This window comes from Rattus norvegicus, chromosome 10 (genome assembly GCF_021556685.1).
Source record: "Rattus norvegicus strain SHRSP/BbbUtx chromosome 10, alternate assembly SHRSP_T2T, whole genome shotgun sequence".
In the NCBI taxonomy this organism is placed as follows: domain Eukaryota; kingdom Metazoa; phylum Chordata; class Mammalia; order Rodentia; family Muridae; genus Rattus; species Rattus norvegicus.
The window spans coordinates 93,206,493-93,345,176 of record NC_141543.1 but is presented as its reverse complement, the minus strand read 5'-3'; the positions used below and the strand labels follow the sequence as shown (position 1 = coordinate 93,345,176).

Genomic DNA, 138,684 nt, shown 5'->3' with positions numbered 1-138,684 from the left:
GGGGTGGGGGTGGGGGGGTGGGGGGTGGGGGGTGGGGGGTGGGGGTGGGGAGGGTGGGGGTGGGGGGGTGGGGGGGTCCAGATTTTCTAATTTTGTTGAATATAGGCTTTTGTAGTAGGATCTGAAGATTTTTTTTATTTCTTCAGATTCTGTTGCCATGTCTCCCTTTTCATTTCTGATTTTGTTAATTTGTTGATTTGTTAATAACCTCTGGTGAGTCTGGCTAAGGGTTTTTCTGTCTGGCTAAGGGGGTGGGGGGTGGGGGGGTGGGGGGTGGGGGGTGGGGGGGTAGGGGGTGGGGGTGGGACCTAGCTGTGCTCGCACTGAGACTTGTGGAGCCACACACTTATCTACTGGGAAAGCCTGGAGTGTGGCAGACCTAAGACCAGGAAATGTAGCTGCCTCAGTACACTCCAGTGCTCCAGCGCCTCAAGGAACATTCTGGTTCCCAGGGAGATTAGGGCATGCCTATACGAGCACTGCGATATCCCCAAAGCACGGAGGTAGAAATGGACAGGAACCACCCGCTGAGCAACTGATGCATGATTTAGAGTCTCCTGTCAGGTTCCTCACAGATTTTTTTTTCCTGCAAATTCCTTGTGCACCCCTCTCCAGTCTTTCCCACACTCTTTATTCGGTTCTCAAATACTCTAGACACGCTGCTGTCTACCTGGAAGCCTGGTTCTCCAGATGTTGGCAGGGCCAGCTCAGCTTCAAGCTTCAGCTCAACACTCTAAATGGGTCTAACCTTGACACCCAGGCTTAAAGCTGCCACCCATCCTTCTCTTATTCTGCCACGCCCCGCCACTCCCACTTCTTGTCGTATTCTATACTAAATGTTTGTAGTTATTGTCTGAGTCTCTTCCCAACCCTACCTCTTGCCACCACATCACAGGTGGACTCTTTGCCGATTTTCTGTTTGGCGTGGAACTGCCTACCACTCAGATCCATCCATAACTGGCTCTTAGAAACACTTAGAATGAATAACATAGTTGCACACTGGAGAGCCAGTCCGGCGATTCCTCCATTCCCATTTAAGCACAGAACACCCCACTCCATATCATAGACTATGATACCCCAGATAGGACACTTCCCTTGAAGCCATGAGCCCCTGAAGTCTCTCTCAGCCTCTTCCCTTCATCTGTACCACCTCAAGCAGGGGCAGGAAGCTCTCCATGGCAGCTCTCCTGGCTTTAGAATGGCTTCATTTTTTTCATGCCCTCAGTGGGCATGTGGAGAGGCCCTTGGTGTCAGCCTCTATCCCCAAGTTCCTGAAGAGCACAGGCGACAGGGGTTCATCCCACACTTAGCCACTAGACATTACCATTGTACTGGGCAGGCGCAGAGCAGCAAAGCAAAAGGTCTCTGGCCAGGACATCAGAGGCCATTTATATTTCTAGGGATCCATGACCCTGTCCCTCTAAGGCCCCAGCCCAGCTCGGCTTTCTCCTGTTCCTGTGTCATGGCCCAGGAATTGGGAACAGAGAGAATGTGTAGGTGGAAGCACATGACCAACGAACTGTCTTGACTAGGGCACAGTGTTTTCCAGCAGCCCAGAGAAGTGGGAGGCCGAGGTGTGAGGCTCCTGGGGTCAGGTAATTTTTTGTTCCAAGATCACACACAGATCCTGGGGAAGAGTTGTCTCTGGGATTGTGGGGGTGCCTTTCCCCGGGGGCTATTCCCTGGGGTCAGCAGAGGCCAGTGCTGGAGAGATACCATACTCATCCTGCTGAGCTAAGGATTGCACTTGCAGGGTTAGTGTGGAGGCCTAGTATGTCTGCTCTGGTATCTAGGACTAGGGGAGCTGTGGGATTGCCTGTCCCAGCCATGTAGAGCCTCTGGCAGTGACCCGATAAACCCTGTGGAAAGAGGAATCTTTGCCTCTTAAGTGGTGCACGTAGGACTGGAGAGATGGCTAAGTGGTTAAGAGCACTGACTGCTTTTCTAGAGGTCCTGAGTTCAATTCCCAGCCACCACATGGTGACTCACAGCCATCTGTAATGGGCTCTGATGCCCTCTTCTGGTGTATCTGAGGAGAGCAACAGTGCACTCACATAAAATAAGTAAATCTTTAAGTGGTACACTCACACTGGGGATCAGGCTGTGAACCTCGGTGTGAGCCTGCCATCTTCCTCTATCTGTTCCGCTCTGCTGCTTGTCCAGACCTTGTGAAACACGGCATGCTTCCCCGGGACCACCAGACTCCCAGGAAGGAACCGTATGAATTCGATCTTGGCTGTGTGACCTTGGTCAAGGGACTTTACGTCCCAGTGAGCCCCTCACCCTGCTCCATAATCTCAGATGTAAAAGGGAGCCCCTTCCCCTTCCAGCCTGACAGTGATGCCAAGGTTGGTCTGATCATGTAGCTCAGCACTGTGGCTGAGCCTTCTCAACTCTTTATGGGGAAGGATGCTAGTTTAGAGAAACTATGAGATCTACCCAAGGGTATAGGGGTACAAAGCGGAAATCAGGGCAGCCTCTTATCGGAAGCAATCCAGTCACGTGTCTGTTTGTCCCTCCATCACCTTCCGGTCCCCCACTCAGCAGCTGCCCTTGTTCAGCAGGCTTGTGGCTTGCGTGGCTTTTAACCCTGGCTCTTTCTTATGCTTCCTCCCTCCTGGCTGTTTCTCAGGGGCTTTTCGAATTTAGCTCTGGGAGGTGAGATTCAGGCTTTGGTGCCGGGACAGACATGGGGATGCAGCCCATGGACAAGTTCCTTTGCTTTTCTCAGTGTGATATGCTTAGCTATGGGACAGTGCCGGAGCTGGGCAAAGAGAAGCTCAGAGGACGCCCTGGAGGGGTTTTGGCTCTAAACTGAGGTGTCTCCTTTATAAATTGCCCCAGAGACAATCAAGAAATGTTTCTTCTTTGCCTAAGGTGGTTTGCACTGGCTAGACTGTCTGCACAGTGAGCCCGAGGGATCCTTCGGTTTCCACCCCCGGCCCCAGAGCTGGGATTACAAGCATGTGCCACCATATCTGTTTTTTAATATTCGTGTTTGGGATGAAACTTAGGTCCTCTTGTGTGCACAAAAAGGACCTAACTGATGGACCCATGTTTTCAGCTCCAATGCTTCCATTAAAAAGTTTTGATTTTGATTTTTAAAGTGTGTGTGTGTGTGTGTGTGTGTGTGTGTGTGTGTGTGTGGTGTATGTGTGTGTAGCTATGTGCACATGAATATAGTTGCTTGAAGGGACCAGAAAACAACATTAAATCTCCTAGAGCTGGAGTTAAAGGCAATTGTGGGGGTTGGGGATTTAGCTCAGTGGTAGAGCACTTGCCTAGCAAGGCCCTGGGTTCGGTCCCCAGCTCCGGAAAAAAAGAAAAGAAAAATAAATAAATAAATAAAGGCAATTGTGAATCATTGAACTTGACTGCTGGGAACTGAACTTGGGTCGTCTGTCAGAACATCAGAGTGTTCTTAACTACTGAGCAATCTCTTTAGTCCTTCCCCCCTTTCCCCCAGTTTACCTACATACTCCTGGTTATCCTGCAACTCATTACGTAGACTAGGCTGGCTTTGAAGTCCCAAAGGTCTGCCTGCCTCTGCCTTCTTAGTTCTGGGATCACAGTGTGCACCACTGTGCCTGAATTTTTTTTCCCCTTTTACTTGATTATTAGTTTGCTTTGCTTTGAGACAAGATCTCCCTAGATAGCCCAGGAGCCTGGGCTGGCCTTGAGTTTGCTTCAATCCTTCTGTGTCTGAGTGTTGGGATGATGGGAATATGCTGCTTGGTCCAGCTGCTACGGAATTCCCAACCCCTGAGTCAAGACTGAACCCAGGGCTTTACGCACACTGAGCTGCATCCTTAACCCAAGCACGGGTTTCTGTTTCCTATGGTTTTCACTTTCGGGCAGACCCATTCTCTGAAGGCCCTAACGCCTCCCAGTACTGTCACCCTGAAGCCTTTAATCCATATCCTTTGGGAGACACTCATCTAAACCCCCATTCCCGGAAACTTTGTAAAATAATCAGGTGAACCGGTCCTCAGAGATTCTGCACCTGTGTTTGTTGAGCACTGGCTTTGATGGAAGGCTCCACTCTGAGCACCGGAGTCACAGCTCAGTGACACTGCCACTGTCCTCAAAGAACTCCACGGTCTACTGGGAATAGGTATTTAAGGAATAAAGTAATTAATGTTTCAAGAAATATTTGCTAAGAGGCTACCTCTTGTCTTTGAAAAAATGTCTTTTAATTTGACTTTTTTTTTTTTTTTGGTTCTTTTTTTTCGGAGCTGGGGACCGAACCCAGGGCCTTGCACTTCCTAGGCAAGCGCTCTACCACTGAGCTAAATCCCCAACCCCTTGACTTTTTTTTTTTAATAAAAAAAAATGAGTGGACTAGAAGTTCTGGCTCCCCAGCCTCTCCTGTTACATATGAGTCATGGGTCAATTTTCCTGTGATAAGGATGTTGGTGGTTTTGAAAACCTGAAGGTGGTAGCCTTTGGACGACCCTTCCAGCTACTGCCAAGCATTGCTAACTAGCCAGGTGTGGTGTTGCACATCTGCAATCCCAGCGCTCGAGGGGCTGAGGCAGGAGGATTGTGAGTTCAAGGGCCAGCCTGAGTTAGTGAGACAGTATCTCTGAGGGAAGGATAGAACCGCTACACTGTTTCCAACCCTGTGTCTGATGCCAATTAATAAAGGATTGGGGGGGGGGGCTGGAGAGATGGCTCAGTGGTTAAGAGCACCGACTGCTCTTCCAGAGGTCCTGAGTTCAAATCCTAGCAACCACATGGTGGCTCACAACCATCCGTAATGGGATCTGATGTCCCCTTCTGGTGTGTCTGAAGACAACTACAGTGTACTCATATACAAAATAAATAAATAAATCTTAAAAAAAAATAAAGGATTCGGGTCAACTAGTAAAAGGGCCCCCATGGAGCCTAGGAAAATACAGGATTAGATTAAGCTGTGACAAGGGCCCTAAACTTTAGCAAGAAAGAGTACAAATTGTTTCCAGTTTGTTTCTTTAAGCCGGGGCACTGAAGGGAGAAGAGAAGTGGGTGGTGCAGATAGAGTCAAGCAAGATTCCTCTCAAAGGGGGTGTGGGTGGTGAGACAAGGACATGGTCTTCAGACCACACACTTCAGAAGTCCTTAGGTGGACCCCGAGGGCTCCGTCAGGGCACATCTGCTGGCCCGAGAAAGAGATGAACCACCCATTTGTGCCCCTGGCACCTAGCTAGAGCCTTCCAAACTTCTAGAAGGGACCTGTATTTAAGGTCCATTTTCTGTGTGCCTGTGCACAAATGGGGAAACTGAGGCTCAGCTAGGTCACACAATGAATGGGCTCAGCACTCACGCACACGTTTTAGCCTAAGATTTCAACAGAACCGTTGTTACAACTTCCAACCCTGATAAGGAAGAGTGTGGAACCAGGAGACAGAATAGTGGGTGCTGGTCCAGGGGTGGGGTGAAAGGAAGGGCAAGGAGGGTACTTCACAAGCAAGTCTGGGTCTTCTTCTGGGTGAGCATTCTGAGTACAGGGAAGGGTGGTATGTGGTACCCTTGGATGGTGGATCAGCCTTTAGGCTCTGTCTTGTGGTTGAAAAGAAAGCAAGAGGCCAGATATCTTGGTACGGGTCCGAACATGAGACAAAGCTACCTGTTGGGATGTTTGCTGTATTGAGGCTCAGACTGGGGATGGGGACATAATATTTCTCATGCAGGGGTGCATGCAGGCCTGTGCAGGGTAGTTCTTTGCACTATGGAGAAACACATTGGAATTTTTATAGTTTCAAAATAACGCCACAAGTTCTATGTTTATGTGAATTGCTTCTAAACACACAGAAGTCAGTTCAGTGGTTCAGCTACAGTGGTTCATAAGAAAACCACCTTTTCCCTTTCTAATGATTTATTTTTAAAGAGTTTTAAAATTTTATGTATATGGATGTTCTGTCTGCATGTAAATCTGCATACCACACTTATGTCCACCAGAAGAGGACAGCAGATCCCATAGAACTACAGTTACAGACAGGTGCTGGGAATTGAACTCAGGACCTCTGGAAGGGCAGCCAGTACTCTTAACCGCTGAGCCATCTCTCCAGCCCTCTCTTTTCCTTTTTTACACTGATGTTTCCAAATTTCTTTTTCCAGAGTGGTATAGTACATAGAAAAGGTTTCCAGAACATGCCTGGGGCAGTTGCAGGTGTGTGTGTGTGTGTGTGTGGGTGTGGGTGTGGGTGAGTGAGAGTGAATAGACTGGGGTCCTGCTGACCATCATTGGGAAGTGTAGCACCACTCCAAGCGTGGTCTAGAAATTTACACCTGCTTAGGGTTTTGTTTTGTTTTTGTTTTTTCTCTTTTTTTTTGTCTTGATTCTCAAAGCTGTGGTCTGAACACCCCCACCATAGGAAAAAAAAAGTATTTGAAGGAAACCCCTGCCTGCACCCTGGTGGCCTCTGAGAAAGACGGATGTAATACAGACCCAGCATCAGGAGAAAGCGTTCTTCCCAGGGGCAGTGCAGCCCCTAGAACTCCAGGGAGAAGCTCAGTAGACTCCAGAACGGGTTGTGCTCAGCTTTGAGCAAAGTGCCTCTGGGGCACATTTTGTTGGGACATTTAACCACATCACTAGAACAGCATTTTGTCAGTCCCGTGACACATCTCTCCCGAACCTCCACCCCAGGATGTTAGGTACCTTGACTACTCTGGTATCACGGAAACTGGCACCTCCCTGTGAACACATGGGAGCATAGTAGTCTTTGTCGATAAACGTTTCCATCCACTAATCCCACAGGATTACTGTAGGAATCTATCTGTCAAATGTAAGGCGTGTGTGCCTATGTGGGGGGGGTCAGACCATAACAATAGTGAGTCAGACTACACTGGGTGGATTAGTACTCGAACCCCACCATGTCCTTGGGATCCTGGATGGGTTAAGTTTGCTGTGAATTGCTATGGGGAGTAATGTTTGCTTGTTTGAGAAGTAATTAATAGTTTTGGGAGGAATAGGATTTCTCTCCCTCTCCCAACTAAATGCAAAAGATTCCCTAAGCAGAGGTGACTGGGTAAGATCGGAGAGGGTCTTGACAATGGGAAGGAGGACTCCTGTCCTCAGTTTAATTAGGAAGATCTAGTTTGGAAGCCTTTTTTCCTCAGTCGGAAGCATGTAGTTCCAATCACTACCATGTGGGGGCGCTACAAAACTTTCTCTTCTCTCAGGAATAAGTGAGGTCTGCTACTTACCAGCCTTTAGCGTTTGGACCCATTGCTGGCTTTTCCCTAGTCTATTCCCAACTACTACCCTTTACTAACAGGGCCGGCTGGTACCACATCTAGAGATGAGTCCTCAAGTTAATTCATTTTCGATGTTTCCAAGCAAGTTTCCAGGATGCAATACATTCCTGATCTTAGGAGCCCAGTTATCAAGATAAATGCCCCTTTCCCCGCGGAACGCATATTCCATAGGGCAGCAGTGGAGGGGTTAGGGGAGCACCCAAGTCAGGGAAGGCCCCGGCTTGCACAGACTGAATGAAAGCTGTTTTCCACACCGCAGCCACCAATCGTCTGAGGCTGTGCAGTATCTTTTACTAGCAGGTCTGGGAGGAGCCAGAGGCTGAGGAAGGCGGGCTAGCAGGCTTAACCCTTTCCTTTCTTCGTTTTTGCTGCCGGACATAGAATCCAGGGTCTCCTACACATTTTACCCACCAACGGAGCCAGAAGCCACCGCCACTACTTACTTGTTGACATGGGATTTAGGAGGGAGAGAGTGTTTCTTCTGCCCTTATGCCATGGACAGAGGCAAGGATCAACTTCCTGCGTCCAGACTAAAATTAGGATCTCGGTCCCTTTCATGAAAAAACAGTCTCGCTCTCTTAAAATTTCTATTTTTCTTGGAAGCAGGTATGTGCCGTCTGAATGCATAACGCTACCCCGAGGCTGAGCCCCTACGGGAGTTAGTGTCCTAAAGTTCCATTGCTTTTCCAAACGGTGTTAGGAAAGGACAAGCGAAGCTTGCATGAGACTAGAATGGAGGACGGAGCAGATTCATTAAGGGGGTGGTCCCATCAGGCTCAGTCCCCCCCCCCTTCTTTTATTAAACATCATCGCCCTTTTAAAGAATTCCTAGGCACCAAGTAACCCACATTGGTCAAGTAACCCACATTGGTCCTTCTCAGAATTCGGGGGGGGGGTGGGTCGTGGGCTTGCGGTGACTGTTAACCACCACCTCCCCGCCCACCTGCCTGCTGCTGGGAGATTACTTTACAGTGGACCGTAGGTTGCCGCGTCCCTTCCGTGTCCCAGCCCTCTCCTTTCTGTCTCCGCCCCTTCGCTCCTAGGAGGCCTTGCCGCTTTAAGAGCACGGCTAGCGATTGACAAGCAATAACCGCGGAGCGCCCGTCTGCGCGCAATCGCCCCAAGCTAGGGGCTCCCCAAAACGCAGGTAGGTATTCTCAGGCCCCTGGGCCAGCACCCACCTCAGAACCCTTGCCTCCTTTTCGACCTAGCACCGCACTTGGGGATTCTGTTCTCCAGGTCCAAACTCCGGGCCCCCTTCCCCAAGTCGCCCCCCTCCCTCTCCAGCTGCAGCACTCCGCTCTCTGTGTGTGATGCCGGTGGGGGGAACCGAACCTCTCATCCCAGGGATGCTGGTTCCCATGCTAGGGATGAGGGCTCCAGAGGGACACCGGACACAGAGATGCTGAGCTGAGCGGAGCACAGGTATTTGCGCGGCCTCTCCAGGGTCTGTGTCAGGTTTGGGCGCCGGGTGGGGGGGCGACTTTGGATCCCGGCATTACGTAAGAGCCGTGCTGCTGGCGTTTCCGGCCCCGGGGGAGCTAGACTGAGATTGTGCTGGGTCCCTTGGCACCCTGCACCCCAAGAGGTCAACATCTCAGTCTTTCCTGAGAGAGGGTCCTGGAGAGATGCGTTCTGCTAACCTAGAGTACCAGAGGTTGCAGGGTCTCGGAGCCAGGGTTTAGGGCATAGGGCTTCCAGAGGGAATCGGTACCAGAAGAGAGGAGCCAGGGTCAGAAAGTTAGGTCAACTAAAGGGATAGTGGGGAATGAAGATCTGGGGGGGGTATGGGGGGGGGAATCATTCAGTGACCTCATCCCCCTAGTCTCGGCGGGCGCGCAAGCAAAGAGCCTCCTTTGATGGCTCGCAACACGCCCCCTCCTTCCTAGGTCCTAGCGCCCAGCGGGTTAGGGCTGACTTGGAGGGGCGGGGGCAGTCTGATTGTGAGTGCGGGCACGTCCGCCGGCTCCCTAGACCCCATCCTCCGGCTCTCAGTTATGTACAGTCCTCCTCATAACCCTGCCCGGCTCCAAAGTGCCTTTGTTAGGCGTTCCTCTTTCACACCTCTCTGAGTCGGCACCGATGGAGGGAGGCGGGTGGGAGGTTGGAGGAAACCTCTCCCTTTGAAGCTGGCGGGCTTCACCTACACACCCGGGGTATGGGGGTTGGATAGTTTGGTGGCGGATGTGCGTGTGGAGGTGGGAGTGGGAGAGCTTTAGGTTTAGGCTTTTGGACGCCGCGGTGCCGGTTCCGTGATGACTGGGCCTGGGGACCTTGGCACAGAACCAGGCTAGCTTGCCTGGCACTGCCGTTCTCCTGTGGGCACAGGCGGCCCCTCCCTCTCAGAGGCTTGGGTGGGGGTGGGGCAGAGCGAGCCGACGCCGTGGGAACCAACTCCTCAGGGAGCAAACCCAGGCTCACTGGGCAGGACTCCTGGGCCTAGGGTTTCTTACAGGATCCTTCCCGGCTCTTCCCCGTTTTCCCTGCTCCAGGAAAAGAGGAACCCACAGCAAGCACCTCTAGTAGGGAGCGTGGCCCAGGGCCTGAGAAGCTGCCCCCGCTCTCTAGGAATAAGAACAGGGGAGTTGGCAGAGGGGACACCGGCTGGCACAGTGGAACCTGGCCATTTCTCCTAACCGGTAGTGCTAGCATGAAAAGAGTCCCTCTCTGCAAGTTCGATTCTTCTGCAAAAGATCCAGGAGGAAAGGGAACCATTTGGTTTCCAGAGCTGTCATTATATTAGGTCTGGGGGGGGGGGGAGAGAGAGAACAGAGACACAGACAGAGAGACAGACAGAAACAGACAGAAAGACAGAGACAGAGGCAGAGACACAGAGACAGAGACACACAGAGAGACAGAGAAGAGAGAAGTGAGAATTTATTATTAAAACCAGTAGGGGCTGGGGATTTAGCTCAGTGGTAGAGCGCTTACCTAGGAAGCGCAAGGCCCTGGGTTCGGTCCCCAGCTCCGAAAAAAAAGAACCAAAAACAAACAAACAAACAAACAAAAAAAACCCCAAAAACAAAACAAAACAACAAAAAAAAAACCCAGTAGTTGATCCTCCAAGAATTATTTTAGATTGGCGAGGGGAGAGGCTGGAAGGATGGATGGAGTGGTCCTGTGGCTCTCTCTCTGGGGAAGGGGAGCAGGGGAGGGATGCAAAAGGCATTTAGTCTTAAAGTGGGCACTGCCAGTTGCTTCCCCCTACTCCCCCACCCTTGCTGAGAGCCACTGCTTCCTGTTGTCATGGCAACTAGGGAATTAGGGTTTTATCCAGTAGTACATGCCCAGGAAGGCAAGGGGAGAAAGAGTGGTGGGTCACCCTGTTCTCCTTTCCAGGGCTGGTGAAGGAGCAAATCTCAGCTTGGGAGACCCTGGGATGGGGATTTAGGCTGCAAACTCCATGCCTGCTTCTGGCTACTGCCTTGCACATCTCCCTGTCCCAGCTCTGGGCAAGGGGAGGGAGGAGAGAGAGAGAGAGAGACAGAGAGAGAGAGAGAGAGAGAGAGAGAGAGAGAGAGAGAGAGAGAGAGAGAGAGAGAGAGAGAATGGCAGTAGGAAAGGAAATGTCTGTCAGCTAGACACCAGTGTTCACCCCACGGTTCTAGGCCTGGGGCCTGGAGGCACAGAACGGACTTCATTCCTGTTCTCGTGGAGCTCATGGTCCTGGAAAACTTTCTGATGTTTGTTCAGGACTCATACTTGATTCTCCTTCCACTTTAAGAGAGAACCAGAAAGAATATTATGTTTTGTTTGTTTGTTTTTGAGATGACTTCTCTATATGTTTCCCAGGCTGATAGGGGATCAGGGGACCCTTTCTGCCTTGGCCTGAGTGGCTGGCACAGGTAGGCATTATCATGCCCAATGAGAAAAACTTATTTCGGGGGCTGTGGTGGTGCACACCTTTAATCCCAGCCCTTGGGAGGCAGAGGCAAGCGGATAGAGATCCGAGAGTTTGATGCCAGCCTGGTCTACAGGGTGAGCTCCAGGACAGCCAAGGCTACACAGAGAAACTGTCTTGAAAAACAAAACAAACAAACAACAAACAAAAACAGAAGAAAAAAGAAAAAAAATTGAGTCACAAAACCTAGGTTTTCACTGTAACTCTACTTTACCAGCTTTGGGGCCTTAGGGAAATTAATTAACCTCTCTGATCCTCCCTGGCTCTCCCACCTCTGAGAAGGGGCATGCTACTTGCCCTTCTTGCTGTCCAGAGCATTTGGAGGTTACTCTTGAAATCCAAGTTTCCGTTTCTCGGCAGTACTACCTTCCTACCTTGTGGCTGTTCGTGAAGAGGATAGATACCCCTCCGAGTCTCTCACGTCCTTGGCTTTGCCCTGGGCCTTCTCAGCCTTCTCTTTCCTCCTCTAGGAGACTGACTTCAGAAACCCTCACTGGCCCCGTTCACCATGCCGGTTGCTGCCACGAACTCTGAGTCTGGTAAGAAGAGGTTAAAGCTGTCAGTCTACCTCAGTGGTTCTAAGATGGGGGCTGGGCAAAGATGGAGGGGGTGGATACAGCAGTAATAGTTCATCCCTCCCTAGTCATAGCACACGTGGTCATTCGAGGTCATTCAGTCATTCAGGCTGCCTCCTCACTGGGGGTAGGATAGAACTGGGGAAGATGTGAGCTTGCTCCAGTAGAGCCCCATATCGTAGCATGACTCACCTGACCGTGCTCCAGAGACGGTGCATGCTGGAGCTGGACAGGGACACCATAGCAGCAGCCACCACCACTGTGTGTTTTTATGACATTGACCCTGTAAGCCAGGCGTCAGCCATCTCTGACTTGTTTCCTGTGAGGAGAGGGAGGTGACAGGATGGGATGGATGGTTTTGACTTTGCTCCTAGGTCTCCCAGACTCTGGTGACAGCAGTGGGCCCTCTTCATAGACACACACCTTCATCCATGCTCCAAAGTCTGCACCCCATCCCAGTGGTTCCTGGGTCCTCGAGTGTTTCCCAAGACCCACCAGGTTAAGGTTCCATGTCCAGAGGCTCTGAAAGGGTTCTGGCTACAGCTATGAGAGTCCCTGAGAGATCTGAATTCTTCACAACGGATCCTGCTGCTCCCTCTGCAAGACACTCCAGGCTCTCCCTTTGGATGCATTCTTGTCCCTACCCACTGAGAAAGTGAAAATTGCTGTGTGTCAGCCAGAAGCTAAGCTGTGACCCCTTTGACCCCCAGAAAGGGCCCCTTTTCCATGGCTCATAATGTCCCCCCTGTTTCCTGGAGGGATCATGATTTTTCTCTTGCCATGTGGCCTCTCGCCCCTGCTCCACCGATCAGGTACCCCACTCTAAGCTGCTTAGGAGTTAATGAGACCCATCCCTGATCCTGTGATTAAAAGGCCTTTCATCTGGGGCTGTTCAGTAAACCTATTAATAGCGCCCGGCAGGGCTACACAGGGAGACACTTCCCAGATGCAGGCCTTTTGGTGGGGGCTGATAGGGTAGGGAACCCATGCCTGCTTTTTCAAACACCTCCTGGGGCTCCATTTCCCTAGACACAGTGCCGTAGGTTGCTCTTTGCTTCTGTGTCTAAAGAGAGAAATACCACGTGCTCCCCTCCCTGAGCCAGCCTTCTGCTGACTTCTTAGCTTCAGAATCTAAGAGTGCACCTTGCTTGTGGTGCTTTGAATGAAACCGGCCCCATAGGCTTACGAGGAGTGCCACTATTAGGAGGTGTGGCCTTGTTGGAGTAGGTGTGGCCTTGTTGGAGTAGGTGTGGCCTTGTTGGAGTAGGTGTGGCCTTGCTGGAGTAGGTGTGGCCTTGCTGGAGGAAGTGTGTCACTGGGGGGTGGGCTTTGAGGTTTCAAATGCTCAAGCCAGGCCCAGTGGCTCTCTCTTCCTGCTACTTGCTTGCCGTTATCTGGTAGATGCTATACTTTCCATGGGTTTGACAGAGAGACAGCTGTGCCCCTCATCTGAGGTTGGGCACCCTTTCACCGTCTCCTCTTTTTTTCCCTGGGACACTTCTGCAAAGGTGAAACTGGCCAGGTCCTCCTGTATCCCTTCCCCCATAGATCAAAATGGTCCTTATTATTATGGGAGGACTCACCCTTGCTTAAGTTAAGGAGAGTTTGGGAAGCCGTGTGTGTGTGTGTGTGTGTGTGTGTGTGTGTGTGTGTGTGTGTGTGTGATGTCACACACAGGCAAGGAGTTTGGACATCTCGTGCTCACCTCCAGCCCTTTGTTTTTGTTTCTTCTTCCTTCAGACTGCTCATTCACTCGTTTCTTTCCATGAATCAAAGTGAGAATGCAGACCTGCTTTCTGATGGAGCTGTCCCTTTAAATATCTCTGCCATCCCTGGGTTACTGTCCTAATGTGTAATCCCGCCTGCTGCCATGACAACCAGGGGTGCAAGGAGACATGGTGCCACTCCTCTGGGAATGGCTGACTGGAGGTGGCAGCAATAGCAGCAGCAGTGCCTGAGTATTGGCGTCATGGGTACACGTGGGATACACATGGGGGTACAGGGCCTGGGTAGCGTCCTCTTGCCCACTTTTATTCTTGCTGCATAAATGGACTCTTACCTGCCCCCCATCCTCACTTTCCAAGGCGCCTGGCTTGCTCCAGGGCATCACTCCTCACCTGGTGGATAATGTTGGCAAAAGGGAGAAGCTATTGCTGAGATGGGTTCGAGAGCTATGGCCTTTACTGCTCCGTGGATATACCACCATTCAGTCTTTCCTCCCATCCCTGATCCCACTGTGCTCCAATGGATGGCATCTGAAGTTAAGATATTTGCCTCTTATCAAAATGTTATTACTACAACTACCAGGGAGAAGGTAGTTCTTTAGGGGTTTCTTTGGTAGAAGGGGTTATTGTAAATAAACTAGCCTGGAGTTGGGGAAAGGGCGGAGGGGAGAGAGAGGGAGAGAGAGAGAGGCGGGGGGGGGGAGAGAGAGAGAGAGAGAGAGAGAGAGAGAGAGAGAGAGAGAGAGAGAGAGAGAGAGAGAGAGGAGACTCAGCATCAGGTGTAAAGGAGGGACATCTCTAAAAGAGAGATACAGGAGCAAGATGGGAGCCAAGCTCTGACCGCTACCTGGGATTTCTGCACGGGCCGAGAGGGAGGTCCCAATCTACAGGGATTTACTCAAAACTCTTACTTCCCTCAAACCCGACCTCATCACCACCTCCCTACCTGCACCGGCACTAAGTGACAAGGATCAGGCCAGTTTAGTAGGACTATCTCCTGCCACCGCCCTCCTCCCACCCATTACCGCCCCCTCCTCACCAGCAGGCGGGCTTTGGCCAATCAACAAGGCGGTCCGGGAGGCGGAGCCTTGCTATTGGCTGATCCTGCAGCGCTCCAGGAGTCCCGCCTTCTTTAGCTCAGCCCGCGTCTGGCTGGGAAGGCGCCGACCTCGCGGGAGAGACTGTTCTAAGACTGCCAAAGGGGTCGCCATGGCCTGCAGCCCAGGCAGTGAGGCTTCCTTGGAGGGGATTTCCCTGGGCTCCTCTGAAGAAGCAGAGCTCCGCAGGGAAGGTAGGAAGAGGTGGGGTGGAGAGGCAGGGGAGGGGTACTCAGCCTTTAACTGACCCTCCCATAGTGGGCTCTGGAGCACCTGGGCAGCAGCGTCCGTAGGGGAGATCTGGATGCCCAGCCTGCCAGGGGAGCTGATCTAGCAGAGGTCACCACTCCCCACTGGCACAGTCCCCAAAACCCAACAGCTGTTTGTCTAGGAGAGTCAGTGAGCGGGGACCTGGGACTGTGGGCATTTGGCAGAACGGAAAGGGCTCCTGACTTGGGACATTGAGAGCCCAAGAAGGACCTTGTAAGTCTCAAGACCTTGCAACGCCCAGGCTGGGAGGAGGGGTCTGGAGACAGGCTGTTAAAAGGTGGGGAGGAGGAGTAGAAACGAAATGGGGGCTCAGGAGCCCAAGCCATCTTCTCCAAGCTCCAGTTTTAGGGCCCCTTTCTGCCCACCCTCACTGTTTGGAGGAGGGGAGCTCCGAGCCTATTTCCCCACTCCCCCCTCCTCCAGGATTAGGAGGCTGTTATGCAGATGTAGGCGTGGGTGGTAGAGTAATGATACCCCCTGCCCATCTTTGCTCCCAGCTGGGCACACTCCTTTTCTCCTCTCTTCCACCCCCTGGAGCTCCCTCCCACCTTAACCCAGGAGCGAAGGCAGCCTCCACCCAGATCGCAGGGGACAGTGTCAGGTGTACTGATGTCCTTGGCTGTGTCTCATCTCAGGCTGAGGGTGCTCATCCTTGGGATGATGTGACTTTTGACCTCTGCCCTTGGTACCCAAAGCCATCCCAGAACCCAGGGTGCTGGTTGCTCCACCCCTGCTAGTATTCCAAGCTTCCGTTTTTTGACTTTTAATGGTTTGTTTTGTTTTGAAGACAGGGTTTCTCTGGGCAACCCTGGCTGTCCTGGAACTCGCTCTGTAGACCAGGCTGGCCTCAAACACAGAGATCCACCTGCCTCTGCCTCCTGAGTGCTGGGAGCCAGTTTGGACTTCTTATTCTGCATGAGTTTCTAAAGAAGGATGTCTGTCAGAGCGGGAGGGAAAGACTGAGGGTGGAGGTCAGCGAGTTCTGCACTGTCACTCTAAGTTAGTGGCATATAGCTTGGGCTGGTCTAGCATTGGTCCTGGCCTTCTGCATTGGTGTCTGCTTGGACTCAGGGACATGCTCTGCCTTGCCCCTTAGCCCGCCAGCTACAGGTGGCCTAAGCCTTTGGTGTCCACCCATTGAGAGTTTGAGTGGGGAGTTTGCTCCTTTGGAACTGGGCAGACTCTGGAATGGGATCCTTACCCCTGCTCCTTGGTCTGATTCCTGCTGCTGGTAGCCCCCTACCTGTCCAGGCTGACATTGCTAGGGTGGGAAAAAAAAACCAGATGAAGAAAACAGCCACCTGTCCCTAGGATCAATGCCTGAGGCATGCAAGGGCCTGGGTGTTTATGAGGGGGGAGTAGAAAGTGCTTGCTGTTGGGTGACTTCCATGGGGGTAGGGGTGGCAGGGTCTGGGCTGGATTTTGGTCTTCTTAGCATCTCACCGCCCCTCCCCCCAGCTATGCAGCAAGTCTTGGACAACCTGGGATCCCTGCCCAATGCCACTGGGGCTGCGGAACTGGACCTGATCTTCCTTCGAGGGATAATGGAAAGTCCGATAGTCAGATCCCTGGCCAAGGTATGGTGCATCGGGGAGGTGGGCGGTGTACCTGGGAACCTCAGGGGATCGTAGGAATTGGGGCATGTGGCAGAAGCCACCTGGAAAGGTGTGGGAGGGTATCATGCCTGGGTGATGAACCTGAGGGAGCAGGTAGAGGAGCATCTGCTGCACCTGGCTGGTGAGAGGTGGCAGTGGCAGGTGGGGAAGAGCTCGCCTGTGTGCTGGCTTCTCCAGATTGGTCCTGCCCACTTCTCTGCCTTTGGGTGTTTGTGCTTGTCAGGTGGGAGGCAGGCTCAGTAGAAAGAGAAAATTATAAGGATTTCGTGGTGTCGTTTTAGGAGCAGATGCACGCATGCTTGGAGTGTGTAAGGACAGGTGTGTGCCTGAGCCTGGGGTGTGGGGCCCTGCAGAGGAGGCCTCCTGGAGGAAGGGCTGGTGTGCGTGTGGTGGATGCAGAGAGGGGCGGGTATCCTGGGCCACAGGAAGAGCTCGGGCAGAAACATCCAAGTGAGAGGTGGTTGGATGTGTAAAGCTGGAGCGTCAGGTGCTAGACAAGGACAGAGCTGTGAAGATGGTAGCAGGCTATAGAGGGCACTGGGGACGGAGCCTGCGGCCTCGGACGTTTACCTCAACTACCAAGCAAGCTCTGTACATTTCAGGCAGGAAGGGACAGTGACATGGGTGTTTATAGGAGCCCCCTCTCTGGCAGCCACAGGGAGGATCACACAAAAGGTTTCAGAGCCCAGCGAGAGACCACATGGTAGGTAGAGGCACCAGACACTGAGATGGGACAGCTCTCCTCTCTCCTAAAGAGGTAGAACTTGTGTTTGGGATGGGATGGGACACCCTGGGGCACCCAAGGTTTCACCCTAAGCAGGGGAGGCTGGTGTTGGCTTTAGCAAAGAGAGTAAGCACAACAGTAGTGAGATCATCTTCTGTGGGGAAGGCGGTGCTCATAGGCTGGCCTGGAGGGTGCTGGGAAGTCAGGCTGATTACTGGGAAATCTGAGCAAAGGCAGGCATTTTCTCCCTTGGGATTCAAGGGTCAGGGCTTGAGCAGGGGAACATTGAAGGGGAGAGAATCTAGAGAACCGGGACAGTCCATGGCAGGCACTGGTTTCTCAGGGTGGGGCAGCTCAATCCCTAGGCAAAGAGGAGGAAGAAGGTAGTTTTGATCCAGGCCACAGATGTGGGTGGATCCATGCAGGAAGCCTGAGACTGACTTGTATGGCATGACTTCTGGGGACCGGGTCGGGAGGAGGAGGAGGTAAAAAGGCAGGGGAAAATCCAGGTGAAGGTTGGGGGATCCCTTTGAGGTTTCGAGGTAACTGGGGAATAGGGGTGGTGTAGAGACGGGAGAGATGGCCGAGGTCAGGGAGGAGAAGGTAGGAAGGAAAGTGTTTCCTAGGAGGGCAGTTCTGGGGATGGTGCGACCAGACTGGGTGTGGCTGCTATAGATGGGTCTGTTCTTCAGGGGTGTCCTGGAGGAGAAGGCTGTGGTATGAGTGGACATGGCTATGCACACCTGAGTATCCGAGGCAATGACAGGGAATGAGACTAAGGCAAGATTTAGTCTTGTGGGAACAAGAGTAAGGCAGCAGGGCCTTCAGGAGTGAATGGTGGGTGGGTTATAGGGCAGACAGACAGCATAGAGGGTGATGGGGGTTCCTTATTTTTTCCATGTGTGTGTGTGCGTGTGTACACGTGTGTACATGTGTGTGTATAAAATGTGTGTACACCTGTGTGTGCATGTGTGTATACAATGTGTGTATACCTGTGTGTGCATGTGTGTATACAATGTGTGTACACTCGTGTGTGTACATGTGGGTGTATACAATGTGTATACACTTATGTGTGTGTACACGTGTATGTATACAATGTGTTACACATGTGTACGTGTGTGTATACAATGTGTGTACACCTGTGTGTGCATGTGTGTGTATACAATGTGTGTACACTCGTGTGTATACATGTGGGTGTATACAATGTGTATACACTTATGCGTGTGTGTGTGTGTATGCACGCATGTGTGCATATGTTTGTGTGTGTCACCCAGAGATTGAAATTGGGTATCTTCCTTAACTGCAAACCCAGGGACCCTTCCCTCTCCACTTCCCCAGCACCGAGATTCCAGAGGTGAATCTCACTGGCTAACTTTTTACCTGTGTGCTGGAGATCCAGGCTCAGGACCTCATGCTTCTACAGCAAGCACTTTACCCAGGGAGCCATCTGTCTAGCCCCGGGTGGTAGGTTTTCTCTAGGGTCTGTGGGGACTCTGTCATGGTATGGAGGTAGCTGAGGTGTGGGGAGTGGAGGTTAGCTCCTAGGCACACACCCAGCCTACACTGTTGTCCAGCAAGAGGGAGGCTGAGACAGGAGGATTATGAGTTTGATAGCCTGGGCTACATAGTAACACCCTGTCTCAAAGAACAAAATAAGAGCCAAATGTCAGAAAGTCTGAGAAAGGGATGGAGAGAGGGCTCAGTAGTTAAGAGTACAGACTGACATGGACTGACCCTGGACTCTGACCCCATAGGTAGCAATGAATATCCTAGTAAGAGCACCAGTGGAAGGGGAAGCCCTGGGTCCTGCTAAGACTGAACCCACAGTGAACTAGTCTATGGGGGGAGGGCGGCAATGGGGGGAGGGTTGGGAGGGGAACACCCATAAGGAAGGGGAGGGGGGAGGGGGATGTTTGCTCGGAAACCGGGAAAGGGAATAACACTCGAAATGTATATAAGAAATACTCAAGTTAATAAAAAAAAAAAAAAGTACAGACTGCTCTTCCAGAATTCCTGAGTTCAAATCCCAGAAACCATATGGTGACTCACACCCATCTGTAATGAGAGCTGGTGACCTCTTCTGGCCCGCGGGCATACATGCAGGCAGAAAGATGTATACATAATAAATAAATAAAAAATTAAAAAATCTGAGAAATTCTGGGGAATGGAAGGAACATCGACGAGAACACCATTCATTTATTATTTAAAGTCAGAATTCAGGTATACTCTGAGGCCTGGGGCAGGAGGATCGCTTGAGCCCAGTGCAGGGCAGGCCTAGGCAACACAGTGAGACTCTGTCTCTTGACAGAGAAGATGAGGGTAGAATTACTTGTATTTCAAAGGTTGAGCACATAAGTTCCATTCAGGCAGGAAGGTTTGTCTGCCTGTGTAGTGTCTCCCAAGCCTAAAACAGTGCTTGGCTCATAAGTGGTATTTACTGAGTGGATACATAGAAAAGATTGAAGAAAATAATGTAACCACTTCTTGAACACCCGTTTCCATGGTGATATATATAATATATATACATATATATTGTATGTATTTTGTTTGTATGTGTATTTGTCCGTGGGAATTTATGCTATGTGTGCTTGGGTGTCCACAGAGGCCAGAAGAGGGCATTAGATCTCCTGGAGCTGGAGTTACAGGGGGTTGGGAACCATCTGATGTAGATGCTGGGAACTGGACTCAGGTCCCTCTGCAGAAGCAAGAAGTGCTTGTAACTGCTAAGCCCCTCTCCGGCCCATACTCTTTCCTGTGAAGAAATAAAGATGCTAATGTTACAGTTCATCCCTTCCTCTCCCTTCTCCCTACTGCAAGTAAACACGTGTGACATTATTTCCCAGGATTCTTGCTTTCCTTGTCTGTATATGGGTTTGTGTAGCCCATATATAGCTGCTAATGATATTCCATTTTTATACATGCCTTTAAATTTCCCATAAATGGAATGGTATTATAATCTGCTTCTGTCCTTGAGATTTCTAGTTCATGCAGAGAGGAAAGTTGTTGATCCAAGAACAGATAAAGATAGCGGATTCCCCTGAACTATCGGACACTAATTCTGACAGATGTGGAGTACCGAGTTTGGTAGCTCCCTTTCTGGGAGTTGAGGGTGTTAGTGTGGGTTTTCCCCTGTAGAGGACAGCACTGTTGTAAACACCCTGATATCCATGTGTGTATGCACAAGGGTGACACGTTCTCTGGGTAGACTTGGCAGGGGAAGTGCTGAACCCATGAAGTTCTGAACCTCAACATCTGTAACCTTCTGAAGCTGAGTTCAGAGTTGTGCGTGACATCTTCTATGGGTCACAGGGTCAGGTACTCAGCTCCCTGCAAAGTGTGACTTCAGTGAGTAACACTCCTTCCCCAGTGGCCTTGCCCAAGGGGACAGATCTCCAGAGTGTCATACATTTTCTTTTTTTTTTTTTCTTTTTTTCTTTTCGGAGCTGGGGACTGAACCCAGGGCCTTGCGCTTGCTAGGCAAGCGTTCTCCCACTGAGCTAAATCCCCAACCCCATACATTTTCATTCATTCATTCACTCACTCACTCACTCACTCACTCACTCACTCATTCATTCACTCACTCATTCACTCACTCATTCATTCACTCACTCATTCACTCACTCACTCACTCATTCATTCACTCACTCATTCACTCACTCATTCATTCACTCACTCACTCACTCATTCATTCACTCACTCATTCACTCACTCACTTATTCATTCACTCACTCACTCACTCATTCATTCACTCACTCATTCACTCACTCATTCATTCATTCACTCACTCACTCATTCATTCACTCACTCATTCACTCACTCACTTATTCATTCACTCACTCACTCATTCATTCACTCATTCATTCACTCACTCATTCACTCATTCACTCACTCATTCACTCACTCACTCACTCATTCATTCACTCACTCACTCATTCATTCATTCACTCTCTCATCCTTTCATTCATTCACTCACTCATTCATTCTTCCTCTCGTCTATTTAATAGCTATCTACTGGACACCCAGCATACACCAGTGCCTAAGGGTTTTTATTGCTGGGAAGAGACACCGTGACCAAAGCAACTCTAATAAAGAAAATCTATAATTGGGACTGACATACAGTTCAGAGGTTTAGTTTGTTTTCTTCATGGTGAGGAAACATGGCCCTGTGAATGCAGACATGGTGTTGGAGAAGGAACTGGGAGTTCTACATCTTGGTCCACAGGCAGCAGGGAGAGCTTCAGAGACCTCAAAGACCTCTCTCTAGTTACACACTTCCTCCAACAAAGCCACACCAACTCCAACAAGGCCACACCTCCTAATAGTGCCACTCCCTGTGGGCCTACGGAGGGGGGGGCATTTTCATTCTAACCACCACAACCAGGCACACAGCACCAAGATAAACAGCAAATGAACTGGAGATAATTTGTTCTCCTGATAGCATCCAAGCCTGTCTTCCTCTTCCTGGTTCCCACAGTGCCTCAGTCCCAGAAGGTCACATGCAGCCTAGTGACAAGTTACCAATGTACTGGATCAGACCTTAAAGTCCTCTCTCTAGAAATGTTTGGAGCATAAGCTGGTCAGACTGTCCTTCCAGAAAATTCTGGGTATGACACTCGGTGCGTAGAACTCTACAGAAGATACTAAGGACATTTGTTCAACTCAGAGATCCACTTCACATGAAAGGTTAGGTTAGTTTGCTGAGGGCATCCAGTGACTTCTCTCGTCTGGTTCTGAAACAGAAGTGGAATCTTCAAGAAGAACTTTCAGAGTGGTAAACACCTCCCACCTCTGTGTGGGTGACCTTCAATGTGGAACTTTATCGTCAAAAGTCATTACACCCTCCACTTTCCAGCATGGGCTTGACTGGGACACTGGGATCTACTTCTTAGCAGTTTTAATGACTATGTAGCCATAGGTGATTTGTGAACCAACAGACAAACACCGTAATGAAATATTTAGCTGTCAAATCTTGGTTCTCCTGAAGAGGTAGCCAAGAGCTCCCAGTTTAACCCAGTGGGACCAGGTTTGTAGTAGTTAGTAACCTGCCTCCTTCCTTTGCCTTGGACTTGACTCTTGTCTCTGAAGATATGGGAGAAGTTTGGGATGGGTAGAGCTGGTGCCAGGGATAGGGAACCCAGAGAAGTGAAGTTCTGAGGGCAAGCAGCTCATGAATCCAAAGGCTGGCTGTAGAGAGCAGGTGGCAATCCCGGCAGGTGGCTGACGTCTGGGGGTAGGGGGTGGGGGGCGACATGGATCCAGCAACAGGTGCTTCAGTAGCAGCCAAGGCCAAGGTGAGAAATCCAGGACAGTGGCATTTAGAGATCAGAAGAGTTGCTAACAGCAGGCTCACCGGGCCGCAGGGAGGCATGGGAAGACAGTGTTTGAACCAGTGCAGGTGCTGGAGAACCAAGAACAGCGGTTGAAGTCAGAATACACCGAATACACCCCCTTTCCTCCCCACCGCTGGCCTTTGGGTTTCCACAGCATGATATCTTAGTGGAGAAAGAACATATTCTGAGTCATGGTTTCAGAGTAGTCTATCCTCACAGGGAGGGCATCACTGAGTTCCTGGTGGTGAGAGCAGGGGATGAAGGCTCCTTGTGTCACTATGTGCCAGGAGCCAGAGAGCAGCTGCAGCTATAGGCTGAGCTGTAACTTACTTTGTTTCTTTCTTTGTTTCTTTGTTTGTTTGTTTAGTTTCTTTCCTTCCTTCCTTCTTTCCTTTCTCTCTCTCTCTCTCTCTCTCTCTCTCTCTCTCTCTCTCTCTCTCTCTCTCCCTCCCTCCCTCCCTGCCTCTTCCCGCCCCCCTCTCTTTCTTTTCCAAGATATAGCCATGACTGTCCTGGAACCTGCTCTGTAGACAAGGTTGGCCTCGAACTCACAAGAGATCTGTGCCACCACTGCCTAGCCTGGGCTGTAACTTTCAATGGATCGGCCCTAGTGTCTTTTACTTCTGTCAGGTCTTCCTCCTAAAAGCTCCGTAACCCTCTTAGGTAGTGCAAGCACACGAGCCAGTGTGGGGCACTTCAGGTTCAGACCCTAACCGTGTGGTATGTCTGTCGGTCTCTGAAGGCATTGATTGTCTCTTCTGAGAAGTTAGGAGAGCATCGCCTGCTTGGTAAGAGAATCGAGCGCGTGTGGGCAGTGGCTCGATGTACGGCCGTGGAAGTGTTGCTATGGTGTGGCCTTCGCTGTCAGCCTGAAGTTCCTCAGAGGGCTTTGTCCCGTGGTTAGGCTGCAATGGATGAGCTGGCAGAGCAAGCCCAGCCTCTCAGACGATGAGGGCACAGGGAAGCCAGTAAGATTGGCGACAAGGGTGTGTGGCAGGGGGGAAGGTGTGGCAGTGGAGTACCCCGAAAATCACTTAGCTTTTGCCACATCCCAAACCACCCACTGTGCTGTGGTTTAGTTCTCGTGGTTTTGTGGGCAGGTTGGGTGGCTTTTCCGGCCCGGGCTTGTTCATCTGGTGTGAGCTGGGTGGTCTAAGATGGCCTCACACACATGTCTGCTGTCTCAGCTTAGAAGACTGCAGTGCCCAAGATGATTGGATCTCTCCATAGTTTCTTAGCCTCTAGGACGGTGGCCCCATCTTCTTCCCCTGGCCATTTCTCCAGCAAGGGAAGACAAGTTCCGGCGGATCGTGGCTACTGCCAAGCCTCTCCTTGTTTGCATGGCATTTGCTAGAGCCCCAGTAGCCGAGTCACGCTTGCCGAAGCCCGATTGAAGTTCTGGAACTTGGCTTCCTGGCGTTTGCTTCAGTTCTTGAATTTAATTATGAGCCCCAGAGTTCAAAGGAGAATTCTGTCCTTTGCCAAGATCAGAACACTCGGAGCAAGAGGGTGGGGGTAGAGCTGTGCAGGGAGATGACTGTGGCAGGTCTGTGGTTTGCAGCCTGCTGTGCCGCTGGTTCAGGAGTTGGCAGGCCCAGCCTGCGAGTGTTTTACCTACTATCAGCCGGCCAGGCCCCTGGTGCCGGCTTCTGGACCCTGCTTTGCTGAGGATGCATCCAGTGCGTGTGCGTGTGCGTGTGCGTGTGCGTGCGTGTGTGTGTGTGTGTGTGTGTGTGTGTGATGACTGACAGAGCCTAGGCTGACCTTGAACTCACTGCAGAGCAGAGAGTGACTTTGAATTCCTCCTTTGATCTTCCCGGTGCTAGGATTATAGGCATGCACCCTGGGCCTTGTTATGTGAGGCGCTGGGATCCCCACAGCTCCCTGCATGCTAGGCAGGGGCTCTACCACCTGAGCTGCATGCCCGTCCATGTTGAGCATGATTTGAGATCCCAACGATACGTGCTTACCACGGACACTCAAATCACTCTCCTGGGTCCCAGCTCCGGTGTGTCTAATGCTGCTCTGTGTACACCAAACACTTCTACAGAAAGTAAGAAGGAATCTTTTTGGGGAAAGAGATGGCTCAGCAGTTAAGAGCACTTAAGTCTGGCAGAGGACCCTGGTCTGGTTCCTAGAACCCACACGACAGTTTGCAATCACTTGTAAGGCAGTTTCAGAGAACGCAACCTTTTATCTGGCTGCCTTAGGCACCAGGCACACATACATACGTGAAGGCAAAATGCTAATACATATAAATAAAAAGAAAATAAGTCATAGGGCTGGAGAGGTGGCTCAGCAGTTAAGAGCACGGACTGCTCTTCCAGAGGTCCTGAGTTCAATTCCCAGCAACCACATGGTGGCTCACAACCATCTGTAATGGGATGCTCTCTTCTGAAGTGTCTGAAGACCAACTTCAGTGTACTCACGTATAAATAAAATAAGTACATCTTAAAATAAGTAAGTCATAAAAAAAAAAAACCCTTAGGGGTTGGGGATTTAGCTCAGTGGTAGAGCGCTTGCCTAGGAAGCGCAAGGCCCTGGGTTTGGTCCCCAGCTCCGGAAAAAAAAAAAGAACAAAAAAAAAAAAAAAGTAAGTCATAGTAAAACATACTGAGTAAAAAGTAGCAGGTAAGAATAAATTTTCACTCAGTAAGTAAATTTTCATACTAGGTGAAAGACAGACAAACAGCCCCCAAGCTAGGCTCCTAGGCTTTTACATATACAGTATGATTCTCTTTTTCTAAAGGTAAAGATGGCTACACATTATATTTACTTTAGGACGGTGTAGGATCCGTACAGATGGAATAGAACTGAAACCAGGAAGCCAGGGAATCATGGCTGTGGGATATGGTGGGCAGGGCCTGTGGTTACATAGAGGACATTGTCCATTGACGCCTAACCGCTGTCCGTAAGCCAATTGCGAAGACTTCATGAACTCGGCACTGCGAAGCCAACCCCGAGTTCCTGCGGCCTCCGGACGTTTGTTGGTTGAATGGGACAGAGGCGGACAGGGTTCGGCGCCGGCGAGCCAGCTGCTTTTCGGCCCTCGGAAGTGCTTGCTTTGTATTTAGTGGTTCTGTGGTCAGACTTCTCTCTGGGTCACAGACGTTGATCTTAGGACTGCCTATGGGTAAGATTCCAGGCAGAAGCGATAGGGATAGTCAGAGTTGTCTAAAGGAATAAAACTGGTAGATATTGTATATACATATGTATGTGATATGTGATATATGGCATATATCATATATGTGAATACACACACACACACACACACACACACACACACACATATATATAATTCTACCACAACCACATTCCTGGCACCTAAATGCATTTGCTCCTTCTTGCAGCTCAGCGTTTGGGCTTCCATATTCCCAGCATTGGTCTTGGGCAGAGAGGTGACCGGGAGCTAGGGAAGCCGCCTCTCTCAGGCTCCGTGGACTGTGCTAAGCCCAGCGATTAGGCTCCGGGGGTGTTCAGCCTTTATAGGTTTGTTTCTGTCTCACCATGCAGCTCCTATGTCCCTCCAATGGTCACACCCCTTTAACAGGAACATTGCCAAGCCAAGAGGGAGATGGGCCATTCAGGTGGTCATGTCCGGTGCCATTCCCTGCCCCTGTTTGGGGAAGAGAAACGGAAAGGAGCTTTGAGGCCATGTTGTTGGTCGCCAGTCACCAGGCCTTGTATCTGTGTCCTTCATTCCTCTTTGAATCTCTTCTATGAGATGTTATTAAAGTCTCATTTCAGAGAACTGACTCCAGCAAATTGTCCTCTGGCCTCTGCGTGCACTCTGTCACGCTCCCCCAAATAAGTAAAATGTAATAAAATCAGCAAATGTAATAAAAAAAATAAGATATTCCCGTATGAAGCTGCGTTTGGTGGCTGGCTCAGGGGTGCCTGTGATCACAGCACTTAAGAAACTGGGGTGGGAGGGGCTCACGAGGCGAAGAGTCTGAGGCCAGCACAGCAATATATTAGAGCCTCACCCCTAAAACAGACAGACAAGCAGAACTGCCTCACCCTGTGGGCTTAAAACACATTGTGGAATTTTTAAAGAATGTGTTGAGAGAGAGCCATTGCCCATCAGTCGTCTGCCACACAGTTTACTTCAGCATGGGGTAACTCACGAGCTGGCTTCATCCACACCTCCACCTGCCTGCCTCTCTCCGGAAGCCAATTTCTTACATTGCCAGCTTTAACTCTGGGCATTTCAGCATGCACATCAAAGACAAGGATTCCTTTTTTCTTTATTTACTTTTCCAAGACACGGTTTCTCTGGGTAGACCTGGCTGTCCTGAAACTTGCTGTGTAGACCAGGCTGGCCTTGAGTTCACAGAGATCCGCCTGCCTCTGTCTCCCAAGTGCCGGGGTTAAAGGCACGTTCGTGCCTCATGCCCAGTTGAAGATATTACTATTATCAGACCTTAAAATGGAACGGTAATTCAGTCAGGTGTCCTGTGTGTATTGTGCTGTTTGTGTAGGTGGTGTATGTACTCTGTGTGTGACTTTGGACACCGGTATGAAGCCGGGAGATTGATGTCTGATATCCTTTGTCCACTTCTACATTTTTTGAAAGATGCATTAATTTTTTTTTTCTTTTCTTTTTTTCGGAGCTGGGGACCGAACCCAGGGCCTTGCGCTTGCTAGGCAAGCGCTCTACCACTGAGCTAAATTCCCAACCCAAGATGCATTAATTTTTACTGTATGCACACATGTGAGTGCCTGCATATATGTCCGTGCAACATGTTCCTGGTGCCCAAGGAGCTAGAAGAAGAGAGCACCAGGACCTTACGAAACTGGATTTAGAAGCAGTCATGAGCCGCCACGTGGGTACTGGGGAACCAAACTGGGGTCTTCGGCAAGAGCAGCGGAGTCATCTCCCCAGCCCTTGGTTTTTCAGAGAGTCTCTCACAGATGCCAAAACTCATCAGTTTGGTGAGTTTGGCCAGGTTGGCTAGCCGGTGAGCACCAGGAATCTGTGCATTCCCCTGTTACCTCCCCATCCCCATCCCTCACCCTCAGCCCACCCTCCCGCCCCAGGCATGGCGGTGTCACAGGCACAGGCTCCATTTCCACCTTTTAACAGTTAGTCTTGGGCATCTGAGTTCGGGTCCCCATGCTTGCGCAGTAAGAACTTTGCTGGCAGCCATGTCCCCAGCCTCCTGTTGTGTGGTTTTAATGAATACCATTAAGGAATCCTGACGGTCGTTTTTTGAAAGATATCGAAGTAGACCCACAATTCACACCGTACATCAGAATAAACTTCACGCAGATCAGAGAATCTAAGTGTGAAACTGTGCATCCTGGGGGGGAAAAAAGGTGTGTGTGGGAGCCACCCCTCCCACCCTGGAAATTCAGATTCATGAGAGATTAATAAATTCGGCTGTATTAAACATATCTTTTGCAAGGCAATGCTACCATAGACAGAACTCAAAGATAAATGACAAGCTAGAGGGAAATGATTTGCAAAAGATGTCACAAATAAAGGGCTAATCTTCTCAATATAGAGAGAACATTTAAAAATGGGAAAGGGGAAAAAAATCAAATAGAGAAATTTGGCAAAAGACATGAACAGACAGTTCACACCAGAAGATACACAGATGGTCTTTAAACACAACGAGGAGATGCTTGGCTGCGCCTGTAATAAGCAAAATTGCAAATTAAGCCGCACCGACCGATCGTTTCCTATGGGAGTGACTGGCAGGCACTCAGAACTTGATCAGTACGGGGAGGAGCTTTGGGATGCTGGTGGGAGAGGAAGTTGGCCACAGCTCCAGGGTAGCCAAGACATCTGCTTGACCCAGACAGACTTCCAGTCGTGTATGTAGGACTCTCCATGGAGAGTTATCGTAATGGAAACTGTGAATATCGACTACCACAGAAATGGCACACGGAGACCAGTGAGATGCCTTAGTGGGTGAAGTGCTGACCATGCGAGCTTGCTGACCCGAGGTTGATCCCTGAAACCCAGGGAAATGTGGAAGGAGAGATCTGACTCCGTGAAGTTGTCCTCTGATGTGGCAGACTGGCACCAACACACACACACACACACACACACACACACACACACACACACACACACACGTTTTTTTGTTTTTTGTTTTTTTTCGGAGCTGGGGACCGAACCCAGGGCCTTGCGCGCTTGCTAGGCAAGCGCTCTACCACTGAGCTAAATCCCCAACCCCAATAAAATGCAGTTTAAGAACAAACAATACACACAAGGAGCAGCAAGCACTGAGAGCCGGCCTTGGTCTCTGAATTCCACTCTCTAGACAAAGGACCCTGTTCCCTGGAGAGGCGGCTGGTCCCTGACCTGGGTTAGGGGAATTTTTTTTTTTTTAGGGGAATTTTTAAGTGAGCATATATTGTGGTGGAAGAGGGTGCTCTCGGATGGACGGACTCCTGTCCACAAGACACGGGTATGGATGGACGTATTGCCCTTGGAGGAAATGGACCAGGGAAGATAAAGCTGGACTTAGCTTCACAGCACACAGCCGAGATCCAGCACTTGGGAGGCCGAGGCAGGAATATCGGAATCTGAGGACAGTCTGGGATACATGGCAAAACTCTTTCTCAAACACAGCTGGCCAAAGCTCAAACCCCAGACAGAAAGAGATATTGATAGGAGATATTGATGGAGATACATAAAACCCACTGAGTAAAATGTCAAAGGAGGGGGTGGGGATGGGGGATGGGAGGAGAGACGACTCATGACTCTCCTTCCCCAGGGTCTGCGGGGATCTAGGCAGATGATTGCCGAGGGGGTTTTCTTCAGTGATAGGCACTGGGGAAGTGCCCCATGCCGCTCCCCCATAAGCCTCTATGCCATCCTGTGGGTGGAAACACCTCTGTGGCCTGCACAGCAGATATTTATATTTTATTATATTACGATTCATAACAGTAGCAAATTACTGTTAGGAAGTAGCAACAACAATGATTTTATGACTGGGGTGGGGGTGGGGGTGGGGCTCACACCTCGAGAAACTGTAAGAGGGTTGCAGCGTTAGGAAGGCTGAGAACCACTGCTCCAAGCAAGTCCTGCCTGGCTCACTAAACAAACGCAGGGAACCAGTGGGGAAGAGGAGGGGATCCCTGGGAATGGGAAGGAGATGAGATGGGACGGTACTGAGGGAGTATGATCAAAATTCGTAGTACAGGGCTGGGGAGCTGGTCAGAGAGGCTGCTCTTCTAGAGGACCTGGGTTTGATTCCCAGCACACACGTGGCAGCTCACAATTGGAACTGCAGAGCCGGGAGGAGATCTAAGGCCACCTTCTTACCTGAGGCCCTGCTGTCGTTAGGTACACAGACATACATGCTGGCAAAACATTCATATGCATAAAATAGGAAAATGTGTAAGATCTAATGGAGTCCATTCTCTCTCTCGCTCTCTCTCTCTCTCTCTCTCTCTCTCACACACACACACACACACACACACACACACACACACACACGCACACACGCACACACACACGAATAAAACAGTTTTTAAAGTATCCCATTTTTCTGCTAAGGTAGTGGTTTAGGATTTTCAGGCTATATACTCTTTCACAACTTTTTAACTCTACCACATAACATGAAGGCTGCCTTACAACATCATGAGGCAAGTGAGAAGGGCTGAACTTAAATAAGACTGTCGATGGTTGGATGGTTGAATTGAAAAATGTTCCTAACAATACTCAGAAAAAGGAGACAGGGTTGGAGGGAGGAGGGAAAAGCTCTCTCTCTCTCTCTCTCTCTCTGCGCACATGTGTGCACTCGTGCATGTGCACACATGGGTAACATGTGTGTGGGTGCACATGTATAGTTAGATGCACATACGCATATGTAGGAGCCCCAAGGTTGCGGTTAGGAGTCCCCTCCATTGCTCGTTGAGGCCGGGAGGATCTCTCGAGCAAACCTGGACCTCCTTCACCTGTGTGGCCTCTCTGACCAGTTTGTTCTGAAGGGCTCTTGTCTCTTGTCTTTCACGGCTGGGATGACAGACCATCTGCTGCCAGCCCGGCATGCACACGGGTTCTGAGGATCCGAACTCCAGTCCTTATGTCCGTGTGAGGAGTGCTTTTGTCTGAGCTAGCTCCCAGCCCTGGGAAAGCTCTCTCCCAGGAGAACGCCAGTCAAAGTGTGGGAGGTTGGCAGGTACTCAGTGCTGAGCAGCTTTGAAGAGGATAACGGATTCAGGAAGGGTCACTCGTGGATGTCAGATCCTGTGGAGAAGGAGCACTGGGGACCAGGACAGGTCACACAAGCACGGGAGAGACACAGCTCCCCGGGTGAAATCCCTACCAGATGCTTCACCATGTCTAACTATTTTAAAAAAAAAAAAAAAAAAAAGATCAGAGGAATCCAGCAGTGGCCCACTGAGAACCACTGCCCAGGCTCTTTAAAAGTCTGAAAACCATTGAGATTTTCTAGATTAAAGAGGAATAAATTCACTTAATGACCAAAAGCAGCACATGGTCCTTGGTAGGCTCTTGGGTCAGAAAAATAAAATTATAAAGGGGACTGAACACGGAGCATGGATTATTAGGTAGTATTACCATACTTTTTCTGTGTGCTCACGGCCCAATGGTTCACGGAGCCAAGGCGGCTCCTGCACTCTGGGTAGAAGGGACTCCTGCCTGCGCCTGTCCTTCACATGAACATCAGGGAAGACTTTGTGTCCATGTAGCTCTCAGAATGATGCTGCTGCATTATGCAGCTTAACCGTCCCTATCAGCTGGAAACGGGTTACTTTCTTTGAGTTTTTTTATTGGATAGTTTACGTATTTGCATTTCAAATGTTACCCCCTTTCCTGGCCCCCCCCATCCCTCCTCCCCCTGCTTCTATGAGGATACTCCCCCTCCCACCTACCCACTCCCACCTCAACACCCTGACATTTCCCTATACTGGGACATTGAGCCTTCACAGGACCAAGGGCTTCTTCTCCTATTGATGCCTGACAATGCCATCCTCTGCTACATATGTGGCTGGAGCCATGGGTCCCTCCATGTGTTCTCTTTGGTTGGTGGTTTAGTCCCTGGGAGCTCTGAGGGGTCTGGTTGGTTGATATTGTTGTTCTTCCTATGGGGTTGCAAACCCCTTCAGCTCCTTCAGTCCTTTCTCTAACTCCTCCATTGGGGTTCCCGTGCTCAGTTCGATGGTTAGCTGCAAGCATCTTCACCTGTATCAGCAAGGCTCTGGCAGAGCCCCTCAGGAGACATTCATACCAGGCTCCTGTCGGCAAGCAGTTCTTGATATCAGCGATACTGACTGGGTTTGGTGGCTGCATGGGAATGGGATCTTTGCCCCCTTTCAGGTCCCCTTGCTCTGGAGTGTAGCAACATGGAGATGCAAGGTTTTCTTCTGGTTTCTTTCTTTTTTTTTTTTTTTTTTGGTTGTTTTTTTTCCGGAGCTGGGGACCGAACCCAGGGCCTTGCGCTTGCTAGGCAAGCGCTCTACCACTGAGCTAAATCCCCAACCCCTCTTCTGGTTTCTTTAAAGAGATACATTTAAAAAATTATTATGAACCGTGCAAGATGTATGTGTGTGGTGTGTGTGTGCATATTATAGCATGCATATAGGGGTGAGAGGATAATTTTGTGGCGTTAGTTCTCGTCTCTCTTTCCACCTTTATGTGGGTTCCAGGGAACAAACTCAGGTTTCCAGGCCTTCATGACAAGCGCCTTTACCCGACTCCACAAATCTCTATGTGCATGCTCTCTCTCTCTCTCTCTGCCACACACACCACACACACACACACACACACACACACACACACACACACACACACACACCTACCTTGTCTCTTCCCAAATAAGAAGCACTGAGCGTGGAGACCCAGGTTCATGTCTATGACCTTGGAAAAGTTACTTTCCCTCCATGACTTTCTGATCTTGGGCTACAAGGTGCTTAAGGTCCCATCCCACCATGATGTTGACCACATATACTTACACTATCTCGGGAGATGGGGACAGTCTGATGATCTTTGGTGACCCTGTAAGTCAAGAGGATGGAAATAGAGGTCTGTCTTTGATTGTCCCGTCCATAAATGGAGTCTTAATAATCACTTGCTGGAGAAAGGAAAACAAAGTTCACAGGAATATGATTGTGTGTGTGTGTGTCTGTGTGTGTGTCTGTGTGTAAGTCTGTGTGGTGTGTGTGTCTGTGTGTGTGTGTCTGTGTGTGTGTGTCTGTGTGTGTGTCTGTGTGTAAGTCTTGTGGTGTGTGTGTCTGTGTGTGTGTCTGTGTGTAAGTCTGTGTGGTGTGTGTGTCTGTGTGGTGTGTGTGTCTGTGTGTGTGTGTCTCTGTGCGTCTGTGTGTGTCTGTGTGGTGTGTGTGTCTGTGTGTGTATGTGTGTGTGTGTCTGTGATAAGTATGTGTGGTGTGTGGGTGTATGTGTGTGTGTCAGTGTATGTCTGTGTGTAAGTATGTGTGGTGTGTGTGTATGTGTGTGTGTCAGTGTGTGTCTGTGTATAAGTATGTGTGGTGTGTGTGTGTGTGTGTGTGTGTGTGTGTGTGTGTGTTTATGTCTTATGTAATTGAAGCAGGACCCAGAGTGATGTTGTGAGTGGGGATTAGGAGCTTGGGGCCAGAGGAGAAGTTCTGTGTGGCATCCTGGGATTCCCGAATGGCCTTACCTGCACTGCTTCCACACCCAGGCCCACGAGCGGCTGGAGGAGACCAAGCTGGAGGCCGTTCGGGATAACAACCTGGAGCTGGTGCAGGAGATCCTTCGGGACCTGGCAGAGCTGGCAGAGCAGAGTAGCACGGCTGCGGAGCTGGCACGCATCCTCCAAGAGCCTCACTTCCAGGTTCCAGGCTGCTGGCTGCTGGGGGTGGGATGGGGTGGGCAGCTTCCTACTTGGAACCTGGTTTGGAAGCCAGCACTGGGCATTTCCACATTGTCCTTTCTCTTCCTGTTCCTCTTTAGTCCCTCCTGGAGACACATGACTCAGTGGCCTCAAAGACCTATGAGACACCACCCCCCAGTCCAGGTCTAGATCCCACGTTTAGCAACCAGCCGGTACCTCCTGATGCTGTGCGCATGGTGGGCATTCGAAAGACCGCAGGAGAACATCTGGTGAGGGCCAGGGGCTTGTGGGAGAGCGGGCACTGAAGTCACCCATGGGGAAGGAGAAAGGGCAGGTGGGAGTTAAAGATAAAGAGTAGGCCCAGGTTGTCTCTAGGGAGTATCCGCTGGACTTAGGAGCATGCACTCCACACACACACACACACACACACACACACACACACATACAGTACACACACACACTATATATATGTACATACACTATACACATACTATACACACATACCATACACACAAACACACACTACATATGGACACACACATGCACATACCCCCCACAGACACACACATACCATACATGCATACATACACATACTATAAATACACATACACCATACATACATATTCATACACTATACATATGGACACACACACTACACATACACACACTACATATGGACACACACACTATGTACATACCCCCCACAGACACACACATACCATACACGCATACATACACATACTATAAATACACACACACCATACATACATATTCATACACTATACATATGGACACACACACTATACACATAACACACAAACATACACACCATAATACACACACACACATACACCATACATACACATACACACACTATACATATGGACACACACACACTATAACATTCTCTCTCTCTATCTCCCCGCCCCCCTCAGGATCATCTCCAGGCTGTGTCTATAAGAATTGAGACAAGAGTAGAAGACCTTTTGAGTGGAGATGAGGGTGGGGACAGGAATGGGAGGGCCACCGAGGGCCATTTGAAGACAGAGATAGGCTTACCGTCCACACCTTTGCTCCTTCAGGGTGTGACATTCCGAGTGGAGGGTGGTGAGCTGGTGATTGCCCGAATTCTGCACGGGGGCATGGTGGCGCAGCAAGGTCTGCTGCATGTTGGTGACATCATCAAGGAAGTGAATGGGCAGCCAGTGGGCAGCGATCCCCGGGCACTGCAGGAACTCCTACGCAGCGCCAGTGGTAGCGTCATCCTCAAGATCCTGCCCAGTTACCAGGAACCCCACCTGCCCCGACAGGTGAGCCTCTGCTTGAACCCCACCCAGGGCTGAGCCTCTTAATGGAAGCCCCCAGGTCTTTCGCTGTTCACCTCAGGAGAAAAGAGACAGCAGGACCTCCAGGCGGGCGACGCTGGCTACAGCCACACAGCCTCTGAGTGCGGCACGTGAGCACACATTAACTTGTCTCACATGTAGGCATTCACGCACATGTGCAAGAGATAGGTGAGCTTCTGTAACTAGGAGGTTCTACCCGAGTGTGCAAGAGATGGTCTTGAGTGTCCCAAGTGTGCAAAGAGATGCAGCTCCCTGTGGTCTCTGCACCTTGTGCATGTGTAAGAGCTCACCCCACAGGCCTGTGTAAAGTGGGGTTCTCCACCTGCCCTGGTAGCTGCTTCCTCATTGGCAGATTGGGGTGCTCCCCTCCTCCTTGGCTTTTGAACTCTGAGAGCTCTGTCCTCCTGGGGGGTAGAAGGAAGAATTCAGGATTAGGTGACCCCTACGTGGGGCCCGGCTTCCTTTTTTGAGACCTGACCCAGTCTTGGTTAGTTTCCCAATCACTCAATCTGAATCTCTTAGTTCCAGTTGCCAAGAAGAGTATCAGCAAAGTAGGGTAGGAGTGCCATGGAGTGGGTAGATACACTCACTGTTCATTATGGTGACTCCAAATCCCTGGGTTCAGGTGTTTGTTAAATGCCACTTCGATTACGACCCTGCCCGGGACAGTCTCATCCCCTGCAAGGAAGCAGGCCTGCGCTTCAACGCCGGAGACTTGCTCCAGATTGTAAACCAAGATGATGCCAATTGGTGGCAGGTGAGCCTGGGCACTCCTGTAATGTTCCCGAGTACGGCTCGGGGAAGGGTCCTCTTACCCAGGCAGGTCTTTGGCATGTGCCATTTCAGGCATGCCATGTCGAAGGGGGCAGCGCAGGACTCATCCCCAGCCAGTTGTTGGAGGAGAAGCGGAAAGCATTTGTCAAACGGGACCTGGAACTGACCCCGACCTCAGGTAGGAGTCCCTTCCTTCACCTCAGGCCCCGGTTTAAGACCTGGCCTGGCCCAGCTTGCTTACTTGTTTCCTTGTGGCCAGGGACCCTGTGCGGCAGCCTTTCAGGAAAGAAAAAGAAGCGAATGATGTATTTGACCACCAAGAATGCAGGTGGGTATTAATTCTTGTCCTAGTTGTCTAATAGGTGACCAGTGAGCTTACTCCGCCTCAGATACTGCCAGCCTCGTTCCTAGGCTTGCCCAGCTCCTTCCTGTTTCACTGGCCGTGGCTTTCCCCCTTGATGTATTCTGAGGGTCCCTCCCCTCCTACACGGGGCAGCCTGGTGAGCAGCGCCATCTCTCTGTCCCTAGAGTTTGACCGCCATGAGCTGCTTATCTATGAGGAGGTGGCCCGCATGCCCCCATTCCGTAGGAAAACCCTGGTGCTGATTGGCGCGCAGGGTGTGGGCCGGCGAAGCCTGAAAAACAAGCTCATTCTGTGGGATCCAGACCGCTACGGCACCACAGTGCCCTGTGAGTGGAGACCGTGGAGCGGGAGATACGAGGGTGGATGCGTCCGGGGTGGGGCGGAATCGGTCGAGGAGGGGTGCGGAGCAACGCTGAGAGAGCATATTGGGGAAACACCAGGTCAGGTGGGTCCTCTGGGTGTGTAGTGTGCGCCCTCTGTGGGTGGATGAGGGGAACTGCAGACTCAGCATCCGGTGAAGGGGCTGGCTTCTTCTTCTTTTTTTTTTTTTTTAAATCAGGCTCTCCTTCTCTCAGGATTTTACTTCCAAAAAAGTTGTTGTTGTTTGTTGTCGTTTTTTAAGTGTGTGCCTACCTCGGGTCTGGCAAAACGGGGTCGAGCTGTATGTGGCCTTATGGCAGATAGGATGGGACAAGTGACGGGACAGCAGGGGGTGGGGGTGAATCCTGAAGGCTATGCCTTTAGGGCCGAGGTCACACAGTCCCCATGGGACACACATGTGCATGTTTTAGGGGCTTGACTCACCAAATTAGCCCTGCCTTCCCTCTCCAGACACATCCCGGAGGCCCAAGGACTCAGAACGGGAGGGGCAGGGCTACAGCTTTGTGTCTCGTGGGGAGATGGAGGCTGACATCCGCGCCGGGCGCTACTTGGAGCATGGCGAGTATGAGGGCAACCTGTACGGCACGCGGATCGACTCCATCCGGGGCGTTGTTGCCTCGGGCAAGGTGTGCGTGCTGGATGTCAACCCGCAGGTACTTCTAGCCCTTCCCTGTGTGTGTGTGTGTGTGTGTGTGTGTCTGTCTGTCTGTCTGTCTGTCTGTCTGTCTGTCTGTCTGTCCGAGCCCTCTTCCCGCACTTCCCCAGCGCACCTAGATCTCCCCCAGTAGGTCACACGGCAGCCCTCTGCCAGCCACTTGCTGGCATAGGTCCCAGGGCTCCAGGCAGCCCAAGCATCACTCTCTTTTTTTTTTTTCCGGAGCTGGGGACCGAACCCAGGGCCTTGCGTTTACTAGGCAAGCGCTCTACCGCTGAGCTAAATCCCCAACCCCTTCAAGCATCACTCTCAGGTGCCCACTCTGTCACCCACACATCCTTACTGACCAGGCCCCTTACTGTAGCTCTGAGGTGGCATCACGACCTACCAGGTACCAAGACAATCGCATGCATGAAGCCCCCACCCTCTTCCTGCAGGCGGTGAAGGTCCTGAGGACAGCTGAGTTTGTCCCTTACGTGGTGTTCATCGAGGCTCCTGACTTTGAGACTCTGCGGGCCATGAACCGAGCTGCCCTGGAGAGCGGAGTGTCCACTAAGCAGCTGACGGTGAGGGGACTCGGAGCTGCTGGGAAGGGGTTTGCTGGTGGCCTGGGGTGTTGGAGCTCAAGAGAGAGGTAAGACTCTGGGCAATGTTTTGTACGTGTGGAAAGGAAAAGCTGAGAGAACACAGTGCCCAAAATCTCAGATGGAGCCAGGGACATCGAGCTGACTTTAGGCCTACTATGTATGGGGCACACTCTACAGAGAGAGCACTGGCCACAGGACGTCCTAGAAGGCCAGTGGAAGATCTGGGGGACAGAGATGGCCAAGGGAAGTTTCTGGAGGAAACTTGGACCTTGATACAACATTCTCCCAGGAATAGGGCTTGCCCAATTCTGAGTCCAGGTTCCCCTCCTCCATGCCTGTTACGACAGCTCCTAGGTTGGACTTGGGTCTTCTGATGACCTGATCCTGGCCTTGGGCACCAGGGCCCTGGTGACAAATGCAGCTAGAGCCTCTGGGACACAGCTTCCCTCGGCTTCATTAAGCCAGTTTTCTAGTTCCTTCTCAGAGAGCTTCCTTACATCTGGGATGGGAGTTAACTTGTTCCTTCATGGGACTGTCTTGGTACATGGTAGGTCCTGATGCCCCCTCATGGCTACAGTAAGGGGCTTGGTCAGACTGAAGGGATCAGTAGCTGGAGGCAGGCAGATCCCTATCGAACCATCGACTCACTGTGACCTCTTGGTGTCCGAGCTTTGTGTTATTAGCGGGAGATAATTGTCCCTCCCTTGTGGAGCTGTGGTGAAGAGCCTGTGGGTGGCCAAATGGTTAGCGCCCTACGTGTTGTTTACAACACCGTATTTCCCTCCTCCCCTCTATCCTACCCCCATCCTCCCTCCTTTCCTCCCTCCCTCCCTCCCTCCCTCCCTTCTGGATGCAGGAGCATAGCTATGGGGGCACAGGGAATCCGTGTCACTGTGTCTGAACTTTGGGGTGAGGTAGGCAGGTTGTAGATCCCTCTAATGATGGGACTGAGTTGGAGACGCTGACCAAAGCCCCTTGTGCGGGACAGGAGGCGGATCTGAGGCGGACAGTGGAGGAGAGCAGCCGCATCCAGAGAGGCTATGGGCATTACTTCGACCTCAGCCTGGTCAACAGCAACCTGGAGAGGACCTTCCGCGAGCTCCAGACTGCCATGGAGAAGCTTCGCACGGAGCCCCAGTGGGTGCCTGTGAGCTGGGTGTACTGAGTCTTGCTCTGGACCTTGTTACTGCCTGGTCGGGAATCCAACTTTCACTCGGCCTGTGATACTCCCCCACCCTGCTAATGGTCTTCATCCTCCCATCTCCGGTTTTCCCTGGACCACAGTTCCCAGCAGGGGCTGGCTTCAGATATAGAGGTGTGCACTGCCAGGGAGGTAGGTGTTCATGGGGTACCTCTGTACCCAGGTGCTGCCCACTCCCCACGTCTACTGGCCACCAGACATCCCTTTCTGAGGATCATGTTGTGTCCGGGAGCATCACAGATCACTCCTGTAAATCTCAGTCCAGGGAAGAGCAGAGCCGCTAGGGGCCTTGTGGTCAGTAGGTCTGTGACCCTGCTAGCTTTTTCTCCTCTCTGGACTGGCCACTGCCATCCTGTTCGCTGGCCCCCTCCCATCCCTTACTATAGTCTAAGGAACAGCCTTGGGCTGTCCTCATACGGCCAGCTACTCAGACCACTGGTAGTAGGCAGACCCAAGTAATGGTGCCAGTCTGGGCCATTTTAGAGGCTGGGGACACCCCGTCACGAGCCGTTGCTGCAGCTGGTGACGCAGGCCTCAGCTCCCTGAGGAGTAAACATAGTCTGGTCCCTCCCTTACTCCAAGCTTCTCACTGCCAGTCTCTCCACAGACTTTCTCAATGTGTCCCTCTTTTGTAAGCCCTGCTCCTCAGACTTGCAGCTGGCTTAGCCCAGGTTGGGAATAAGGCCTAGAAAGCTGAACCCTCTATTGTTGGGACCAAAAGTCTTCCAGCCCACAGCCCACAGCAGGGTACATTCATGTCAGGCTTTTCTGGATGGATCTGGGTGACCCGCTGGCATTAGGGCTTAGGATGGGAGACAGTGAGTGAGGGCTTGGAAACAGATTAGCTTTATGTGTGTGTGTGTGTGTGTATGTGTTGCACACGTGTATGCACACGTTTGGTTTAGTTTGAGGGGGGGCAGAGGATTGCCTTCTCTTGGAGATAGCTCTCTGAGGTCCCCTTATGGGTTCCCCTCAACTCCGACATTTCTTACAATCCCCCGTTCCAGACTCCAGACCCCGGATCGCCCTCAACTCTTCCATTTCCCTGTATCCTAAGTACCAGCCTTTAGTCCTCGGGGAGGGTGATTTTGTAAAATAGGATAATCCTAAGAACCCCACCCATGACATCTGGAGACATTTCATTCCTCATTCTCAAGGGGTCCCATATCCTCACAGGAGACCCCCCCGGCATTTCTGCCCTGTGCCTCCCAGTTCTCCTAAGCGTCAGTCTTTGCTGCACTGTCAGCTCAAGCTTGTCCCTGAATCACTGTGTGCCCATTTCCTAGAGAAGGGGAGGGGGGGAGAATAGACAGAATATTTATTACAAATGCTAGACATATATTTATTATATCAGCTATCTCATTTGCACTGGCATCAGATGTGCAGGTGGGACTAGAGGTGGGCCCGCCCACTGCTCATTTGCATAGCTCTGCTATCGCCTATCTGTACTTTTCCTTTGGTCAATCAATGTCCTTTCCTTTAGTTCAGTATCTTGCTGTGACCCCTGACCCTTACTTAGCTGCAGGGGACTGCCCTCCTTGACAGCTCCTTCCTCCCCTGGAGGATGAGCTCAGGGTCAGAGAAGCGTCTGTGACAGCCCCTGACCACCCCCTTGATTAACCCACAAAGCCCCCCAACCAAAAGACCATGGCCTTTGATCGAGATCTGGCGGGCACCGTGCTGGAGAGTTGGTACCAGTTCCTCCCTCTGAAGATCCAGTGTGGTATCCAATCCCCATATCCTCCTCTCTAGTAATGTGCCAGGGCCCCTCCTCTCTCAGCAGCCTCCTACCTCTCTCTCTCCCACTGAGCCTGGCTCTACAACCCATCCAAGCACTGGCCAGGAGGGAACAGAGGTTGTGGGCCTCCTCAGCTCACCTGGCACAGGGCTGGGTTAGAACATGTTCGTGCCCACCATGCTAGCTCTGTGACTCCGTCCTCCCTCCCTCCCACCATGGCCTCTTGTATTTGGGGACCTCAGGAGAAGGAGGACCCTGCCCCCTCCATGGTCCACACTCAGTCCCTCTGCTCCCCTCCATCACCACCAGCCCCATCTACTTTCTTAAATCTTCTTTCTTTTCCTTTGATTAAACGTGACAGCAAGTGTTTCTGGCTCCGTTTGTCTTTGGTTGGGGTTGAGGAGATGGTTTTGGGAGGAGGTTAGGATTAGAGAATACAGCATAAATAATTCCGGAACGGAAGATGGACTGACATGCGTCTGTGTGTCTCCTGTGGTGACTTCCTCCTCCTGTCTGCAGATGACGCTCCTTCTAAGTGCTTATGCCTGGGAGCCGGTGAGCATCAGGGGGACAGTGGACTCAGGGACTTCATGGTCAATCCACATGACTCCGCCTGGGACTTGTGTGGCCTTCAGCAGGCACCCCTACCTCTCAGGACCTTGGCTTTATACTCTGTACAAGTGCCTGTCAGTGATACGCTCATGGGGTCTAGGTGCTTACCCCAGGGCAGGAGAAGACACCGAAACGTTCTTTTCATCCCTAGAACAACAACCACGACACTAGAGTGTATGTGGTCCAGGGGACCCACATTCCTCCCCACCTGGAGTTCTTCAGGAGGGAAGGGTGACCCTGCACCCCACCGTTAGCACTGCAGATTCTCTAAGACTCCCTGTACAGCAGAACCTAACCCCCAGCCCCGATGGAATGGAAAGCTGGGAAATGTAGTTTTCCCCTGTGCTCTGGATGCGTGAGCTGCAAGCAGCAGATCTCTGTGCCACTGAGCATGGACTCGTGCGGGGACAGCGGGGTGTTTTAGACGCTCCCCACGTGACGCAAATGTGTGACCAGGTTTGCTGGCCAAGGTTGATCTCCCCCCCCCCCATACTTTTGGGATGGATGGAACTTCTTTTGAGCTTCCAGTCAGCATCAAGAGATTTTCCTTAAATAAAAGACAGATAATCTGAAATAAGCTAATATTCCCAACCCCACCCCCTCCCCCTGTTTTTGAGACAGGATCTTTACACGGCCCTGGCTGGCCTCGAACTCACAGAGATCCATAGGATTAAAGGTCTGTGCCTTTCTCGTTATTAGTTCTTATTTGCTTGTTTTAAATTAGCTTTTTAAAATATAATTTTAAAATCTGACACATAGAAGTTGTGCCATTTTACAATTGAGGAGAGGGATTCTTTTCTACCTGTTACTCTTTTATTTTTTTTTTACTTTTAAAAAAATTATGTATATGAGTACACTGTCACTGTTCCAGACACACCAGAAGAGGGCTGCTCTTGCTGAAGACCCCACGTGGTTCTCCAGCACCCACATGGTGGCTCATGACTGTTTTTTTAAAAAAAATTTTTATTAGTTTTTATTTATATAAGTACACTGTAGCCATCTGCAGACACACGAGAGGGCATCGGATGCCACTACAGATGGTTGTGAGCCACCATGTGGGTGCTGGGAATTGAACTCAGGACCTCTGGAAGAGCAGTCAGTTCTCTTAACCACTGAGCCATCTCTCCAGCCCTCATTAGTTCCTCTTGAACACCAGTATGCTGTACTTTATGTTGTGTTTTGAGGCAGTGTCTCATTATGCACCACAGACCAGCCTAGAACTTGGAATCCTTCTACCACAGCCTCCTAAATATTGGGATTTCAGGTGTGTGCTACTCTGTTAGGTTCGAAAGTCACCTTTGGGTGAGCTTTCTTGGGTGTACCCTGCGGTTTGTTTGACTGCCTGAGGGCACTGTTTATCCAACTCTTTAATGTGTTTATGTATGTATGTATGCATGGTCTGTGTTCTTATAGATACAGTCCCCCCCCACCCAGTGTGTGTGTGTGTATGTGTGTGTGTGTGTGATCTTGCCCATGTGCACCTCCACCGGAGGTCTACATCAGTGTCTTCCTCTACTTTTGAGATGGTCTTTTACTGAATCTAGAGGTTGACATTTTGGCTAACGTGCTCGTGAGATGCACCATCTTCCCTCCATTCTAGTACTGGGCAACAGACTTGCAAGGGTGCTTTTCTAAGGGACCTGAATTCAGGGCCTCTTGCTTACTCACCAAACACATAACCTACCAGGTCATCCCTCCAGGAAAGGGTAGAAGAGGAGGGAGGGGAGGCCAGAGGAGAAGCAAAGGGACGGGGAAAGGTTATGAAAAGAAGAAACATTCTCCTCCTCGGGGCCATGTTTTCATGAATGTAAATTCTTCTAGAGATTTCCAATAGCAGTTAAAGCCCCTGCATTAAGATTCAGCCTGCAGATTTAAAACAGCCAGTGGCAGAGAACTGGTTTGGTATACTGAGGCAGAGCCATATGCTGAAATACTACGCAGCTGAGAAAGTTTATTGTACGAGGTTTGTAGAACATGGAGGGATGCTTACAATGCATGGGGAGAGCAGTGAGCTGTGCGCAGTGAGATGACTCCCCCCCCCCCCCCCCCCGTAAACCAAGCATCTGCAAATTCAAGAAGGCGAGGGGAGGGGATCCTGCAAGCTCAGTCAGAGCTGACAACAGGACTTGGTGAGGTTATTATGATCCTAAAAACATCGCCCCTCTCTTCTTTTGTATTCTCCCTATATTTCTCTGTTTTATATTCTGAACACCTCCCTTCCAAACCTCTTATTTTTCAAAACAAAATAGAAAAAGAAAAAAAATAGTTGAGTCAGTCTGTCTTTCCCTCACTTAGCAGGCCTGGATTTAGTATTCTTAGTAAGAGTCTAGTGTCTTCCTGTCCCCTCCTTCCTTCCCTCCCACTCTGTTTTCCTCCTCTTCCCCCTTCCTCTCCCCCTCCCCTCCATCTCCCCCTCCCCTTCCTCTCTCCCAACCTCCAGACCCCATGGAGGAGTAACCAGTCTGGGCAGGGATGATAAGGAGTCTTCCTCCAATGTCCTCCCAAAGCGAGGGATACAGAGCCTTGAGGAAGGAGAATAGAAAACCATCCAATCCCTGGCTGCCTTGAGCTGGCTGTCACCATAGTGTGCCAGACCAGGGACACATCAGGAAGCTCCTACTGGGACTGTCATGATCAGAGGTCTAGGGAGCATATAGAAGACCCACAGTGAGAGAAGGAAGGAAGATTTCCAGCTTGAAGGGGCTGAGGACCCATCAGGCCCAAGTGTAGGAATCCCAGGGTCACCTGTCAGAACTATGGAGTCCGGGGCCCTGCCCTAGAGATGGTTTGGGTGAGTTCTATTTTAATTATTTTCTTTTTTTTTTTTTTTTTTTTTTTGGTTCTTTTTTTCGGAGCTGGGGACCGAACCCAGGGCCTTGTGCTTCCTAGGTAAGTGCTCTACCACTGAGCTAAATCCCCAGCCCCTTAATTATTTTCTAAAGGGTCAGGATGCGGGAGTTTCATAGACACATAGATGTTTCTCCCTCACAGCATCTGATGCAGGAGAATTGGAGGGAGGTGAAGGTGGGATCTGTTGAGGATGGGAGGCACGACTGTTGCTGGGCTCTCATACTCAGGGACTTTCCTGGACCGCACACAAACTCAGCCCCCTGTGGAGCCTTGCCCCTTGCCAGGCCCTGCTGAAGAGCCATGCCCATGAACTCTTCCCAGGGATTAGAACATACTGGGAGGTCCCAGCCTCTGGCTGGAACTAAGTACCATTCTGGGCTCCAGGGTCCACAGACACTTCTCCATCTAGGGCATGCGAGGGAACCGGAAGGAAGGTGGGCAGAGCTGTGGATGGTGAGTAGAGCCCGAGAATTCATGCGACTTCAGCCGTTCAGCTTCACAATGCCTGACCATGGGGCATTCTGCAGTTACACAGAGATGAACTCGGAGAAGGCCAGTTCCTCCGCAGACATATGCAGGGGAGGGGCTACCACCACGTCCTCCTCGGCGTCCAGGGAAGGGGCTGCCTCTTCCTCTGCAGACTGGAGAGATGACAGTGAGGTTGAAAAGCGGAACCTGATGGTAAGGAGGTCTCGCGCTAGCTTTTCTAGTGTCACCCGCAGGGGGCGCTGCAGAGCCTCCCCAGCCCCATCTCCTCTGCGCGTGCGGTATGCTTTTTTGAGCCAGGTAGTCTGGCTTCTCATCCCCCGCCCCCAACCCCCCAGTTCCTCCCTTGGTCCACAGACTCCCAAACATTGGGATTACAAGCATGCGCCACAATGCCTGACTCAGCTGAGAGCTGTTTAAACTGACACCTAGTAAGCTATTAAAGGGTTTTCTGAACACGGAAAAGAGAAATGTGAAATTCGGAGGGTGGTGAAATGACCTAGGAATGTGGCTTTGATAGGCTAGGCGGACTGATGTGGGAAGTTAGCTGCTGGGGAACAGGATGCTGAGGAAAGAGCCCTCCCTCCCTTGCCCTCACTATCACGGAGGTGTCAGGTGGGTGGCTCCCAGAGCCCAGTCTGCTCACACCTGGCTGAGGTTGTGCTTCTCAGCAGAAGGGTTGGGGTTTCTGAGACATTCGGGAGGCACTGCAAGGTCTATCATCGAGTCTTCAGAGGTCCAGCCATTTCCTGGCAACTGTAAGAAAGATTTGATCAGAACTTGGAACAGGCCATTCTAGATGGTCTAGAGTCCGTCAGGCCTGGAATAGCCAGAGAGAAAGACCCAGTACTGTGGTCACACAACATCCTGTGTGGGTGTCCCCCTGGCAAGCTGCGAACGCTCAGGAGTTCAGTTTCCTCGGCCATAAAATGAGAATACATGTTTTTCCCCCCTCAGGGTCGTAATATCCAGATAACAATATTTTTAAAGGCAAGGCCTCAATATATATAACCCTGACTGGTTTGGAACTGGCTGGCCTTGAACTCATAGAGATCCATGTTTCTCTTGGATCCTGGGATTAAAGGCATGTGTCACCATACCTGGCTTTGTTTGTTTTCTGAGACTGGGTCTCACGAATCCTAGTGTGGCTCTGAACCCATGTAGCTGAGGATGACTTTGAACTTAGTTCCGGTCCTCGTGTCTCTACTTTGTCCAGTGTTGGTGTTACAGATTGTGCACCACCGCACCCAGTTTATGCTGGCTTGCCTCACGCAAGCGCCCTTCGGGAGGACGCTACCAAGCGAGCTACATTCAGTCCCCATTCTCCAGGCAGCGTCTCCCCACCCAGTGAACATGAGCTTCTGGAATGGTTCGTTTTAATGGTGGTACTTCTTTGCTTGTAACCAGAGAGAACGGCAGGCTGTCTGGTCTTTTTCATGGGCCTCAAAGACTCACCGAATACAAACAGTACAGGGGACATTTGGTCTGTGGCTATCTCATGCTTAGGGAGGAAGGCTGGTTCTTCTGGAGTCTGGGGGGGATCAGCTTTGGGCCGCACATATGACTGGATTGCTCCAACTTTACGCTTCAATGTGGGCTATGCAGCCAGCCTCACAGACTGTGGAGAGTTTGGTCTAGTTCTGCTTTTCTCAGGCTGGGTTACTTGTGGGCATAGAATTCCGCCTCTCGGTCTCTGTGGCTGTGTCTATCAAACGGAGGAAGTAATACAGCCTACCCCAATAGAAAAGACAAGGAATCAAATACACACTGCCCTTCCATACCTCTGTCTCTGTCATGAGTGCCCCAGGCTTGCCTTGAACAGCAAGGCACCACACATGCGCATCTAGTTCCTGGTGTCCCCTTCCTTCTTTGTTGCGAATGTGTGCAAAGAAGATTCCCAACCCCCCCTACTCTCCCCCCCCCCCCGACCTCTGCCAAAGACTGCAGAAAGCCAAATGGGAAATAAATCAAACAAAGCACGCATCCTCAGCTGGCCCCGTTCTGGTACCCGTGGCCTCTGACCTTCATTTGAGGAACCCATTTCTGTCCTTCCGCTGAAAGGGGCCGCTGCTCTGGTCTCTTTCTTGTCCCTACCTACCTCTGCAGGGGGAGCTCAGGTGCCCCAGGTTGGAAGCAGCCCTGCCCAGAGTGGTAGCAGTGGGGAGACAGTCCTGGCTGTGGCTGTCTTCCTGAGCCCCAGCCCCTTTCCCAAGGTACAGGCAGAGAGCTAGGCTCCAAAGGTGGCCTATGGTGGCCGTCCTACATCCCGCCCCCCATGACTTTTCCCTCACTCCCCTTAGCCACCGTTGGCCTTGTCCCACTTCCTGAGACACAAACAACTGCTTCCTAAATCAAGGTAGAGCCTGTTCCCACCCATCCCTCCCCTTGGGGGGGGGGGGTTCGGCTGGAGCCTTTTGTCCTTACTGGCGCCAGGGAAGAAGATGATAACCCCCACTTTCCTGACTCCATGTTTACAGAAGAGCAGGAGTGGGAATGCCTGCCCCATCGGTGGCTGAGTGGATCTGAGTAGGGCATCAGGTGAGGCAAGGTGGAATTTTTCTTTCATTAATACAATCTTGCCCGTGGGGGGGAAAGGGGGAGACTGGCCTGGGAAATTCCTTTCTTCCTTTGGAGGTCAGCCAAGGATACACTTGGGGGCTTGGTTCCCCAGGAAGCCTGGCCCGGGGATCTCTGTACTGTTCCCCATCTCCCCAGGCTCCTTGCGGGTGCCACTGATAGCTGGGTCCTTGATCAGTCAAGCCAACATATTCTCAGGACCGCTGGAGGACCAGAAACAATGTTCTGAGTGGTAAGGATGGAGAAATCTGGAGCTGGAGAGATGGCACAATGGTCAAGGGCGCTGGCTGCTCTTGCAGGAGCCCTAGGTTTGGTTCCCAGCAAACCTAGCTTACAACTGTCTGTGACTCCAGTTCCGGGGGACCCACACTCTTGTCTGGGTGGCCAAATGTGATCATGCACAAATGTTGTGCAGAGACACACATGCAGGCAAACCGCTCATATGTGGGCTGGAGAGATGGCTCATCGGTTAAGAGCCCTGGCTGCTCTTCCAGAGGTCTTGAGTTCAGTTCCTAGCAACCACACGGTGGCTCACAACCATCTGGATGCCCTCTTCTGGTGTGTCCAAAGAGAGTGACAGCGAACTCACGTACATAAAATAAATAATAAAATAAATCTGTTTTAAAAGAAAGCGCTCATACACATAAAATCTTTAAAAAGAATTGAGAAATCTGAGTGCCGCCCTGTGAGTTGGGGGTCAGCCCTACATACTCTCTGGGTGTTCTTTTGTAAACGTACAGTGGAGTCATGTTTGAGGGACTCTTGCACTCTGGTGTGTTGTGGGGTTCCTAGCCCCAGACCTAAACAGTTGGATTGGAAATAGAACCTGGGAGATCGAATCTCCAACATTGCTGCCTGGTGAAATGGGCTCAGAGTTGACGTCACTGTCAGACCCAGGATCCACAGGTCCTTTCTTGCTCCAGTACTGATGTCCCCTGATTCTAAACAGGCTGGGGAGGTTACCGCCTGGTAGAAAGGTGCCCACATAGTTATCTGTGACCCTGCCTGATGCCAGGTGGGAATCAGGGCTGATGATAGATACTGTATGGAGCTCACTCCCTAAAAGTATGCTCCTGGGACTCCCACAGATCCCTTCAGGACTGGGAGTGAGCTTTGCCTCTGGTGGGCACAGAGATGGGCCCTGAAATCTGACCTCAGTCCCAGATGGGTTGATCTCAGACTTTGGCTCTCTGGGTCCTTACCGAGGTTTCAAGGTAGACCTTCTCGTTCTTCTGAGTCTCTGTGGCCAGCCAAGCTGAAAGAGACCCAGAAAGAGAGCCTTGAGGCCAGGAGGAACTTAAGCCCTTCACAGAATGCACAGGTTTGCGTCACTGTTGTGAGAGGGCTTCCCAGAGAGAGTTGGCAGGCCCTCGAAGCAGGAAGGAGCCCTGCAGGAAGGAGCTGGCTTTTGTGATCTATTCAAGGAAACTGTGTTCACCTCTTGAACATGCACAAGGGACATCGACAGCTTGGATCTTAACTGTCCTGTTAGATGCTTGGTCCCCAACTTGGCAATGTTTAGAAGTGGTAAAACTTTTTTTTTCCAGAGCCGAGGACCGAACCCAGGGCGTTGAGCTTGCTAGGCAAGCGCTCTACCACTGAGCTAAATCCCCAACCCCAGTAAATCTTTTAAGAGGTGGCATCTAGGAGAGATATTCGGGCTATTGGGGAGAGTCTTTGAGGGGGTTGTGGGACGCTGTCTTCTTTTACTTCCTAGCCATGAGGGGGCCAGCTTTGGTCTCATCACGACGTACCTTTTCAGAAGACCAAAGAAACAGCCAACCCACATGGATTTGCTTGGCCTGTGCCACCCAGCACAGGAGCCACACTTGTCACCCAGCACTGGAATGTGGTCACTTGAAGTTATACCTAAGCTTCCAAAGGCTCAACATGGGAAAAAGAATGCAGGGTGTGGTGTGGTCCTCAGGTTCCATCGAGGTTTTGAGATGGGGTGTGGCTGTATTGCTGAGGCTGCTTGCTCTCTGACACGATTGATCCTCAGTCTGGGTAGCTGAGACCACAGGCTTACAACTGCAATGTCCAGCTTTCATTACTGTTGTTTTTCTCCTCCTCCTCCTCCTCCTCCTCCTCTTCCTCCTCCTCCTCTTCCTCCTCCTCCTCCTCCTCCTCTTCCTCCTCCTCCTTCATCATCAGTCACCACCACCACCACCACATACACAGCATTCTGCCTACATGTATGCCTGCATGCCAGATGCATGACATCAGATCCCATTACAGATGGTTTTGAGCCACCATGTGGTTGCTGGGATTTGAACTCAGGACCTCTGGAAGAGCAGTCAGTGCTCTTAACCACTGAGCCATCTCTCCAGCCCTCTTTAATGTCTGAATATTAGTTCCATGTTGAAATGACATGACAGGTATGTTGAATTAAGTAAACTACTTTGTTAAAAAATTAACTCTGCTAGCTCTTTCGTTCCGTTTGCTTCTTTCTTTCTTTTTTCTTTATATATTTATTTAGAGTCTCAGATATCCCAGGCTAGTATTAAATTCACTGTGTATCCAAGATTGGCCTTAAGCTCCTGACACCCCCCACCTCCACCTCCCAAGTGCTAGGAGGGCATATGCTTCCTTCACCGCTCTTTCTAACTTCCTGTTAGAAAACTCCTACTCCCCCATTTTAATTGTCCTTCCCAGGGCTGACTGTCTCACAGCTAGGTTGGCCTGTTGTTTGCTTGTTTGTTTGGTTTGGTTTTTCAAGACAGGGTTTCTCTGCGTAGTCCCGGCTATCCTGGAACTCACTCGGTAGACCAGGCTGGCCTCAAACTCAGAGATCTGCCTACATCCGCCTCCCCAGTGCTGAGATTAAAGGAGTGCACTACTATGCCCAGTGAACAGCAAGGTTGTCAGACAGACCCACTGAGCCCTGCTTGTCTTACCAATGTTGATAAGGTAGCACAGGTGTCCATGAGCCCCCCACCCCCTTTCCCCAACTCCACCCCCACCTCAATCACTTACATTTCTTTCTCTGCCTCCGAAGCATGTGGCTGCCAATGGCAATTAATCCTGCAGCCAGCAGCAGGGACAAGAGTACCAGGACTGGGGCCATTATGCGGACCATGGGGATGGACACACTGGAGGAAAGATGGAAGGAGCCTGTTGGCTGTTTGCTACTCGATCAGCTACCTACGTCCTTGAATCCCATGCATAGGATGAGAAAGCCAGCCTGAAATCTAATTCAACCAGGCCAAGACTGCAAGGGTATTCAGACCCCCAAATCCAGGCCTCCTGGGTTCAAACCCTGGTCTTGACACTTAAGGGACTTGACAAAGGCAGGCGAGGTTACTCTTGATTGTAAACCTTGCATTTGGGAAGTGAAGGCAGGCAGATCGGGAGTTAAAGGCCATCCTTGGCTACATAGGGATCTGGAGGATAGCCTGAGCTACAAAAGAGACCTAGCTCAAGCTAAATACTCTTACCACTAAAAATAAATTAGTCCAGTACCTAGCTACATTTGCTGCTAAATTATACAATTTATTAAACAGAAATGGTCCCATGTTATACTGGGAAAACTGGGGTGTTGGAATTGAGCCTAGGATCTCATACGTGTCGGGCAGGCACTCTGCTATTGAACCTTATTTTTATAGCCCTCTATTTTGAATAAAAAAAATTTATTAGTACTAGCATTGAGTGTGTGATTGGGGGAAGGAGAGTGTGCCAGGATGCACATGCTGAGGTTAAGAGAACAACTTTGGGGAGTCCATTCTCTCCCTCTACCCTTTTGTGGGTTCTGGGGATTGAACTCAGAGCCACCAAGCTTGGATGGCAAGCACTTTTACTGGCTGAGCCATGTTACCAGCCCTACCTACTTTTTACTTTTAGACAAGACCTCGCAAAGTTACCCAGCCTGGCCTTGAACTTGGGATCTTCCTACCCCAGTCTTCCGAGTAGTTGGAATTACAGACCTGCAGGTCTACATCTGGCAAGATGTAGGGGGATTCACTGGCCCCGTGGGCGGGTGTCACCAGCACCAGTTTGTCCGCAGCACAGTACTCTGATTCGGGGTCCAATCAGGTCCCTAGTCTCCCAAGGAGATCAGAAGGGACCAGGGGCCAGTGTCTCAGAGCCCATCAGTGGGTGCTGTGCCTGGGGAGCTGTGCCAGCTCTAGAGGACACTTTTAGCACGGTCTGAACCTGCTAGCAGTGACCTGCAGGTCAGGAACTGGGAGTTAGAGCCCCGAACCCTTTGCTGCAGGCTGGGATCCAGCTGTGTGAAGAAAGTCATGTAGCACAGGGTTAAGGGCAGAGTACACAGAGAAGCCCTGGAGATGGAGGAAAGATGAGTTCTGGGACCAAGGTGGACCCTTCACCTCAGATGGCCTAGGGCTGCTGGCTCCTAAGGTGGAATGGTGCTGTTTAAGAGTCCCCAGGATGCAAATGAGGCCTGAAATCTGCCCTCTGAGCCACAGGCTATGGCCAGGACAAGAGGAAGTGTCTGTCTAGAGGGAAGAGAATAGAGAGTGTTAGAGTTGAAGGGCGACCTTGGGTCCCCGGAACTCACCTTGACTTGGAGACGCTGCTGGTTACAGCCCTGGAGTCCTTTGGTGTGGTGAGGGGTGGCCAGATGACTGGGCGGGAGCTCCCTGCATGAGGAGAGGTCGCTGTGTGAGGAGACCTCCCTGCATATGGAGAGATTCCTGGTGGAACCTGGGAGGTTCCTGCAGATCTGGCTGGGGTTGCTGTGTGAGGAGAGCTCCCAGCATGTGGAGAGATTCCTGAGGGAACCTGGGAGGTTCCTGTAGACCAGGCTGGGGCCGCCTCGGTGAATACAGGGGCTTTGACCCTTGTCTTCCCCTGTTTGGTGGTGACGACTGTCGGGTGGAGACCAGGAGAAGCTACAAGTCCAAAAGCAATGCTTCAGCACTTTCCCTGACCTTTGACCCCCTCCCAGACTGACCTTTGGACATGAACCTTCCCAATCTCTCAGGATATCCTCAACTAAAACACTCCCCAGGAGGCGAGCAGAGGCCTAGGTGAGACACTTTTGATCAAGAAGACCCGGGTCAGGCACTTGATGCATAATCTATTTTTCTTTGAGAGGACCCTATCCCCAAGATCCTGTTCTATACCACTCCATAGACACCTTCCTGGTCCTCTCTTTAGTCCAGGCCAAGGTCACCTCCTCTCTGACCAAAGAGCAAGTTCTCCATGCTGCCCAGCACCCGCCTTCTGACTCGTACTCTCCGGCAAGAACTGACCTCTTCCAGCTGCCACAGACTGGTCAGGGAAAGGCAGCAAAGACAGGGCCTGAGGTCAGGGCTGAGGTCTGAGGTCAGGGCCGAGGTCTGGCTCACCCTAGATCCTAGAGGAAGAGCTTTGGGCTCAGGGGTAGCTGATTCCCATTTGACCCCGAACCACTGTGGCTTCTGAGGTTGTTGGGAACATCTGGGTGGCCCTCGCTATGCGTTTTCTGGAATAGGGAAGGGGCAGGAAAGGCATCGACTCACTCAGTTCTGGGAGCTGAGTCAGCCAGGCTTTTGCCTTGGGCTGCAGTCTCCTTGTAGGTGTAAGAGGCTGGAAGGAGGGGGTGGGGGAAGAAGGACAGCAGGTGCCAGTAGGGACAGGACTGTCCCTTTTTCCTAGAGGAAAGGGAGAGGCTGCTCTCAGGGGAAGCAGACATGGCCACAGCAGGCAGCTCCCCTTCCCCCCAGCAGAGGCGCCAGCCTTGTGTCTTCCCAGCTAATCAGACTCCATAATTGGCAGGTCCCAGTGGTCCCCAGGTCCTTCCCACCTGCTGTCCACTCCCGTCTCCCATTGGAACACTGTGTGTCCCTTGCCCCAGCCTGCTCCCTTCGTGCCACCTTGGATCCTGTCGCCTCTTGCGTGGGGGCAGTCAGTGTCCTCCAGCAGCCGTGAGCTGAAATGCCATCTATTTACTTAGCGTGCCTCTCAAGGCCTTTGAGACTCAGACTTCAAGTCATCTTGTCAAAGTTACCGGTTTCCCCGTGTGGGACTCACTGAGCCACTCGGAGATGCTGTGTGTTCAGGGTCACCCTTTCTACCGCTGTGCCTTTGCCATGTTGTCTCCCTGTGAAACCAGTCGCTTACACTCTGCCTAAAGCCTCTCGCCGACCCCTCCATTTTCCATCATGAACTCAAAAGCTAAGCCCCAGTAGTATGGAAGAATTCACCTTTTCCTTTGGGTACCCCAACATCCTGTGCTTGCCTCCAGGGGGCCAAGTTCCCACTTTGACTAGACTATGACTTTGCAGGGTCTCCTACGGAGCTGGGATTTCTCAAGGGCCAGCGCCCCGAGTCTTTCTGACCACACCCAGCCTAGACATTCCGGGCTTGCTCTCTAGTTCTGTTTTAAGGCTGTGCCTGACACTAGTGGTTTTGTTTTCCCTAAGAAGCTGAAAAAAAAATCTCCTGTAAATAAAGGGAAGCTTTTACTTAGTGTTTCCAAGTCGGGTTCTCCGTTGCCTTGGGCCTCAGGAGATAAGGGATAAAGGAAGTGATTGTATGAGTGCCCAGCCTCACTTGGCTGTGGAAGCAGCTGCTTCACTCTGGACTGTTGGCTTTTCAGGAAACCTGGGAGCTGGTTGTTAAATGACTGGAAGGTAGGAATAATGCTGGAGTGTTGCTACCAAAGTAGAAATCCATAAACATTATGGACCCCAGTATCGTTAGCTAGTTAAGAATCCATCATGCGTTCCTTCTCGTGCTCGCTTTAGCAGGACATCCTCTCACCCGTGTCTGCTTCAGTGAAACGTTCCTTCATGAGTCTGCTTTAGGACAACACTCCTTCACGTGTTTGCTCCAGCAGACCAGTGTCCCCAGTGGCTGTGGGGCACCCACCCACACAGCTCTCATCATTGTTAGCATAAACTCATTAGAAGCCAACCAGCTCCGACTGAGAAGGATGAGACTGTGTGGGTCACTCACAGAGAAGTGACTGTGACTGAGCTGAGGGCAGGGACGGATACAAGGGTCTCAAAGCCAGAGAGCGCTAAGCTGGGTGTGGTGGCGTAGGGCAGTCTCAGCACTCAGGAGGCAGAGACAGGTAGATCTCTGTAGATCTAGGACAGCCAGGGCTGCTGCACAGTGAGACAAAAGGTAAAATATAGAAAAATAAAATAAAATAAGACAATGCTAATTGAACCACCTATCTAAAGAGTAAAATAAATTAAAAAATCAAATAAAGACAGCGCTAATCAAAATTAGACCATTTTGCACTGGTGGGGGGCGGGGATTGATTGGAGAACCTTTCAAAGAACAGAAACCACTCACCAGTATTGCTTTGTTGCTACGGCATTAGGGCTGGAACCCTGGGTCTCACACACGCGCCAGGCTAATGCGCTACCCTTGAGCCACACCCTGTCTCCTTGAGGCATTGATATTACTATTATTGTCCATTCTTTTACTTCTATTTCCACACATTGTCACAGAGACCCACTGGTGACAGACAACAGGCTCTGAGGACAGACCTGGGCTCTGAGGACAGACCTGGGCTTAGGATGGCTCCTGGCTCCTGGGCCTATCCTTTGAAGAGAGACAAAGGTAGCAGTGATCTGGGTTTGAATCATCCCTGCTCTTCTTCCTGCTTCAACCGTAGGCCAGAAGCTGAGCATCTTGGAGTCTCTGTGCCCCATTTGTGAAGTGGTCGTATGGAGAGCTACCTAGCTCTCACAGACTTGAGACTGGGCAGAGACCATCCGCATGGTGGGGCCAGTGCATGGTTAGGGGACGCTGCAGGCCGGGCCCGGGACACAGCCATAGCTGGCCTGGCCTCAGGAGGCTATGGGAATATTTGTGATACAGGGGAATGAGCAGGACTTTCCTTGCTCCCTGCGATGGTCATCTTGTCCCCATCCCATGGAAGGCTCCCCCCCCATGTCTAAGCCAAGAATGACAATTACAGCTCCATTTTGCTCTATGAGATCCTAATGGCAGACTTGCCCGAGCAGAGGCACACTGAGGCTTCATCTCAAAGTTGTCCCCAGTGCTCAGCAGGTGTCCCTGCTGACTCCCCAAGTTCAGGATAAGCCTGGTGAGATTGGCACTGACGTTGGTACCAAGACTGTCCCCCTTCTGTAATGGGGACACTGGTTCAGATGCTCTCACCCATCCCCTATCTCCTCTTTATCCCCTGACACCCAGGCAGGGGAAAGAGAGTCGTTCATTACCTGGAAAGACAATGAGTTTGACCTCAAAAGACTCATCACGGCCCAGTCTGTCAATCCCGCACCAGTACTTCCCGGAATCCTTCAGGGTAAGGTCTCTCATGGTCACTGTCACCCAGAGGTCTTGGAGGCTGTCTCGGATGGACATCTTGCCTCGAGTCACCTCCTGGTCCTGATTCGTGTAGACAGTGTCACCGCAGCGGGACAACAGGATGCCACCCTGCCGGCACCAATACTTCCTGTGCACCTTCATCTCCTTCTTATAGGTACACCGCAGGGACACAGTGTCACCCTCAAATCCACTGATCTCCTTTGGGCCCGTCAGGGCTTCATAACCTGGAAACGCAGCATGAATGGAGACAGTATTTCCACGGCTCCAAGTACCAGGCCAAGAACAGAAGAAGTTCTTATTTCATGGGGAGGAAGGGAGGCTTTCCTGTTAGAACATCTTGGGCAGCCCCATAAAACCCCGAGGTTCTCCCTTCCTCTGAGAAACCCTAGAACAGACGCGTTGTTTAAGAGACACAAGCCAGGCTGGCCAGATGGCTCAAGGGGTCGAGGTCCTTGCTGCTAAGTCTGACAACCTGAGTTCAGTCCTCAGGAAGGAGAGAACAGACTCCCAAAGTTATGTACTACCCCCTCCTCACGAGCACTACAGCATTCATAAACTAATGCATGTTCATATGTGCACACGCACATGATAAATCCATGTAACAAAAAAAACCCCTAAAAAACACATGAGTTAATTTTATATATTATTAAGGAAAACTAAGCAAATGGGGTCAACTGAGCAACCAATGTCAGTTATAAGATGCGCTCTGATGAGCCCAGCCTGGTGGGGCAGATCCCAGCTACCTGGACTCAGAGCAAGTTCAAGGGAGTCTGTCTGAGGTATAGAGTGGAGAGAGGGCTGGGGATGTAAGCTTAGCGGCAAAGCATTCATTTAGCATGCTCCAGGGCCCAGGTTCCACCCCTCCTCCAAGCACTGCCAGACAGGAAGAAAAGATCAAAATTATAAAAATAAAGAAAGCTTCACTGTGGGTGACAGACTGGTTACTGTCCAGCCCTTTGCCCTCTTGCAATAAATGCACATTTTATAAATATTTAGATGTGTATGTGTATGTATATTTATTTGTGTGTATGTGTGTATACATATATATTATATACATACATATATCAAACACACTCTCTTACATACACACACACACACAAATAAAATTAAAAAGTAGAGCAAGAAAAAAATTAAAGCAAAGAAAGAAAAAGCAGACTTAGCAGGAATCCAATCAAGTTAGCTCCATTTACACCTGCAGAGCCAGGGACCCCACAGAAAGAGCCTGGGTCTGAGTGCAAAGATAGCAAGTGCTGGGCTCAGGGATGCTGGGCTGAAGACGGTCGCCTGGAGTGAAATAGGGAAATATCCCACCACTACCCCCATATCCTCACGGTGTAGAGGCAAAGAGTAACTACAGACCACAAGATTGAGCTCAAGCCTGCATCTCTATGCCCCTCCATCCCAGCCACCTCCGTCCCCCCTCACCTGGGAGCACCAGGCAGCCCCACAGCAGGACCAGAGGCCGCATGGTGGGTGCTGGACACTGCGGGAGCAGACGCCTGCAGTTGGGAGCTCTTCTGAGTTTTAGCTTCTGCCAGGATGGAACCAGGAAGGGAGGGGTGGGGGCGGGCCACGGTGTTCAGCTCCGCCTTGGAGGTCCTTCTGCTTTTCTCTTTACCCTGTCCCCCCTGCTGCTCAGTGCCAGTTACCACAGCCTGCAGACCCGCACAAAGTCCAGCCCCTAGTCAGGGGTCTCAGACTCTGATGAGAAAACTTGCATCATGGCCTTTGGGAACCTCAGATATATTGTTTTTCCTCCTATTATGAATTCCCAGAGGTGTGCATAACCTGACACTGTTACTATAAGAATCAAAAGCCCTGGAGCTATCAGTTATTACTGATATCCCCAAATACTTCTCTGTTTGGGAAGTTATTAGTTTTTGGACCTGCCCCTGGATCTGAATATTAAAGTACTAAATATGGGAGCATATTTGTTGAGTAGTAAATCACTTATAATATGTTTAAAGGTATTTTCTATTTTTAGAATTTTGATTTAACATTATTACTTTTATTTTATTTATTTTTTATGTGCATGGATGTTTTCCCTGCATGTCTGTGCACCATGTGTGTGCAGTTCTCACAGCGGCCAGAAGAGGGCGCCGGATCTCCTGAGGCTGAAGTTACAGATGGGAATGGTGAGCCAACATGTGAGTGCTGGGAATTGACCCACGGTCCTGGAAGAACAACCTGTGCTCTTAACCGCTGAGCCATCTCTCCAGCACTCTATTTTTAGTTTATTAAAAATTTAAAATTATATTTTCAGAGGACTACTTTGTAGAGTCCACTGTCAACCTTTTTGTGGATTCCAGGAATCAACTGAGGTCATCGGGCTTGTATAGCAAGAACTTTTTACCCTCTGAGTCATCTTGTCGGTCCTTGTTTATTTTAAATACGTGAATTTGTTTCATATGTGTAGGAGTCATTATTTTGAGAAAGAGATCTGTAAGCTTCTCCACACTGCTGAAGAGGACTGGGGTCAAAAATTTAAAGACCAAGGATCAAAGATGCAGTACCGCTATTGGCCACCGGGCGGCGGCGCAGGCTGAGCTGAGCTGAGCTCAGCGGGAGCCTTGAGCCGGTTGCTTGAACCGTGGGCTTTGTCTTGCAGGGCACTTGGAAAAGTTAATCCGTGGCTTGTTTCCCCTTTGCAGACTTGCTTAGAACAAAAACAAGCACGCACGCTAGAGGGAGCTCTGAGCCATTTTCCAAAATAGCTGTCTTTCAGGCTTGCAAAGTCAGTATCAGGTCTAAGCAAATGTTTATATTATACAGATATGTAAGACAGAAGGGAAGGCAAGGATTGAAGTGTTACTGGTAATTCACTTTCTGCCTTAGAAAATCACTCTTAATATTTTGGTATGTTTCCTTCCGACCCCTGGCGGTAGGGTAGGAGTTGTTAAAGCATCATCGTTGTGGGAGGGAAATTTATTCTTGTGGCTCTGGTAATAGAAGGCATAAGTATGACATTTACTTATTTTCACGTATAAATGTGTGTGAGCACATTCGTGTCATGGCATGCTATGGAAGGCAGAGGACAACTTGCAGGATTCAGTTCTCTCTCCCCACCATGTGGGCTCCTGGCATATACCGCAGGTCCTATTGTTTGGTTGCAGGTGCCTTTATGCACAGAGCCATTTCTGCAGCGCAAGGGCACATGTCTTGATTACACAGTGATTGGCAGCCATTGTTGCTGCTTACTGGCCTGGAGCATCTCATCGGGAAACCCTACTGACCTCAGCCCAGAACATGAGTGCCTTTCCTGTGTACAGATTACCCAAGAAAAGTAGGGTTTGTTTTGTTTTTTTTGTTTTTTTTTTTTTTCAGTTTGAAACACACACTCTTTCTCTCTCTTCCTCTCTCCCTCCCCCCCCCACAGTATTATCCATTCTAGCTTTGCATAGTCCACTTCCGCAATTCTTTATCTCTAAATGTTTCTTGTTCTTAGTGTCTAACTTATTCATCATAGGCAGGGCACATGCTCGACACTTCATTATATTTTTAGGGCTGTAGGGCCTGGCTCCTGACATTTTGAAATATGTGCTTTTTAGTAATAAATTGTTTTCTTTTTATTTCTTCCCCCCCAGCATATCTGGGGTATCATAATTTCTAATAAATTAAGCACAAGAGCAGGCATGTTATTCACGACCGTCGTTTCAGGGAGCACAGGAGATGTTACCGAATGCTTCCCTTACAAATGGAGAACTGGGTTTGAAGCTTGTCCTCCATACTCTCTTCCTGCATATTTGAACATCTTTACCTCTACTCTCCGAGCCCCACACCTAGACCAGGAGCTGAGCTGGAGGACCCTGTGAAAAACAGATCTTCTCGAGGTTAGAGATAAGGCTCATGGATTAAGAGCATTGAGCAAGTAATTCCCAGCAGCCACATGGTGCCTCGCAGCCATCTGTTGACTCCAGTGTCAGGGGATCTGATGCCCTCTTCTGGGTTTCACGAGTGCCAGGCACATGCATAGTGCACACACATGCAGGATGGGACAACACTCATATACATAAAAAATTTATTTGAGGGGCTGGGGATTTAGCTCAGTGGTAGAGCGCTTACCTAGGAAGCGCAAGGCCCTGGGCTCGGTCCCCAGCTCCGAAAAAAAAGAACCAAAAAAAAAAAAAAATTTATTTGAGGGGTTGGGGATTTAGCTCAGTGGTTAGAGCGCTGGCCTAGGAAGCGCAAGGCCCTGGGTTCGGTCCCCAGCTCCAAAAAAAGAACCAAAAAAAAAATTTATTTGATTTTCTACATTGTGTGCATGAGTGTGTTTGTCTGTGTGCGCTTCAGAGGCCAGAGGGCATCAAATTCCCTGGTTACTGGAGTTACAGGCTGTTGTGGTACTGGTTTGATGCGGGCACTGGGGATAAACTTGGTTCCTTTGCAAGAACAGAAAGTGTTCGTAATCACTGAGCTATCCATCTCTCCAGCACAGACAGCCACCCCCTTGTTTGTTTATTTAATGTGTGTGTGAGTGAGTGTGCATGTGTGAGTGTGTGTGTGTGTGGGCGCAGAGGACGTGTCTGTGCCGTAGTTAGCAAGTGTGAACTAAAGTGAAAACTACTGGTTTTCTTTGGAAAATCAGTTATTGTAACTAATTTTTTTCAAACACCTATTTTTTAAGGATGTTTCTTAAACGCTTTAATCTCCCTTGTAGCCCATCACCCACCAGAGGGAGTGGAAAAGAAGGGATACTGGGAGGTTGGGGATTTAGCTCAGTGGTAGAGCGCTTGCCTAGCAAGTGCAAGGCCCTGGGTTCGGTCCCCAGCTCCGGAAAAAAAAAAAAAAAAAAAAAAAAAAGCAACTGTAAGAAGGGATACTGGGAAGTGGACCTGTTTAGAAAGGTTCTTTGGAGCAACTCCTGTCTGTGTCGTCTGGAAATCAGCAGTTCAGTTCACAGGTCAGCAGCGGCAGCTCGACCCACTCGCAAACACTTCACAGCTACAGCAGCAGTCCAGTTCCATAAAACCGGGATAGCAAACAGGAATCAGCAGTGGTGGCACGACCTAGCAGAGACAGCCAGGCCTCAGCAGGGGGGACCAGGAGGGACACCAGGAGAAGTTCTTGGCTGTGCCTCTCTCAGGAAAGCAAAGATCAGTGAAGACTCGAGACCCACAAGCGTTGCACAGCCAGCTATACCAGCAAGCCAAGCTCAGCCTCCGTCACTCTCCATTGAGTCCGATTTACAGCCTCCAAACATCACGTGTCCTCCATGGGTCTCGGCACGTTCGTTTGTCCCAGCTGACATCACTCTGTCAATCAGCCCGAGTCTGAGGAAGTGGCAAGAAACTGCAGCACACCACCAGAAGGTTTTTGGTGCATTTCTCTCAATGGACTCCCCACAAATTTATCTCGACTAAGCAATGTAAGGCGGGTCAATACGTGGGTTGTTAGCCAGGGATCTTTTATCACGTGCCCTTTCACGTGCTTGCTTTAGCAGAACGTCCGTTCACCTGTGTCTGCTTCAGCTAAATGTTCCTTCATGAGTCTGCCCCAGCAAAACACCACCCAACTGACTTTCCAAAGAACCTTTAAGTTTCCACTTCAAATTATATAAAAGGATGCACACCCTTAATCCCAGCACTTGGGAGGTAGAAGCAGGTGGTTCTCTGTGAGTTCGAGGTCAACCTGTTCTACAAAGTGAGTTCCAGGATAGCCAGGGTTATACAGAGAAGCCCAATAACCAAAAACCAACCAAACAAAAAGACATTTATGTGTGATTTATGCTCTGTCTGCATGTATGCCTGCCCACCAGAAGAAGGCATCAGATCCCATTACAGATGGTTGTGAACCACCACGTAGTTGCTGGAACTTGAACTCAGGCTCTCTGGACGAGCAGCCAGTGCTCTTACCACTGAGCCATCTCTCCAGGCCTCACCTTTTATTCTTCAATTGCTTGTGTATGGGTGTTTTGCCTGAACGGCTGTTCATCATGTTGGTGTAGGGCCTGAGCAATCCTAAAGGAGTTGGGTTCCCCTGGCACTGAAGTTACAGATGGCAGTGAGTGCTGTAAATCACACCCAGATCCTTGGGAGGGGAAGCCTGTTCTTCTAAGTGCGGCTCCATTCCTCTCTCTAAGCCCTGGTGAATCTCCCAGGGCACACACTGGGTGCTGCGGTAGAGCAAAGCAAAGTACTGCTGTGGCCAGGCTCCCAGGAAAACGAACATGGAGGCTCAGTGACATATGCCTAGTCTGTCCCTGTCCCTGACCCCCGTTTATCAGTCAAATCAGCTAAGGCTTGGGGAGAGGCCAAAAATACTGAGCCAGCAGGTTCTGTCCTATGGAAGGGCACGTCAGGAATGGGCTGGTGCTTTCTCAGTGAAGATTATGGTCTATGAGATGGGAAGCCATTGACTCTGGAGGAGTCTCTCCCAGACAGATATCAGGCCTGCAGCAGACACCCTGTAGGCAAGAGAGACTCCTGCCGTGTGTTCAGCGCTTGGGAGCGCAGCCGAGCCCACACAGGTGTGATGTGTCTCTCACTCCATAGCTTCCCCACCCCTGGCAGGTGTGAACTGTGTTTTTACTGGCACTACAAACAAATCCGAGAGTCTTTTAAAGTGTCTGTGTTGACTCTTCCAACAGGTTTCAGGCTGAGGAACAGAACTGCCTGGGTAGCAAATCTACCAAGCAGAGAGGGTGGCCATGGCAGAGCAGAAAGCCCACCGTGCTCAGGGGCCGGCTGAGAGAGAAGCTCTTAGCTCACACTGGTGGATTCTGCATCTGCGAGTCAAACGAACTCAGATGGAGAATATTTGAGGGGGGAAAGTTCAGGAAGCTCGGTGCTGGCAAGATGGCTCTGAGGGTGAAGGCTGAGGATTTGAGTCTGATCTTCGGAAGCCACATAGAGACGGGGGAGAGAACTGACCCCACAGAGCTGCCCTCTGACACACAAACTGTGTATGGCATGACCATTGGAGGTATAATTCAGTGACAGAGAATTTACCTGACATGTGCAACACCTAAGTTTGATCATCAGCACACACAGACACACAGAGAGAGAGAGAGAGAGAGACAGACAGACAGACAGACAGACAGACACATGCACCAATAATTAAAAATTTTAAAGAGAATTTTTTATTTTAATTTTGTATGTAAGAGTGTTTAACCTGGACTGGAGAGGTGGCTCAGTGCTTAAGAGCGCTGACTGCTACAGGAGAGGTGGCTCAGTGCTTAAGAGCACTGACTGCTCTTCCAGAGGTCCTGAGTTCAAATCCCAGCAACCACATGGTGGCTCACAAACAATTGTAATGGGATCTGATGCCCTCTTCTGGTGTGTCTGAAGACAGCTATAGTGTACCTATATATAACAAATAAATAAACCTTTAAAAGAAGAGTGTTTACCTGTGTGCCACATACATGCCTGATGTCCAAGGAGGGCAGAAAGGGGTGTTGGGTCCCCTGGAACTGGAGTTATAGAAGGTTATGAGCTACTATGTGGGTGCTGGGAACTGAACCTGGGTCCTTTGCTGAGCCAGCTCTCTAGCACCAATTTAAAGTCTAGAAATCTTTAGAAAAGCAAACTTTGAATTTGCTACACGCTAAATAGTGCATTGTATGCATGTGGACAGAGTGACATGGGCAGACTGCACTGTAGGCCCCAGCATTTCATAGACCAGACCCCTCGGCAGCTCTCAGGCACTCGGGAGTCGGGCATTGTCCACTACACCTGCATGTGTGTGTGTGTGTGTGTGTGTGTGTGTGTGTGTGTGTGTGCGCGAGCGCGTGTGTGTGTGTGAGTGCTTGTGTGTTGCCAGGAATCAAACTTAGGCCCTGATCATGTGCGGTAAGTGCATCTATCACTGATTTATACCTCTGACCCTCATTTTATCTCTGCTTGGACTCTGCCTCGTAAGCCATCCAGACTGGCCTTGAACCCACTCTGTACCCACATAGGCCTGGAAATCACAAACCTTCTGCCGCAGCCTGCCAAATAGCTTTGATAAGAACCTATGCCACCAGCCCTGACTCCTCTAATGAACTTTCAATATCCTCTAAGTGATACAGAAGGACAGCCTTTGAGCCTTTGATACAGTGTTTTCTTTGTTGTTTTTTTAAAAGATTTATTTTTTTATTATATTATATATAAGTACACTGTAGCTGTCTTCCGACACACCAGAAGAGGGCATCAGATCTCATTACAGATGGTTGTGAGCCACCATGTGGTTGCTGGGATTTGAACTCAGGACCTCTGGAAGAGCAGTCAGTGCTCTTAACCGCTGAGCCATCTCTCCAGCCCCCAGTGTTTCTTGGTATTAGGAATTTGAAGCCATCCATGGATGTGTACAAGTTAAGGCAAATACAATGCCATTTCATAGAAGGGACTTGAGCATTCATGGTTTTTAATCTGGGGGCGGTGTACTAGAATCAACGCCCCGTGGATACTGAGAGATGGCTGTATATTTAAAAACCTCCTTAGGACATTAACCCAGCCAGATGCCATGTGGTACCTTGGACTGGATCCCAGGGACACAGAAAAATTATTAGTGAAGAGACTTGCAAAATAATATAAAATCTATAGTCTAGTTAGTAGTCACATACCAAGGTCAATTGCTTGGCTTTGGCAACACACCCTGATTCATGTAAGACGCTAACAGTAGAAGAAACAGTGAAGGCTATGTAGGAACTTTCTGTGTTGTCTTTGAAACCTCTCTGCAAACCCTAAATTATTCTAAAATATAAAACTTGTAAAAACAAAGACCACAAAGGAAAAGATTGACAGATTGTGTTATTATTTTAAAATTTCAAGCATCTAAGAATGGGGGAACAGCAGGGTGGGGGGTTTGCCAGGTGGCCATGGTCGCTGCAGGAGAATGAGCCCAGCCTGGGAGGAGCGTTTGCTCTTAAGTGCTTCCCAGTACAGAAGACACCACTACAGTGGTGACATGTTTGCTGAGCCTGTACCAGGCCCAAGCTTCAGCCTGCAGTGCTAAAGAAGAGATAGACTTGAGACGATGCAGGGAAGGCCAAGAGCTAGGGATCTAAAGTACCCAAAGGCAGGGACTCAGAGTGTTACAAATATCCCTGGCTACTGTGGACTTCCATTCAACAATCCCTGTCATGCAGGTTTCCTGGGACACTTAAAGTGTTCTCAATTCAATAACAATAATGGTAATAATAATATAATTAATAAATTAAATAAAATTTATAATAAAAAGTATTATTATTACTTTATATGTGAGGTGTATGTCTATGTATCTATGTATGTGGGTTTTCATATGCCCAGGGCGTGTGTGTGTGTGTGTGTGTGTGTGTGTGTGTGTGTGTGTGTGATATGAAGACATTTTGGGGTCAGTTCTCTCCTTTCACCATGGGTCATCGGACTCCAGTAATCAGGGTTGCAAGGCAAACACTTTTAACCTTCCGAGTCACCTCACAGGCCCTAAAACTTTAAGCTTTGACCTGGACTTACAAGTGTTCCAAGCCTGGATCCTTCCCATCTTCCCCACAGAGCACTGCAGGACACCAGCGAGAAATCCTTCCTGGAGGAAATTAGCATTGATCTAAGCCTCAAATTATGTTTGACAAATGAATTTTTTTTTTCAAAGACGACCTAGTATATGATCTAAGATTACCGAATCCAGCGGACACCAGATGGTGCGGCAAAGGACACGCAGAGACGGTGGGCAATAGCAACAGACTCTCAGGGACTGCAGATATCGAAAACAGCAGGGAGAGTCTTAGCACAGGGGCTCCTCGCTGAGTGCGCAGGGGCAGAATTCCAGCTTGGAAGTTTTGGCAGGGACTGGAGAGTTAAAAAATTGACAGCAGATTTGAAAAACAACGGAAGAGAATATTGCCGAGTTCAACGGATCGTCTTGGAAGAGACGAGAAGGGCAGAAAATCCTAATTAGCGGAAAGACCTCTCAGAAGAAGCCAGGTTGGTGTCTGTAAATAGAATGAAGTTCTTTAATGAGGTCAAAGAGGGGCAGGAGAAGTGGGGGAGGGACAAGCTTGGGTTCTGTGCACTTCACTAGAGACCTGGGATGACAGAAGATAGATGTCATGACGACCCGGAAGTTCTGTGGCGTGCGTTCTTTATGCATTTATGTGTGTTTATTTTCTAAAGATTTGTTCATTTTTTAAAGTTTATGTGTGCCTGCATGAGTGTGTGTGCATCATATGTGTGCAGATGCCCATGGAGGCCAGAAGATGTTGGGTCCCCTGGAGTTGGAATTATAGGTGGTTCTGAGATCCCTGATTTGGGTTCTGGGTACCAAACCTGGACCCTCTGGAAGTGTCTTAATTAGGGTGTCTATTGCTGGGATAAACACCATGGCCAAAAGCGACTTGGAAGGGAAAAGGTTTATTTCAGCTTACATGTTAATCATGAAGGGAAGTCAGGGCAGAAACTCAAGGCAGGAACATCCACGTCCATGGATGCAGGAACAAAAACAGAGATGATGGAGGGATACTTTTTTTTAATTTTTTAAATCTTTTTAAAGACTTATTTATTTCATGTATGTTGGGACACTGTTACTGTCTCTAGACACACCAGAAAAGGGCATCAGATCCCATTACAGATGCTTGTGAACCACCATGCGGTTGCTGGGAATTGAACTCAGGACCTCTTGGAAGAGCAGTCAGTGCTCGTAACCACTGAGCCATCTCTCCAGCCCGGAGGAGTACGTCTTATTGGCTTGTTCTTCATGCTTTGTTTGTTTGCTTGCTTGCTTGTTTTTCAAGTCAGGGTTTCTCTGTGTAGCCCTAACTGTCCTGGAACTTACTCTGTAGCCCGGGCTGGCTTCAAACTCAGGGATTGGCCTGCCTCTGCCACCTGAGTACTGGGACTCAAGGCACATGCCACCTCAGCATGACTCAGCTCAGCCTACTTCCTTATAGCACCCGGGACCACCTTCCCACAGGTGGCACTTCCTACAGGGACTGGACTCTCTTATATCCATCATCAACCGAGAAAATGTCCACAGGTTTGTCCATAGGTCAGTCTGGTAGGGGCATTTTTCTCAGTTGAGGTTTCCTCTTCCCAAATGACTGTAGCTTGTGTCAAGTTGACAAAAACACTAGCCGGCGTAAGTCGTAAGTGGTCTTAACCATTGAGTCACCTCTTCGGCATGTGTGAGTGTTGGGATGGAAATCGCAGCTTGGGTCTGGACAAACCACACCAGGCCAACACGGTCTCGCATGGAGGAGGTTTATTGGAATGGTGGGGACAAGGGAGGGTGGTTAAGAGAGGGAGGAGAGAGAGAGAGAGAGAGAGAGAGAGAGAGAGAGAGAGAGAGAGAGAGAAGAGTAGAAGCCTGCCAGGAGCACATGGAGAGAAGAAGGGGAGAGGGGAATGGGGAGAGAAGGGACAAAGGGGGAAAAGGGTAAGAGCAAGAAAGCAAGAGCAAGGGAGAGAGGGGGCGAGCAGTCCCTTTTATAGTGACAGGCATACCTGGCTGTTGCCAGGTAACTGTGGGGGTGGAGCTTAGACAGAATGCTAACAGTGAGTATGGGCTTAAGGGAAGTACAGTTTAGTTACCAATGATGCCAAGTAGTGGGGAGAAAGGGGGGGGGCAGAGAGAGAGCGCATCCTTGTCTCTCATAGTGCATGAAAATTAATTCTAGGTATGTGTAATGTTTAGAACATAGTATAGAGCGACTTCATGGTCTTCGGGCTGGGGAAGAGTTCATGCCCATGCATGAGGATTCACAAGCCATGACACACATATGGAGGTCAAAGGACAACCTCTAGAGCCAGTCCTTGCCTTCCATTTTATTTGAACAGGTTGGCTTTATTGTTCCCAACTGTATAAATTAAAGGATATTTGATCACATTGTGAACCTCGAGACTGTGTTATTTACTAGATTAAAAAAAAAAAAAAAGCAAACCTGTTTCTAGCTAGGGTGTGCCTCTGCCCTTAGCACACACCTTTAATCCCAAGCAATGAAGGTAAAGTTAGTTTTTAGAAGGAAGCACCCATGCTTGAAAGTGGTGTCTAACTGAGTGGCAGACAAAGTAACGAATCAGAGAAAGATTTGACAGAATAAAATATGCCCAACCCTTAGGAGAAGAGACAAGAAAGAGAAGCTAGTTGGGGGCTGTGACAGTGGAAAGAGAAACAGAGAAAGGCAGGCAGACAGTTTTGCTAGGAGAGTTTTAGAGAGACGGGTTGAAGAGAGAGAACAAGCTATACACTAGTGAAGACAGAATGAGCCAGAGAAGGAGCCAGAAAGTTATAACAGATCGCTAGAGTTAGTCTGAGGCCAAGCAGAGCAAGATTGAAAGAGTCATCTTGGGGAGGAGTCTGGGCAGAACAGCTGAGTTGAACCGGCCAACAGAGTTCTGAAAGAACAAGAAGGGGTGACCTTATTCAACAGTAAGTCTCAGAAACCATTCTAGGTCTAGATCAGATTATACCGAGGCCAGAAGCTTCTCGGACTAGGCCTAGGCTAGCAGACAGAGGCAGAAAGTCTCAGAGATGACAATTACATTAGACAAATTAAAGTCACTTTAACAGTATGTGCAAGGCGGGCTGCCTCTCAAGTTTTCTGGGATTTTCCTGTCTCCAACTCCCACCTAGCTACAGGAGCATGGGGATTTCGGACATGCCGCACTGTGCCTGGCTTTCCTTAGGTTCTAGAGATCCAAACTCTAGTTTTCACTTTTGTGTGTGAACTGTTTTATCTACTGGGCCCTCTCCCAGCCCCTATTTCCTTATAGTTTTGAGGGTCTCACGTAGTTCAGGCTGGCCTTGAACTCATGTGCAGCTGAGAACTATATTGGACTTCTTACCCTTCTTATCCATCTGTCTTTGCCGCTCAGATGCTGCCCCAATGCCTGGTGTATGTGGCGCGGTGAATCAAAAAAAAAAAAAAAAAAAAAAAAAAAAAAGTAGGGCTTTGTGTTTGCCGGGCAAGCACTCTATCAACTCCCAACCCTGGGAAAGAATATTTGAGACTTAAAAAATAAAGAGCACAAAGGAAAATACTGATAGCCTTGAGTACATTAAAATTAAAAAAAAAACGGTGTGTGAAAAGATGACCCAGAAGACTCAGAGTGGGAGATGTTAAAAACACGGGTCTCTGAACAGCATGGATACATTGTAAACAAAATAGATCCCAGGACAGAACGGATACATTGTAAACAAAATCCTGTGCATACTGGTGAATGAGACATACTCTGAGTCTGTTTCTTCAGGTTTAAAGCTGACCAGTCTGACCATGTTTAAAGCATGGTAATATGCATACTGTATGAGTAAGCCATAAAGCAGGAACATGGAAGTTGTGAGCCAGAGGTCTGCAGGGGATTCTGGGAGCTGCTGCCGTTTACTTCATCAAGGTGTGGGTTGCACAGGTGTTCTGATTTTTAGTGCTCTAAGAACTTGGCTTGGGTACTTTCCTATGTGCACATTTGAGCTCTCTCTCCTTCTTCTCTCTCTCCCCTCACCCCAACCTCTCTCTCTGAGAGAGGGTTTCTCTGTGTAGTCCTGGCTGAACTCACTCTGTAGACCAGGCTGGCCTCGAATTTAGAGATCCACCTGCCTCTGTCTGCCAAGTGCTGGGATTAAAGGTGTGCACTTCCACTGCCCAGCCATATTTGAGTTCTAAATACTAAACTTTTTATTTTATTTTTTTTTACTGTGATGCAGGGGCCTGGCATACACTAGGCAGATGCTCTACCACTGAGCTACACAGCCACCCACTTCTCACTGAGATGTAAATGGGATCGAGGACTTCTCTGACTCACCTCGCCTGGAGATGCCCTTCTGGGATGGAGCCCATTTCCTCTCTTGGAACTGTTCCTGTTCCCTTTGGAGCCTGGGCTGAACGCCATGCGCGGCCAGGAGCACCTGTAGCCGGAGGCAGAGTCTCTGTCACCTCTTCCGGGATGGCTGGCATCCATCTTTTCTGGATTAGGCTTCCTACCCTCTCTCTTGCACAAATAGACCTCTTACTCCTTCACTCCTCCGGCATGGGAGCTCCTCCTGCGCTGCTTCTGCACCAAGCATCTTAGCTCTGGCTGGGCGAATCGCACCTTAGCCTCCCAGGCTAAGAGTCCGGTGGCCTCTACCTTTGCACCACCTGCCTGTGGAGGGACTCAGCTCTCTGCCCCGCACCCTCACTCTGAACTCTCAGTCACTCAAACCTCCCTTTTCCTCTCTTTGGTGTTCCCTCTAACCTGCTTGCTTAAAAAACCAAAAACCGGGGTTGGGGATTTAGCTTAGTGGTAGAGCGCTTGCCTAGCAAGCTCAAGGCCCTGGGTTCGGTCCCCAGCTCTGGAAAAAAAAAAAGAAAAAAAAAAACAAAAAAAAAACAAAAACAAAAACCACAAAAAAAAACCCCCCAAAACTCCTGTACTATAGGACATACACATACATATGAAACTTTATTTTATCTTTTTAAGATTGTTTTAGTTTTTATTATGTGTGTGTGTGTGTGTGTGTGTGTGTGTGTGTTCACTTATGTGTGTGTATCCCCTTGGAAGCCAGAAGAGGGTGTAGGACCCCCTGGAGATAGAGTCGCATGTGTTTTGAGCCACTCAGTGTGGGTGCTGGGGTCTGAACTTTGGGCCTCATGAATGATAACATACAAACACTCTGAACTGCCCTCTGCTACCCGCTCCTGATAGAGACAGGCTAGGCGATCCTTGGATTCCTGATTCTCTAGACTCAGTCCCTCAGTGCTGGAATTACAGGCATATGCCATGGAACCTGGTCCGGGGAAATTCTCTGGGCATCTTTGTGGAGGCTTCCCTCGATTGAGTTTGTTACGGGAGCTCTGCCCACTGCGAGTGGCTGCTTCCCTGCTTGGGATCCCGGACTGTAGAAACCAAGAAAAGGAGTGCAGCAGAGGCAGGCATTCGCCATCCGCTGCCTCTTTACTTCAGATACCATGTGACAGTCGCTTCAAGTCCCTGTTGCCGTGATTCCCCTCTATAGTGCCCTGTGTCCTTGAACGTGAGCCCGAGTAAACCCTACATTGCTTTCGTCAGAGTATTTTTATCACAGAAACAGTAAAACAACCTTGGACACCATTGTGCATCTATCCATCTCAATGTGCCCATTCCCTCACTGACAGGCATTAGTGGCCTCAGAGGACAGGCAGGGAGAGCAGCATCCTAGGCTTCCAGGTTCCTTCCATGCCTTCCTGTCCTTCTGGCCTTTCCATGCGTGAGGGAAGTGTACACAGTCAGAATCCAGCTTGTGCTCTGATCTCGGACTTTCCAGCTTTTTAGCAATAAATGTTTATTATTTATAAAGTAGCCAGCCTGTGGTATTTTTGTTGTGGCAGCAGGAACTGACAGGTTTTAATTTGCATTTCCATGATGACGAATGATGTTGGGTGAGCATTTACTCCTGTGGCAGCATGCTATTTGTGTATCCTCTTTAGTGGAGTGTAGGCTTCTATCTTGGTCCAATTTTTTTGGGGGGGGCTACTTGTCTTTTTATTATTGAATGGCGGGAATTCTTTATTTTGAGCAAAAGTCCTCCATCAGATAATAGTTCTTCCCAGCTGTGGCTTTTTGGTCGTGTGTGTGTGTGTGTGTGTGTGTGTGTGTGCATGTGTTTGTGTATGCATGTGAGTGTGTGTGTGTCTGTGTGTGTCTGTGCGTGTGCATGTGACTGTGTATCTGTGTCTGCATGTATGTGTGTATGTGTGTGTGTGTCTGTCTGTGTGTGAGCAGGTGTATGTGTGTATCTGTGTGTGTGCATGTGAGTATGTGTATCTGTGTGTATGCATGTGAGTGTGTGTATGCATGTATGTGTGTATGCGTGTGTATGTGTGTGTGTGTGTGTATGTATGTGTGTGTGTGTACAAGTGTGGGTGCCAGAAGTCATTCTCCGTGCTGTTCTTCGGGGGCTGTCCATCTTGTTTCTTTGCTACGACCTGGGGCTCACCAATCAGGATAGGCTGTCTTGCCAGTGAGATAAAGGACCTGCCCATCTCTGTGTCCCCAACTCTGGGGCTACAAACACAGACCACCATGCCTAACATTTACATGTGGCTGCTGGGGCTCAAACACAGGTCTTTATGCCATCACAACAAGCAAACAAGCATTTTACTGACTGAGCTCTCTCTCCAGCACCCAGAGTGTCGATCTCGCAGGTATGAACCACTATGGCCACTTCAGCCACTCAATTGCTTAGTAATTGTGTTTTTTTTTTTTTTTTGGTTCTTTTTTTTTTTTTGGAGCTGGGGACCGAACCCAGGGCCTTGCGCTTCCTAGGTAAGCGCTCTACCACTGAGCTAAATACCCAGCCCGTGTTTTTTTTTTTTAATAAAGATTTATTTTTAATTATGTATGTGTGTGTGTGTGTGTGTGCTCGCGCGCGCGTGTGAGTGCAGGTATCTGCTGAGGTCAGAGGCCTCATGTTCCCCTGGAGTTGGAGTTTTAGGCTGTTCAGCAGTCTGACATGGTGCTGGGAACAGAACTCTGGTCCTCTGCAAGAGGAGCGTGTGCTCTTAACCACTGAGCCATTCCTCCAGCCCCACAGTTTGGATTTTTATGCAGTCTATTTATGTAGTTGCTTTTACATCTTTTCTAATAAATCTATGCCTACACCAGTATTTAAATATATTGTTTTCTTCTAAGAGTTGTATTAATAATTAGATTTATGGTATCTCTTAAAAATTCAATTTTGTATATTGTGTGATGTAGGGACTGAGTTCTCTCTCACTACACACACACACACACACACACATGCACATACTCACATGCATACACACAGATACACACACATACATGCACACGCACGCATGCATGCATGCATGCATGCACACACGCCGCGCACACACCATATACAAAACCATTGTTTGAACACCCTTTATTGGTGCTCTCATCATCTGGCTTTTCAAACATTTCAAAGCTTGAGCACTACCAGCAAAAGCACCTCTGTGGTCAGGTATGGTGGCACACGCCTGTAATGCCAGCATTCGGAAGGCAGAGGCAGGTGGATCTCTGTGAGTTTCCGGCCAGCCTGGTCTACAAAGTAAGATCCTGTCTCAAGACCAAAAATAAAAATAAAAACAAGCAAAAAAAAAAAAAACCAAAAACAAAAAACAAACAAAAACCACCCCGTGTACTGTCTGTCTGGTGTTGTGTGTCAACTTGACACAAACTAGAGTCATTGAGAGAAAGGCGTCTCAGCTGAGCAAATGCCCCCACGATACCCAGCTATAAGGGTCTCAGTTAGTGATGAGTAGGAGAGGGCCCGGTCCATTGTGGGTGGTCCATCCCTGGCCTGGTAGTCTGGATTCTACAAGAAAGCAGACTGAGCGAGCCACGGGAAGCAAGGCAGTAAGCAGCATCCCCCCATGGCTTGTGCATCAGCTCCTGCCTCCAGGTTGTGTCCCTGCTTGAGTTCCTGTCCTGACTTCCTCCAGTGATGAAAGTGGAAGCCAAATAGACCCCGCCCTCCCCAACTCGCCTTTTGGTCAAGGTGTTTCAGTGCAGCAGTAGAAAACCTAACCAAGACAATCTGTTTCTTAGTTTTTCTCTACCCTCAATGCCGCCTGCTGTCTGTCTACCCCTACCGCATCACTGGGGGCCTGTCAGCAACGTGGACTGATATTACTTGCCCCACAAGCCGCGGGTGACTCATAGACCCGATCTGAGGAATATTGGAGTAGCTGGTGCTTGAGGGATGAGGGGAAATTTCTTGGTGACATTTGCCGCCCTCTTACAGCCTGCCTGTCCATTGCGAGCTGCAAGGGCTGCCTACTGATTACCTCTCTGGGACATGTGTATCTCAACGGGCTTAGTCTGCACTGTGATGTCCTTCGATGCTGTATTTGAAGGGAGGGGGACACACCCACCAGATCACTGCTCATCCCCTAAGATCCCAGCCGCTGCTCACGTACACCTTTCTACTGCTTCCTGCATTCACATCACTTTCCTCAACTGAAGCGAGGAAATAATGCTGGCTCTCTATCTGGGGCTAATAATCGGTAATCCTAGGAGTATATGGGGGTAGAGGGAGCACAATAGAAGCCAGCTATTTCGGAGCTCGTCCACCCCCCCCCCAACCCCTGTGAAGCCGGGGACACCAGAGTTTTTTTCCCTCTTATTCAGCCCTACCCCCTCCCACCCAGGCAGAATGCAGCTGCCTTCTTCCCAGTCGCACTTCTCCTCCCTCGCGCCTCCAGGTCCCCAGGGCAGCGTGCACCGATAAATCTTTCGCAGCACGTAGCATTGTTGCCACGGGTTGGCCGGGCTGCTGCGCGATGCACACCCCCCTCCCGCCCCCGCCCCCTGTTCGGCTTGCTAATGACCCAGTGCAGCCTCTCTTCCTCGATTGGCTTTGAAGCTCCAGCCCCTGGCACAGTGCCTGGCACTTGCGGGGCTCTCAATCAATGTTTGCAAAATCGGATTCTCGGCGGAGCAGGTGTCCACGGGGAGCCGGTGCGCTGGGCGGAGGATGAGAGGGGGCCTGCGGGGCCGCGCTCCGCCCCTCCGGGCTCGCGCCGCGCCCCCGCCCGTGCGCGCTGCCCCGACCCCGCGCGCCGCGGCAGGGAGGGGCCGGCGGAGGCGGAGTCAGCGGCGGTGGAGGCTGGTGGCTCCCGCGCGGCTCCGGGTCACGGATCCCAGATCCTGGCGCGACGAGGTAAGAAGCGACGCGTGGTGCACAAGGGACCTGGTGCGCGGCGGGAGGGGGCGGAGACTCGCCCCTTGGGTGTGCCACAGCCTCACGGCCCACCCTCCCGGGCGGGGGCTCGGTTCCCGGCCCGCGGTCCCCTTCACTGCTCGGCGCCCGCGCATCCCGTGCGCCTGGCTCCTTTCCGTGGTTCTGCATCCCACGACACCGCCCGCTCAGCTCCCCCCACCTCGGGGGTTTGTCCTCCAGCTTCTCTGGGAAAGCGGCTGCAGCCGGGAGGGTTGGAGAGTTGGGGGCGCAGCTGGAAGCCGCCGAGGGGGTGAGCCCGGCGTGGGGGCGGGGGCCGGGTACCATTCTTCTGCCTTCGGTGTGACTGGTGCTCCACGCAGTGGGCCGGCTCCATGTCTGCCGAATGAATGAATCATGAGTCCTTGTCCCTCTCTGAAGGAGGACTTTTTGAGGTCCACGTGCTACAGAGCACCTGGGGAGGGGAGCTCTTGAGATTGGGTACCTGCTTCCGGCAGAACAAACTCCGCTCTCACTTCTTCATCTTCAGACGGGAGGCTCTCTTTGGATTGGGGGCTGGAGGTGGGGTCGGGGTGGGGTGGGGTGGGAGGGTGGGAGCTCTTGTAGGCCTTAACCAGGTACTTGTTGAAGGGATGTTGAGACTTGAGTCAAGCACTCTTGGAAGGTAGCAGTAGAAAGGGCAGAGCTGTGGTCGAGAGCATCTTGCACAAGGCACGGGGACTATGGGCACTGCCAAGGTCAGTCTGGAACAAGTGATCTGAGTACCTATTCTGGTTCAAAAGTTACTCAGGGACCCCCAGCCTCTGTTTCTTCATCAGTAAAATGGGTGCATTGGTGTTCATCTTTTAAGGTTTTATGATTAGTCAGAAGAGAGAAGCATCTTTAACATATTAGAGGCACCCAACAAATCTTGCTCCCTGCCCAACCTCCTCCCCAAAAAGTGACTGTCTCGCCCCACCTCTTATTTCTTCTGTCCTCACAGAGGTCATAAGCAGATCCGGGTGATGTGCATTCATTGCTGAAGATTCCTCTCCCACCCACACAAACTGTAGGGACAGCTGGGGACCTGCCGGGCACAGGCATGCCGGTACTGTCCGAAGACTCGGGTGAGTGTCCTCAACCTGGGCTGCACCTGCCGGGCCTCCCAGGATTGGGGGAAACCAAACCATAAGCGGGACCAATGCTGTGGTGTTACCTCTGGATGCTCTGCTGCTGGTCCACCCTGCAGAGCTGAGCCTGCGGGGAGAACGGCAGGATGGGAATATTGCCTGTGAGACGTCTCAAGGACAGGAGGTCCCAGTGTTACTGGACCTTGTTCCTCTGGCCTCTTCCTCAGGTTTGCATGAGACCCTGGCACTCCTCACCTCTCAGCTCAGGCCTGACTCCAACCACAGGGAGGAGATGGGCTTCCTGAGGGATGTCTTCAGTGAGAAGAGCCTCGGTTACTTAATGAAGGTGAACGCGGCTGGCTCAGCCTCCCCCATGCCCAAGGGGGGCTCTTCCTGTGCATCCCAGCCACTTCCCTGCCCATGAAGGTTTTTACTTCATTAGGCAGGGCTTTCCGAATATGCCCCTATGGAGGGGACCCAGCCTGTGGCCCTAGGTGTCAGTCACCACAACCCCGGGGGCCGTGTGTGATATTCAGGGTAAAGCCAAAATGAAGTGTCTTTGCAGATTCACGAGAAACTCCGCTATTATGAGAGGCAGAGTCCGACCCCGGTCCTACACAGCGCCATGGCCCTTGCTGAGGATGTAAGTCCCAGATTTCAATATTTTGACTTAAATAGAGCACCACGCCAAGCCCAGAAAAGGCTCTAACTCACTTTGTCACCCACTGTCCTTTTCCTCCTTTAGTGTGTGTGTGTGTGTGTGTGTGTGTGTGTGTGTGTGTCTGTGTGTTGCTGGGAATCAAACCTGAAGCCTTGTAGACGCTAGGCAGGCATTGTACGGCTGAGCTGTAGTTCAGCCCTCTCTCATTCTAGTCTTTCCTGAACTTTCTGGCATCAAGGAGGGCTAAGAAGCCTTAGCCGGGGCCAGGAGACGTAGTGATTCCTGCTGACCGTGTGTTCTGGAGCAAACCTGTTCCCTCAGCTGTAACATGAGAGCGCTCCACCTGTTCCAAGAAATGGTGACATTAGTAGGTCAGATAGCGCCTTGTATCTGGGCTTTGAGAGGCTGGCATGAAGTCCAGAATTCAAGGGACTCATGGCATGTCCATGCTGACTGGCTCCGGTTTCTTGACTCCTCACAGACCTAGTCCCTGTGGGTTTTGGTTTAGCTGTCCTGGTTGCTGGCTTAGACCGACTCCCATGTAGATCAGCTGATATCTGACTAGTTAGCTGGACCCTCACCCAGAGAACCCCGGGCCAGAAGACGGCCCTGTGGGGTGGTAAAATCTGTAGCAGACCCTGCACCTTGCTCCTACCTCTACACTGTGATCATCTGGAGAGGGTTACATCACCCAGGCTCTGACTGCCAATTTTGCCTCTAGCTGTGTGACCTTAAAGAAGTCCACCCAACCTCTCAGCCCCAATTTCTTCATCCGTGGAATCGCCTAGAGTCAGAGGCACAGACTGTACAGCCAGACAAGGCTGGGTTTAAATGCTTGCTGTGCCACTGTGAGCTTTGTGATCCTGGGTAAGATTTGTACTCTCACCGGGCCTCATCCTTAAATAGCAAAGTTAAAGTGCTCGTGGCATGCGGTTTGTTGAGGAGACCCAGATAAAGCCACGGTGTAGAGTAGTAGGTATACACTGTGCACATATATGAGTGTGTTCTGGTCCCTGGTTTGATTTCCTCAGAGCCTCCACTGGTCTTGGAGTGGCAAGTGTCACATGTTTCTGGGTGCTGCAGCCATTCCCTCGAGGATCCTTGTGTCTGAGGCCCAGGGAAGAGGGTTTTTCTCCCAGGGGTTTCAGCAGGGCTCCCGCAAGGGGCACCCCAGCCTCCCGTCTCCTTCTCTTACAGGTGATGGAGGAACTGCAGGCTGCCTCGGTGCACAGCGATGAACGGGAGCTGCTACAGCTGCTGTCCACCCCCCACCTCAGGGTAGTCACGCCACAGTCCCTGCACACCCACGCAGCCGTGTCTCCTGGGACAGGGGGTGGAGAGAGTGCTGGAGATGGAGTCCTGAAGTGGAGAGGCAGAAGCTTCTGTGTGAAGAATCTGCAAGATGCCCCGGGGAGGGGGCCATTTCTTAGGCAGGAGACAGGAGCCCCTCTCTCTACCCCTGCCCAGCCAAGGACCTCTGACTTTGTGAGGGCATAGAGCCATCCCTTTTCTCTGGCTTCCCTGACAGGCTGTGCTCATGGTACACGACACAGTTGCCCAGAAGAACTTCGATCCTGTTCTGCCCCCTCTGCCTGATAATATCGACGAGGATTTTGAAGAGGAATCAGTGAAGATTGTTCGCCTTGTCAAGAATAAGGAGCCCCTGGTATGTGCCCTTCTCCTCTCCCCCCACCTCACATTTCTCTACATCTCATCCCAACCCAGGAAACCAGGAGGGCACCCTACCCAGGTTCACAGTGAATGACAGCCACTTTGCCAGAACACACTCTTCCGGACTGGAAACAGTGTCTCTCAGTTATGGCCAAGCCATTTTGTGCAGCAAACAACCTGGGTGGCTGTTTAGGGTGACCACGATCAAAGTTGATAGACTCCGTCCAAGGGCCAGATGTAGCTTACAGCTTAATTTTGTTGTTGTTGTTGTTGTTGTTTAAAAATATTTATTTCATATGACTCCACTGTCTTCAGACACACCAGAGGAAGAACTGGATCCCATTTCAGTTGGTAGTGAGCCACCGTGTGGTTGCTGGGAATTGAACTCAGGACCTCTGGGAGAGCAGTCAGTGCTCTTAACCGCTGAGCCATCTCTCCAGCCCCTTTTGTTGTCTTTAAAAGCAAGGTCATGTTTATTCCTTTGTCATGAAAAGTCAAGTAATTACAGCAGAGACCCGACCCTCACCTCGAAGCCTTCGCTCCTTTATAGACGGAGTTTGCTGCTCTAGTGAACACCGAAGCAGTGCAGGCCCAGCCCCTGTCCTGGAGGCTAACAGATAAGCGCTGGGTTTGCAATGCTCCCAGCGGTGATGGGCTGGGCGGAGAGGGAGTTTGTTTATGAGATGGAAAGAAGTAGAGGATGTCCAGAAACTTTAGTTGCCTCAGAGCCATGTCCCCCCACAGATGAAGGCGTCTCTGTTGCCTCTGCTTCCTCACCTGTGCCATGGAGTTGGCACATGGCCTAGGATCCCTCCTGTGCACTCACAGTGTTAGGGGGTGGCAGGGGTCCAGAGAGGAATATGTGACATACAGTGATGTCGGGACTTTGGAAGCCAGGGGACAAGTGGCCTCGGGAGGTGCAGTGGGCAGCCTCTGTAGTCAGCAGAATGTGTCTTCTGTGCTGACGACAACATGAACTCTGTGGTGACGAACGTGAAATGTTTGCATGAATCATCAGTAACAAGTGACAAACTTTGACTGGACACTTACCATTTGCGTGCCACATGCACGTCCCTTATAGGACCCCTGTTAACGCCCTTTCAAGTTAAATGCTCGTCCCCTGTCCTAGAGGAGGCAGGCTCAGAGAGCACAAGGGGGCTCTCTTGGTGAGGCCACATGAGTGGCTGAGTTGGGTCCAGTCTTGGAATGTCTGCCCTTGGCTCCCCTCCCCTCCTCGTTGCTGTGCTGACATGGGCCTGGTCATACCTGGTACAGGAAATTGGGAGCTCGTTAGTGCTCTTTTTAATCCGTGAAATCATCTCTTTGTGTATCATGGGCCAAATCCTGGTCCTGATGCTCTGGTGGGGGCATAATTGCTTCCTGTTGGCGGCAGCAGAAGGCCCAGGAACACTGGGATTGGCTCGAGGCAGGTTGAGAATTCGCTAGCACGTACTGTCCTCAGTATTAAATGTCTTTGCAAGTGACAAGGGCTGTGATGTGGCAGGAAACACTGGGTTTAGCATCATCAAAAGCTCCCCCCTCCCCCATTTCCATGAGGATTGTCTTTGAAGATGCTTAGCTTCTCTGATACCCAGTTCTTCGTGTATTACTTATTTATATAAAAATTTTAATTGCATTTTGTGTGTGTGTGTGTGTGTGTGTGTGTGTGTGTGTGTGTGTGTGTGTGTTGCCACAGCACAAGTATGGCAATTAGAGGACAACTTGTGGGAATCAATTTCTCTTTCAGCAGTGTGGGTCCTGGGGTTCGAACTCACACTTGGTGGGAGATGACTTTACCAGCTGAGCCATCTCACTAGCTGTGTTTAATTATTATTCTTTTCTGAGATGGAGTCTCAGATAGCTCAGGCTAGCTTCGAACTCATTGTAGAGCTGAAGATGACCTTGAACTCTTCTCTACCTCCTGAATGCTTGGGCTGCAGGGATGACCACACCCCATGCAGGAGGCCTGGTCCCTTGTGAAGAATGGGTCGTTGCTGCACTGTGCTTCGTAGACTGTAAAGTGTGGAGCTCTGCCCCTTCCCCTCGACCCCCGGTCTTTTTATGCTGTCCTCAGCCTTGGGAAGATCTCCACAGATTCATCTTCCGGGGTCTCAGAGAGAGGAATGAAGAAAACTGTAAGCTGGACAGAGGCTGCTTTGCTAGAGCCTGTCTGTTCCTGTCTGTCATTCAGGGTGCCACTATCCGAAGGGATGAGCATTCGGGGGCTGTCGTGGTGGCCAGGATCATGCGAGGGGGTGCGGCGGATCGGAGCGGTGAGTGAAGCCTGTGGAATGATGGGATGCCAGCCTGGCTGAGCCCGGAGCTCTCTATTCCCACCTCTAGGGTAACCTTTGTGGGATTTGCTTCCCTTTGGGGATTTGGGGATGGGATTTTCCAGGTCCCAAGGTCAATAGGAATTTAACTGAAGCCTAATAGGCTTGGAGTTCTTACTGGGTGATCAGGAAAGAGCTCAGACGTTTGGTAGAAGATTATAACCCGTAAGCTTGGGATGGTCTTAGTTGGAGATTCCTAGCTGAGACTGGGATGATCCTTGTCACCTCCAGTAACCTCATCACCTTGTGAAACTGCCGTGGACGGGAGTATATTCATGACCCGGGTTAGTCTGGGTGGAAAACAAGTTGTTAGTCATCAGTGCATGGGAAATCTGGTAGGCGGGTGTCTTAGTTAGGGTTTTACTGCTGTGAACAGACACCATGACCAAGGCAACTGTTATAAAAACAACATTTAGTTGGGGCTGGCTCACAGGTTCAGAGATTCAGTCCATCATCATCAAGGTAGAAGCATAGCAGCATCCAGGCAGGCATGGTGCAGGAGGAGCTGAGAGTTCTACATCTTCATCTGAAGGCTGCTAGTGGAAGACTGGCTTCCAGGCAGCTAGGGTGAGGGTCTTAAGCCCATGCCCCCTGTGACACACCTACTCCAACAAGGTCACACCTTATAATCCTGCTACTCCCTGGGCCAAACATACAAGCCATCATGGTGGGCTTCTCAGTGGAGGGGGATGTTCCCCTCCAGGTCTGGGGAACTAGACTTTCCCAAACACCAATGAGCACAGCGGTAACATCTGATAGACTGGTTCAGAAATCTGCGCTGTTAATGGTGCTGATGCTGGCCCAGTGCCCGCTCAGAGCAACAAAGAGAGGCCAAATTATGTCAGGACCCTTGTCATTAGAGTAGTGGCTAAGTAGTACTGTGTGTGGTGGCACTTGTGCCTGGGAGCTGCTTGGGAAAAGGGATGTTTCAACGATGAGTCCTTGCATACAAGAGATGAAAACCAGCCCGGACACCATAGCAAAAGCCTGTTGAAGTAAATAAAGCCAGCTTGAGTGCCCAGCTAAGTCGGTAGGAGGCTTGTCTAGAGTGCACGGAGCCCTGGGTTCCATCTGCGGCGCTGCATAAAACCAGGCGTGGTAGAGCACACCTGTGATCCCAGCACTCGGTAGGTGGAGGTAGGAGGATCAGAAGTTCGAGGTCATCCTCTGCTACAGAGCAAGTATGAGGTCAGCTAGGCCACCTGAGTCAGTAGATAGATAGACAGACAGACAGACGGATGGATGGATAGATGAACAGATGGATGGACGGACAGATGGATGGATGGATAGAAAGATTGAGACAGACAGAAACAGATGATAGGTAGATATATAGGTAGATACATAGATAACTGGGTAGATAGATACATATATACATACATACGTAGATGGTAGGTAGAGGATATATAGATAGAAACATAGATGGGTAGATACGTATGTATCACACACACACACACACACACACACACACACACACACACACACACGCAGACATACTGATGCCTCTAAGTTTCTTTACTAAGACTCAAGAAGGGTATTCTTGGAGTCTGTCTCCAGTCCAGGAGAGTGAAGAGATAGGGACTGGGAAGATAGCTCAGTTGGTAAAGTGCTCGCCGCCCAAGCATGAAGCCCTGAGTTTGATCCCCAGAACCCATGTAAAAACCCAAGTGTGCCCACATGGGCTTGTAATCCCAGAGCTAGGAAGGTGTTGATCAGTGATCCCAGATCCCAGTGAAAGCCCCCGTCTCAAAGAACAGTGGTGCCTGAGGTATGCATGTACATGTGCATACAAGTACACACACCTCTGTATACCTCTATGTCTGTGTACCTGCATACATACGAACACATGCACATGCACAGCAAGCAGAGATGTGCAGAAGAAATGCAGCTTTCTATGCTGAGGCCCTGCGTGTGTTCGCTGCTCATTACTCCTTGTGGTGTGGCTGTTTAGCAGGACTGGTATAGGTGCCTGGCTCTCAGATGTACCTTGTACATGGGGACCTCCCCGACAGTGCCAGGACTGTTCTAGTGCTGAGCCGACCTCCATCTCTCTGTCTCCTAGGTCTGGTCCACGTTGGTGACGAGCTCCGGGAGGTGAATGGGATCACCGTCCTGCACAAACGTCCAGACGAGATCAGCCAAATTCTGGTCTGTATAACATACCTGCAGGGAGGGAGGTCTTCAGAGACGAAGAGCAGGGGGCTTCCCAGAGCCAGGGCAGACCTGCCTCTGCTCCCCAGTTTGTGTGAGGATGGGGCAAGCAAAATGGTTTCCAGTTCTCCTGCGTCTCTCTCTCTGCTCTTCTCCTCAGCATGTGTTTCCTCTTCCTTCACCTATGCTCCCTGGGAACCCTTCCGAGTCTTGGGTTTATCCTGGTCCAGCTGACTTTCAGTCTCCTTCTAGGCAATTTAGGGAGAGAAAGGGTTTTTCAACTTCTGCCTGGTTGTCATTAGCATTGAAGAAGGGTAAAGTACTTTATAACAGAGAGAAGATTGAGGGATTAAAAACAAACCCCTCGGGGCTGGGGATTTAGCTCAGTGGTAGAGCGCTTACCTAGGAAGCGCAAGGCCCTGGGTTCGGTCCCCAGCTCCGGAAAAAAAAGAACAAAAAAACAAAAACAAAAACAAAAACAAAAACAAAAAAATCAAACCCCTCATATTCAGTGAGAGTGAACTTCTGTGTCATTGGGAGGGTAATCCCGTTCTTCCTCCCGGGCTCTGATACTGAGGGAAGGGAACCTCCTAGAAAGGTAGGAGTAGCCTGAGACGAGAGCCCTCTGGTGGAATGGGACCAACAAGGAAGTACTGATCAGGCAGGACCTAGGATAACTACACTGAAGTTGATTATGAAAATAGCCACAGAGGGGCAGGAGAGATGGCTCAGCGGTTAAGAGCCTTGGCTCCTCTCCCAGAGGACCCAGGTTCAATTCCCAGCACCCACATGACAGATGACAACTGTCTATAGCTTCAGTCCCAGGTGATCTGAGGCCTTCTTCTGGCCTGTATAAGCACCAGGCATACAAATGGTATATAGATATGCAGGCAGAACTCTCATATTCATAAAAGTTAATTAATTAAAATAAATAGAAATTTAATAAAAATAAGTAGGGGGGTGGAGAGATGGTTCAGCCTTAGTAAAGAGCACTGACTGCTCTTCCAGAGGACTTGAGTTCAATTCCCAGCAACCACATGGTGGCTCTCAACCATTTGTAATGGGGTCCAGTGCCCTCTTCAGGTGTGTCTGATGACAGCTGCCATATACTGGTATACATAAATAAATACATCTTTTTAAAAAAATTCATATATTCCCAAAGAACATCAAGAAAGGGAGGTCTTAGGACCCTTGAGGCCTGGAGCTGTGGGGAGCTGGAATTCAATGTGTGCCTATCCTGAGTTCTGCCTAAAACCATCATCCTCTCTGTCCCATTGAAAAGCAGTGTATTTTTTTTCCTTACTTGCTCCAGCTCTGGCACTCAATATTAATTATCATAGGTCGATACTTGATGTGTATATGAATATGCGTACCTCTCTCTATGTGATTTACTTTAATTTTATTAATTATTAATTTAATTTTTTGCCTCTATGTATGTCTGCGTGAAGATGTAGGGTTCCTGAAACTGTAGTTACAGCTCCTATGTGGTTTCTGGGAATTGAACTCAGGTCCTTTGAAAGGGCAGTCGGCACTCTTAACTGCTAAGCCATGTCTCCAGCTCAGCTGCAATGCTCAGTTTCCTTCTAGCAAATTCCACCAGGGTGGAGGAGTGGAAGCTGCCATTCCGCCTTTCATTCTGAGCATCCAGCCGTTATCAGGGCTGGAGGAAAGGAAGTAAGCCTGAGACTCACAGAAATGGGCTGGCAAGCCATGGGCCTCTGTTCTCTCTCCCTTCAGGCCCAATCCCAGGGATCCATCACCCTCAAGATCATCCCTGCCACCCAGGAGGAAGACCGCTTCAAAGAGAGCAAGGTATGGGGAGGCGTGGGGAGCCTTCTCTGCTGGGCCAGGCTGGGTGTTCTGAACCATGCCCCACTTTGGGCAAAGCCATAGGAACAGCTTGTGTATCTAACCCTGGTCACCTGTCTCCAGCCAAGGACTTTAATAGTCCTACTGACTCACTGTATCCTGCTGTCTGGAAACAGGATTTTACATGACGTGCTAACAGAAAGCAAGCTTACTGTAATTGAAGTAGAAAATCTGGGGCATGGAGAAGAGAAGGTGACCGAGGACCTGAATCCTGGACTAGTGTAGTAGCTGCCGTTGGCTTGGCTGTTTGCTGTGCCTAACTTTGGTGGTGACCTCTCTGTGCTGGGTTCTCTGCCATAGGGTTCTGACTGTGGAAAGGGAGTGTCAGCTATTCCGGGGACTGTCGAACAAGTGTCTCTCGAACTGTGTGGCCCAAGAGCCTGGAAGAGGCTATAGGGCCAGAACTAATCTACCTCAAAAGCATTTTGGATTGGGTGCTGTCGGGGGTGGGGGTGGGGGTGGGGGTGGGGGGTGGGTTGGAGGGAGGGAAGGTTGGAGCGTCAGAGAGGTCAGGCCAAGACACCTGTTAGGCAGGGGCTCGGAGGTCTGTGGTGGAAAGCGCATTTGGGGGATCTGAGACAGTGTAGTAGGGTTGAGGGTCAGACGGGAGGGCTGTTGCTGGGGATGCGGGTTCAGTGTGAAGTACTCAGCTAGTTTGGGTCTCCCTGGCTGGCAGAAGGGTTTGAAGACAGATGATCTACTTGGTGGGAAGTGACTCTAAGCTGCATCAGTAGGGAGGGGAGGGGAGAGGAGGGGAAGGGCAGGCCATCCTACAGAGAGCAAATGCTACCCAGAAGTCACCACCCACTGAGGGTGCCTGGTGCTTAATCCTGAATGGGCTTTTGGGATCAGAACAGGCGGTGTTGTTCTTCCCAGCCAAGAGCTGGGGAGATGTGTGCAACAACTCCTACCAGGCCTGGGAGCTTTGTTCTTTTGTAGTTCCTGGCTGCTAGATTAGAGCCCATCGGACTCGCGCAGCCACAGGAAGTGGGTCCTTAGGCAACGAACGGGCTGCAGGTGCTAGCCATTGAAGTCGGCCAGCCAGCACTAAAGTGGCACAGCCCTGGGGATAGGAGGACACCCCAAAGCCCCAGAGACAGCCCCATCATGGTGAGGAGGCCTGTTTATTGGCTGTGCAACACAGCGTGCACGTGGAGGTCAGATGAGAAATTACAAGGGTCAGTTTGCTCCTTTTCCAATGTGGGGTTTGGAGATTGAACTCAGATTATCCGCTGTGGCAGCAAGTGCCACCTGCTGAGCTGTGTGTGTTCCTCAGGGAAAGGATTGATCCAACCACAAACGCTTTCAGAGAACTCTCTGTGTAACCCCTGGAGGACAGGGGAGTGGGTGGCAGCCAGGGGCAGGGAGGCACAGAGCGAGGCTGTTGTGGAAGCCTAGGGAGATTATTAGGAATCACAGAGGAGGGGCTGGACAGATGGTTCGGCGCTGACTGCTCCTCCAGAGGACCCCGGTTCAATTCCCAGCACCTACATGGTTGCTCACACCCTCATGCAGACCTACATGGTTGCTCACACCCTCATGCAGACCTACATGCAGGCAAAGACACCAACGGGCATGAAATAAAATGTAAATAATTTTCAAAGAGTCAGAGGCTAGGGAGGATGGTCTCCATTTGATTTCATTCTTTTGGACTTCAGTTCTTGGGCATAAGGTGGAAAGGGAAACAGAATGAGGTTTGCACTGTCCATCGGGGTGGAAGGGAGCGGGCCAACCCCAGCCACCCTGTACTGAATGCTTGAAAGAAGGACCCAGGACAGCCTCTGGCCCAGTGCAGATCTGAGAGCTTTGTTGGTGAAGGACTCGCTGGCCTCTTGTTTTGTAACCAGTGAAGGAACAAGCTGTTCATGACTGCTTCTTCCTAGCACTCTTGGACTAAATCCCAGGGCATAAGTGATATTGACCTGTAGCATCCTGTAGGCTTCATACAGGGAGAGAGCGTGGTACCCAGTCCCTTAGCCCAGTCCTCTTAAATCTTTCCTCTTGACTCACTGCTCCCTCTGGGCAGCCACCCACTGATATAGTGTTGGTATCTGGATGAGGGTACTTGTCCCTACTACAGAGGCCCAGAAAGTTCTTACTGCAGTCTAGCTTAATCTTTTGTTCTGGGCACGCAAGGGACTCTCACACAGGTTATGTGTGAAGGTGACCCTTTGATCTCTCCTTTTTCATTTGCCACCGAAATAACGGGCCCAGATAGTCTAGAACTAACCGTGAAATCAGTTGATAGCATTGGGAGACGAGAGAGAACCAGGAAGTGGGAAGCAGCTCCCTGTCCAGTTCCTTAAAGAGACATGGCCAAGAACATGGTGGATAATCGAGGTGGAGCTGTCAAAACTGTAGGTGTCAGTTACCGACACGGGATGGGAGGACGAGGTTGGCCGCAGTGGTTTTGTTGACATCTGAGCTCCTTCCTCTGAGGGCCTCTGGGGTCCTTACTCGCATAGATGGGGTCCTGAGTTCACCATGCAGTAAAAGTGATAGCAGGTTACAAGTCGTGCCTGCCTTTGCTTTCTGGGTCCGGGATTAGTTGTTAATTTAATGTAGCTGAGGCTCCAAGCAGGGCGGATCAGGTCCATGGGGAAATGCTTCGTTGCCAAGAGAAAGTCAGATGTGGAGGTTATCTGTTCATTTTCTGTTTTCTTTTTCTTTTTAACATTCATTTTAATTAATTGTGTGTGTTGCACGTGTGCATACCACAGTGTACACATAGGAGCCAGGGGGCTGGCTGTAGGCATTAGTTTTCTCCCGTGGAGGAAACCGGGGGATTGAACTCATGTTGTCAGGCTTGCATCCGATGCGCCTTTGCCCAGTGTTTGGATTTGGTTTTGGGACTGGGGCTAGAACCACGGTCTCGGGGTGGACCAGGGTCTCATACATGCTAGACGAGCACATTGTACCCATGAGCCATGTCCCAACCACCCATTGCCCCATTACCCGTGGATTTCCTGATTGGAACATTTCCCCACGGAGGAAGAACACTAGGAAACAAATGCAAGGTGTCTCTAACTAGCTTTCTACTCTCGGGGACACGTGCGTTTTCTCACTTTGAATGGCCGCTGTCCTTGCCCCGCCTGTGCCCTTGTACAGAAGGGTCCCCTCACTGCAGCCCTTGCCATGCAGGTGTTCATGCGTGCCCTCTTCCACTATGACCCTCGGGAGGACCGTGCCATCCCCTGCCAGGAGGCAGGCCTGCCCTTCCAGCAGAGGCAGGTCCTGGAGGTGGTGAGCCAAGATGACCCCACCTGGTGGCAGGCCAAGAGAGTGGGAGACACCAACCTTCGAGCTGGCCTCATTCCCTCCAAGCAGTTCCAGGAGAGGTAGGATTGGGGTACTACTGTAATGGGGTGGCTGGTGGTCCAGGTACGTGGAGACCCCTTGGGTCTCTGCCACGTCTGTCATGGGGGAGCCTACTGAAGTAAATACTGTTGTTCCTGTATCTCCGTGTATTCTGGCCCCATAGCCAGTGAGACAGACAGATGAAACTTAAATAAGTGTAAGGACATTTACTTTCTTTTTCACTTTGGGGAATCTAAATCTAGAACCTGGCTACCCAGCTTCCGGCTCCCAGCCTCCTGTTTTCTCTTTTCTTTTTTGAGACAGGGTCTCACTAAGTTGCCTAGGCTGGCCTTGAACTCATTCTGTAGTCCAGGCTAGCGTTGATTTGCAATCCTTCTGCTTCAGCCTCCCTACAGGGCTCCCATCAGGCCCAGCTGCACATTTGAACTAAGTTAATGCATACAGTTGTCCCTTAGCATACTCCAGGATGGCTTCTAGAACCTTTTCAATAGGTGCTTAAGAATAGAATGATGCATAGAATGATGTTGCATTTGCATAGAGCTCTTCCGTCCCACATCCTCCGGGTGCTATGACTATTCTCTGGATGACTCCATTGTGGTGGTTGGGTTGCCAATGGTCTTCCTAGGCTCATATATTTGAATGCTTGTCTCCAGTTGATAGAACTATCTAGGAAGGATTAGAAGGTGTGGGCTTTTTTGGAAGAAGTGTGTGACCAGGGGTGGGCTGTGAGGTTTCAAAAGCCAATGCCATTCCAAGTTAGTTTTCTATGCCTTGTGCTTGTGGATTGAGATATGAGTCCTCAGCACTGCTCCAGTACCATACCTGCCTGCCTGCCTGCCTGCCCGCCTGCCTGCCTGCCTGCCTGCCTGCCCGCCCGCCTGCCACCATGCTCCTCACCACGATGGGCATAGACTCTAACCATCTGGAACTGTGAGCCCCAAACTCTTTCTCCTATAAGTGGTCTCCATCATAGCATCTTACCACAGTGATAAAAAAGGGACTAAGGCACCCACTCAGTATGTCACGTGACAGATAGGTACGCTATACTGTGCAGGGATGATGAGAAGAGTCACTATACATTCAGTATAGGCACAGGTTGTTTGTTTGTTGTTCCCAGTATTTTCACGCTGTCATTGGCCGGATCTGCAGATGTGGAGCTCGTAGTCACAGACCAATGATACCTTATAATATAAACTAACAGAAAGACTGTTAGGCATTCAGAAGATGGAGACTAGGAAAGAAAGTATTGCCCACAGTTTTGCCTGTGTCCAGAGACCACAATGTATGACCCTGCTGTGCTATCTCTGTGTGTGTTGCACGCAAAATTTTTTTTTAGCTTGAGACTTTGACATTAGCATGTCTTAAGCTTACAGAATTCTCATTTATAATCTTAACAGCTGTGTAATATTTCATTAGGCATGTACACTTGATTGTAAGCTGCCGGTACTTGTTAGCATCGGCTTGGCTTGTGTTGTATGTCCTTGAAAAATTATTTATTTCATGTGTCTGGATGTGTGTTATGTGCACCATGTGTATGCGGTGTCTGGGGATGTCAGAAGGGGGCGTTGGATAGCCCAGAACTGGAGTTACTGGTTGTCGTGATTTGCTATGTGGTGGCTCGGGAGCAAACCTCTGGAAAAGCAGCCAGTGATCTTAACCACTGAGCCATCATCTCTCCAGCGCCGTGTTGCCATTTTTTTTTCTTTTTTTCGGAGCTGGGGACCAAACCCAGGGCCTTGTGCTTGCTAGGCAAGCGCACTACCACTGAGCTAAATCCCCAACCCTCTGAGCTAAATCCCCAACCCTGCCATTTTTATTCATTTATTGTTATTACTGCTGCTGCTGTTTTATTATTATTATTATTATTATTATTATTATTATTATTATTGTGGTAGTAGTAGTAATAGTAGTAGTAGTAGTATTGTTTTGAGACTGCGTGTTGCTCTGTAGTCTAGGCTGACCTTGAACTCGTGGCAGTCCTTCTGTCTCGGCTCTTGAGTGCTGGGACCACAGGTGCAAGCCAGCATGCTTGGCACTTGTGTTCGGCATCTGAGCCTTGCTGTGAACCCTTGCTTTGCTGCGAAGGAGCTCACAGTGCAGAGGTAGAGCCAGCCCTTCCTCTAACACACATCTCACGTAAAGGTGGCTGGTGTGAGGGACGTTTTCTTTGTCATCTCCTCCCAGGAGCATCCCCCCTCGTCCAGGCATGCGCTGAAGGCTTCACAGAGGCAGGGTCGTGCCTGAGCACTTCCCCGTGACGCCCCCTCAGGTGGGCTCCAGTTTTGTTCCTGTTACAGGAAGGGTCTTCAGAGTTCATGTTTTCTTAGGCTAGACTTGCAAAAGGTAAATTCTGAGTTATAGCAGGCAGGGTCAGATAGGGCCGTACCACCTCCCCTGTGGGTTGTGGCTCTTGGCACATCCCTTAATGCACGGAATGCAGTGGCGCTTGGCAGACTGCAGTGGGTGGGTCACTTGCTCAGTGGTCCTCTTGCTGTGGACTCGAGGCTGAGGTGTCTGTATTAGGAAACCCTTAGGCTTTACCCTAAATGCACAGAAGCAGAAACTCCAAGTTGATCTGGGATCAGTGTCCTCATGGGTATCCCAGGGGAGTCTGAGGTCTGAGAGTTGCTGGTGTTTCCTCAGGAACCCTGAGTCCGAGTTGTGATTTTGGCTTTGCAGGCCTTACTGCCTTAGAATTGGAGGGAGAGATCTCTTACCTATTTTTGCCTCTGTTTGTTTTTGGTTCGGTTTGGATTTTTATTTTCTGCACGTGTGTATATGTGTACCTGCGTGGTTAGGTGTGCCTGCGTGGAGGCCAGGGTTAACATTCAGTGCAGGATCTCTCACTATTTTGGCTGGCCTTGATGGCCAGCGAACCCCGGCACGATCGGCCTGTGTCCACCTCCCCAGAACTGGAATGCACCACAGCACCCAGTGGTTGGTTTGTTGTTTGTAAAAGGTTGGTGCTGAGGGTCAAACTCCGTTCCTCATGCTTTCACAGCAAGCATTTTACCAGCCAGGCTGTCTCCCCAGACTCTTGTCCATATTTGAAATGCAGAATCTAGATGCTAGAAGAGCCTCCGAGGTGATGGTTGAACTAGGGAGACCTGGGGGACAGCCTGTCTGATGACCATATTGGATACTGCTGGGTAAGGCCACACCCTACAATGACTATGTGTGGCGGATGTTACATCATGGTCACATCTGGCGGATAGCCCTTCCTGAGAGTCCTGATGGTTTCCATTTTCCTCAGAGATAGAGAGGCAGGATAAGGGAGCTGCCTCAGGAGTCAGCCATGGTAATGTAACTAGCAAGGATGACTAGGGGAACCAGCCATCGTTCCATTGTGAGGCCGTCTTGACAAGCCTTTTCAAGGCAGGAGACTTGTTATTTCTTTCTCCTTATAAGCTGGTCAGCTCTGAATGTGTCCCCTTCCCTACCCAGAACTCGCTATGTAGCAGCAGGAAGTCCTCGGCTTTGTTGAGGTGTGTGCCCAGCCGTGGGATTCAGGCCTTGATTTCCTTCCGCTAGTTTCTAGAAGGCTCCCTTCAGCCAGTTCTCTGACACAGCTGATGACGTCCGTTTGTGTCTGTGCAGGAGGCTAAGCTACCGGAGAACCACTGGCACCATACCAAGCCCCCAGAACCTCAGAAAGCCCCTCTGTGAGTAGACTGGGTGGGAGAGAGGGGAAAGAAGCCTACGTTGAGTTGGTGGGAGGGGCATCAGAGGCTCTGACTGGCCTGTAGACCTCCAGAAGAAGGAGAAGGCGGGAGGAAGCAGAGTGGGGGATGGGAGGGGAGCGACCCTAGAGAGGAAACGTCCCCACTGGGATCTGTGGAGGGCAGGGTAACACTGCACCAACCTGGTTTGCAAACCTCTGTGGGTGCCTGTGTCTGGAAGAAGATGCTCAACTCTTGTTAGCTTCCCAAGGAACACTTCGAACTTGAATATTGAAATATGCTGACATGGGATGGGAGCCTCGCACCTCTCCGGCATCTTTGGGAAGTTCCAACTGAGAGGACACTCGTTAGACTTGAATTTGAAATCGACACCACTTGCTTTCTAGGGTGTCCCGTGTAGTATTTAAAAGCTTGTTAAGAAATCCTTTGCTGAAACAGACTTAGTTGGGTAGCCGGCATTTATCTGATGTCCATCTCTGTACGGTGCCTGGCCTTAAAAGCCGGTTTTGCCTACTGCCTTGCCTTCTATTTGAATTTTTAAAAAATTAGTGTTTGGTAGTAGCAGGACCAGTCCTAGGGCCTCATACGCACAAGGTGCCCCAGGCTGAGATATAACTTCCCTCTTGCCTCGGGTCCCCATAGCCCTGTGAAGTGGATAGGCTGGCATCCCCATTCCCCACATGCAAACATGGAGGCTCGTGTGTGAACTTCCTCGTTGGCTTTTAGAGGTCTTGTGAACAGGTCTCAGATTCGAGTCCCTCACAAAAGGGGCTCTTCCAGAATCTACCCTCTGTTTCTGCTGCTGCTGCTGGCTCATACCTGAGTGGGGGGGCCTGCTCAGGCACCTAGATTTTCCAAGAAGGTCTTAACCTCTAGGAAAGGGGGAACCGTGTGGGACTGTTCTCTCCATTCCATCGGCCATTACCAACGGCCGTGTTTCCAGGCCTACTGTTCACCGGAGGAGGCCATTTCTACTGACCGTGCGCTAGCTCTCTCTGGCTGCTAATGAGCCGCACATAGGAAGACTAATTAGAACAGAGCTGGGGGTTTAATAACGCACTGCCGCTCAGATCATGGGCTTGTTGGAGCAGGGGAACGGGACAGATGGAGATCTCCTCAGGATGCTGAGGCTGTAGCTGCCTCTCAGCCGCAGGGTTTCCTGCCTCCCTGCACTAACGCTGTCCCATCTGTCTTTTATGCAAACTGCAGATGATCAGCCTTGTGACAAAGGTAGGCCTGGTGTTTGTCCCCTGTGCACATGAGCGATGCCCCTTTTCTGGGGAGCGTCTGGGGCTGAGGGGCTGGTTTTCCTCCCACACCTGGGTGTCCGTGCCCACATGTGTGAGGTGGGAATGGTCTTCAAAGCCTTAGGGCCTCTCCCTGGGTGTCTGGCATTAAGGGAAGATACTGGGACCCCAGGGCTAGGTAAGAGTCAAGAAACAGAAAGACAGAGCTGAGGGTTGAGGCATTCCATCTTTTTCCTGTGTCTCATCTGGAACCCAGAAAGACTGGGAGGGGGCTTCCTGGTCCAGAATCTCCACCAAGGGCTGGAAAAGTGGATGGGGTCTATGCATGGAGAATGGAGCAAAACAGAAGTTCCGACCCCATGGCAGTCAAGAGATTGAATTCGTTAGAGCTTCCCCGGATCATCCTCCCAGAGGGCTCACCTGGTTACCTAGTGGGCTGGGGCCCTTCGGGCTTGAGATGTGTCCAACATGATTCACCCCCCTTTCTCTTTGGTTTCCAGAGACCTGTGACTGTGATGGGTACTTCAAAGGACACTATGTGGGTGAGTAGCGGTCTCTCCAGCATGGCATCTGTCCCAGCCCATGCACAGGCCAGGGCTCCAGAACCTGAGATTCACGGCCCAGGAATCTGTCAAGGGTTACAGAGCTCTGGCGGGGGTGGGGCGGGGAGGTTGTTCCTCTCCTTGCAGCCAGCCGGCCAGCAGAAGGCTGCGTCCAACACAGACTCAGGCCTAGGCCCTGCCCAGCTGCAGAGCTGGAGAGAGGCCAGTACTGTGTTGACACTAATTTTATCCTCGTCATCTTAATCAGAGTTTATGCAGTGTGCACCTCTCCAGTTCACGCTGGTGGGTTTCTGTTCCCCTCCTTACACATCACAGAAGACAGGCACGGGCCTCCCAGCGTTTATTTAGATGTGATTTCAGACTCACAGAATCAGAGAACTCCTGGATGCTCTCCATGAGACTTGGGGACACCGTTGCTTTCTCATTTCCTTTTCTGCCGCCTGTCACATGGGAGTTGATGTACACATCCTGTCCCTTTATCCCTAAATGCCTCGGTCTGTATTTCCTAAGCACAAGGACATCCTGTGACACAACTTCAGGGTTGCAATCAAATCCTGGACATTTCCTTTGCATACAAGTCTATTGTCTTACACGGGGTTGTTAAAATGTCACCAGTTGGCCCAATAATGTCCTTCAGGGGCATTTCCCCTGGTCTGGGATCCTGTATCAAACCATCTACTTGTACATTGAGCTCCCATTTTACAGATAAGCAAATTGAGGCTCAGAGAGATGAAGAGACTTAACCCAAGATCAGTCACATGCCAAGGAAAATAGTGACCTTGAACCCCAGTCTTTGGATGTGGGGGTTGTTCTTTCTTTATGTCAGCATGTTTCCCAAATTTGCCATCCAGGGCAGGAGGCTGGGCAGCCAGGCACCCAGCCCTACCTCCATGCCCAGCTAACTAGACGAAAGTCTTTATTGGGGGAATCCCAGGACCAATGCAAGCTTGTCTTTTCACCTCCTTCCACCCCACCCCCACCAGCTGGCCTTCGGAGAAGCTTCCGACTGGGCTGCAGAGAGAGGCTGACTGGTTCACAGGAAGCAAAGGTCCCTGTAGGAGCTGAGTCTCAGGTGCTGCTGACCTACGAGGAAGTGGCCAGGTACCAACACCAGCCTGGGGAGCGGTCCCGCCTGGTGGTTCTCATTGGTAGGTGACATCCTGAGTTTCTAGGTGGTCCGGCTTCCTCGGCAGTTCAGTAGGGACTGAGTCAACCTGCCCTTTGTTTCAGGGTCTCTGGGAGCCCACCTGCACGAGCTGAAGCAAAGGGTGGTGGCTGAGGACCCCCAGCATTTTGGTGTTGCTGTTCCACGTAAGAGGGCTTGAGGGTGTGTGCGTGTGTGTGCGTGTGTGTGTGCGTGTGCGTGCGTGTGTGCGTGTGTATGCGTGTGTGTGCGCGTGTGTATGCGTGTGCGTGTGTGTGTGCGTGTGTATGCGTGTGTGTGTGCGTGTGTGTGTGTGCGCGCGTGTGTATGCGTGTGTGTGTGCGTGTGTATGCGTGTGTGTGTGTATGCGTGTGTGTGTGCGTGTGTATGCGTGTGTGTGTGCGTGTGTATGCGTGTGTGTGTGTGTGTGCGTGTGTATGCGTGTGTGTGTGCGTGTGTGTGCGTGTGTGTGTGTATGCGTGTGTGTGTGTATGCGTGTGTGTGCGTGTGTGTGTGCGTGTGTGTGCGTGTGTGTGTGTATGCGTGTGTGTGTGTGTGTATGCGTGTGTGTGCGTGTGTGTGCGTGTGTGTGTGCGTGTGTGTGTGCGTGTGTGTGCGTGTGTGTGTGTGTGTGCGTGTGTGTGTGTATGCGTGTGTGTGGTGTGTGTGTGCGTGTGTATGCGTGTGTGTGGTGTGTGTGTGCGTGTGTGTGCGTGTGTGTGTGCGTGTGTGTGCGTGTGTGTGCGTGTGTGTGTGTGTGTGCGTGTGTGTGTGTATGCGTGTGTGTGGTGTGTGTGTGCGTGTGTATGCGTGTGTGTGGTGTGTGTGTGCGTGTGTGTGCGTGTGTGTGTGCGTGTGTGTGCGTGTGTGTGCGTGTGTGTGTGTGCGTGTGTATGCGTGTGCGTGTGTATGCGTGTGTGTGTGTGTATGCGTGTGTGTGGTGTGTGTGTGCGTGTGTGTGCGTGTGTGTGCGTGTGTGTGTGTGTGTGTGTAGGTATGCTCTCGCATGCTGTGCCCATGCCCCCATGAGTGTTTCCCACAGACTGGATTCTTCATGCTCGTCATGCTCTTTTTGGTACTTTGGGTGTGAGAATCCGCCAGACATTGTCTGTTTTATGCATATGGTGGGTCCTAAGAATGATGGGAAGAGACTCATTCTTAGTGGCCCACAAAGACGCTCTGAGATGGCTAGGTCACAGCCTGCCTGGTGTCTGGCTGGGGAGGGAGATGAGTCCAGAGCACATTGAGGCTGGATAGGAGCACTCTGATCACAGAAACCACAGAGCTAGTGACGGGAGACACTGTCAGGTATTCTGCAGAGATGGGAGGTGTTGCTGTAGCCGGATGCTGGCTTGGCTAGGCAGCTTGGCACAGTCCTTGGGCTTCTAATCCCCAAGGTTCTTGGGATGTCAAGAACCAGGTACTAAGCTCTTATATGTCAAAACTTGGCTGCCCCTACTAGTACCCCAGAGAAGCGGTACTGTCACCACCCCATACTGAGGAGGGGGACCTCAAGCCTCAGAGAAGGTAAGTAACTAGCCTAGCATCACACAGTGGAAAAAAAGGGTGGAGCTAGGCTTGGAGCCCAGGCAGCTGACCCCAGGTCATTCCTTAGCAGAGGGCAACACGCTTACCCTGCTCACCCCACACACACCCAACTCTGTCCTGTCTCTCACTATGTGCCTTTCTTCATTCTCTGGCCCTTAGTGATAAAGTGTATATGTCTGGTGGCCACAGAGAGGCGACCGCTGTAGGGCAGGAATTATCTTTCTAGAAAGTTCTTGGGAAGGGCAGCTACAAAGCCTTTCTTAGACCACATTGTACTTCCTGGATCCCCAGGCCAAGAGCCTATCCCGTAGCTGTCAGAAATCTTCTAGCACCTAGTCTGGAGAGACTTGCAGGAGGTGGTGGGGCTGTGGAGGCCACTCTGGAGGCAGCTCTGAGGGCTTCTGGAGGCTCCAGTGTTTAGGTCTCAGGTAGAGGAAGCAGGATGTCAGGAATTACTCACACACACTTCTGTCTCTGAGTGAGAAGCCTATACTCAGAATTCAAGCCTGCCTGTTGTTCCCAGGGACCTACAGTAAGAAGTCAGGGAAGGCTTCCCACAGGCAGTGACTTTTATGTTGAGACGTGAATAGAAGTCTTCCAGGAAAAGAAAGGAAGAGTTTGCTATACACAGGGAGCAACATATGCCAGGAGTTGAAGGTGTGACCCAGGGTAGCTGTGCTAAGGACTGGGTCCCTTAATTAAGCTGCAGTAGAGGTTGGACAAATCAGGAAGCTCCCGTGGGCTCATGAGGATGTTAAACATCGAATCACTGGAGAAATAAAAAGTCTGAAGCCAATGACATGGAAAAGGGCTCTTAGCAGCTCTTTGGGGGATTGGCCAGATGGGCATGGAAACAGCATATCCTAGAGGCGGCCTGACAGCTGTAGACATCTCTTCAGAGTTCCTGTGCTTTTTGGAAAAAGTTACATGTTGCTCTCATTCTGTGAAAGCCTGATTGGCCCAGACAGGCATCAGGGTTCCACTGTGGACATCAGTAGGGACGCTGCATTTTAGAAGCATGTCCGAGAGCTGATGCTGCTGAAACCCATCTGCACAGTATGGGCCACCTGTCTGCCTGGCTTCTCTTCTCAATACGAGAACTAACTGCACAAAGAATGGTCAGCCCAGGCCTGAGAGGTGGCTCAGCTGGGACAGCAATTGCAGAGAAGCACAGCACTTGGGTCTGGTTCCCAGAGTTCACATAAAAAAAGCAAGCAAGTTAGATGACCTTTGCCCTTTGCTCTAGTGCTAGAGAGGCGGAGAAAGGCTGGTGCTCCCTGGCACTCAAACACCAGCAGAATTGGTGAATTCCAGGCCAAGGGAGAGACCCTGGAAGGCAGCTGGGGAATGACATTTAAGGTTGACCTCTGCCCTCCAAGTATGTAAGCATGGACGTGCCTCTGCTTTTGTGGGAGCGTGCACAATTGTGTGTGCTCACACAGACACAGCTTAAAGCAGGGTCTAATGTACGTGTACCCCTTTGCACTCAGATGAGAAAATTCAAACGAAAAGCAGGAACTAGAGACCTTTCAGTGACTTTTTCAAAGCCCCAGCATCAAGGCCGCCCAGCGGAGCAGCAAGAAGCCCGTGCTTGACCCAGAACCACGAGCTTTTTCCCTGCCGCTGGATGGCTGGGGTTTTGGGTGCAAACCATGCCTGGGCCTTGGGTTCCCCAGATTCCAAATAGTATTCTTTGGGGTCTAGGGCTGAGGCTCAGTTTTCAGAGAGCTTGACTAGCATGCCTGAAGCCCCGGGTTCAGTCCCCTACACCGCATCAACCAAACATGATGGGGGCACACCTGTAACCCTAGCACTTGGGAGGTAGAGGCAAGAGAAGCAGGAGTTCAAGGCCGTCCTCAGCTACATAGAGAGTTCAAGGCCTGACTGGGTTGTTTGAGATCTTGTCTTTAAAAGGGTTGGAGGGGGCTTTTCTTGTTTGTATCAGAGTTGTACAATGAATGGAAGTGTTGACTCGTGCATAGATGCTCCGGGGCAAGGGCACAGGCTTGACCCTCTTCTTGGCCCAATAATCCTTCTCTCTTTAAAAGACACCACCAGGCCCCGGAAGAGCCACGAGAGAGAAGGGGTCGAGTATCATTTTGTCTCCAAGCAAGCATTTGAGGCCGACATCCAGCACAACAAGTGCGTTGCTTCAGGAGCCAGTGGGCCCCCTGCAGACCGAGTCTCTGTGCCTGTTCAACATTGTATCCATATCTGTGCTACTATTGTACCAATACTTGACCCCATGGGTCACGGGCGAGCTTCTGGGAAGGACAGGGGAAGGAGGAAGTGGGAGAGAGGTCATATTGGATGTGCCCTTTTCTGATTCTTGTGACGTTGGGGCTTCTCAGAAACAGAAGTTCTTCCTCTTTGATGGTGTTTTAGGTTCCTGGAACATGGAGAACATAAGGAGAATCTCTACGGGACCAGCCTGGAGGCCATTCAGACCGTTATGGCCAAAAACAAAGTTTGTTTGGTGGATGTAGAACCAGAAGTAAGTTCCTGGATCGTCTGGGCACGCGAGTCTATGGAGCCTGGGGGTTGGGCGGTGGGGTGGTCATTCTATAGAACGTGAGCTCCATCTAAGGACGTTTTAGCTCAGAGCACTGATGGTAAGCATGCTTGGTCCTCTCCTTGAGAACTGGATGAAACCTTTATAGCCCCAAACATGCCCTGCTATTCTCACATGCAGGATTAATTTGAGAGAGCCCAGAGACCCTTTGAGAGCCAGGACAGTAACCCCTAGATGAGCCAAATCATACAATAGATTGGCAATCCAGGCATGGTGGCATATATAGTCGCAGTGGGGTGGGGCTAGGTTATGGGGACAGCTTAGTGGTCCAGAGTGCTTGCTGTTCTTCCAGAGGACCTGAGTTCCATTCCTAGAACCCAAGTCAAGTGGCTCACGACAACCTGCAACTCCAGTTCCAGGGGATTTGGCGCCCTCTTCTGGACACTGTAGTCACTGCACTCAAATATGCACATTCACACACAGGCACACACATAGATGCAATTTTTTAAAAGTCTCTGGCGCTATCTGGCCAATTGTAACAGAACAGAAAATTATTAGTGTGTATATCCAGGTAAGGCTGCCATTGCTCTCCTTCCTCGTCAGTCTCCTGCCTCTACAACTGGAACAAATTGGGGAGCAGCTCGACTTGCGCAGAGCTTCAAAGCTCGTCCCGGTTCCCCACGGCTGGCATTCTGCCGGCTCCTCAGGGGTCTGGTCACCATCTTAACCTTGTCTTTCAGAAGGGGTTCCCATGCTTTGAACGCAACACCAGGATTTTTTTTTCTCCCTACTACAGGAGCAGAGCTTTGATACGAGGGTATAAGCTGTGAGCTTTCTTTTACCTGAATTGGCTTGAAACACATTTCCAGAAGCACATTTTGCCTAGAAGCGAACACCTCGCTTATTTGGACTCTCTGAGAGTTGGTAGTTGGAAGTCACAGTCTAGGGGCTGGAGAGATGGCCCAGTAGCTAAGAGCACACTGCTCTTGCAGAAGGCCAGAGCTCAGTTTCCAGCTTCCACACTGGGTCGCTCACAGCTGCCTTTAGTTCCAGCTCCAGGGGATCCGTCACCCTGTTTTGACCTCTAAAGGTGCCTATAATTTTGTGCAAGTTCAAGTGTGTACACACACACACATACACACATACACATACACACACGCACATACACACACATACACACATACACACATGTACACAAGTACACACACACATACACACATGCACATACACATACACACACATACACACACATGTACACATGTACACACATACACACACATACACCTACACACATGCACATACACACACGTACACAGGTACACACACGCACGCACACACACACACACACACACACACACACACACAGAGGCACGCACAGTAAAATAGATCGCTTTTCTCCTAAAGCACTTGCTGAGTCTACAGAGAACCTAGCTTCACTTGCCAGCACTACATGCAGGCTCACTCACCGTCTGTAACTCCAATTCTAGGGGATCCAACACCATCTAGGGCCTCCAAGGACACGAGACTTGCACAGGCAAAACCTTCATCCGCATAAAAATATAATCTTTTAAAGCAGTCAAAATATAAATTTCAAAGACTTTTTAAAAATCCTTGTTTTATTGCTTTTATATGTGTGAGTGTTTTGCCCGCCTATGTTTGTGCACTGTTTGTATACAGTGCCTGTAGAGGCCAAAAGAGGGCATGGGAGCCCCCGGAACTGGATTTATAGGCAGTTGTGAGCCAGCATGGGGTGCTGGGAAATTGAAACTGGGTTCTCAATTGGAAGAGCAGCCAATGCTCTTAAAAGCTGAGTTATCTCTCCAGCACCACCAAGAGGTTGATTGATTGATTGATTGATTGATTGATTGATTTTCAAGATAGCATTTCTCTGTGCAGCCCTGGCTGTCTTGGAACTTGCTTTGTAGACCAAATTGGCCTTGAACTCAGAGATCTGGCTCTGTCTCCCAAGTGCAGAGAACAAAGGCTCGCGCCACCACACCATCCCCTCAAAGGTTTGTTTTTGTTTTTGTTTTGTTTTTTATAAAAAAAGGTGACTTCATTGATTTTTTTTGGTATATTTGTGCAATAGTGCATAGAAATTCGATACCAGTGTTTACATGTAGAGACTTTACACTGCACAGACACTCTGTTAGCAGTGTGGTTTACATGTGAGAAAGAGAAAAACCTATGTGTTTCCAGTGACCCCGCGGGTCATCGCTTCATTTACTTTGCAGACCTTTGCTTCTTTGAATATTAGAACAGCCCAGCCATACAGAGCGTAGGCAGACTGATGGAGGATGACTAAGATACGTGCACGCTGAGCTTCTGTGCCCTTGGCTCAGCTGTGGGCACACAGATACAAAAGAGACCAAGGAGGAGGTTAATGGAGTTGGAGAGTCTGAGCTCGGAGAGACTCTGAGTTGAAGCTCTGGACTTTTCCTTTCTCTTCAAGTAACTTGCCTGGTCCGGAGGAGTTCAGTGTCCAAGGAAGGATGAGGGAATTCAGCTAGTTTTGCCCAGTGGAAGTCCGTTGTCTTGGGACTGATGTTACCAGGACTGTTGCCATTGAGGGTGGGAGCTTAGGAGTAGTGAACTTTCTTTTTTTTTTTTTTTTTAAAGATTTATTCATTTATTATATATAAGTACACTGTAGCTGTTTTCAGATACACCAGAAGAGGGCATCAGATCTCTTTACAGATGGTTGTGAGCCACCATGTGGTTGCTGGGAATTGAACTCAGGACCTCTGGAAGAGTAGTCGGGTGCTCTTAACCACTGAGCCATCTCTCCAGCCCATACTGAACTTTCAGAATATATCTGTTGTGATAACAGGTTTCACAATACACATAACCTTCTGGAACTTTTTTAGGCACTAAGACACCTGAGGACCCCCGAGTTTAAGCCCTATGTTATATTTGTGAAGCCTGCAATTCAGGAGAAAAGGAAGACGCCGCCGGTGTCCCCAGACTCTGAGGACCCAGCAACTCCACTTGTAAGTTCAAAGTTGGTTGCTTCTCCTTTGAAGAAGCTGCACTTTGCTGACTATAGGTACTCCAAGGAAGAGGCATAGAGGCCATAGCTTCTGCATAAGGCCATTTTTTTTCCCTTCCTTTTACAAGACTAAGAAAAGAGGCTCACGTGGCCATCTTTCTCAGGGGATGGGACCATGCCTTTTGATCCAGGCAAGGTGGTTTTGCTTGGACTCACCACCCTCATGTTAATATCCTTCCTAAAAGGGAACTGAAGGTTGTCAGAGGCCCCCTATGTGAGTGGGACAGAACACGCCCAGCTGTAGAATTATTTCTGAGTCAAGCCCAAGTGTTGCACACACACACACACACGTGTGTGTGTAAGTGCGTGTGTTTGCAGACTGTGTGTGCAGGGTATGTGTTTGTATGTACACATATGTGAGGGTAGTAGTCAGAGGCCAGCTTTGGGTGTCTTTCACCGGGAGTGTGCATGTGTGGGTACATGCCTGGGTACGTATGTGCTTGCATGCGTGCATGGACGCACGCATGCATGGGTGCATGCATAGGTATGTGTGTGCATGTGTAGGCCCGAGGTTGATGTTAGATGTTTTCCTCTATCGATTCTCTTTGCTCTACTTTTGAAGCAGGGCCTCTCACTGAAACTTGGGCTTGCCATTTTGGCTAGAGTGGCTGGCCAGCAAACCTCTGGGATTCACCTTCACCGATCTCTGCCCTACACTACTCTGCCCCCATGCTGGAGCTGTAAATGAACACCCACTTAGCTTAAATGTGACTGCAGGGGATCTGACCCTGGGTTCTTAACCCTTGCAGGGCAGACACTTTAACCTAATGAACCATCTTCTCAGCCCTTCTTTGTGATGTTAAGAGCTGATCCCAAGGCCTTACCACTAATTAGTACATCTCCCTCCCCCCACTTTTTTTTCTTTCCTTTTTTTTTTTTTTTTTTTTTTTTTTTTTTGCTTCATAGACCAGGCTGGAATTACTTTGTAGCCCAGGCTATCAGGCTATCCTGGAACTCATATCCCTCCAGCCTTTGCCTCCCAAGTGCTGGGATTACTGGCATGCACCACCACACCCAGCTTCATATCTCTTCGGAAATACTCTGGGCCAGGAATATAATGCTGGCATAGACACACAGATACAACCAGGCATCCTGAAACCGTGGCTCTCAGTTCCTAGCGCCTCAGTGACTATTTTGTGAGTTAATGATTGTGTACTGCCGTTGATTTCCTTCCGGGTGACATGCTGCTACTGCACTTTACTCTCGTGTTCACGGTTAAGGTTAGCCAGGGGACACAGGCAACCACTTGGCACATTAAACAACAGTGGGTTCTGATGGGGGAGCGTCCCCCCGGCCACACACTGTCTCTCTCCTTGCAGGATGAACAGCAGCAAGAGATGGCCGCCTCTGCTGCCTTCATTGATCAGCACTACGGACACCTGATAGACACCGTGCTCGTACGGCAGGACCTGCAGAGTGTCTGCAGCCAGCTCCGAGCTGTCATAGAGTCGCTGAGCAAGGACACTTACTGGGTACCCATCAGCTGGGTGAGGTAACTTCACCCCATAGCATCCAGTCTGGAGGGACCTTGAAGACCAGATAGTCCAGCCTCCCTCGTGTACCGTCAAGGAATCTCAAGTGCAGAGAGGACCAGGATTTCCCACAGACCGTCGTCACCGAGCGTTAGTGGGAAGCCTCGCCCGGTGGTGTTGGATTTCCGTCTGTCCCTTGCACTGCGGCCCTTCACGGGTGGAGCTGAAAGGGGCAGTTCACAGGATAGCGTGTCATTCGTTCAAGTCTCGCAGGCACGTTGGCCTTGATTCTTTGTACCAAAGCTACGTAGCCACTGTCTTTTCGGGGGTGGTGGTGGTGAATTTGTATTGTGGTTTACAGCGATGTTTCAGCTTTATAAATATGACACGTCGCTGGCCCAGCATTTTGGAAACTGTTTTACGCAACTGATCTTCCGTGCACCTGAAGACCTCCTTCTGGCTTGCAGCCCTGCAATGTTTGTGTTGTTTGGTTTATTTTGTTTTGTTTGGGGGAGGGGGGGTAGTGCTTGCCTGGTGGTAGCGAAATTAGTTCCCTGCCTTTTCACTCGGTGCGCATACGTGATTTTTTTTTTTCCTGCAAGACAGAGGCACACTTCACGGTCCACATGGCTCACTAGGCCGGTCTACAAAGCAGCAGTGCCTTTGGGGACTCTTGAGGAATGTCAGGCTGCCTGTCCCCTTTCTGAAACCCTCCTCCCACCCCCCAACCCCCACCCCCATGCTCCTGAAAGTGAGTGCCTGATGTGACTGACTTGTCCTTTGCTTTCAGCTGTCTCTTAGCTGCCTTGGTTCCACACCGTCTCTATTTTCAGATCGGGGCTCCTGTTGTGCTGGGTTGTGGGGAGTCAGATGACTCCCATCTGTCAAAGCTCTGTCTAAGCCACAATAAATCAGTCCTGTCAAAAGTATGCAGACTCGAAGTGTGGGTTGCCGTGTTGTCTCTGACCAGAAGCAGTTTGCCCAGGGATTGTGACACAGGTCAGAGCTGTTCAGATAATTTTGCCTCTGATGAGTCACCAGTGAATGTAATTTTTTTTTCTGTGCTGGCTGGGATGTGGAGGTGGTTTTGTACATTATTTTCATAAATAACACCCAGGTGATGGCGAAGCAAGCTTATTGCCATCTTACAATTGTGGGGGAAAAAAAAAAGGAGAGAGAGAGAGAGAGCCAGAAACTTTAAAGCATGTGACCAAGTTTATAGAGAACTGAAAAGTAGCAAAAGGCCGTGAGGTGTGTCTGCAGGTAAAAGTGCTTGGCGTGCAAGCCTGAGGACATGAGTTCAAATCTCCAGAGCCCATGTAAAAGCCTCTTTTGTAGTATGTTCAGCTCTTCAACCAGGAGATGGAAAGACAAGAGGGGTCCCTAGAAAGTTTTCAACTGCCTAGTCTAACTTACATATGTGTACACATACATTGTGCATTTACATGCCTGCCCATGCATAACAGTACACCTGTGTATATTTGAGCCTCACGTGAGATTTTCTCACAAGAGATGTCTCTAACCACTATACTATGCTGCCTCATGCTTTTGTGGTTACTTAATGGGGGCTCCCTAATGAAACAACTGACTTGTGAGGAAGTACATTCAGTGTGCGGTGTGCTTACAACTTCTGGACCGGAAGGTATCCCTGAAACAGGCCAGGCTGACAGTGAAGCACCAGGCAGGCCATCTACAAAATTCAGCTCAGTTCCTTGCACAAGAACTCTTACAACTCTTGGGCCCAGCATCACCCATGTGACTGGACCAGGCTCTCCTTTGTTAGGACTTTCCTGCAAAGGGGCGTGTCCCAACGGGGCAAAGGGGCGGGTCCTAACTGGACAAAGGGGCGGATCCCACGGGATTTTTATCGACTGAAACTGTTTCCCGGAAATCCAGTACGGAGGCAGCTGCCTCATGAAAGGTGAATGGAAAACCAGGGGCTTGAATCCACTCCCAGGCAGGTGAAAGTTTAGGAAGAAGGACCTCATTCTTGGCTCTCTCACAGCGTGGTGGAGACCTTACCCAATTGTAGGAAGTCTGGTGTAGGTGATTTGTCCTCCGGTGTTGGGTACCAGTGACCTTTTTTTAAAAAATGCACGTCACACTAGTCATTTTCTGCTTACTCCATATTTTTAGCCAATTACCAGATGAGGGGGTAACTGGGTGTGGATTATAGGTATTGAAGTACCTTCCCTCCTCCTAGGACAAGGTAAGTTCACAGCTGTTAGGAGATCTGTGGGAGTAGAGAGGATGGGGCTCCCCGGGGCAGGTGTCATCTGGACAGCGAGGTTTTGCTGTTTATACAAAACAGAGAATATTGTTACACAATGTATCTGTTTGTAAATATATATTGGTGGAGTGCGTGTGAATGCATATATAAGTCTAACAGGCAGGGACTGGAGAGATGGCTCAGTGGTTAAGAGCACTGACTGCTCTTCCAGAAGTCCTGAGTTCAATTCCCAGCAACCACATGGTGGCTCACAACCATCTGTAATGGGATCTGATGCCCTCTTCTGGGGTGTCTGAAGATAGCGACAGTGTACTTATATATAATAAATACATCTTAAAAAAAAAGAAGTCTAACAGGCATTGTGTGTTCCGAGCCCCCAGCAAAGAGCTCGTCAAAGGTTCATTAGGCTGGACCTGCACACGCGTATACATGGCTGCTGCCCATCCTGTTCCTGTGCACTCACAGTTACAGAACTCTTCTGCCTCTGCCTCTTTCAAAATACTTCTCAGTATGGGTGTATGCTGTCCTTGATCCAGTGATTAGTAACTTTCCCTACTCTCCAGCCCTCTCCTTGCTGATCCGAGGTTATAACCACTTGCCCATCAGAGCTCAGATGGGTTCGATCTCAGCCTACAGTGCTTCTGCTATTAAATGTATATCCCCAATGCTTTACAACATGTGTGCAGCTAAACCATGCATGTAATCAAATATTGCACCGGCTCTCTGTGCCACCAGCCACAGAATCCGGCATCCCAGCAATGATGGACTTTTTAGTTTACTTTTTTAAAAAATGGGATTATTTTTTTACAATGTGTAGCTTAGTCTTCTTGTGGGATTCCTAACAGAGGGAACAGAGGCTGTCTCTGACTCTTTTGCAGGCTTTTGGGACCATATTCCTTATATCGAGTTACCCCGTCAACCTTAATATGAAGGGAGGTGCCTAGTCTTACCGAAACTTGATAGACCATAATTTGGTTGATACCTATAGGAGGCTTACTCTTTTCTGAGTAGAAATGGACGAGGAGTGGATGGGGGTGGACAGAGGGGAGGAGGGAGGCAGGGGAAACTGCAGTCGGGTTGTAAAACAACAACAATAACAACAATAGATTGTTTTTATTGTGTATGGGTGCTTTGCTTGCACACACATCTCAGCGCCTTGTGGTTGCTGGGGGTTGAATCTGAGTCTCTGGAAGAACAGTCTGGGCTCTTAACTACAGAGCTATTCCCTCCAGCTCCTGCTTTTCTGTTTTGAGACAGAACTCACCCAAACTGGCCTTGAACTCATGATCCTCTGGCCTCTGCTTCCCAAATACTGGGATCACAGTCACCACAGTGATAGCTCTCGACATAGTTAATAGTTACAAACTCCAGCATACATGTATAGTCCATTTTGGCATCAAACAGTTAAAAGCCAATCAGCTGCATCTGTTTGGTAGACTAATCCACTTCTTACTCCATTTCCCTGTCCTTTGAATATAGTCTCTAACCATTGCTGCCTTCAGGAGGCCAGTGGTTCTAGAACAAGGCGGTAGTAGTCATTTTCAGTTTTTCTTCCTCCTCTAAAAACAATTAAACACCTTGCATAAAAGGAGTCTAAGAGCTGCAGTAGGTAACTAGGAACAGGCCAGGGTCTCCAGCAATATGGTGGGGGTCCCCTGCATTTCCCTGTCTCCCACAGGCTCCCTTAGAGCCTGGGTTTAGGAGAGGCCTCACACTGAACCAACCTCAGGCCAAGACAGTAAACAAACAAGAGCAAGAAAGTGCTTGTTTCCTCAGGTAAAGAACCCTATTAGAGTTTCTGAGTTCACTTCACACAGGAACAAGTTAGTTGTTCCAGTTCATTGGCAGCAGTGACAACAGTCCTGTTCCCCGCTGCCTTCCACCCAGTGACTCAGAGACACAAGCCAAGCAGTGTCTACTTGCTCCTCAGCAGAAGGTGGCCTAATCCCACTAAGGCAGTCCATAGAAGCCCTTCCCGACCCATCAGAAGACATCTTTGGGATCTGAGTAAGAGCCCCAGAGAAGGAAACAAAATGAACAGCATTGCAAAACTGTTGCCTTGGAATGTAAAGCAGCAAGAGAAAACAAGACCCTGGGCACTGTGCCTCAGCAGGACTATTACCAAGACAGAAGGTTGGTGTTGGATCCTGAATTATTCAGCACAACAGTCCAGATGTTCAAAATGCAGTCCTATCAGCCACTCATACCCCAAACCAGGAAAACCACATCCTAAACGAGGAAAAACAGTCAACTTGCAGTTATGCCAACACAACACATACGTGGACATCAAAAGTTAGTCCTCCCCAAACAAAAGAAAAAAATGGAAAATCTGAGCAGTGACATAGACCTAAAAGAGATCCAATTGGAAGTTATGGAAGCAGGGAAGTGAGATGGCTCAGTGGGTAAAGACACTTGGCTCTGGACGGAGCCCGGTACCCTCAGTATGATCCTTGGAACCCAGGTAAACTTGTTAGGAGAGGAACTCACTCCACAAAGATGTTCTCTGACCTTCACACTCTTGCCATAGTACATGCCCCAAACTGTCCACAGACATACAGATACACAGATGAGCACACACTAAGTGTAATTTTCCTTTAAATTATGGAAGTGAAAAAAAATACCAAGCAAAATTTAAAACTTGGATGAGCTCAAAAGTATCACGGAGAGGATTAAAGGTCATATCAGGGCCGGGGGTGGAGCTCAGTTGGTAGGGTGTTTCCCAGCATGCATGAGGTCTGAGTTTGACCTGCATCATCACATGAACTGGGCATGGAGACTCAACCTGTAATCTCAGAACTTGTACGGTGGAAACAGGACGATAAGGAAATCAACTCTATATAGAACGCAAGGTCAGCCTACAGAGGGAGAAGAGTGCTAATATGTATAGTATATTTATAGTCCTGGCAGGAGAGGACAAAGGTCACGGTAATATTGAGAGAATGCCCCTCCCCCCAACCCTGCTGCTGCCCCAGTCGGGAGAAAGACAGCCTGTGGTTCAAGAAATGGATCAAATTTCAAATATAATAGGAGATCCTTACACACATCCTTTTTATTCTCTTAGAAACTTGAGAATAAGGGGGGAAAGTACCAACCTTAAAAACAGCAAAAAATAACCAGGAAGGAAAGTAACTCAAATTCTATTTTTGCCTTGGGAGGAGGTGGCAAGCACGTCAAACACCGAGGACAAAGGACTATTAATGCTGAAGCCTGCGTTCTGTAAGACTATCTTAGGAGTGAGGGGGATGGACGGTGTTCTCAGAGGAGGGAAATAGAATCGTGGAGACCTGCCCCAAAGGCAGCTCTAAACAAGGAAAAGAACAGGAGTGGGACTTCTTGGAGAGATGCGCCAGCAAACAGAACTGACTCTCACCTCTTCGGCTCCTTTGACTGCACCGGAGGGGCAAAACAAAGATGACCCCCATCCTATGCCCTGCTTGATATTTGCGGAGGAGCCACTTCTGTTTTTGAAAAGGAGGGAGGAGGAGCTAAGAAGATGGCCTGGTGGCTAATGCACATGCCATGCAAACTTGGAGTCCTGAGTTCGAATCCCCAGAGCCCAAATAAAGTTGGCACATAACTTGTGTCTGTACTTCCTGCCTGCTGGTGAGCAGAGACAGAAAACTCCCCAGACTCTGGAGGGTGGGTAATCTGGTGTACACAAGAGCTAACAACATAGAGACCACGTCTCAAACAAGGCAGAAAGTACAAATGACACCTGGGGTTGTTCTCTGGCCCCCACGCACGTGATTCAAAGAGTAGAGAGAATGAAAGACATCTGTAGAACATGGATTTTTAAACAGTAGTGGCTATGATAACATCAAATAAGGCAGACTTCAGAGCAAGGCAATTACTAGAGACAAATAGGGGACATTGTAATAGAGGATAAATCAAAATACCAAGAAGATACGGTGAGCTTAAAGGAGTATGCACCCAAGGACGGAGCTTCAATATCTGAGACAATGAGGCAAAACATTTTTTTTAAAAGATTTATTATATTTAACTGTAGCTGTCTTCAGATACACCAGAAGAGGGCATCGGATCCCATTACAAATGGTTGTGAGCCACCGTGTGGTTGCTGGGAATCGAACTCAGGACCTCTGGAAGAGCAGTTAGCGCGCTTAACCACTGAGCTATCTCTCCAGCCTGAAGCAAAACTTAAATAGAGCTACAGGCAGTTGAGAGTTCATTTTCCAGCACTCACCCAGGGTGGCTCACAACTTATAAATCCAGATCTGGGAGATCTGACACTCTTCTGGTCTCTGTGGGCACCTGCACATGCATGCACACACAGAGACACAGACAGAGACAGACAGACAGACAGACAGACACACACACACAACACACACACGCATATGAATAAACCTTTACATTGACACCCCACTTCAAGTGACTGATAGCACAAAATTCAATGTTCTTGCCTTGATAACCATACCCTGGATCATAAGGCAACCTTAAGAAGCTTAAGAGAATTAAAGTCGTAGGATATGTTCTCTGGGTTTAGTGCAATCGAACTAACGATCAGTTAACATCAAAACCAAAGGAAAACTTCCAAACGTTTGAAACTGTGCCTTACAACTCAGATAGGCCACAGAAGTCTGTGTGTGTGTGTGTGTGTGTGTGTGTGTGTGTGTGTGTGTGTGTGTGTGTGTGTGTGTGTGTAGGGGGGAATGGGCTCTCTTAAGTGTTGGAAAATAATAGGCACTCAAGGGAAGAGAAAGAATCATGGATTTTTCTAGCCAGAGGGCATAAGCATGAGAGCTAATGGGAGAGGGGCCTGTGAATAGTGAAGTTGGTAGAACGCTTGCCTAGCAGGCATGAAGCCCTGGGTTGATACCCAGAACAGTATAAATCCAGCATGGCGGCTCATACCTACAGCTCCAGTGCTAGGTGAAGGGAGAGGATCATGAAGGTAAGATTACCCCCAGCTAGTTAGCAAATTCAAGGCCATATGTAGATACAAATTGGGAGCTGCGATGACTCAGTTAAATGCTTACAGCACAAGCTGAGGACCCAAGTTTGGATCGCTGGGTGCCCACATAAAAGCCAGGTGTGGGGGTGGCACTGAGACAGGCAGATCCCAGGAGCTCAATGGCCCAGCAGCCTAGCTCTCAATCAGTGAGCTCTGGGTTCAGTGAGGGGCCCCGTCTCAAGAGCAAGTGTCTGAAGGAGACACTGAGTGTCAAACTGGGCCTCCGCACCCATGTGCACACACACAAGCGAACCCACATACAAGTGCACCCCCATGTGCACATACAAGGGCACATACAAGCACAGACACAAATGCACATGCAAGTGCACACACACACATGTGCACATACACAAATGCATATCCTCTCAGGAATACACAGGTGAATGCACAGAATAAAAATAAAAGGCTTGTCATGTCCTTCCATTTGCCTGCCCTGTTTTTGTGCCAAGCTTTATTGTAACATCCTAAGACAGAGAATGCAGCCATTCCACGGTGTCTTAAGATCCTGAGAGCCAATAAATTTTAGGGTCTTCTCGGTATCTTTTCCACGGTGAGTAACCTTATGTTCAGAGGAACGGAGAAGGAGGGAGGAGGAGGAGGAAGAGGAGGTGAGGGAAGATATAACAGTGGCACTGTTCTTCGGAGAGCCTGGGTATCCACTTTATCCTTCCTTCCTTGAAGGCCTAGCACCACGTTACTAGTCATATCTGATAACGTAAGATGTTCAAATGGCAGTTTTACTAAGAACTTAGCTGTAAAGCTTGGGCTTCTTCTTCCTTTTTTTTTTTAATTTAAAGCACCTTAAAAGCTATTATTACAGGGCGGAGCTCATGTGACACGGCACACACGTGAAGGTCAGAGTGGGTTCTTTCCCCCCCCCCACCTTGACACGGGCTCTGGAGATCAAACTCAGGCCCTTAGGCTCCTGCCTTTACCTGCCGAACCATTGGACCTCCCCTATTAATGTCTTATTGGCAAAGACAATTCCCCTTCGACTCCCACAAGGCCTCAAAGCTGGTGACAAAAGACACGATTTCCAGGAGGGTCAAAGAGCTCTGAGCTCCCTGAACAGATCTTCGTTCCTTCCCCCGTGTGGTCCTTCTTGGCCACAAATGGGATTGTGAGGGCTTTGGTAGTAACTAGAATAGAAATATACCATAAGAAAAAATGACATACCTATTCTTCTTGGAAGAGAAGATATCGTGTTGTGTTTCTGATATATCGCCTTGAATTCTTGAAAGGAAAAAATCAGAAAGGCTTGTCAATGTGACGCGCTGGTCTGAGAGTTGGAATTCTAAACCCCTTAGAAAAGGTAGGGAGAGGAGACCTCTAAAACAGCGCTCATGGCTCCCCGGAACTTTACTGCCTTGCTTCTGGGTTTGAGGCAGGGTCTCAATACTAAGCAGTCCAGGCTGTCCTCCAAGGAGTCATCCTCCTGCCTCAGCCTCTCCACCAACTCTCCCTTTTTCACATTTGAAGAATTGTTCCTAAATGGGGCTGATCAACCAATACAAGGTCACATTGCCCTCCCCCAAATTTGGGGCAGGGTGCTGCCCCATGTTTTTCTGAAACTGAACTCAGTAGCTTTATCACCAAGATGTCTTGGGCCGTTCCACAGTTTGCGTCTGTGAGCTACGCTTGCCATGCGGGCGTCTCTCCGAGTGACTTTGCATTTCACATGACTTGGTTGCTTAAGGGTGAGCCTCTGTGCTGAGCATAGACTAACGTCAGGTACACCTGGGACTTTGACAAGAGTGACCACATGCCTGCCAATCCATCTCTGATGCCCTGCGGTCATAGTGGGGTTTGCGATCACTCAACCTCCTTAGGATGCCCTGGTTTTCCATGGTGATTTTTACTAGTTCCCGATTCCTTGATTCTCTGTTTAAGCTGAAAAACACAAAACCAGGGCAGGGAGAGGCGCATGGTGAAGAAGAATATGTCTCGTAACCACATGGTGGCTCTCATCTGTAATGAGATCGGATGCCTTCTTCTGGTGTGTCTGAAGACAGCTACAGTGTGTGTGTATATGTGTGTATGTGTGTGTGTGTGTGTGTGTGTGTGTGTGTGTGTATTAAATCTTTTAAAAAAAAGAAGAAGATTATGTCTCCTGGATTCCTGGATGGGATAAAAGTTTGGAACCGTGCACTCTGGGAAGCACACGAAGCGGGAACAGGCTTTCATCAGTAGCCTTCAGCCCCACTGCCTGCTACAAGTCTACTTCCTTGGTACGGGATAAAGCTTAGGTGTTAGTGTTGAGCTCAGACTACACTCCAGCTCGAAATGACTCCATATTGCAGAAGACAGCTTTCATCCCGTGCCTTGCCCTGAGAGGCTCCACTCCACAAGCAGCTTTTGACTCTATTTTGAGGATAGAGGATGAGGCTGTACCTGGGTGGATAGATGAACAGCACCATCTGTCCAGTGCCACCCACACGTCACAGACAGCTAATCTATTTATTCTGGGGAGTAAAGAGTCCTATATATTTGTAAGGGTGAATTGGAGTTGTCGGGGCATGGGGACACATTAAAACCATATGAAAGGGCTGGGGAGATGGCTCAGAGGTTAAGAGCACTGGCTGCTCTTCCAGAGGTTCTGAGTTCAAATCCCAGCAACCACATGGTGGCTCACAACCCTCTGTAATGTAATCTGGTGTCCTCTTCTGGCCTGCAGGTGTACATAATTAAATAAGTCTCTTTTTAAAATGGGGAAAAACTAGGCTCAGAAGCTGGGCATTGGCACACACACCTTTGATCCCAGCACTCTGAGGGCAGAGAAAGTCAGGCAAAATCTCTGTGAGTTTGAGGCCTCCTGGTCTACAGAGTGAACTCCTGGGCAACCAGGGCTACACTGTCCTGAAACAAACCAGAATCGAAAGACAAAACACACAAAAGAAATAAACTAAAACGACAACAAATCAGTCGAGGAAAGAGTGGAACTCTCTTGCCTGGACCCCAGAAAGACGTTGACACCTTGTATTGGAAAGCTGATGGTCCCAATTATGTCACCTGACCAGATATCTGAATCAAGGGACAGACTAAGAGAAACTCCTGACTGTCCCAGGGCCATCAGGACACCTCAGTCCCCTCTGTTGATTTTTAAATTGCCATCTGCCTTGTCCTGTTCGCCCTTCCAGACCTGACATCCCTCCAGTCCATCCATGTGTTTATTTAGACCAGGCCTTTGAAAGCTAGACTCAACTGTATAGCTCAGGCTGACCCTGCTACCTGATTCTTCTGTGCACAGCCCCAGCAACCTCTCCAGTAAGACCTTCTTCTGGGTTCCCTTATGAAAACAGAGACTCTGGTCTGTCATCTCCAAGCTTTGTGAGTGACCTTCTTCTTTAAGTTCCTGTAACCATTCTGTAACCTACACAAGCATCAGCACAGAGAGACATATTTCCTGCCTGCTGTGTAAGAGTTAATATAGTAACTACGATAAGAATAAAAGCACCCCTGTTTATCTCAAACAGACAAAAACAAACAAACAACCAGAGTGTAAGTATTTGGCAAATTGTCACCAACAGAAGCTGAGGACTGTGAGTTTAGTGTTTATGCGATTAAGTCCCAACATTGTGGAAAGACACAAACATGTTCATCTATGTTTCCGACACAACACTCATGACTTCAGAGTGTTATAAGCATTCCCTCGAGGATTATAATGTGAACTAGGATTGGAAACTTGGTTTTACAGAAGCAGGGACGGCTCCCAGTCAATAAGGTGCTCCTTCTGCCACGAGGTTCCAGTGGAAAGAGGGCTGTCTCTGCAGAAAGCAAGTACCCCCCCCACACCAAGGCCACCCCTAAATCCACTGGTCTTTCCCTCCGTCGCTGGACTCCCTAGCCCCCAGACTGAGAAACTGCTGCTCACTGCTTTGCACTTGAACCAACAGTACTCGTGGGCATTTGGCCAAAGCATGCAAGCATGTGCTTGGACAAACTCTGAAGGGAGCTGGGGAGTCTCTAAAAGGACAGTGAAGTTGGGGATTTGTGGTTCTTGTTTGGGAAGCTGTCAATCTTCATAGCGTGGTCTCTTGCTTCTCTCCAAAATCACATCCTTTGAGTATTCTTATCTCAATTAAATCCAAAGGGAAGATTGAGGTCTCTGAGAATCAAGTGCAGAAAAGGGGGAGGGAGAGAGGAGGCAAGGGGGAGGGAAGGGAAAGGAAAGGAGAAGGGAGAGGGGAGGGAAGGTGGAGGGGAGGGAGATGGGAGGGGAAGGGGAGGGGAAGAGGGGTGGGGAGAGGGAGAGAGAACACTACCTTCTTGAAAGATACTCATTCCAGCAGTCCACCTTGGCAGGGCCTCGATGGGCGTTCGCAATTTTCTGACATAATTGTTTATTTTCATATTCAATTTTGTCGATTCTCTTTTGTTCACCCTGGCAAGAAACCCCAACGTGGTGACATCACTCCCGTGCTGCCTCCATACAGTAGCACGCAACACCTTCTTCCGGGACTTTGAGGAAAAGGGGGCACATTGAGAGGCCTGGTGGAGTCCAGGTAGAGTTTAAGGAAATGGAGCGACTATGGGGGAGGAATGTTAATGAATCTTTAGGTCAGTGGGTATTCAGAAGGCTCTGGAGAAATGAGTCTCTTAAGGACAAAGATAAAGTCAACAAACCACAGCCATGGGTGGCAAAAATACCTGGAGTTTGCTCAGTTTTAAAATATAATGTGTGTGCGCCATTGGAGGACTGGTATCCACGGCAGGCTTCACTAGAGGACAGAAAACATTGTTACACTGTAGGATCCTAGCACGCTTTAGAAACCCACCAGACCTGACCCCAACCACTGAATATCCTGCTTTTGAGTTTTGACAGAGATCCAGTCTAGCAACTTCAATTAGATGTCATTTTTCCCTCCTGGAACCTCTGGAGAACTCCAACCGGGAAGACAGAGTAGTGAGGGGCTAACGATCTATAATGAAGGGCAGGGAATTTAGTCAATAGTGCCAGCCGAGCACACCAGAGAGCCTGAGTTTGATCCCCAGCCCTGCCTAAAACAAGTGGTGATGTGTAGGCCTGTAATCCACCACCCCAGAGGTGGTAGCCGGAGGACTGGGAATTCAAGGTCGTCCTTGATTCTCAGCCAGCTCCTGCCCTCCTTGGGAGTACATAAGCCCCTCTCTCAAAAATCCATAAGGACAAATTTCCTTTCAAGTCGATGAAATAACATCTCTTCCCACCCCACTTCCTAACATTTCTAGTCTCTATTGGGCACAGAGCTCCCTTTTTTTTTTTTAAACTTTGTCTCTAAAGAGTTTAAAACATTGAATTCTTTCTAGCACACGGATGCTCAGGCAGAAGACTAAAGCTTGCCACTGGCTATGGTGTCCCATATCACCCCAAAGCTAGGGCTAGTGTAGTTTCCTGTCACTGCCCTCTTTGATGGAACCTTTCTAGAATTCCAAACGGTGATGATGGCCGCTTACCTATTTGAACTCTATTTTTGTGCAATATGTAGTGGCCAAAGTCCAGTTTCTTCCTGAAGTTTGTGCTTTGCCTGTGATTAGAGACTATTACGGGATAGGCCAGATAATCCAGGGAATTGTTCATCTTCTAGTCTAACTTCAAAAGTGAGACACCTTGGCTTCTCTGTGAGGCACTTAGCTCTCCCCGTGGTAAGGTGTCATAGTTAGCCAGTTATGACATCAGGGACAAGTCTCAGTGGAGGAAAAGGAGAAGAGCATGCCTGGCTATCTCTGGGCACCTCCTAAAAGTTTTCATTTTAAGTCAAGGTAAAATTTATATATGGCGATGGGGTGTGGAACAACCCAGTGTTTATATGCCCTGTGTTACGATGATCCGATCAAGGTAAGTGGCGCTTCCCTTCTCCCCTGAAGCTTTTACAGTTCTGTGCTAAGGTTTTGGAGCTCTCCACGTGCCTGGAAAGTAGATGTTTTTTCCAAGGCTGGAGGAGAAAGGAAAAGGTATGGTGTGGAAGCCTCTGCTGAGCACAGGCAGAGGCACAAGAAGGGAGGAAATCCAGCCCTCATTCTGCCCTTTGAGCTAGGAGCTAAGAAAGTCACAGTTCCCTGTAAGGTTTCCCTGAAGAGCGGAGACTCAAAAGCTGGGTTACTGTAACCCAGAGAGACGCCACACGCTCGCAATACCAGCACTTGGGAAACAGAAGCAGGAGGATGGAGTTCCAAGTTATCCTTGGTTATAGAGAACATTCAAAGCCAGGTCCAGGAGAGAGACCCGACCTCAAAAGAAAGAAAGTATGAAATAAAACAAATGCACAAAGAAAACAAATCTTAATAGGAGACAGAATGTGGAGTCCTGCTCTTTGGAGACTGTATTTGTCCCTTTGGAGTTAGGGACCGGGCCATTTTCCCTGGCCAGTGGAGAGAGGCTTTAATTGAAGTGAGATACTGTAGACACTTTGCACTCAGTGGAAACTCGGGAGAGGATCAGTACTGACACCATGTGGCTCACAGTGGGATAGCAGCTGCTCCAGGAAAGATTTACCTCCACACTAGCCCACAGCCAAGGACGCAGGCCCAGTGAGTGTTCGACACAGTCGCCACTAAGTGCTTCTGGTACTGCTAGGCCTGTTCATTCCGCGCTCGGAACTGAACTAAGGCTTTTGTGCATGCTAGGTACCTTACCAGCCCAGGAACGTCCCCAGCCCCTTGAATGCTTCTGGAACCTTTCCAGCGATTCTTAAGAATTAGATGTTGCATATTCTTTACTGCAATGCTTGGGACAGAAGTGTTTGGGATTTTCTAATGTTTAATGCATAGAGTCAGATATTTTGGGAATGGATCCAAGTCTAAATCCATTAACGCTTCACATATAAACGTATCCTGAATTTAGTTTTGTATTTTGTACGGTAATTTTTAGTGCACCTGTGTTTTGACTGTGACCCGTCACAGGTTAGGTGTGAGAATTCTCCACTTACATTGTGTTTACACTCAAAAGCTACAGATTTATAAAACACTTTCGGATCTCCAAAAGTATAGCTACTCAAACGGCTATCGTGACGTATAACCCTTTCCTCCCTTTTAGTCGCTAGCAAACAGGCTAAGATTAAGTAATCCACTAGGGGTCAGAGGCCAAACCTGGGGACCCATACCTTCACTTTCAAAAAGTTCAATGCTGATTCACACCAAACACTGAAAGAAGTGTTCCAGAGTAGGGCTCTTTCCTGTGACCTTGTGATCCATGTCCTGGGGTGGGCAAGTTGTTTGTTCATCAGGCGTGGGCTGGGACATGTGCTCTGACATGTGTGTTTGGGGTGAGGGAGTGGATGCCCACGCTGCTGGTGTGCAGCGAGAAGGGTTCACGGCAAACACCAGGGGTACCCATTATCCTGAAAGAGAGACGCCAGGTGTACCTAGGCGTCCCGCATTGGTACGGCGTTCCAGTACGGGTGACACCGGAGTGACGACATCTCGGCCAGGGACCCGCCCCGGGGTCCTGCGGCGCGTGGGCCGGTCGCGCGTGTCCTCTGAGCTGCGTAGCGCGCCGCCAGCTCCCCTCACCCAGTGGGCCCGCCTCCGGGGCGGGACGGGGCGGTTCCCGGTTGGGCAGCCCCGCCCCGCTGACCCGGCTTCTCCCCCTCGCTCGCTCCTGCCCCGGCATGCAGGGCCCCGCCGCCGCCATGTCCGGCTCTTTTGAGCTCTCGGTGCAAGATCTCAACGACCTGCTCTCGGACGGCAGCGGCTGCTATAGCCTCCCGAGCCAGCCCTGCAACGAGGTCATCCCGAGGGTCTACGTGGGCAACGCGTGAGTCTCCGGGAGGGGCAACTCCGCAGCCGCTCCCCGGGCGCCCCGCCTACTCGGGGCTGGAATAGGGGTTCACGGGGGGGGGTGGGTGTGGGCCCTGGGTGCGGTCGCTGACCTCAGTCAAGAGCGGGTGCCCGGGACCAGCCTGGAGTAGACACCCACTCCCCGCGTCTGAAGCGGAGGAGCTGGACTCCGCATGCCCTGAGACGCCCCTCACCCCCCCCCCCCCAAAGTGCCCGGCCCTGACCTCCGCCACTACCAGCTCTGGCTTGGGCTTGGGCGGGGTCAAGGCTACCACGTTCTCTTAACAGGTGGCAGGGCTGTCTCTTGGCCGCGGGTCACGTGACAGCTGCCTAGTTCTGCAGTGAGGTCACCGTGGAATGTCTGTCTTCGTTGCCATGGCAACGGGATGACGTTACAATCCGGGTGTGGAGCTTTTCCTGTCCGTGTCAGGAAATCCAAATACCCTAAAATGCGCTAGAAGAGGAAGTAGCTGAACCAAGGCTCTCCTGGCTTCTCCAGATAGGGTTTGACTCAGATGGGACAAATCAAAAATGATGAAGACCTGAGGCATCTGAAAAATCCCTCCTAATCGCACCACTAGGAAATGTGTATATCACTGATCTCTTATGTTTTTATAAAAAACAAAAAACAAAAAAACACCGAGAGAAAAGTTGGCATGACCCACACTGCAGGAAGATCCATAGTGGGTTTTCATGAGCGCGAAGGCCCCTTTTATCAAAGCCCTAAGCTCTGTTTTTGTGAACTAGGAAGCGATGGCCCCTGGGTGGTTGAGGGGTTGTAAGGATCTTTCAATGCCTTTCATGTGTGTTTCCTGTCGTGCACCTAGGACCTGCTGCTTAACCTGCGGGGAGGGGGGTGGGGGTGGGACCGGTTGCAGACACTTGGGGACAGGTTGCGTGCACTGCGTTGCTCATCTTTATATGAAGCACCTACTATGTGTCAAACACCATATGGTGTCCACTCTTTGGAATGGTGGTGGTGATGATGGTGCGTTTGCTGACTGCTGGATTAGTGTTAGAAAACTGGGATATAGGGGCACAGTATTCAGCATTCTGGCTGTGCATTCTTGCTCCTGAGCAAGCGGATAAACAGACTCACGGGGTCAGCCTCCAGCTCGGTCACTGCATAGTCCTAAGGAACCTGGCCCAGTCCTTCCTACCCCAACTACCCAGGAAGCCAGGGAGCTTGGCAGTCTCGGGAGCCTGCTTGCTGAGGAACAGGTTATTGGGTTTGTCTGTAGTGGCTTCCTCAGGAATACTGTCAGGAATGATGCCTGCCGTGGAGAACACACCCTTTGTCCTCTGTGCAAATCTGACCTTGATGTGGGGGGTGCTCAGCTGGGAGGATCAACTTCGTACCTAAGGCCAAGAATTGTGCTTCCTTACTCACCTGAAACTCGTGGTCAGAAGGGCTGCCGGGCACATCCTCTCAGGCCAGTGAGGGAGTCTGTGTGAGCTGCATTTTCCAATCTCAGGGCGTGAGAGGCAGAGCAGGGCTGAGTCTGAGTCTGGACTGCACTTTCCTCTTAGCTCTGGCTTAGCGGCCCACGTGGGCACACGCGCACACACACCCCCATCCCTCTGCCTTTCCTGTCCTGCAGAATTTAAGCTCTGTTCACTGGGGACAGTTCTATCCTCTCTTGGGGGCTGCCATGTCAGGTAGACAGGCCCATGCAGGAGACACTGCTTTGTCAAGTACAAACTGCAGTTTAAATTTGGATGTTGTGAGGGGGAAGCAAAGGGCCTCTTTGACCACTCAGGCAAAGGACCTTCCAATTCCCATCATTTTGCGGGGGGCTACTTGAGTGCTAAGACATTGCAGAGAGCCTCAGAACTGTAGCCCAACAGAGTGGGGCAGGATTGGTCCTTCAGGGAGCCTGACATGTGACAATTCCATTCTTCACTCATTCACAGAACATTTATTCAGTACCTACCCCGTGACGGGCACTGTAGCAGGGGACAGAGCACTCAAAGAACTCACAGACTGAAGCCTTGGGATACAAACACCAAAAAATCAGGCTCTGTCAACAGAACAGCCCCCTTCAACACTCAGGACCACCGGCAAGCTGTTGGCACTGCTATCTGAATTTTACAGAGAGGAAAAACTGAGGCCCAGGAAGTTTTAAGTGGCTTGATTAAGGTTGCCTGCATGGTCGATGGTAGGGCTGGATTCAGACCCAGACATTCCGACTCTAGGGTCTATTTTTCTCTCTTTTTTTGTTTGAATCTGGGTCTTACTGGGGAAACTCAGGCTAGCCTCAAACTCACCTCCTCCTCCCTTGGCCTCCTGAGTGCTAGTATTCCAGGTGCGTGCTAATGGCTGACTCTCTATAGCTTGTCTATACTGCCCTCACAGCATAGGAACTATAATGGCAACACACACACCGTCAGGAGCTGGGGAAATCCCGCAGAGGACTCTGCAAGATGAGAGGCGAATGCCTACACAGAAGGTGGGGAAGGGAAGCAGAGGGAACAGCATGGGCGTAGGACCACAGGTCTATTTGGGGAAACTGCCGGTAACTGTATATGGCTGGGGTGAGGGGAGAGGTTGTGAAATGAGGCAGGAAGAGCCACAGGGGACAGCAGGTTCAGATCTTCCTCCTTTTCCTCCTTCCGGGGCTGCCTTTTCATTTTCCGCCACTGCCTCCCTTCCAGGTCTGTGGCTCAGGACATCACCCAGCTGCAGAAATTGGGCATCACCCACGTCCTGAATGCTGCTGAGGGCAGGTCCTTCATGCATGTCAACACCAGTGCTAGCTTCTACAAGGATACGGGCATCACCTACATGGGCATCAAGGCCAATGACACGCAGGAGTTCAACCTCAGTGCTTACTTTGAAAGGGCTGCAGACTTCATTGACCAGGCCCTGGCCCATAAAAATGGTAAGGAAATACATTCCAGCACCCGTGGGAGCTAAGCCCTCTGGGACCTGCTTCCTCCAGAGGCACTACTTGAGAAGGGTTCCAGAAACATTCCAAAATATGCCACCAACTAGGGACTAAGTGTCCTACATAGGAACCTATGGAGACCATTGCATGGAGTCTATGCCAGAGACAATGATAATATTTTGGACATAAGAGTACAGCAGTTAGGTAGCTATGCTTCTTTCCCTTTAATTTAGTGTGCCCGTTTATGTATTCATGTATGTGCATACATGTGCATGTATGTGCATACATGTGCATGTATGTGTATACATGTGCATTGTGTGCATACATGTGCATGTATGTGTGTATGTATGTGTGTGCACATGCACATGTTTGCACGCGGAAGCTATAGGTTTATACTGACTGCTGTCTTCAACAGCTCCCCTTCCCACCTTATATTTTGAGGCAGAGGCTCTCCCTGGTCCTGGAGTTCATTGGTTTATCTAGGCTGCTGGTCCTGAGCTCCACAGATCCACTTTTCTGTACCTCCCTAGCCCTGGGACTGCAGGTGCATGCTGCTGTGTCAGGCTTTTGTGTGAGTGCTGAGGATCTGAACATCGGTACCTAGGCCTGAATAGCATAGAGACTCTGCCACATCCTCAGCCTTTCCAAGCAAATGAGCTATTCCCCAGAATTCCCCCAGCAGGCTTCCCTAGCCTTTTATTGGCTAGGCTGTCATGAGTGGCCACCTTGCCAGGGGAATGAGCAGCCTAGAGGTCCTGGGTTAAATCTTCCTGCTGCTCACTCCCTGCAGCTGCAGATAGAAGGTAAGGCTGAAGGGAAGCTGGGTGCTGGTCAGGCAGGACAGACAGAAGGATGAGGGCAGATGTCAGCAGAGGAGACGGGTTCTCTGGACTCTTCCCATCGCATCTTCCTCCCTCTGTGGGGGAGAGATGGCCCACTGCAGATGTGGTTGGCTTTATTTGTGCTCCATAGAGGCTTCCTGGGTACACGGCAGCTTCCCCATCCAGGCGATTCCCAAAGAGAATTCCCTTCCCACTGGACTTAGAGAAGTTCTATTGACTGGTGTAACGGTGAATTTGTTAAACCGCTTTGGCTCTTGGCAGGTTGCGTATGCTGCTGCACCCCCCACAAGAGCTCTCTGGATTCATGAATGAAGGGGACACACACACACACACACACACACACACACACACACACACACACACACACACCAGCTAACTTTGATATGCCTTGACTAACTCAATGATGTCTGGCACTTCTGAACCTCCCCGTGCTTAGCACACATTTCCCTCCGGTGTTCTTGGCTTAACACCTTCTAAATTTATCTTTTATCTTTGCTGTTAGCTTCTGGGCCCCCTCCCCATAGGGCCACTTCCCTTTCCACCTGGATGGTTTCTTCCCTGCGGCTCTTAAATCTGATCTCTCTGCCTCTGAGCCATGGGAACAGCCCAATAACTGGTTTCAACATAGAAATGTCTCCAGCCCAAACTCCAGTTCAGTTTAGACAATAAACCTTGTTGGTTATGGAATCCTTAAGATTCTTTGTGCTCTCCTCCCTGTGGCACGAGTGAGGATTTATTACGATTGGTTATTGATCATATTAATGTATAAAAAGAATGTTGCCTTTCACCTGCTCAGAGAAGGAACAAAATTCATCCTTAACTGATGTGTGCACCTTGTACAATCCATACGAATGTCTTAAAAGTACAAAAACGTCTGTGAGATTCATATGCTACAGAATGAACAGCTTTGGCAGGCTGCGTCCTCGGGATGCTGAAATGGACGCTGTTTCAGCCTCCTACCTCCTGAAGCTGTTTGGGAAGCAACACTTTGGAAACAACTTCCAGCTTCAGCCAGCTTCAGACAGCTTCAGCCAGCCTCAGCCAGCCTCAGCCAGCTTTAGGACGTAGGAGCTGGAAGAGCGGCCATCTCAGCATCCTGAGGATGAATTTTGCCAAAGCTGTACATTCTGTAACGGACTGGGAAAACTGCACACTTTAAGACCAGGGCCTTATGGGCCTTCTTGATCCCCGTCACACCCAACCCGAGTCCTTCCCCTCCAGCCGTTCTGCACTTCTCGCTCTGGATAGATGGAGAACATGGCCCTGCTAGTTATGGGAGTGAGACTTTGCCCTTCTCACATGGCAGTGGTTGGCCAGCCCCATTCAGGAACCCCTGGCACTTTGCCTTCATTTCCCTTTCTAGACTGCAGGGAATGTATGCTGATTTGTATGTAAGGAGACTGGATCTTTGGTCTGGAATGTTCCCTGCTAGTTTCTCCCCAGCCTTTGGCAAACCCTACCTCTATCTTACCACTAGGCCCAGTGTCCCCTTTCTCCCCAGCACCTCGTGTAGAATACAGTGTTCCCTGCAGGTGATCCTGAGTAAGCCTGATGCATCCCAGAGCTCCGGTGCCTTGCGGGTACACTGCCAAGATAGAATGGACTCTGGCCTCCATCCACTTGCCGGACTCTAGGGAACAGGAATCTGTTACTAAGAAAGCCAGAGGTTGGGGGTTGGGAAGGTAGTTTAGCAGCCGAAGTGCTCGGCGACTAACTATGAATACCAGAGTTTGGACCTCTAGAATATTCTCAAAATCTGGGTGGGTAGAGTGGCCTGCCTGTAATCCAGCGCTTGGGAGGCAGAGACAGGATCATCAGAGCGAGCTGGCTAACCGGAATAGCACAACACTGAGCTCTGGGTCCTGTGAGCGATCCTGCCTTAACATATAAGAGAGAGAATGAAACATTGAAAAAGACAATACATGTCAATGTTGGACCTCCGAATGCACACACACACACACACACACACACACACACACACACACACACAGTGCACTTAAGCACACATATGCACTCATGTGAACAGGCATGTACACTCAGGCTTATCACATAATTTGAAAGAGAGAGAGTGCATACTAGAGCTCACAGGAAAGTGTGAATGAACACACACATGCACATGCACACAAGCACGTGTGCCAGGGAGTGGGGAAGGAGCCTGGCTTTGCGTATAAGAGGGGGCCGTCATGTGTTTCTGAGAGGATCTAAGGAGGGTGTATAAAGGCGGCATTGTGTGGGCTGGGCCTGGAGCATGGTAGGCTCTGTGCCCTGGTTGTAACTGAGCATGCTCCCAGTGGGAAGCAGGAGGGTGGCTGCCCTGCAGAGGGTCCCACTGGACCAGGAAAAGTGCCCACTGAGGACTTCAGGTAACAGCCAGAGAGAGAAAGGTAGGAAAGTGGGGGGACTCCCCTCTCCTGATATAGGAGGATCTGGGGAAATAGAGGTGCGTTTGGGGTAGGATGAGGGGTGCAGAGATGCTGTTAATTCTGGGTCAGCAGTCTCTTTCTAAATAATGCCTCTGAGGAGGTGAGGTGGTGGCCATTCGCTCGCTCCCTCAGCAGAGGGATGACGCCCAGTGGATGCTGGAAATGGCAGAGCATCAATCCTGGCTCTGGAAGGACTCTGTTCTACAAAAGGAGGGTGGATCTGTATGCGGCCAGCAGGGTCACAGGTGCTTGGGGCCCCCGGGGGACTCCCAGTACCGAGTGATGTTTACTGAGTGCTCTTGTGTGCCTGGCACGAGCCTCGGACTTTGTTTCTGTCTCTGCTTTGTTTGGTTTTTGAGACAGACTCTCGCTATGTATCCGTGGCAATCTTGGAATTTCACTGTGTAGCCCAGGCTGAGGAGAGAGGCGTGGGTATTAGGCCTTGTAAGCCACACTTCAGAGACTAGACTCCACTCTGCGAGCAGTAACAGGTCAGAGGGGGTTCCAGAAAGATTTTTCCAGTTGCCGGTGGAGTGTGGAGTGGCAGCTAGCGGCATGGGTGGAGGACCAGCTCCGTTTGTAGGAGAGCATGGAGAAGGGCAAACAAGAGATGGCAAACATGTGAGTTAAGCATTCTGTGTGGGGATGGATGAAGGTGGATGAAGAGAGAAGCTGGGCTTTTGCCTCTGCAGGGATGGGGTGGGGGTGAGGGTGGGGCCGCTCCCTGCAGTGTGGTGAGATTTTCCTGACAGCGACCTTTGGCCTCTCCCTTCCCTTCTTTCCTTTCTTTCTCCCTTCCCTTTCTTCCCATCATTGCTTTCCTTGCCCTTGAGGAATTCTGAGTTTCCATTTCACTGGTGCTGCAAACAGAACAGTGAAACAGACAAACAGAAGCTGTGTGTGTGGCAGTGGGAACAGCTCATGGTCTGCAGGAAGTTGGGCAGGAAGGACGTGCTGTAGGCTGAGGGCAACGTGGAATGCAGGGAGAGGGGAGAGGAGAGATACCAGGGAGGGAAATTTGGGGAGCTACGAGAGAGCATTTGTGGATACGTGTGTGTGTGTGTGTGTGTGTGTGTGTGTGTGTGTGTGTGTGTGGTGTATGTGGTGTGTGTGTGTGTATGTAAGCGTGTAAGCCAAAGAACAACTTCAATCTAATGCTCTCCCAACCGAGCTGTTTCGGCTTGCCAGAGAGCAACTTACAGAAAGTTTTCTGTACCATGTAGCTTCGGGGTTGGCGTTCAATTCATCAGCTTGACATTGGCTCCTCTACCCACTGAGCCTTCTCATTGGCTCTACCTAGATCAGCAATTCTTTTTTAAAAAAGGCTATTGTCTTCCCACTTTACTGTCGATAGTCTTGGGAATTTCCACCTGTGAACAGCGCTACTTAAGAGCATTGAGGTCCATGTCTCTCAGTGAAGGTGGGGGGGTTGGCGTGCCATTGCTGGACAGTACGTGTTCAACCTGAGTAGATGTTGCCCGTTTTCCATGGTGGAGGACCTCCTCACACCCTGCCTTCCCCTGGTGACAGTTCAGTCATTCTGGGTGGGTGAATTGGGGAAATGCTTGTTGTTTGCAAGGGTTTGACTGTTACAGTGAGGTTGGACTTCCACAGTTACCACGTCTCCCATTTCTTGTAGGCCGGGTGCTTGTCCATTGCCGTGAGGGCTACAGTCGCTCTCCAACGCTAGTCATCGCCTACCTCATGTTGCGACAGAAGATGGATGTCAGGTCTGCTCTGAGCACTGTGAGGCAGAATCGTGAGATCGGCCCCAACGATGGTTTCCTGGCCCAACTCTGCCAGCTCAATGACAGACTAGCCGAGGAGGGCAAGGTGAAACTCTAGGTTGCCCATAGCCTCTTTTGCAGAGGTCTGACTGGGAGGGCCCTGGCTGCCCTACTTAGGAAACACAGTGTACCCTGTTCCCTGCACCACCAGGCACTCGCCCATGTCTGTCCCACTGTGGTCCCGGGGCCACTCCATCCTTAGGGAGCAAATGAAGAAGCTTGCTGGGGAAGCCATTTTGCTCCTTGGCTGCCCTTTCCTGTAATTTATGTCCCCCTGAGGTGGGACTCAGGGAGGAAACCTGTGGCATGGATGCATCTCAGTGACCCAGGGCAGGAGGCCTATGAGGGTGCAAGACCTGAGACACAGGCACCCCCTTCATAACCCCCTCCCCAACCTGGGTTCTTCCTGAGCGGTCCAGAACCGTGGACCAAAGGAACTATGCAAACAGGGGCCCTGATCTCCCCACATCCATCGCTGGTCCTCCCAGCCCGACACACCCTGCTTAGACAGACGCATGGCATAAGTTCTGAAGCAGAGTGGAGGTAGATTAGTGACTGGATTTCCAAAAAAGAAAAAAAAGGCTTTTGCATTTTATTTCCTTAGACTTAAAGACACTACGTAGGGGCCTGTGGGTGAGCAAAGCTGTTTTTCTCAGAGGGCTCTCTTGATTCTTTGGGATGTTTAAAGTGTGCCTCGCTGGAGAGCTTTCGCTCTGTATCTGCTGCTTCAGAGCCTTCCCTATGGATGGCTCTGTTCCTTCGCTTGTTAGAAGAGCGATGATGCCTTGGGCAGGGTTTTCTCTCTTTTAGAATACAGGGTGTGAGGTCCAGCCTATGAAAAACAAGCAAACAAAACAAACAAACAAAAGCCCTCTGTTTGGAGAATTGCAAGGGTTTTATCCTGAACCATAGTCTTGCTGAGCTCAAGTCATCACGCCAAGGGCTTGCCATCCTGGTTGCTATTCTAAGAATAGTTAGAAGGAAGTTGGCCAATTCCAGCTCGTGTTTGTGGGTGTATGCACGGGTGCGTATGTTGAGGGGGTGCCTGTCGCCTTGGGGACAGAAGGAACACGAAAGGCCCCTGTGTTCACCCTGTCCATTTATGGGGTGGCTCTGATGGTTCCACGGTGTCTGTGCAGGATCCCTGGAACTGACTCGCTGGACAGAAATGAGACTTGAAGGCATCACCAAAATGGATCCCTTTTATTGGAGAGAGACAGAGAGAGAGAGAGAGAGAGCGAAGAAAGAACTGCCTTTTAAAGAACTTTCTAAGGACGGTTTTGAAACACGCTGGACCTCGTGTGTGTGCACATTCACCAGAAATTGAACACAATCTTCTTGGGACTTTATGTTCTTGTTATTCGTATGTCCCCAGGGTCACGCAGAGCAGAGAGGTGGCAGTCAGCCACCACCCCAGCACCTGGCACATAAGCACTCATAAAAGCCTGTCTTATGCTATCCGGAGCTGTTTGAGGACCCCGTGTATAGAGAGTTGCCGTTGTGGGACACACGGATTCCAGCATCCTGGTTGCCTGCCTGTAAGGTGTCTGACAGGAGTTTGCAGAGAAATCTTCCTTGGAGGGAAAGAAATATCAGGGATTTTCGTTGAATGTTTCAAACTCAGCTTTAAGTGTAGGACTCGGCAGTGTTAATGGTTAGGATAAGGAGTGTGCCTTTCTCACAGCTGCTGAGGGGACATCTGGCAAGAGCCAAGAGAAGCAGACCTGTCTTAGGGTGTCACTCCCAGGGTGAAGACCTCCGATCCCAGCAGGAGCAGAGCTGTGCAGCCTGGATGGTCATTGTCCCCTATTCTGTGTGACCACAGCAGGCTTGGACACATGGGGCTGGTCATCTCCCCCCCCTCCCCGAGTGGAATGGCCGTAGCCTCAGTCTGTAGGTGTTCAAGTGACTTTCTTGCTTAAGACACAACTTGCATCTCAAAATAGCCCTGTAAAGTTGACAGAACCAATTCGTGTGTTATGAGAGGGGAAAAAAAACCCAAAAACCCGCAAAGCAAAAACATCTGGGCTAGCCCGGTGTGGTTGCACGTCTGCAGGCCTAGTTCACAGGAGGCAGAGACAGGAAGATCACTGGAGGATTAAGGATAGCCTGGTCTGCATACTGAGACTCCAGCCAGGGCTACGATCCCCAGATCCTGAGTTTTGGTTTTTGGTTTTTGATTTTTGGTTTTCGAGACAGGGTCTCTCTGTGTAGCCCTGGATGTCCTGGAACTCACTCTGTAGACCAGGCTGACCTCAAACTTAGATATCTGCCTGCCTCTGTGTCTGAGGGGCTGGGACTAAAGACTTATGCTACCACTGCCCAACTAAGTTCCTGTCTTCTAAAAAACAAAAAATTCAAGGTAATTAGAGTTGCCAGTTCTTTAAAGCTAAGTGGTGGTAGTTTCAGACCTGCTGCTTGAGGAAGCTGGGGTGTTCTTGACTTGGCCCCGAAATCAGCCCCAACAATGTCCAAGTGCCCTGCACATGACTTTGAGCCATCTCCAGAGAAGGAAGTGAAAATTGCAGCTTCCCAGTTGGTTAGGACACAGCCTCACTTTATCCAGGCATCACATGGTGACACGTGGCCTTGAACTCTCCGCTCTGAGGCTGGGCTCCCCTCCCCCTGCCTCATCTGAGTGATCACCCCATAGGACAGCCACAGGACAGTCACCAACATCTCCCTGAGGCCTCTTTGTGGGAACATTAAGGAAAGGGCCTTTGGGAGGTTCCTGGCTTTCCTTTGGGGCTATTCACTGAAAGTTCTGCATTTCTTGGTTGGCTTTACCTCTTGTTTATAAGATTAGCTACAAGTCTTCAGGTCAAATGCTCACGTTGTGGAAAAGCCAACCGCATGCCTGCCCGTGAGTAGGGGATGGTGGTGGGGAATCCTGAATAGTGTTCTATCCCTGGAAAGAGATAGAATAGGAATTCAGGGTGTCCCTCCTCCTTCCTCAGACCCAGTCACTTTCTGTGACTCATAAAAATCCAGGTAAAAATTAACAATGTAAAAATGGTTTCTCTTCTCAATTTTAAAGTCTGTCTGCGTTTTCCAGGGGGTAGGTCTGTCTCCTTGCTGTTCTATTATCTTGAGAGCACAGACTAACACTTACCAAATGAGCGAGCCCTTTTGGCCCACCCTAAGGCTCTTCTGGGCTCCAGCACTCTTAAGTTGTTTTAAGAATCCTGGCTTGACCTTTAGCACCCCCAGGGAAATGGGCGTGAATGATGACGCCACGGCCAGCAGGGGGCACTGTTGAGAAGGTTGGTGCCTTCCAGCCATAGGTTCACGGTAAGTTGCTCACAGTATTTAAAATGCTAAATGTTTAAATCAAAATAAGCACTGATCTTAAATATGAAGATAAGGGATTTTTCTCACAGGAAATTTTCTCTCTCATAATTCTTTTAACAGACTCTATCCTGATCGTAGAGTAGAGAGAAGAATGGTTGGATATTTCACTTGCGTTCCTCTTTCCTCTGCCAGCTGTTAGGGTGACTTGTAAAATGCGATTTAGTGGACAGAAAAGTTCAGGGGGAAAGGGATGGTGGAGTGAGGCAGAGCACTGTCACCTGCCTAATATGGGAGGACCTGAGTTCAATTCCTGCCATTGGGGAGGAAGAGGAAAGTTTAATGTCTATTACATCACCGCCAGTGTTAGCGCACTATCAAACTGTAACCAAAATAAATGTCTTACCTTACAAAGAAGTCTACTTTGTGTTTCCTTTTGTGCGTTTGGGCTTTTTATGTGTGCCCTTGCTAATGGCTGTGATGATGCTGCTGTTAGTTTTGAGGGAGGACCTCAAGTAGTCCAGGCTGGCCTCAAACTCCAGCTGTAGCCAAGGCTGGCCTTGAACTTCTTTTTTTTTTTTTAAAGATTTATTTATTTATTTATTTATTTTTATATGAGTACACTCTAGCTATCCACAGACACACCAGAAGAGGGCATCAGATCCCATTACAGATGGTTGTGAGCCACCATGTGGTTGCTGGGAATTGAACTCAGGACCTCCGGAAGAGCAGTCAGCTCTCTTAACCACTGAGCCATCTCTCCACCCCATGGCCTTGAACTTCTGATTGCCAGTCTCTGCTTCCAAGTGCTAGGACTAAAGGCATATGCCACCACACCAGTACAGCCTTTCCCTAACACCTAAGAGGCTGGAGAGATGGCTCCAGGTAAGAGTGTGTACTGCTCTGGTATAGAACCTGTTCAGTTCCTGCGTGGCTCCAGGTCCAGAGGACCCAGCACCTGTGGCCTCCATGAACATCTGTACTTTTATCCACATACAGATGCACACATAATTAAAAATAAAATGAAGTCTTTAAAAAAAAAAAAAAACACCTAAAACCTAGCCCTTGGAGGTACCACTCTGGAACTAGTGTCTTAGTTTGGGTTTTACTGCTGTGAACAGACACCATGACCAAGGCATGACAACATTCAACTGGGGCTGGCTTACCACATTCAGAGGTTCAGTCCAGTATCATCAAGGTGGGAGCAGGGCAGCATCCAGGCAGGCATGGTGCAGGAGGAGCTGAGAGTTCTACGTCTTCACCTGAAGGAAGCCAGGAACAGACTGGGCATCCTCAGGCAGCTAGGAGGAAGATTTCCAAGCCCACTCCACAGTGACACACTTCCTCCAACAAGGCCACACCTTCTAATAGTGCCACTCCCTGGGACAAGCATATGCAAACCATCACACTGTAAATCCATCTCGAGATGTTCTGGCTAAGGTAAGAGTGATAGAGACAGAGAACTCAGCATGTGCCGGGAGTTGGGATGGGAGGAGAGGGATGAGTAGTGGGGAGTACGGGGAACTTGGGCAGTGAAAATTCTTTGCAGGACACTAATGAAGGATACATACTAGTCATTGTACTCATGTACTAGACAACTCCTGGGAATTATGCTGGGTGAAAAGAGACAGCCCCACACATTGGTTGCAATTAGTTGCAGCTGCATAACATTTTTTAAGTTTAAAAATGACGTTAATGGAGGTTGGATAGTGGCTGCTGTGAGCTGAGAGGGGTGGAGGAGGTATGTAGGCATCTCCATCAAAGAGCGATGGAATGGGTTGTGGTGCCACGTACCTCTAATCTCCACACCTGGGAGGCAATCTGGAGGTCAAGGTTAGCCCCAGCTAGCCTGTGGTGCATGAGACCCTGTTTCAAAAACGTTAATATAGAAATAATGAAAAAGACATCAGGGCAGATCCTTGGGGCCAGAGAGGTGTTCTTCATCTAACTGTGTTGGTGGATAGGCAAGTCTCATGGCAAAATTGTGTAGAAGCAAATACATGAGCATGTGCCACGGGTACCACGAACAAGCACTAGGTAAGTAAGGGCGGATGTGTGTTTGTTGGGGCACTGAATGTCCTGGCTATGGAGCTGTACTAGAACCTTTGGTAAGCTGTTAGCGTGAAGGGAAAATGGGTGGGTGGGGGTGTACGTAAAAATCCCTCTGAATTATTTTAAGTACTCGTTAACTTACAATTATCTCAAAATATAAAAAAGTAATTAAAAATAACTAGCCATGGGTGGTGGTGTGCACCTGTAACTATGGCACTTGGAAAGCTGAAGCAGGAGGATGGTGAGCTTGAAGGTAGCTGGGATGGTACAGCAAGACCATCCCCAAACTGAACCAAACAACAAAACCGTTACATCACACGAGATGCAGCCACCTTGCTGACAGCAGGAAGGCCAGAAATCCTCTGAGGTTTTTGTGTTGAGTAAATGCACCGATCACTGACTTAACCTCAAGTGAAAAAAAAATAAAATAAAATAACAGCAACAAAGGCCAAACCAACCAGCCAAAATCCCAAAACAGAAGGCAGGCACCACAGCAGGCTCTCAGAGCCATCCTGGGAAAGGGCGGGGCTACCCATTGGCAGAGAAGGATTCCGAGAGACAGGCCCTTAAGCTCAGTGTCTCTGTGTACTCTCTTTCCTGCTGACACTACTTCAACTACAGATAAAATAACAAATCTGGAGCCTGGCCACTCTCTGGCCTCCTTATTTTTCCCTTCCATGTCCAGCAGGTGGCAGAAGTGTTCCAAGGACAGGCGGCATCTCCGCTTTAGGTGGCGAGCGTCAACTCCCATCAGCAGGTGGTGCTGTGAGAACCATTCTGCATGCTCTCAGAATCCGGGTCCAAGAGCTGCCCTCTTCCCAAGTCTGGAGCAACAGGACAGCTTTCTGGCCCAGACAGGGTTAACAGTCCACATTCCAGAGCAGGGGGAAAGGAGACTGGAGGTCACAGACAAAAGGGCCAGCTTCTAACAACACCACAGCTCTGGTAGGAGAGATAGATCACCCCCAACAATGGCCACAGCTGTTTTTGTCTGCCCCGAAGGAAACTGACTTAGGAAGCAGGTATCAGAGCCCCCTTCCTGAGGGGACTTCGGTCTGCCTTGTAAAGCTGTCAGAGCAGCTGCACTGATGTGTGGGTGACAGAAGATGAAAAGGAGGACAGGCCACTTACAAGTCAAGGCAGGTGGCGGAGCCTTGTTGAAGCTCTGCAGGTGGATGACCCTGATTCATTGCCCAGTTAGCATACCAAGGCAAGGTGGACCACAGCCTTCTTCCCAGCCTTCCTCCAGGGCTGGGGCGTCCTCCAACACTCGGTCTCAGTGAAGCTTCCGCCAGCCAGCCCCTCCTTTTTTTGCACCTCAGGTGTGAACCCTCCCTCCTCCTCCCTGTGGCATGGTTCTCCTGCTACTGTGAGCTGAGCTTTGGATCTCTCTGTGCTTGGATGGCTTTCTGAAACTCGTGTGTGTGTGTGTGTGTGTGTGTGTGTGTGTGTGTGTGTGTGTGTGTGTGTGCATGCGTGTGTGTGTGTGTGCATGCGTGTGTGTGTGTCCCTTGGATCTTTCATCTGGGACCCAAAGCTGTTTATGATAATATGAGAGGCTGGGGAGATGACATGATCAGAGTACATGCTGTACAAGCATGAAGACCTGAGTTCGAATCTCCCCAGCACCCGTGTGGAAAAGTAGCCTTATAACCCCAGGGTTGAGGGGAAAGGCAGATGGCTCCTGGGAGCTCACTGGCCAGCTAGCCAGCCTAACCTAAACGTCTCAGTCAGAGATCCTGTCTCAGGAAACAACTTGGGAGAGTGGCCGAGGAAGACACACCTCCTCAGGTCTCCCATGCACCCACACAGACATGTTTACCACACGCACACCGTGTGTGTGTGTGTGCGTGTGTGCGTGTGTGTGTGTGTGTGTGTGTGTGTGTGTGTGTGTGATATGCTGAGAAATGATGAAGGAAACAACTTTTGCTAAGAAATGAAATTCTGCGTTGGCTGTAGGTCTGGCCAGGGAAGGAACTGCTGCCTTGCACACACCAGCCTATAAGCTACCATGAGCTCCCTGGCTAAGAATCACATGTGACAGATCCCAGGTCCCTCTTGCCTGGTGGCTGTGGACCCTCTACCTCTCCCACTGATTTTGAAGAGAAACCCAAGAGAGGCTTCCTTGGTCAGAATCCTTGGTGCAGAGCAATATGGAGTTGGTTGCACAGGAAGCACGAGACCCTAGGTTAAGTTCCCCAGAACACCCCCCTCCCCCCCTAAAAAAAAGCAAAAAAGGCATCCTTCTGCCTCTGGGTGGGGAATTGGGGGGGGAGCAAACACTTTTAATTGAGACCATTAGCTGGTGGGATAACAAATGAACTTGGCTAGAGGAATTTGGTCAGCTGGATTCTGCCTTCTGTAGAAGCCCCACTTGTTTCCTTTGTTAAGCTAGCCCGCAGTTTGTTTTGAGAATGCCTGAGGGGCCCAGGGAGCCAGACAATTACAAGCCGAGCTCATTTTGATATCTGAAAACCACAGCCGTCTGCCTGTGGGAGGTGCTGGGAGAGCTGGCTGTGTCCCTGCCTCACCAACCCCCCCCACCCCCACCCCATTCCTTGGGTCACCTGGGAGTGCCAGCAGCAATTTGGAAGTTTGCTGAGCTTGAGAAGTCTTGGGGAGGGCTGACACTGGGCACACCCCCTTCTCCCCACCCCCATGGGGAGGAGGGTGAGGAAACATGGAACCAGCTCTGTTCCAGCCTGTCCTTATTGGCTGGCATGAGGTAGAGGGGGCTTTTAAAAGGCGACCGTATCTGGGCTGGGGACTGGAGCCTGTGCTACCGAGTGCCCTCCTCCTTCTGGCACCATGCAGCTCTCACTAGCCCCTTGCCTTGCCTGCCTGCTTGTACATGCAGCCTTCGTTGCTGTGGAGAGCCAGGGGTGGCAAGCCTTCAAGAATGATGCCACAGAAATCATCCCGGGACTCAGAGAGTACCCAGAGCCTCCTCAGGAACTAGAGAACAACCAGACCATGAACCGGGCCGAGAACGGAGGCAGACCCCCCCACCATCCTTATGACACCAAAGGTACGGGATGGAAAAGACAGTTGTTAGTTAGCACGGAGACCTGGGTGGTGACTGGGGTGGCTTTTAGAATCTTCTTTGGAGGTTCGTGTGGGTGGTTAAGCCTCTGCCACACCAGGGAAGGGACAGACTCACCTGGAAAAATTCTAGCTCAGTGTTAGAATCTGGAGGACAGGGTTGGGGGGCTGGCGGTGAGCACCCAAGGCAAGGTGGAGGGTGAGGTCAGCCAAAGCTGGCATTAACACAGGAATGGGCTTGAAGGGTGGTTCAGAGACTCTCCTGAAGGTGAGGACCAGTGGGGGAGGTGACAAGGTGAGGTTGATAGCACCTGCTGGATGCCAGATGCCGTGGCCATTACTGTATCCCACATGACCACCCCATGAGGTAAAGAAGGCCTTAGCTTGAAGGTGAAGAAACCGAGGCTCCTGAGATTAAAGTCACTTGGGGGTAAGAAGAGCTGAGACTGGAAGTTGGTTTGATCCAGATGCAAGGCAACCCTAGATTGGGTTTGGGTGGGAACCTGAAGCCAGGAAGAATCCCTTTAGTCCCCCTTGTCCATGATCTACCCAATGGGCCCAGTGGGCTAGTGTTAAAGAAACAACAGGGTTTGTAGGTACGGTTTTAGCATGTGACCTGAGGGGCAGTTGAGTGAAGCATCCCCTGTATGGGCACAGGTGGCACCATCTGCCCTGAGCTTATGCCCTGGCCCCAGTTTTGCCTCATTCCTGAGGACAGCAGGGCCTGTGGTAGCCTGCACAGAGAGATGCCTGGGGGATCAAGCACAGAGCTGGCAGGAATGAAATGGGTGGGGTGGCAGCTAGAGTGACACTCCACAGCGAGGACCTTGCTGGTCACCATTTGAGTAGGAGGAAAGGTCATTTTCCAGGTTGCCACCACACTCTGTCCCTCCCGTCTCCTAGCCAGTAAGGAGTTGGGGAGGGGGGGGAAGGGCCACCCCAAAGGAGCACATGCAATGCAGTCACGTTGTGCAGAGGAAGTGCTTGACCTAAGGGCACTATTCTTGGAAAGCCCCAAAACGAGTCCTTCCCTGGGCACACAGGCCGCCCCCACATACCACCTCTGCAACGGCGAGTAAATTAAGCCAGCCACAGGCGGGTGGCAGGCCTACACCTCCCCTGCTGTGCCTCCTCTCTGGGGCAAAGGTGGGTCCTGGTCTCTGCCCCTCTGGCTTTGGTCCTGGCCCCCCCTTTTTTTTTTTTTAAATCCTTTTATGTCATATTGGTTCTGACACCATGAAATCTTTGGAGGTGGACAGGACCTGCATGTGGATTCGTTCATTTAAGACCTCCCATTCATCTAAGCTCACGGTAGGAGATAGAGCCTGGCCATGTATAAGAGATGAGGCCAGGCATCAGCCCAGAGGATATAACCGGGCATCCAACCCAATCTCCTTCCACAGAGAACAGACCCCAAGTCAGATCCAGTCACCCTTGAGTTACCAGCTCAAGGTACACAGAATGAGAGAATCTGGTGCTCAACGAATGCCTATGGTAGCAGAGGCCGTAGGTTTTGGGTCAGAACTCTGACCTGATGCTAAGCAAGTATCCAGGAAAAAGCAATAGGGCCCTCTATCCTGCCCCACCCCCACCCATCCCCAACCTGGGGCCCTATAACAAATCACTTTCACCCTTGAGGGAACCAGAGAATTCTGGCAGCCCAGTCCTGCCTTGGGGGCAAGTTCTTTTCTCAGCCCGGACCCGTGATAATGAGGGGGTTGGACACGCTGCCTTTGGTCGCTTTCAAGTCTAATGAATTCTTATCCCCACCACCTGCCCTTCTACCCGCTCCTCCACAGCAGCTGTCCTGATTTATTACCTTCAATTAACCTCCACTTCTTTCCCATCTCCTGGGACCCCGCCCCTGCCCCAGTAGCTGGTAAAGTGTAGGGGGGACCAGAGCAAGCCAGGTGTGGCTAGAGGCTGGCTACCAGGCAGGGCTGGGGATGAGAGTGCTTAGTTAGTGCGCAGGAAGCCTTGGCATCTCTAGTACCAGGGAGATGGAGATAGGCGAAAGAAATGAACTCAAGACCATCCTCAACAACACTGCCCGGTGTAATGGTGGATGAAGTCCTCGAATCCTGGCGACCTATTTTACAGAGGTGGGGAAGAGCAACTTTAACTGCCCTGCCCACAGATCACACAGGAAGTGAATGATAGAGCGCCAGTGTTTCATCCCGGGGAGGGGGGGCGGACCAGGGCGGGAATCTCCCTGCTTTCCGAAAGCTCCAAAAGTACCCGGTGTCTCCTTCCTATAATCCACGCAGATTCGAAAACGCAGGGCAGGTTTGGAAAATGAGGGAGGGGTGGAAAGAGCAGTCCAGCCTGGCCTAGGCTGCAGCCCCTCACGTATCCCTCTCCCCGCAGACGTGTCCGAGTACAGCTGCCGCGAGCTGCACTACACCCGCTTCGTGACCGACGGCCCGTGCCGCAGTGCCAAGCCGGTCACCGAGTTGGTGTGCTCGGGCCAGTGCGGCCCCGCGCGGCTGCTGCCCAACGCCATCGGGCGCGTGAAGTGGTGGCGCCCGAACGGACCCGACTTCCGCTGCATCCCGGATCGCTACCGCGCGCAGCGGGTGCAGCTGCTGTGCCCCGGCGGCGCGGCGCCGCGCTCGCGTAAGGTGCGTCTGGTGGCCTCGTGCAAGTGCAAGCGCCTCACCCGCTTCCACAACCAGTCGGAGCTCAAGGACTTCGGACCTGAGACCGCGCGGCCGCAGAAGGGTCGCAAGCCGCGGCCCCGCGCCCGGGGAGCCAAAGCCAACCAGGCGGAGCTGGAGAACGCCTACTAGGGCGCGCCCGCGCCTACGCAGTCCCCGTGCGATCCGACTCGTTTTCAGTGTAAAGCCTGCAGCCCAGGCCAGGGGTGCCAAACTTTCCAGACCGTGCGGAGTCCCCAGCCCGTAGAGACCGCTCGCCCTCCTACCCGCTGCGGGGAGTTCCCGCAGGCCAGGAGTGGGAGCTTGAGTCCCAGACTGAGCCATTCTGCCTATCCCAGGGTCGGGGCTGGGAAGGTCATTCTACCCTTGTCGCACCCCTTCAGGGCAAGGCAGTGTTTCCACCGTAAAGGAAAGGGAGTGTGGGACAGAAGACCTGGGACTGGTTATGGAAGTACAGTACGATCTACTCCTCTACACCAATGTAAAGCCTGCGCGGGCAAGAACGAGAACACAGCACTAGATAGGGTTTCTGACCCTGACTTGGCCACTGAGTGTGAGGTTGGGCTACGTGATTCTCTTTTGGTACCGTCTCCTTTGTAAAATAGGAACTGGGATGAGCTTAGACTCTCCAGGACTCTGCTGAGATTCCAAGAATTGGGGTGCCCCCTTGAAGGCAGGTGAGAGAGAGGAGGAAAGAGAGGGAGTTGGAGGAGAGATTGTGGTGGGCAGCCACCTAGACAGAAGAAGCTGTTGATTCCCAGTCTGCTCTCCCCGGATGTTTGGCTTCCTCCACTCCGTCTCAAATCTGCCTTCAAATCCCTACCTGGGATAGGGAAGGTCAGAGTCTGAGAGATGGCGAGTGATGGCGGAAGGGACAGAAATCACACTCCTGGGCCCCCAAAGATCAGTGTCCCGCCCCCAGCTGCCTTGCCATATTTTAAAGGGATTTTCTACACAACAGTTTAAGGAAGGTCGTTGGAGGAACTGGGCTTGCCAGTCACCTCCTATCCCTGTCCCTTTCCAGGACACCTCCTCCCGCCTGCCACCCACGGACACATTTCTGTCTAGGAACAGAGCTTGTTCATGCTGTCCTCTGAGACGGCAGATATTACATTAAAAAGAATAATACCGTGGGGGGGGGGGCGCATATGCTGTACATATGCTGAGAAGCTGTCAGGCGCCACAGCGCCACCCACAATCTTTCTGTAAATCATTTCCAGACACCTCTTACTTTCTGTGTAGATTTTAATTGTCAAAGGGGGAGAGGGGAGAATGTTTGTAACAGAAGCACATGGAGGGGTGGGGGGAGCCCTTGAGGCTGGGCTGGTGGATTTGGCGAACTTTCCATGTGGGACTCATCCACAAGACTGAAAGCCACGGTTTTTGTTTTTTTTTTTTTTAAAGAGTTCAGTGACATATTTATTTTCTCATTTAAGTTATTTATGCCAACATTTTTCTTGTAGAGAAAGACAGTGTTAATACCGCTTTGTGAAGCTCAAGTGTGTTTTTTTGGCGACCAGAGGCATTGTTAATAAAGACAATGAAACTCCGGCAGGAGGATGTGGTCTTGTTTTGTCAACCACACACAAATGTCGCCCACTCCCTTCCCTTAGTCACAAGACCCAAACCTTGACACCTCTGACTGCTCTCTGGTCGCCCTTTGTGGCAAGTATGTGTTTCCTTTGAAAAGTCACTTTCACCCTTTCCTTTGCAAACCTGGCTCTCATTCCCCTGCTGGGTTATCACCATACCCTCACCCCAGCCTCCCTTTAGCAGTCCACTCTGCACACTGTATTCCAAAAGTGCTGGTTTCACCGAGCCATTCCCCTGCCCCAGGTCATCCCATTGCTCCTCTTTACTCCAGACCCTTGTCCCACTAAAGCTTTCTTGCTTCTCATCTCCCTATCTGTCAAGCCCTCCTACTGACTCCCAGTGGCCCTGCAGATATCCCTCCCTCTTAAGTTAACTGACTCCACTTGCCAAGCATGTACACACATAAATCAAGGACGGAATTCCTCTCTATAGGGTTCTTGGAACTTTCACCTACCCCTGAACCTTCCAGGACTGTCCCAGCGTCTGCTATGTCCTCTTTCTTGTGATGCCCATACTACTATTTGGTTCCCAATTCTAGGACTTCCCTTGTTCATTCATTCATGGGATAGTGTCCAGTCTGGCCAAGCCCTGCCGGATACTGGAATGAACGCAAACTCAAGTACAATTGAGGACCAGTTCATCACTGGGCCAAGCTTTTTCAAAAAGAGAATTTTACACCTTCCCTAAAAAAATGTAAAAGCCTTCAAAAGCAGAGGCAACACCTGGCTCTTCTTTCAACATCAGGGTTCCTGCTTTTGAGTCTGGTGGGGGAAGTGCATACCATACGCCCAATACTTGGGTGGTGAAAGCAAGATGATTGGGAGTTCGAAGCCAACCTGGGCTACAGGAGGTCCTGTCTCAACCTCTCCTTCCTGCCTCCATTTTTTTTTTAGATTTATTCATTTATTATATATAAGTACACTGTAGCTGTCTTCAGATACACCAGAAGAGGGAATCGGATCTCTTTACAGATGGTTGTGAGCCACCATGTGGTTGCTGGGAATTGAACTCAGGACTTCTGGAAGAGCAGTCGGGTGCTCTTAACCACTGAGCCATCTCTCCAGCCCTCCATTTTTTTTTAAAGATTTATTTATTTATTATAGATGAGTACACTGTAGCTATCTTCAGACACACCAGAAGAGGGCATCAGATCCCATTACAGATGGTTGTT

General features: G+C 50.2%; 7 protein-coding genes and 1 long non-coding RNA gene across 27 annotated transcripts in view; 5 read left to right on the top strand and 3 right to left on the bottom strand.

The window, feature by feature from the left end:
* Nucleotides 1–1,407, bottom strand: part of LOC148003114 (uncharacterized) — a 2,318-nt gene extending 911 nt beyond the window's left edge. Inside the window, exon 1 of the mRNA XM_087575128.1 lies at nt 1,325–1,407. Coding sequence (XP_087431254.1) covers nt 1,325–1,378 — 54 coding nt within the window. The 5' untranslated portion in view covers nt 1,379–1,407. The remainder of the gene's footprint in view (nt 1–1,324) is intronic.
* A 6,886-nt stretch (nt 1,408–8,293) lies between these two features.
* On the top strand, nt 8,294–40,685 carry Mpp2 (MAGUK p55 scaffold protein 2). 4 transcript variants are annotated; one of them, XM_087574756.1, is made up of 14 exons: nt 8,294–8,389; nt 11,614–11,682; nt 12,093–14,733; nt 16,268–16,386; nt 33,120–33,272; nt 33,392–33,541; nt 34,355–34,582; nt 35,244–35,375; nt 35,465–35,570; nt 35,652–35,720; nt 35,921–36,082; nt 36,588–36,790; nt 37,230–37,358; nt 38,368–40,685. In XM_087574756.1, exons 3-14 carry the CDS (start codon nt 14,652–14,654, stop codon nt 38,542–38,544), a joined length of 1,710 nt encoding a protein of 569 aa, XP_087430882.1. In that variant the 5' UTR covers nt 8,294–8,389; nt 11,614–11,682; nt 12,093–14,651; the 3' UTR covers nt 38,545–40,685.
* Nucleotides 40,686–42,856: 2,171 nt separating this feature from the next.
* Cd300lg (Cd300 molecule-like family member G) lies at nt 42,857–56,629 on the bottom strand. Of its 8 annotated transcripts, none has more exon segments than NM_001430261.1 (9): nt 42,858–43,741; nt 43,864–44,421; nt 44,915–45,022; nt 48,046–48,098; nt 49,820–49,935; nt 51,363–51,696; nt 52,309–52,440; nt 54,988–55,320; nt 56,522–56,615. In NM_001430261.1, coding segments are annotated over 8 exon segments (1,233 nt in total). In that variant the 5' UTR covers nt 56,565–56,615; the 3' UTR covers nt 42,858–43,741; nt 43,864–44,307.
* A 7,915-nt stretch (nt 56,630–64,544) lies between these two features.
* Nucleotides 64,545–70,302, top strand: LOC134480879 (uncharacterized). Its single transcript, XR_015632404.1, has 2 exons — nt 64,545–64,977; nt 68,690–70,302. It is a non-coding gene; the product is annotated as an uncharacterized LOC134480879 (long non-coding RNA).
* Nucleotides 70,303–73,562: 3,260 nt separating this feature from the next.
* Nucleotides 73,563–102,928, top strand: Mpp3 (MAGUK p55 scaffold protein 3). Of its 5 annotated transcripts, none has more exons than XM_087569312.1 (19): nt 73,563–73,645; nt 74,646–74,769; nt 75,000–75,118; nt 75,338–75,415; nt 76,631–76,711; nt 76,962–77,099; nt 79,296–79,377; nt 81,497–81,582; nt 83,323–83,397; nt 86,596–86,792; nt 90,370–90,434; nt 91,662–91,682; nt 92,200–92,241; nt 93,246–93,410; nt 93,493–93,573; nt 97,003–97,096; nt 97,340–97,448; nt 100,334–100,456; nt 101,835–102,916. In XM_087569312.1, the coding sequence occupies exons 2-19, from the start codon at nt 74,745–74,747 to the stop codon at nt 102,009–102,011; spliced, it is 1,758 nt and encodes a 585-aa protein (XP_087425438.1). In that variant the 5' UTR covers nt 73,563–73,645; nt 74,646–74,744; the 3' UTR covers nt 102,012–102,916.
* Nucleotides 102,929–104,105: 1,177 nt separating this feature from the next.
* Cfap97d1 (CFAP97 domain containing 1) lies at nt 104,106–114,830 on the bottom strand. 4 transcript variants are annotated; one of them, XM_087573751.1, is made up of 6 exons: nt 114,620–114,819; nt 113,834–113,904; nt 113,449–113,567; nt 110,953–111,076; nt 110,363–110,419; nt 104,106–104,281 (listed from the first exon to the last, which is right to left on the bottom strand). In XM_087573751.1, the coding sequence occupies exons 1-5, from the start codon at nt 114,741–114,743 to the stop codon at nt 110,363–110,365; spliced, it is 495 nt and encodes a 164-aa protein (XP_087429877.1). In that variant the 5' UTR covers nt 114,744–114,819; the 3' UTR covers nt 104,106–104,281. The 4 variants fall into 4 exon arrangements, with proteins under 4 accessions (XP_087429877.1, XP_087429879.1, XP_087429878.1 ...); XM_087573752.1 differs by lacking the exon at nt 104,106–104,281 and adding an exon at nt 108,202–108,314; NM_001134601.2 differs by lacking the exon at nt 104,106–104,281 and adding an exon at nt 109,604–109,745 and having other exon boundaries at nt 114,620–114,795.
* Nucleotides 114,831–116,740: 1,910 nt separating this feature from the next.
* Dusp3 (dual specificity phosphatase 3) lies at nt 116,741–128,586 on the top strand. Of its 3 annotated transcripts, none has more exons than XM_087573749.1 (4): nt 116,741–116,918; nt 119,597–119,823; nt 124,734–124,927; nt 126,021–128,583. In XM_087573749.1, the coding sequence occupies exons 1-4, from the start codon at nt 116,773–116,775 to the stop codon at nt 126,033–126,035; spliced, it is 582 nt and encodes a 193-aa protein (XP_087429875.1). In that variant the 5' UTR covers nt 116,741–116,772; the 3' UTR covers nt 126,036–128,583.
* Nucleotides 128,587–133,002: 4,416 nt separating this feature from the next.
* On the top strand, nt 133,003–136,052 carry Sost (sclerostin). Its single transcript, NM_030584.2, is given in 2 exon segments — nt 133,003–133,249; nt 135,631–136,052. Coding segments are annotated over 2 exon segments (642 nt in total). The 5' UTR covers nt 133,003–133,029.
* The last annotated feature ends 2,632 nt before the right edge of the window (nt 136,053–138,684 follow it).

Bases quoted from the DNA above. Each gene is read 5' to 3' on its own strand.
- Cd300lg (XM_087574257.1), bottom strand. From the start codon at position 56,564: ATGCGGCCTCTGGTCCTGCTGTGGGGCTGCCTGGTGCTCCCAG. The intron at 55,321-56,521 runs GTGAGGGGGGAC...CTGCGTTTCCAG, and splicing joins GGGCTGCCTGGTGCTCCCAG to GTTATGAAGCCCTGACGGGC. The intron at 49,936-51,362 runs GTGAGTTCCGGG...TCTTTCCTCCAG, and splicing joins AGCAGCGTCTCCAAGTCAAG to TGTGTCCATCCCCATGGTCC.
- Mpp3 (XM_087569312.1), top strand. From the start codon at position 74,745: ATGCCGGTACTGTCCGAAGACTCGG. The intron at 86,793-90,369 runs GTAGGATTGGGG...GTGTCTGTGCAG, and splicing joins TCCAAGCAGTTCCAGGAGAG to GAGGCTAAGCTACCGGAGAA. The intron at 91,683-92,199 runs GTAGGCCTGGTG...TTTGGTTTCCAG, and splicing joins TGATCAGCCTTGTGACAAAG to AGACCTGTGACTGTGATGGG.
- Dusp3 (XM_087573749.1), top strand. From the start codon at position 116,773: ATGCAGGGCCCCGCCGCCGCCATGTCCGGCTCTTTTGAGCTCTCGGTG. The intron at 116,919-119,596 runs GTGAGTCTCCGG...CCTCCCTTCCAG, and splicing joins AGGGTCTACGTGGGCAACGC to GTCTGTGGCTCAGGACATCA. The intron at 119,824-124,733 runs GTAAGGAAATAC...CATTTCTTGTAG, and splicing joins GGCCCTGGCCCATAAAAATG to GCCGGGTGCTTGTCCATTGC.
- Cfap97d1 (XM_087573751.1), bottom strand. From the start codon at position 114,743: ATGAACAATTCCCTGGATTATCTGGCCTATCCCGTAATAGTCTCTAAT. The intron at 113,568-113,833 runs GTATTTTTGCCA...GTTTCTTGCCAG, and splicing joins TAAAACTGAGCAAACTCCAG to GGTGAACAAAAGAGAATCGA. The intron at 111,077-113,448 runs GTAGTGTTCTCT...TGTGTTTTTCAG, and splicing joins AATGAGTATCTTTCAAGAAG to CTTAAACAGAGAATCAAGGA.
- Mpp2 (XM_087574756.1), top strand. From the start codon at position 14,652: ATGGCCTGCAGCCCAGGCAGTGAGGCTTCCTTGGAGGGGATTTCCCTG. The intron at 16,387-33,119 runs GTATGGTGCATC...TTCCACACCCAG, and splicing joins TAGTCAGATCCCTGGCCAAG to GCCCACGAGCGGCTGGAGGA. The intron at 33,273-33,391 runs GTTCCAGGCTGC...GTTCCTCTTTAG, and splicing joins TCCAAGAGCCTCACTTCCAG to TCCCTCCTGGAGACACATGA.